At 42.2% G+C, this 144,179-nt stretch overlaps 1 protein-coding gene across 1 annotated transcript; it reads right to left on the reverse strand.

Annotated features, from left to right (window-relative positions):
- Positions 1-2,972: 2,972 nt before the first annotated feature.
- On the reverse strand, positions 2,973-78,432 carry T265_10678 (hypothetical protein; the record flags this gene model as incomplete). The annotated part of the gene is made up of 9 exons (XM_009177132.1): positions 2,973-4,201; positions 5,601-5,963; positions 6,828-6,890; positions 8,167-8,253; positions 13,910-14,221; positions 21,952-22,056; positions 22,809-23,144; positions 25,840-25,992; positions 76,941-78,432. 9 exons carry the CDS (start codon positions 78,159-78,161, stop codon positions 3,470-3,472), a joined length of 3,372 nt encoding a protein of 1,123 aa, XP_009175396.1.
- Between the last annotated feature and the right edge of the window lie 65,747 nt (positions 78,433-144,179).

The raw sequence follows: 144,179 nt of genomic DNA on the forward strand, positions 1-144,179 counted from the left end.
TAATTCACCCAAAGATGGCCATAATTTTACCAGTACTGTCTTGCAGTACTGCGCAAAATATTTTCACCGATGAACCGTTTGAATGCGTCCGGCGAAGTGTGTATTCCAATTGTGCACTTATTTTCAAATGAGGAAGAATTCCAAAACATTCTTCTGATAGCCACTGACCGATTAAGCTATATCAACACCCATCCCTCCAAGGCAACAATATCACTTCGCATCTAAATGGTTCTTGAGCATAGGTGGCGATCCTCTGAAGCTGGTGGCCGGGGTTTCCAGATCACCAGTCCAGATGGTAGACATCTCACAATGAACCACGGGCACACGCAAACCGTTCGTCGATGACTCACCATTGTAGGTCACGTGAACCACGTATTTGTCGACGCTCGCCCTTTATGGACGGACGTAAGACAAGGCTGGTAATACACGGTCCGAGTCGTGGTGGGGAGGCTGTAGTAGGACGTTGACAGATCAACCAATCATCCCAATATCGTAGCCTGTCCTCCGGAGCCAACTTAAGAAATTAATTTCTTACGCAACCACAAATCTCTCAGCCGCTTGAAACGTAACTTAGGACGTACACGTACTGTTAGATTTTGTACAAACTTATGAGAACACGGAAAGTTCTGACGGAAGAATGTTACGAAGATATAATCGGTGCACCGCATATCTGAGAAATGTCTAGGAGCTTTAGTGTGAAGCGTTGGAACGTAAAATAAACTTTCACCCTGGTCCATTTTCGAGATACGTTTGAGCTCCAAGACTCATGAGAACTCCATTCAGCGTTTGGATGACCCAACTTATCAAATCCTTTCGTGGTTGCAGTCAACCAAGCCGTTATTGTGGCTTGTGCCGCTTACCAATTCGAAGTGGTAGATAAAAAGTGTTACTTCAACTTTTGCCGATCGGCACTACTTCTGGCCCAGAACAATTAGGAGAGGTCAAAACCATGATCAAATAACAACACATCAGTTTTTCTTGACTGTCCGTTTTTATTACTGCTAACGCTATCCGGTATAATTTTTTTAAATATCCGGCATAGTTGTTGGAACTTTGAGGTGGCTGCACGAAACCAGACTATGGTCTAACGTATGTCACGTAGTAATCTGTTAAAAGATCAACGTATTTTTAGTAGATCTTTTGATAGATTACTACTGATTTTTCTGGTTTCATGCTTCTTCGTGGTCAACAACGATCAGTTTATTTGGGGTGACGTAACTACGAAAGCTTGATGCACTCACAATTAGAATGGTGAAGCCTTGGAAGTGATTGTAGTGCTGTGGGCGAATGGACGGGTGGATTCGATTAGATTTGTAGCAACACAAATAACGTGGTGAATACTGACTAAGGAGGTACTCCTACTTTACTAGGCACTTTTGTTATCCTCAGGTCATTGTTGTCATGGAACTCCCGCTTTATTCTGCTCTCTCATGTTGCTATTATCCCGACCGAATACAGCCATCAACTGGCGGTCAGACGAATATTTTTGGTTATATTCTTTGAATAAATATTTCGCTTAGCTGAGTCCATCAAATTTGAGAAGTATATTTAACTAGGTATATTTCAAGGTCGTCTTTCGAGAACGTTCATTTACCGGGAATTACACAGCCTTTCACTATCCTCAATAGTAGCTGCGCAAGAACCGTCTTTTTGTTTGCATTGTCGTTCCTTGGGCTTGGAAGCCAAATGCCACGATGTGAAGGTTGATTTCAAGAGCAAAGGATGAAGACAAAGAACACAAACTGGTAGTTTTAGGCTACTGCGAGACCTACATAATTCACATTTGCATCATGCATGTTCGAACAGCTCTCACCCTGTCCTGGAGCATATCGTCAAAATAATCACTTCCACCGGACGCTGGAGTAGAGATACCAGGGTCGCTTAGCAAGCCAGATATATATATCCAAACATGGCTAGGAATACGCACCACTGATGATCTTTAAGAAGAGCGAAACGCAAGTGCAATACTCCCCACCTTTGGTGCGGTCTCACGAGAATGAGACAGAAGAAGGAATGTTCAGACTTAGTTATTGTGAATGTGAAAGTCTCATTATTTCTTGCACAAACTTAAGTGAATTCAACAAGTGCCGCATCAAATAATCTGGAAAGAAAGTAGGTAAAGATCGTCCACTTCATAGCAGTGACCTGTTCCAGGTTCTGTGATTTATCCACATATGAAAGTCGGGAAGGTCACTACCTCATTAAACGAAAAAGTTATAGCATGTAGAATTTAAAAACATGTGGAGTTGAATTCTGTCTGAATAGCCAACTGAACGACACTGTAATTATCAGTCGGATATGTGTAGATTCGTCAACAATGATCCGACTGTTTCCTTCTCGCAAAAAAAGAAAATGCGTTATAAACAATGCTAATGTAGTTGTGCTTTTAGATATATTTGAAGCACAACAGGCTTCCAATAATTCCTCCATCTCGCTTTCCAAATGATGCATTCATGACATTTCAGGTTCTGTATCTTTTCAAGTCTTTTTGGAATATTTTGGATAACCTACGTTCGAACCTTTCGTTATCTACGGGGCTAATCCACTTGATCAGTAAAACTATTAAGGCAGCTCGAAAGTTCAGTCTGACTGAAACCGATATTGAGTGAAAAACATTATTGATAAGGTTGACGGAAAGTACAGGCAGCCCCTACCGGGTTTTGCAATTATTGAGGCCCATCAGGTAAGCCTATTTATTCTTACTTGTCCACATTCATTCCGTCAGCTTCAGGTCACAGATCTTTGAAAAATGACGTCTTAAGTCCTATTGTCTAACAGAAACATGCAACTTCCAAAATCCAGCAAAGTGACGTTGACAGATCGTTTTCGACGTGAACTGAATGTGTATGAATGTCATGCATCCGGTTTCTCAAGTCTGCCGCTGAATCCTCTTTCGGTGGGTCCGTCCCAACGTTCAGTTTAGGTGATTGTTCATGACATCACACGTGATCAGATTTGTTGAGAATAGCGATATCCTGAATGTTTTTGTTTTTTTAATTTAATTTTCGGTCACATGGGTTAGAGCAATTTAGTAGGTCACATATCAAGAGCAGTCTTTATTTTGGATTCAAAAATAAATACTACAGAGAAGCCGGGAAAGCCGAAATAGGCCTGTGTGGACTAGGTGGAGAAAAATTGGACAAGACTTGCATCAACTGAAGCTCAATCCTCCATGTGAAGGTCAGCCAGCGTAATAAAACAAAGCCAAATAGCCATTCTACATTCTTTTGCCCAGATAACCACAAGGGTAGCTTTTCCAAGTAGACAAAACATGTTTAAGGACATACCGAAAAAAAGCAAACGAAGGAATAAAATGTGTTGTCGGTACAGATGAGGAAGTGTGGAAACGAAAAGCAAAGGCATATCTTTTGAAATCGGAACAGCCAACTGGTATTGTTCATTGGTCATCTTTTATGCGGACGATAGTGTTGCTGATAATTTTGCGGGAGTGTAGGCAATTAGGTTTGTATCAAATTTTGTTCACTGCTATCCTGGCAACAAGCATGGCAAACCAATCCGGAGGCGCAACAGATTTCAGGAGGCAGCATCCAATACCATTAGGATTCAGCTGTTCTGTCACAGTCTCATACACCTTGTTAATTAGCCCATCGATGGCGCTTTCGACGGAGTTGTATTCTGGACACAGCTCCTTCACAAGATCATCTACGACGGGCTGCGGTTCATCAGGCTTTTGGAGTTCAGCTACTGGCATGCCATTTTCTAGTGTCGTACCCTCGTGCACATTGAGTGGGACTCCGTCTTCCATCAGACCTTCATCTGCCGTAGAAGGGTTAGGTGGTGGTGGCGGTGAAGGTTCCTTGGTTTGTTCCTCTAAATGAAACATTGCGACACAGTTGGACGTCGACCATCCAAGAATAATCTCCTCCAGTTTTGTCACGGGCTTCAAACTCTGGTACGAACACATTTCAGTTAGGCAGCTGTCGTATGTAAGCAATACTGCTAGACGAAGACCAAGTTGAAACAAAGTATTGAGAGGGTGGCTGGAAAATGGATTGATGCTGACAAGTTTTGCCAAGTTGGAGACGAAGTAAATAGGCTGGTACGCAATTTTTGACGGTTCGCTGCGACAACAGTGGACTAATTGCGGATTTGTATGATGGCGATCTAGCCAGTTGGTTAGCATTATATCCACACAACGATATGTGCAAAAGATTTCAAGCTTGGTAGACGGAGCAGGAGCCTAGAAGTTGGAGTCGAAAAAGGCCTCAGTAGAAAACGATATGTAGTTGAAATGTGAAAAGAGAAAATAGCATCTGCTTTATTTACCTTGGTGTTGAAATGGCAGAGGGTAAATTGGGCGCAACGTTTCGGCCGTATGCAGTTGTTTAAAGCTGTTACCCGTTAGCTGGACGCAGCTAGACTTAACCCCTTGTTTTCACGTTTATCCATTACTCCATGCTATTACCCTTCTTTCCGAACTTTATGCAGTCGACTTTGTCCTCAGTCACTCAGTCACGTGCTTCCTTTGGGTTTGTAATATCTTGAAATTCATCGGTTCTCAAAGTGGTGGTACATTGCCGGTATACCACATTCTGTTCTTGGTGAAACACTTTGCCTGGACGGGTTGGGTCGCATAATAGACATAGAGAAACATGCTCGACACTTTTGGAGAGAATTCACCTTTTCACTCTAGAAGTCCATTTCAGAATAGTGCTGTTCATTCGGTGGAGCGACTGTCCAGTCAAACAGTCAAATAAAACAAACATCCGATATTTTCCTACCCCGATCGTGTCGTATCATGGATTGTGGAAAACATGTATTCGTGATCTAATTCCATCTCCTAAAAGACGACTGTCAAAACAGACCTATCCTCAATGGAGGCCACTTTTAGTCAGTCTGTCTAAGTAGTCCGTTTAGAAGCAGACATATAGCTTTTAGTTTCATTTTATTGGGAGCCAGCTATTCGGCCAGGGAAGATTTCCAATAACCGTTTTCCCAATCCCATCAAATCACTGTGCCGCTGAATGAAGCAAATGACTTTGATCTTTACTAGTACTTAACTCTGATTGGAATAATCATTTTAAACTACTTCTCACCTGTACGGTACAATGAAACTACCCCCGAAAGCCAAGTACGTACTTCCAGAGTCCAATTTTGAATGCGCCCGAGATTTACTAAGCAGATCACTACTATAAGCAAATTGCACTAGCTGAAATTTACTGCACGGAATTCAAGGAACTAGACTTCGAATTATTCGATGAGCTATACCTGGTTTTGTATGTCCCAGAATTCCAGCACTAATCCACCGTTTTTAGTGTTGTTCTGCTACCCGATACCTGCCAAGTTGGCTAGGGTCTGAGGCAACCTAATCAAGGGTTGAAAAAAGGGACTCTATTGAGGTACGATGCAAGAGAGACTAGTTTCTGATAATTTTCAGAGCTCCATAGTGTTTGGCTTGCCAGTATCTCAAGCCAATTTGAATATTTCGGCTGGCCATTTGTCTCCAGAATATCTAATGACAACTTCCGCTTTCTACCAAAAAATGTACAACATTGGAACCAAAATAACTACACATCCAGATGAAGCGACACTATGGTTCCTTTCATGTAGCAGAGTTCAGAAAGTATCGATCAACTTACAATCTGTATGTATTCTGTCGTCCCACTTGGTCCGCCGATCACGAGTAAATTGTTCCAGTTGATAAATCTTGCAACATTTCTCCAGCATCGTGTTTCAAACGAGGCCAATTGATACTGGAATGGAGCGAAATGTCCTTGTAGATCAGCCGAACGAAGTCGAATGCATGTGTTCAGAAACGAACCAATACACTCAGCAATGTGTGCCAGGTTGTCGGGTGAGGTCTGCTGCGACTCATTCTGAGAATCCCACGCTACAAGGAATGTTTGTGTGTGTCTCAGCGCCTCCTGAAGTTGTTCAACCTCCGTTTTTTGTTCCAACTGACCTCTGATCTCCCCACTGATATATGTTGTCGTTTTTAAATCCTAAATTAAAATGTCGACGTAGAAATCATATAAGACCTTCACTGAATCACAATACATTTGATGTGTTAACCAAGATTTAGTTGAGTTCCATTTATGGTATGCAAAGTTGCTTGAGTAATCTCCACGCCACCCGCTTTCGATTGGCAGAGCACGCTCAAGTTTGGCCCAGTACTAGTGAAAATTATAAAGGGTTTCAAATATTGAGAAAACAGGTTAATTACTCTCCACTTGAGCGAAATTTCAAAAAAGCGTTTGATAGGCTGAGCTTGGGAGAAGGACTAAAGCAACAAGGCAAAAATGTTTTTTTTTCTTTTTTTTCTTCGGAAAAATGTGCATAAATGCAGCCGTTTTTCCAATCATAAATGCAACCACTCGTGTTATCACAGTTATTGCTACAAAACGGAAATGAGTCTACGTTGCTGAAACTCCTGCACAATAGGATTAGCTGAGGCCAAACACGGAAAACACGAGACCCTTAGATGTTGTCATATGCCTAATGGGTGAGCGTCAATTCCTTTCGATGTATGATACTGGTTCTTCGTTGTTCTGATTCAGACATCCGTAAAATACTGCAATAGTGACCTCGTTTAGTGTGTAGTTCGGTTAGATTGAGACTTTCGAATGTTCCCAAAGTTCACACAGTGCCTCTTAACATGCACTGCTGTAGCTCTTACGGAGCTTCACTCTGTACTTACAAATTTCAGCGCAATGTTCTCCGAAAAAACCTTCACATCGCACAGGTACTTTAACAACAATCGAGTCTCGCATAGTACGAAAGTCACAGAGACAGTACGCACGCACTACTTAATTTCTGGTAGTACTCTGAAGCTGTTCGCAAAAGAAAGGTCGTAAAACTCCACTTACATATTCCTGTGCGGCGCTGTCCTCTGAAATCACCTGGAAGTTTGCATCCCCGTAGTGTTTCCCCTGTTGAATTAGTATAGATAAGTGATAATATGGAAAAGACGAAAGTAGTTTTGTAATGTGGCGGAGGTATACGGCCAGATGTGAAGCCGGAAATTTAATAGTTGCGTAAAACGGAGTGATGGTAACTAATACAAGTAGTTGGTAATGTGTTGAAACTAGTGATGTCTCCTAGTATGGTGACGAAACGTTTGCAAGCTAATTGCCGACGTCGGCGAACAGATCAAAAGCCACCTGATCAACAACCAACAATACAAGTAGTGTATGAAATAAAATCATCACATGAGTAGGCGGAAAAGCGGTAGTCACAGTGAACCAAGCTGAAACATTACCAATCGGATACCGATTTCTAAATGTTTTTAGACATGTACTGTACTTCTACAATGAGTGTAACTACGTTTGATATCATATAGGGAATGAAGTGTGTAGTTGAATATTTGACTACTCAATCTACCGTAAGCGCAAACCCACGTGCATAACATGGCAGTGGTATTTCTTGAAGTTTGGCCAAAACTTTACAAAATCCGCTTTCACTTATCGATTTGGTCATAAGGCCAACCACTGCATCAAAGAGGTGTTTCGTTTAGCTGATCAAAATCTAGATTCATCAAAAGAATTCACTCATGACAAAACTCGAAACAACCTTAGGGAGAGACGTTCAACAAGCGCATGTTCTTTATTCTGCTACGTCTGTATCGTGCCACATTCAGTAAGTTTAGTAGCAAGTCCCTGGCTTATTCAGTTTTCAGGCCGTGTGACGTCTACTCCCATCGTTAGCCTTAGTTTATCAGCTCCGCTGAATGCCAATAAATAGTCAACTTTGGATGAAAATTTTCCTGGGAGGTGTTGATGCCTTTGTACTAGAAATCTAAACCAAGGAATATCGTTTGGAGGTGCTAGACTGCAACCTGAATAGGGATCCGTATACTATACAAGGAAAACATAGGTTGCTGAGCAAAAGTTGCGTAAACTACCCATCCTTAAATTATTGTTTTCATACCAAAGGATTTGACGTCAATGATTCGTCGGCTGTAGGATAGCCAATTCTGGTGTTTGGCTGTGACAGCTCAACAGAAAACTCCATCTATACAGAACTGGAGCGATCCTCATCTATTTTGTTTGCACCAATATGGTGAAATTTTGGCAGACAAACTTCCAAATTTTCAACTTCTCAAATATGATTTCCCCGCAATCTGATGGCCAGGACGTTAAGCAAGAACGGGCATTACACGAAACGCACCAAATGAAAAAATGACATAATGTATCTACGGTGACTCACCGCCATTGAAACTAAGCTGGTAAGCTGCGGACCAGTTTTCAGCGGGGGACGACTTGCCAGGAAGCCCTCAGACTTGCACACCTCGGGCTGGAAAGAATGGTACTAAACAGTAGTAGCTTTTTGCCTGGTCCTTCATCCAAAAAATGAAATGAGGATGTTTCGCTAAATTCATTTACGCAGAAGTAAAACTAACTACACAGTTTATCAGCGCTTGTAAGTCTGCCAGTATATTTGCTTTTATTGGTGTAAATTTCATCGTCCTACATTGACGGAACACATTGCCAGTGAGGTTGCTCAATTTCAGCCAACAACTCACGAAGGGTTTGGTTTTTTTGGGCACATCAGTTAGATACAGTTTCTGCGTTTTCTATAGCCTTCTGTTTTACTTTAACACCAAACTGACGAAGTGCATAGGGTGGCCTTTGTACGGCAAGTTCAGGTAAAGAACCTCACATGGAATATTCACATGGAATTCAGCTTAGTCCAAAGTCAGCATTAACTTAATTGGCAAGTGAATATATTTTACCTGTATTGGACCCTGTCCAAACAAACGGTTTTGGACGGGTTTTACTTGAGACCATGGACGTGATACCAAACTTTACGCCCGTTTGACACGCTTTAATGAATGATGGGTTCCTTTAGTTGGTTTCGAATTGCCAACTGTTTCTTCAAACACCATATTTGCTATTATTTTGGCGCAATTCATAGATACGGTCTGTACAAGTGAAAGTAAAACATGCCTGTTGTCCCGGAGGAATTGACTACCAATTGAAAGAACAAATTTAGGCTGGACTTCTGTGGACTGACTGGATAAGTACGGAGCCCTTCAGATATGGCGTGTGAAATACACACGACTTTCTAGGGACCGGAAACAACATACTCATTAATAAAACAGTGATAACTGAGAAAAGATGCAGTGAAGCTCAAGTTGTCGTTGCACATCAGAGCTGTTTGGATAGACGTCGCATAAAACCAATCACTTCTGAGTGATTCTGCTCTCCCGAACGTCTGTTTTCCATTCATTTTCTGATGAGCTTGTCGACAGTCCAAGGAAGATAACCCCATCGTTTGAAGTTGGACTGGTTCTGATTCAGGCCCATAGCAGAATTTTACATTTCTGAGATTCAAGGCACATCTAGGAAGATCCACTATTCTCTTCATAGTTCTGCTTGAGGAGGAAGAAGAGCAGCTTCATTATCACAGTCAATATTGATCAGCATGCTGTACCGAAGAAGCTCTACTCCCACGGATTTGCGGACATTACCATTAGATCGTCAACAACAAAAGTTAAAAAGGAATAGCTCCAGTAGTCTCGCAGGTCTCTAAATGTTTTGAAAAGCGCCGTAGCGTATCGCTTCCGACGGCAACCCTCGGAGCTATCACCAGGGTTTGACGCACAGAGTATGTTCAGTACCAGCGAAAACGCTTTATGCTGTACCAAGAAAAAAAACAATACACGGAGAAGCAATCCCATACTTAATTTTTCAAGTAGATATTTCGTTATATTTATTGGATTCTAAAATTACAAAAATGCACCTCTGTTGAAGAAGCCAATTTTGCAGCTCATGAGTGACAAAAGGCGAAACCCAGCGGTATAGACAGTAACGGTATAATGTTCATCTAACGTGGTGCTCATTGATTATGTCAATTACCAAGGTGACTGAACGGCTGGAACTGTATGGTTTCTGTGACAGCCATCCTCAAATCGTGAAAACATATCTCACAATCGGTTGTTTTATCTGTCCTATCGAGGAATGATATAGAGTTTATCTAGTAAGCGTGATTATGCTACCTTGACGTCGAAGAGCCAGCCAGTGATTCCATGGAAAAGATAGCCTACTCGATTCATGAATATTCCAAGCTTTCTGGAGCTGTCTCCAAAAGCTATTTGTCTAGCTAGATTTGATATGTGAACCTGTCCCCTGTCAGTAACAGATTGGCCTCTAACCACGAAGATGAAGACAACCTTCAGATGACACAAAATGTCGTTTCTCCAGTCCCCAGCGATCACTGGGCAATAGCAATTTTTTGCTGAAATATCTGTTGCTAAGTTGGTTTCTATCCGGCCCGGAAATATCGGTGTATGTATCCTTCCATTCGAGTCACAGGACACAAGTTTATGGATAGTTTTAGCCCAATTCCGTCTGGCAGCCGGTCTTAACAGTAATTTTCAGAAAATTCTTAATTGATGTCGCAAGTTCACCTAGAGGTCTATCAGCTATCGTGTTCACTAAAAGTCACTGCAAATGGATAAGATCGCTTGCAAGGCCATGGTGAACATGATTCCAGCACCTTCCACCTGAATAAATGGCCCCACGCTAGAGGAGCTTCCTGTAGCATCAGTATCGCGAAATTTCGTTGAAATTTCGCGTTTACAGCTGGAAGTACTTCAGCAGTTACAGCGGCATTGTACGCTTGGCTAGCCACGTTCCAGCCAAGACGATATCAGCTTGATACGTCAATTAGGTTATGCAGAGAAATACATGCGAGTAGACCCGTTTCTTTTTGGCCCATTAACAGGTCGGATCCAGTACCACACTATATTTTCTGTTGGTCGCTTCCCTCATATGAGCTCTCAGTTGGCCCACGTTCAAATGAACTTTGTCGGCCATTTTCATTCTTCTAACAGCATTTCTGTCAGCCACCCAATGTTGCTCAATCTACCCGATAACCTGCGGTCATCTGAACAACCATAAGCACCGAGATAATTATCCGTATGTTCATAGAACTTTGGGAGCAACCGTTTCCACTGCCAGAGGTTACCAGTTCGAGTGTAGTCATTTTTCTAACACTCCTAATATGCCTAGGATTCCACCACGTTTGCACTGCTGCCTGCGACGGCATTTTTGAATGATAATGTCCCTACGGTAGGCATCAGTACTATCCGTGCTATCCGTTGGAGCGACGCGGTTGTTGTTCCAGTGATAATGGCTGTGTCACTTCGCATATCTATAACCCATTGTCACAGCTTGGCATCGCCAAAATCAAAGTCCACTACCTTTGGTTTGCTTCAAGGGGTTTTGTAAAATTTGGCGCGTCTGTACAATGCGATTTACATTGAGGCCATAACCTGAACAAACAGAATCCCGCTAATGACTGCCTCACTGAAGCAACCCCCCAAAAACCACCGTGTTTGGTGCATCAGTTTACTAACCAAATAATTATTGTGTTCTCCAAGCTTTTGAAAAACCAACGTCATCCACTGCAACTGGGCGATTGGATGAACGACGATGATGTGAATCTGGCGACCAACTACGGCTTAACTGCCAATTTCACCATAAGAACACGCACTTTGACCTTCATAACAGTGCGCTGGCCCAGATTGGTCAGTTTTTCTTCGTAATGCAGGTAGGCTAAGTTTTGTTCAATAATTAATCACTTCGGGGGATTCGCGCTGGCTCATGCTTGCTAGCTGTGTCCACTGATGACGTAAACACAGTAAGTTACATTGCTGCATGGTCACTTGATGGTATCGGAGACAACCACGCAAGCCACACTCGACTTTGTGATGGCATCGCGACAGTAATTTTGAATTAACACAGTTAACGGTGTTTGGTAGCTCGGCAGGCCAATTAGTGAAAAACTGAATCTTTACGTACCAACCCCTCATCGTTTCTGTAACGATTACGCAAAAGGATCGTTTTGCTACATACATAACAGCACTGCAGTTCTGTTTGGTCTGCCCACCCGATCCTAGGGTATTATACGTAGGACAATGCGGCGTGACAAAGTATTAGGTCGATCAACCACTAGAAAGGTTTGGTGAAGCGAGGCGAATGGCTGAGAGCAGTTTAGTTTCCTGTGGAGTCCGCACAAGCGCTGTTGAGGTTACTATGAACGCTACAACTCAATACCATAGAGGTGACATAGTTGTACCGATGCCCGAAAGAACAGTCGCTACACTGCTAACAGTTGCTTACTCCAAAAAGAAGGTACCAATGAAGATGTCCCTGCTACCGAACGACGGTGAAAGTGGTGAATGGTGTCTCTATTGTCCCCATCTGACCGGTTCATATCGTGCTTGACTACGGTTGCACCGATGAGTTGTCAAAAAATCAGAAACAACTGCCAAAAAGACCCAAAATATGTCGCAAAGATTATATGAAGTGAATTGCCGTGCCTTTTTCGGTGAAGAGCATGAGATGTAAAAAATATACACCCAAATAACTGAATTTCCTCCGAACGTCAGTTCAGGACATGGTTCATTTTTGTATCTATTCTCAAGGAGTAATACTCCTGTCGAGGGAAACTTCTGTCGGCGTTTTCTCAAAGTAGAAGTATTGCGCCATATCGAGAAACCAAAATTTCAAATATCGACTCTCGTAAGCAAATAAGAACAAAGTTTGAAAAACGCAAGACATCTTAGCAGGATTATGTAGACAAATGAAATGTTTTTGACAGATGCATATTTTAAGAACACCCATAATCATTAAACTTCAAGATGATGAACTACAGCCTACTGCATCATCCACTAACATCTTCACATCCTGAAACAAAAACACTACTGTTCCAGAAACGGAAGAATAGTTCCCCAGGAGGAGACATCACAGTGATAAGGAGTTTTGCAACTGGTGAGGATGTCAAAGTTGAATGTCATACAGCAACAGTCGGTATTCCTAACATTCCTGAAACAGTACAATTACACTCAGCCTATGGTGGACATTACTCGATTTAGGCTGTCAATGGTCGGAACAGAAGGTACTTCCAAACACTTAACACTTGTAATTTGTAGTAGTGCTACAGAAGCTACGCAGTAGAACAAAGCCACATATAATAAATGGCTGCTTCCGTAGCTTACGTGATATATCGTTTTGTCATAGTGTTCGACATCTTTACCACGTGTTCATTTCTCTTCAGTACAAAAATAATCCTCTAGCCTTAAAAACAAGCTTGGACGAAAAACAGATAGATACACCTTTCTGTAAACCAGCACGTTCAGTTCTACATATCCGAGTTTACCGGATGCTTGTGCATACACGGCACCTGTCGCTGGAAACATCCGATGGCAGGTCATCAGGTGTGGAAGACGCAAAGATGCTTTATATTACTCGCTCCATGTTCAAGTAACAATTCAGCACCGGATAAAAGTGTTTCCTCACGGAAAGAGCACTATATTCGCAAACTGAAATAAAACTATGATAGTCTGTAAAGTAGAACTTTTGGGAACCTGAATGTGTGTAACCTACCGATGGATCGCCTAACACCAGATACACCTCTGTTTTGAAGTCGCAGGTGTTTTTATACACCTCATGTCTACTGGCCCACACTTGTAGACTGTCTATAGATGTGAGTGTACCTGATGGACTCCACTGGTTGCTTTTTCTCTGCGTACTTTGTATAACAACTACTGCATTTAAGTAATTAGTGAGAAACTTTACACGAAAACTTGTTCACGCTTATGTGATGGATGTCATTGGATTAAAATGCATGCACCATTCCACCAAAGTTGTGTACATTGACCAGAAATTTTGTTTTATTGGCTCCATACACGTTTTTAGCCACGCTTCCTTGTGGTGCAACTTGATGTCTGGCAGGGAAACCCATGTTAGAAGCAAGCATAACTCTGGGAAGAAACCCGATTTTTGGCATCTTGATGGGTAACCAAATCAGGATACAGATCATATGTGAAGAATTAAGAACAATCGATAATTTGTTGTTTTCTCAATAGTTTCTACCCTGTAACCCGATTTACCTTTAAGACCTCTACGCTTACCTTACCTCCACCATGTTCGTTATAACCTACCTCATAATTATTGGTAATCTGCTGTTGCACCCAAAATCGTTGAGCATCTGGTGCGCTGGATACGAAGTTTGGTTGAGGCCGAGGAATGACCATGTCTATTTTTTCTGAATGTACCAGGGCCGGCGATTTTTCCTTTTGTCTTTTACTAAGTTTAAAAGATAGTTTTGGAAATTTGATCGTGTCACTGCATACGTAGGTTTCTTTCTTCGTTCGAAGCTTGCGGGGTCTTAATGTACCCCCATCGCCTTGCGTTTCTCCTGGCTCCACGCGCAGACTGAGCACTCGTTCACGCAACCGGTTGGCATAATCTGTCTGTAGGGCAAAAGTGACAGAATAAGAAATATTGGTGAAACCATGTTCATGCTTATAGCTCAGTGACCAAGTGTATAGCAAATTCATTCGGGCGTGCCTCATTGAAATTTGTTAGCAGATGTAAGAGGTTACAGGTTTTGTCCAGACAACATTGTGCGAGTACAGTGTTCGCAGACACCGCCTCGCGTGGCACTAAACAGCAACTACGCATAAGGACAAAAACCATTGAGAGTTTGAACGGAGCATCCACAGCTACTCGGTCTAGTCAGTGGCAAACTAGAGCGTAGATATACTAGAGGACATGAAGTCGGCGAGCTTTTAGGAAAACAGTTTGTGTTGATGAGTTGCCACAGAATGCGTGCTGTTGTTGGGGAATCGCATCCCGCAGCAGAAGTGTTTGAGGTCCGAAGTATAGAGCCCAACCCGCCAAAATAGAATTCCCCTAACCTGACTGTCGGAGTACGCATGACGAACCAGCCGAGTTGATCTCAACATGAAGATTGAGACCACCGACATCACTCACTTTCAGGGAATTTTACACCCATCTTCACTAATAAGACTATAACAGTACCAGGTTTAGGTTTAACGTGCTAGTACAAGGATACCAAGCAGGTCAGCTGTCAAAAAGCCTCAAAATTTGACCAACTTAGTAGCCTATTTATATGACCTGGTGGAACTTTTGTGTCAAAAGGAAAAGATCAGTCAGGAACCCGCTGATGTTTTTTTCAAATCTCTCCAAAATTTACGAGAATGCTGATGGCGCAAATGAGTAATTCGCAACTTAAAATAGTGGCAAAGAGACGCTTAAGTGAACCACGGCTGAAACTTTCGTTACTGATATTCTTCAATTTTACGTTTTGCACAAGGGCCGCCTTGTGGTCCACTGTTGCAAGTGTTTGATGAATACCATAATTAACATATTCAATCGACTCTCTCAGTGAAACCAAATGGAAATGCAAATGTACGTATTTGGCCGCCTGTCCACGTGGAATACAAGGCCGATGAAAACTCGGGAACTACGCCTGCTTGCTAAGCCCTAAAAAGGGTGGAACAGGTGGTAGGCGATCTGATTGTTCGAGCTACCTGATGAGTCATGTTCTACGTAAAAAAAAATCGAACTTATTTCCACAAAGAACGTGGTCTTCAAATTTTGCCCTTATAAATGTGATTACTCAAGGGCGCACACAAACGCAAGGACGCACACACGCATAGACGCACCGGTGCACATTCGTCCTTTCCCCCTCCTGATATGTCGATTTACGGTCCACAGTATTTCAGTCATTTAGTTTGCCAAAGGGTAAAATTATATATGCAGGTTCATTTACCTCCACAACTGTCGATTTGTTCAAGATTACGTTCGGATTTCTGAACACACTTCAGTTTGCAAACGTGTTCCCACGATTACACAGTAGTGGTTTGGTTGTATAAATTAGTGGTCAAAATCTGGTTCACACCAAGATTTTAGCTGATTTCCAAGTGCTAGGCTCAAACCAGCAGAACTCAAATGACCTACCAGTGACGTCAAATTATAGGCTTTCTTTATCGACTGAAAACTGGCAACTTTTTTCATTACATAGTGATAAGAGTGGACCTCTGTTTTTACCAAAGGTGCCTAAGCAACTTTTCCTGAGTTAACAAAACAAAAAAACTTGGTCATGGCATTCAGTGATATGTACTTCCTCTCGCGATAGAGTCAAACTCGCTTTCTGTTAACAGTGTACTTCAGCGAAAAAATGTCTGCTGTAGGGGACAACTATTACAGAAGAAACTAGTCCCAGCAGATGAAAAACGCAGGGAGGTTTGTCCGTCAACGTTTATTACAAACTCATGGATTGAATTTGTGCCAGTCGATTGACCATAAAGACGTTGAGGTAAAAAAATACAGATATCATGGCAAACTGCACGCCAAGTTAGGGGTGTTTGGCCGAACAAGTCAGTTCAGCACATCTATTACCGAAACAGAAAATACTTCAATGTGTCTGCTTTTCAATGCCGAATACCTCTCAGTGTTTACGTGCTAAAACAACACATTTTGTCTCTCAGTAAGAACGTTTCAGTAGATCAGTAGAAGTCATGCTATGATGTGTCATGTGATGCGCTGTGTGAAACACCTGTTAGGTGACATACTTGGGAAACACCGTAAGTTGCTTTTAACACTGAAAATCTAGCTTATTTGACTACACACCGAAATACTGATCTGAAAATAAGGACATGCATAATGATAAGCTGTATGTGCAGAGTGAGAATGTTTTATGGATCTTCCATCGATATACCGAACGAAACGTATTGATTGGTCACCTGCTGTGTGCGCTAGAAGAACTGCTCACTGTCTTTAACTGGTTTTATTTGAAGATTATTCCACTAGGGTGTTGGAAATTAATCCGTCTTGGTGACGCTCTAGATGAACTTATATAGACAGTGACCCTACCTGAACTGATAAACGTCTGTTATGTCAATCGGCGCACGATCGCTGTTTGACCAACGCATGATTCACTTTGAGCAGCAGCCCAGCTATTTAGGTCAGAAGCAGATCACGGGGACAATCGGAGTACCAGTGAAAATGGTTATTTCACCCGGTGCCGAACAATACCACGGTGAAAGACTACGGTCACAAGCAAGACAAAATATAGTTTGAGCAAATCTAACCACAAAAGCACTGTGGAAGAGCCAGCTTCGCCTAAACAGACTGTATCCATTGGTGGGGCAAGTAGAATTAATTTTCTAAATTTACCGTAAAGTGAGTGACAGAAGCAAATTAAACTGATCAGCTAAGAAGACAGTAGCGGGTGCAGAACGAACGGTGGGTCAATCGTGTGTGGCATTAAACTGTGTAGGTTAGAACAGGGTTGGAATACCGCCTTGTTAGAACAAGAACATATTGTAGAATTTAAGTGTCCTACTGTTTTTGGAGAATTTCGTTCACGTGACCGAAGGTGGTATGCAACTTTGAGTGAGAAGTAAAATTACATCAAGGTGTTAGCTTTGAATAAAAAACGCACGTGGACTTCTTTATGCTTGTGCCCTCAAATGTAGCTTACCCTCCAAGCTTTTTAGTGTCCTGGATGAAGTTATTTTGTTTCAAGATCCCAGATTATCGCCTAGTCCGATAGATTGCTGCTCTGATTCCTCCTCAGCACTGTTTCAAGTTCATACTAACACCAGAAACTCTTCGTTTCCCTCAAACTTAAAATATATGTAAACAATGAAGAACGATCATGTCAATATTTCTTGTGGTCGTTGCTTTGTTAAGCCAGCTATTTGTGCCAACAAGTTGCAGGCATAAAATCAGGGATCCACTTAGCACTCTTCCTCACTTCTGCTTATCGTCAAATCGTTGTCCTTATTTAGGCGAATGAGAGCAGTTTTCTTACTGTAGTAATCATCTTAAGCACAGTGCCAAGGTATCTCATTTTTTATTCAGAGTTGACATAGGAGGTTTTTAAGTTCTGTAAGCGATGAACAAGCACTCGGTATTGAATGGATTCATCAATTGTTGGCTTGCTTACTGAGCTTGGTCAGTGGGTTTCATCACCATTCATGGAAGTACTGTCAGAACGCTGCTGGCTGCGTTGATGATGTCCCCTTGAATAGTGCCGCAACGTTTGAATTTCAGAAAAGACCTTGGCGAACCACCATATAAATGGTAGTAGGAGTTCTCAGGGGATGATAATTACGTCAGCTTCCCCCCGATGGATTTCGATAATTTCAAAACCTTCCCCCAATACAGGCTTCCTCCTTAGACAATAACTGACACCGCAAGCTTTTCGTTTTGGCCTGAAGAAAATTGCCTTCTATAAGGGCACTTTCCATGGGGTGGGGCTTTCCATAGGGTGTTTCAAATGTTCAACATTTACTTTTTGTCATTAACGTATCCTAATGCAACATGACGTGGACGTCAGTCCGCGCCTAATAAGTGGTGTTTTTTCAGCCACCTGAACTTGAGTAAGATTCACTAAACACCATAACCTGTCATAAGGATCATTGTTTATATAATAGCTATGATGGCTGTTAGAATCTCATTAGTGTATAAGTTGTCATCCATCGTTTCATTTTATTTTCCAGCTATGGATCGAAGTCTCAACTGTGAAGCTATCAAATCACTGGCACTGTACGCTTATCTATGACTAACCTATTGACTTGTCCACATCAAGCCGGTTGAGAAAAGATCAATGAATATGGAGAGTTAGCGCAACAGGTGTGCTTTAAAATGTGTCCGGTGAATGCGGGAGTAGGCAGTAGATAGCAAAAAAGGTCGAATGCTCCAGCTATCTGACGGGCGCCGTCCGGTTAAAACGTCCAGCAGACATATTTGGGACTACTCGTATTCTGCTTCAACTTACAGACCTGGGTGATGCCAATGTAGAGAATTCTGGGATGGAGCTGTCCATCTTGAGATTTGTTTCGGGTGGTCGTGTATTACAGTGGGAAAATTCCGTGTTCCCAAGATATCTCCTCAATGAAGATGGTTCCTCTTTTAGAGTTTCCAACAAAAGAATAGTGTGTTTACTTTATCAATCCTGAGTTTCATTGCTCCATGATGCAATGAAACTCAATCCACATCTTTGAGACAGACAAGGAAAACCTACAGAGTTTCAATTTCACCGCGAGACTGTAGGTTGCAGTGCAATGAAGCAAGAAACACCACTGAACAACGGTCCATCTATTAGGGAAAGGAAACAAGTAGTTTTTTCTCGGGTAACTGGTTGCCATTCAAAGCACCAAAGGACTTCTACATCGAGTGATCTTTTGACTCCGGATTTCTTCTGATGAAACTGGTCAAAACTGTGTGCTCCTCATAAACTGTATCATCTTATCCTAAGTGATTTATTTCGACTTTCGCCGGTCATGAACTCACATGCACACTCCTGATTCAAGAATACTAGTGCATTAGGCCATATAGTGGTGAACACGAGGGGTCACGGTAGAGGACCCGTGCAGCAGGTCAGTACGCTTTCTTCGCACGGGCAGTAAAGTGAGCAGTGACTGCGCACACATTAATAAAGAAGGCAAATTTGCTTTCAGATGCCACCTTCTCTTCTTTAGCATGTGCAGTGTAAGTTGCTTACTTGATCGTTATCGGAAAAGTCAAAAACATTCCGTAGCTATTCGGAAAGTAACGAGAGAGTTGAGCAGTAAGGTAAATGTCAGTGCTTGTTTTGTATTAATTTTTGAAGAATTATTGCTGAAATCAATATAATTAGGGGGACTCTGAGTTTTTGAACTATTTTTCTTCTAAAGTTAATAGATAACTCTCTCAGAAGATCGGAATTCGTTCACACTGAGAAATTTCGTTTTTATGGGAGTCTCAAATTTCCTAAATTATAATTGGGTTAACCACAGAAATAATTGGCCTAAGCACTATTCTAAATTTCTCGCCTAGGGTTTTGTCTGTTGAAGTATATCTCGGTCCAGCCGATATTTGATCATGAAATTAGATCACAAGAAATAGGGTGCACACGGTGCTACTTTTTCGTACTTTCTCAAAGTCATCATCTCACGAATCCCTCGAGGTGGTGAAAACCACGATTGTTTGGTCATTGGATGAGCGCCACACCACTCGACCACAGCTAGATGCTCAACAGGGCAGTTAACTACCATTTAGGATAGAGAGTCTTTTAAACTCATGCAGCAACTCCGGTTTTTCGACTGGCTCCTTGGGTGAAGATTTCTAGGTGGGACTGGTCATTCGACTTTACTAAGACAGAGTGGCGGTGGGAAATCGCCCGCTTTGCAGAACTTTTCATCTTGATGGGAGCTTTAATAAGTAAGAGGTCAGAATAACACCAATCGGACGAATGCACTAGATTCCTTACATAAATTGCACCCCACAACATAGTGCACTGCGATGCGCTAAGCACCTACGTTATTTGCTGTTGATCACACTATAAGCTGGAGATATCGCAATCTACATAACTGCCCGGCGCAAATCATGTCCTGCTTGTAATTCCAGATCTGTGGGAAAGACACGGGACGAGTCTCTCCGTGTTATTCCAGGCTCTTTGAATAAAAAAAACCTGGCCAGTTACCTTGTCCAGAACCAACACCGCGTTCATTTGTTTGTGGCTCAGTATTTTATGGTCTCCGGCTCTGTGTCTCGTATAGTTCTCAGGCTTCCTCAAACATTGGGTTCACGTGACTGGCGTCGTGGGGTTAGTTACTGGTCCCAGCAATTGCCCTTTCTTAGTGCAGCGAACAGCTTGTGGAAACGATCTAGGATTATCAGAAGCGTACCCAGAGAAAAGCCGTTTACCAGGAATTTCGCATCTTATATCCAGTGCTCATTGAAGCTTCCCTGTAGGAATATTTTTGCCGAAGATGCGCGTGATTGCCTTCAGTTTGCTCTACGGCGTTACAAAGAAAACAACTAGTCGAATAATGCCAAAAGCATTCAGGAAGACTATAACTGGAAGCATCAATGAGAGAATCCGTGGACTGTGCTTGTACAAACATTATTGACCAGAATTCGTGGTAGCTCACGCTCGTAGGATGATAAACGAGCTTTTGCGATGCGTCCTCAACACAGTAAATAAATCCTGATTTTGATTTTGTTGATAATCATCGTTTCACTCTATTACACCATCTATGGATTCAAAGGCTGTAAAATACTTCCGATTATGTCGAGTTCTAAAAGGTCATTGTTTTTACGGTATACTCACTTTGTTGCTGTTAGACACTATACGTTTGTACACCTTCTTCTTTTACTAGCGGTTTGCAAAGGTTTTACTTAGAACATTGACAGCCATTCGGTGCAGCCCCGAGAATCCTGTTTGGGGATGCATTATCTCTTGAGGTTAAATTCTTAATAAGCCATTTTATCCAGCAGTAAAGGGACACAAAACATAAGGTGTATTGCAAGATCTGTGCTGTAAAGTTTGATTTGAATGAGGAGAAACCATGGTGAAACCATGGAAACCATGGTGATTGCATCCACTACTAATGTTTTTTTCAGGCTATAGCGTTCTGCAGTACAAAGCCCTGTAAAGAAAACACTGCTTTTACAGAAACAGCTACAACCGAATGGTGAAGAAAGGATTCGAGATTACTGGGATTGGGCGTGTGTAAACCTTTCCAGAGACTTACGTGCTTATGTGAGTGAACTACACTTATAATATTTTGATTTCAGGATCGTTATCCACACGTACGCTTATAAGAGGGACTTTGTCAGTTTTAGAAAAACGCAACGAACTTTAATAGAAAATGCTATGCAGACGTGTGGCATTTCACTGTTCGAAAAATAAACCAAGACAAATAACATTTTTGATGCAGGCATGATGGTCATGCACAACCAAAGGATATACTACTGATGCAAATAGTAAGCTGCACGGATAAAAGGTGCGAATCATCTGGGAAGAATCACTTTCAGGAAGAGTTGGCTATTGTCATGCAACATATTGGCAAAAAACATCAAAATGATCTAGATTGGCACAGGCAGCATGCGATCGGATGTAGGAGCAACTCACTACAGAACAAGTTATTCGTTCACCCCTGGGAAACGTTTTTGCTTCACTTCATGCCATCCATAACTTGCACTCATGAAAGTGCTGCGTGCTACGCCCGAACTCTGATTCTGCCGCGCCGGTATATCGTTCCGCCGTCATTCTGGCTAGCCTTGGGACTAAGCGCGCCTCAAATTATGTACCACTAGTCTGAAAGGCTGTTGGGTGGGTAAGTAAACTTGCTTAAATGGTTTAGTCACACACTTCCACCGTATCCTGACTGAAAACACATACCCGAAGAGTTTGTGCCCTCCGTACGTTTGTTGGAGCACGGTACTCGATTCCCATCTGTTGACGTCTGTCCAAACTGGTCGCCAGTGGTCGCACATCTCCGGATACCTTCGAGTGAGCAGGAAGGAATGGGTTGAGTGAATATGATACATTAGAACTCGGGGCTGGGAAGAGCGACTTCTTGTCTGATACTATTTTTGTTGCTTGAGAGCACTTCGTCAGCGTGCATTCACTCCCTATCGTGAGCAATGCCATGATGATGACGTTGAACAACCGAAATGATTCTAGTCCAAATCAGTGTAAAAAAATTGTGAAAAGAAATTTCTCGACGAAATTATCACAGTGCGAACAACAAGCAAAATAATATTCACGTTGAAAGCAAGCGACACATAAGTGGGCTATACGGTAGACAATCTTCCAGTAGTCACAGGAAAGACAAATTTGCGGGTACTGGATCACAAACATATATGCATGCAGTGAGGTGTGTCTGCACCAAAAAGGACATCAGTAAGCCTACCAGTAAAGTGATAGACTTATTCCTAATCGGCCTACATTTCAATGAAGGTCACTTTGTACCGTGCTGCTTGCAATTTTTTCACCTGCTTGGAATAAATATCCACATACCGAGGTACCCATGAGTAGTTAGCTTGTCAATAACTACACAGCTTTTGCTGCACAAACGGGTTTGCTTAGAAGACAAGTTCCCCTTCTTATGATATTTCGTTCTTGGATAAACACCTAGCTTAGAATATAGATACGAGAAATCGACCCATCTGCATCTTTGTTGAAACTGGAATGTAACTACCATCAGACCTTAAAATTGCGTGCATATCCGGCAACCAGCTCTCATGCTGTCTTACCTGACTGCTGGGTGTTCGTGCACCAGTGACTGATCCACGAACGTGTACATTCACTTCACTTCCTGATGGCGTCATTGCATTCACTAGGTTTAGCCGTCTCTGCACTATATCAGATTGGGATAAGCCATCTTCCGAATGATAGGGTTGGTAATCCAAGGGAGACAACGTTGGAGGTGACGTGGGGCGTGGTGGTTTCGGCGATGGATGGCTTCCACTACCACGAAGTACACCAAAATCTGCAGCGTAGTATGGGTGCTGTCTTTGCGTTGGTTGAATCGCCGCTTCCGATGCCGGCGTCCCGGCAATCTGAGAAGCGTTCCAAGAAAACATTTTCCCCTGGGAAGTTGAATGCGGAACATTTAATGTGGATGGCTAAACGTGGACTACGTTTTTCGATTTAGGCACCGGTCGACGATTATTTGATTGTCATGGTTTCAGTTAGTGTGGATGTGCATTGCTTATTCGTCTGATAGGTTAACGTGCCAAAGAGAAGCGACGGGTATAAACTGTGCTACATGGAAAGCTTCAGCTGGTCGTTTGCCGTTGGAGTTCATGGTGGTTTGATTACATGCCAAGAAAGACAGAACTGATAGTGGTCACGTGGTCAACCCAAACGAGTCGTTTCACATCCTTTGCAGACTGCCAGTATCGACCCGAAGGTAGTACTGGACTACAGCCAAAGCAGTCACAATACGTTTGCGAAATCCGGTAATGTTCTGTCAAAAACGATTCGTGCGAGTACTTAGTCTACCTTGGTCATGTTAGTTTTTTCGATGACCTTTGTTGTCAAGATCTAACTCCATAGGAAAACCATATCAAACCTTCGCTGATAGATTCTCAAGTATTTTCAATGTGTTCCTTCGCAGTGCGGCCCTACATTTTAATGACTGGCCACATCTACGCTGTGAATTTTAAGTGAACCTATCTTGTGAATTTAGTGAGTTTTCACCAAATTAATACAATTTCTTTGACTTATCGTAGTTGACTGCGTTCAAAATACTGTTTAAATCAGCTCAGCTACCTTGGCCTTGGGATTCTTTTGGCGAATGCCTGTTACTTGAATCATGTTTTAGGAGAGATGAGGAAACCACGAACCTCGCCTCAAAATATCGCTGGCACTATTGGCCAATTTTGAAATACTATGAAAACAAACCATCACTTCCGGTAGTATTGTATCCATCAAGGGCTAACAAGTGTGCAGTAATGAGTCAGACCGGTTAGGCCTAAGTTGCGGTTATCTGTGCTTGAGTTTTCTTTCTGTTATTCGTTGCAAACAAAGCTGTTACACCGAAATAAATCAACAACTTGCGAAACACCACCAAAGCAAGCACCAAACAAGGGAACGTATTGCAACGAATGAACCAAAAATACAGTAATTGGCATTTGATTGTGACACTGAATGCAAGAAAAGATGTTGACTTGTGCCAACAATTAAATGGATCGGCTGATCAATTAATCGATGATGAGATGAAAGAAAACAGATCAATATAATTTAAATTTGGGAGCCATGAGACCGGTGAGAACAAGTCTATTATTATTATTATTATTATTATTATTATTATTATTATTATTATATTTGGTCACGAGTGCACAAGTATCCGACTATGACGTCCACCTTGAAAACTGAACAACCTAATGAGTTTGGTTTCGGTTGGCATTTCAGAAATAAGTGTGGCAAACAGTACTGTTGTCGTGCGGAAATACTCCACAAAGTCGTAAGTTCATGACGGCCTGACAGCCATACTCTTTACTTTGATTGGAACAAGAAGTTCATCCGGTAATCTGCACTTTGCTTATCAAGGTAACCGACAAGCACCCATCGTTTGAGCTCAGTGATCTGCAAAGAATCAACTTGGTTACCTACACCCCCAAGTGCTGATGGTTGCCGAGACCTACTAGACGGATTTCCGAACCACTCTAATTTGCAAGTCCACAGTCATTTTGACTGATCTTCATGAGAAAAAAGGCACCGCCTATTGTCGGCTTCCATTTGTGGTTGCTACGGTTTCACGTGCAATTCACACAAAACCAACTTTGAACGTTCGTCCTTGCTGTGGTCTTATGTGATGATCAATTTTCAATATCGACAATGCCTTAGCGCTTCTCTTACCTTTGATGAAACAGAGATGGCGCGAAGAGGGGATGGAGCAAACAGTTAAGGTACTATTAAATATATGTGAAACAGATTGCTCCGGCGGTTGCACTATTTACATGATCACATCGGTGCGCGCTGGACCCGGTATGATGACTGGATAACACCATAGATTGCCCGGAACTGCACAGTTGTGTCTTACACCGGTTACTGATGCCTGGTAGTCTGTGTTCATGAGAATGTTCCTCTTTAATTATGGATTCTTTCTGTTTGATAGTTCAGCTTTCCGAAGTGCACACAAGGCATTCTAGTGAACTCTATCTAGGCTGAAGCAGACTGATAGAGCGTCATCTTTTGGGGTTTCTTTGGTTTGCACGAGAGCTGTGCATCATTCGAATTTCGGAACTTGAACAGAGCAAGATTTCACTGAAAGCAAAGTTTGGTTAGGGAGTTTGACAGCATCGAATATCCGACACTCATTACTGATCAAAAACAAGCTTGACGTTTTACCCACATCATGTGAAAATTGTTGACCTTTCTATCCGCTTTACTAGCGGTTCCTGTCATAAATGTTCGGACAACCTTGAACTTGCCGTGGGATCGAAACGCTGCAATCGATCAATTTAGCTGCGCTCACTTCAGGTAATTGCCATGCTAATACGGTATTACGATTGTTTTTGCTGTACACTGATTGCTTGGAGTATGGCTATCAAAATTCAACTTCAAAAGCAAAATTTCATAGAGGCACCCAAGCAAAAATCTAGCGCATTAAGTCATACTAGACACCAGCAATCTCGCGCTTTTTATCGGCTCATTTCCTACCATCCTAAATCAACTGTAGAATTACTTTCGGGCTGATTGATGGATGAGGCGGATTTGTACCAAAAAATGAGCAAATTCACTCATGGAAACCATCTAAAGTAATTCAACCCGACTTACCTGTTGTACATGCATGTCGGTTGCGTGGTTCTCCTTGTTGTTGTATCCCCCGACTGATACCTCCATAGAGCTGGCGGGCAGAGCTTCCATAAAATCAGGCAAGGCTTCTTGGATCAAATGTTTCCGCGCGACTACCGGACTATTCGAAATAGACTGAAGACAAAGCAATCAAGGGGATTCGTTGGCTTGTATTTCAACAAGGTGAACAAGTAACTTTGTTAAAACGTGTTGGTAAGAACAATCATCACCAGTTCCTTAGATGCGCTAAACATCTGGTAATTTGTAAACCGAAAGAATTCCAAGAGCCGTGAGAACGATCGGACTGACGGCCTCATCTTAGTTGGTGGTGAAACATCTGAAATTCAATTGCCAAGCTCGGCTAACAGACCGACAACCAAGCAGCGCAGCCGAGCTACTTATATTCCAAAACATTACCGACAGAAAGTGAAGCAGCCTAGACCATTGAGAAAATGAATTATGTGACCATTGACTGGTAACCTCAGCTAGTGTCCCTGAATGATCTGCAGATCATCCGAGCATTTTTAGAAGTGTGTTGCTGTAATTTATAACTAATTGAACCACCATTTTTATCCTTCTTCCCAGATATTCCAAAAGACTGTGCGAAGAACCCTTCAGCTGTAGAATTGATTCCACACAACTCTCAGGAATCTTTTTGCCTATGGATTCTGTTTATGGTTAGGCGAGCCGAGGCATAATATTTAAAACCGTTTTGGTCTGCTTCGGTTTTCTGCTCCTTTCCACCTGAATCACAGATGCCGAGCACCTGTCGCGTTCTTCTCGAGTGGACCAGTCACACGTTATCTTGGCTAACAAAATTGTGGCGAGTGGCACATGAATTCACATGCACACACATTCCTGTGCACCACGTTCCAGGCATGGACTCCAAACAAATCCTTTGACTGTCGGGCAGAAAAATGAGGAGGATAGACTGGTTCATTCAGTGATTCTTAGCTGCCGGGTGGTCTGTGTTTCTGTGATTGCACTTCCAGAAATTTCGCTTAGGTTTCGCTGAGTGGATTACAGTGCATCAGTAATGAGTGTACCTACCTGATGTGCCATGGTTTGAATTCCATGGAGCACGTGCGGAAGAATCCCCGTTGAAATATGCAGCTGTTTTCGCCCTCTGTGATCATGGCTGGGTGAATCATTGCGCCAAAATATCTCCTAACTTTTGCATAGAGCTCTCTCAATACTTGCATGCAAGTCATGAAGGTAGTGAACATGAAGATCAAAAAGTGAGTGTCTTATCTCGACAACTTCGACCACAGGATGATCTTTATAGGGGAACCAACCGTAAGTACGTAACTAGTTATCTAACTTATCTTGAAGGCCAGGAGAGCAGGGAGGCGTCACCGAGCAGGTGGACGTCACCGATATCGGACAATCAAACATTTAGCCATATACCGGTTTCCAAACCGGCAACCGAAAAAATCAGACGGTGAGAGAAGTTTGCTAACCAGCAAGTTCAAATGTGTACGGTTCAGATAAGCAGAGTTCGGCCGGCAGAGCACTTGCTGAGAAATCCGGTAGAGGATAGGATCCCCCCTCCGACAGACACACGATTTGCCTACACCAGTTCTACAATGACCACACCTTCAAACGCCCAAAAATTCTCCCTGAAACTTACATACGTCACATTGTGAGGTCCTTATAAATGTCCCTATGAACGTTCCTGTAAAACTAACTGGATATATTAAGCAGTCGGGTGTTGACTAATGCCTGCGTTTTCGGTTCCGAAAATGTAATATAAATTAAAATTTGCTTTACAACACATTTCGCGTGTGCACCCAAGATTGTTGTGCTACCTAATTTCGGTCTCTTGTACCGACTCAGTGAAGGCGAACACGTTTGATTCGGTAGCAAAGGCCTGTGCGCATATGACCACAAACGCACACTTTGTACCCTCACTTGCAGTCGACTAATTGAAGTAACATGATCGTTAAAAAACAGTCCACTCTAATTTGGTTGCGCTTTTTCGGCATACATTTGGCACACATCATGAGACGAGTACTGGTGGGTGCTTGTTCCGAAGCTCAACTTGCAATAAGTCCATCAAGTGAGGCTGGTTTGAAGGCGAGATGTGCTAATTAACATATTCGTGAACGGACTTGTGTGAAAATGCATAACTGAGACTCACAAACGTGATAATGTGCAACATCACTGTCTCCTATGGCTGCTCAGGATACTTAGAGACTATCGCGCACGCCCGCATTACCTGGTAAAATCCGATTGTCTCTGGCTCACCATTATTAGGTTACTGATCAGATTCGAAGCACTAATCCATCCAGAAAACAGATTTCGCATTGTTCACAGAGCAGTTCGGACTAATGGCCGGAAGGTACAGACTTGAGTAGTCCTGCATTTTCTTGAGATGCGCATTGCGGATGATTCATATTGAGAGCGAAACAGCTGTACAGTACTTCTCGGTTTTCCAGCATAGACTGGCTTCACTTACAGGAAGACATCTCAGTTGAAAATCCCCGACGCTCATCACGCAACCTACAAATAAGTCTTCAGAGGTTCGGAGCGGTAGATAAACAACGGTGTTTACTTCTGCTACGAGCCAATGGTCCCAGATCAATAAGTAAGCACAAATAACGTTAATTTGGGATGCATTAATCATCCTGATTGTAGGATCTCAGCTGAGCTGAAAAGCCGATTTACTGTTGTGAATCAAAGTGCACAGCTCAGGAATGTTTGAAGATGTTCTACTTATTGTGAGAAATGTTGTCCCAAATACTTTGTTTGGCAAACAATTGATCTCTAATCAGCACCCAGTGTTCGGAAAACTGGGCCGTGTCACATTTTGCCGGCGTATTAGGCCATAGAAGGCTGTCCCAAATGACGCTGCTCCAGACTGCTCGGCGACTTGTGGGCTTCTTCAAGGTGGTGTGTAACAAATGCAATTCCACAGGGTAAAACTATCGATGACGAGCTTATATTCTACTATATGTGCCGCACGACTGTGGTCCGGATTCAAATTGTCATTATTTATCCGGTTTTCCACACATTTCGGCTTGCTAAGTGGAATAAACCATGGCATGACATGCACGTATTCTGGGAAGCCAAGTCACGAGAGCCGAACTACGGGAATAAGCTTAACAAACGCATTCTGTGGTACTATATGTGGACAAATTCTGGCCAGCGACAACCAGAACGAAAGTTGCATTTTGGATTTCAGATGGATGGACTGGAACTTCTGTTGTGAAGATGTTGGTAGCTCAGGTAGCGATTCAACGCTTTGTTTCATTACGCTCCTAACAAAGTGCTGATGATGTAACCTCGATTAATGATGAAAAGTTTGCAACATCTGTTCAGCTCGGTGAACAAACCGACGACCATCTCAATCAATCAGTCAAGCAATTTATCAGCCGTAGGTACAATGGTCCTAGCTCCTACAGTTTCGAGCACCGGAAAGTGGGCTTGTGTGGGACATACAGTCAAGCCTTGGAAGCGATGCATATGTGGTTTGTTCGGGAACTCGGTAGCTACTCATGGAAGACGATAGCTTTGATGCATGAGCAACACTAACTGCGCGATTGGGCTAGTTCCGCCAGTGTCATTAACTATTGTTGAGATGAGTCCCGGAATCCCCACGGCAGCTGTCGACCCGAACAGGTTTACTGGTTAGTGTTTTCATACTTGGCTGCCGCGTCATACGTTGACTATCTCTCGGTCGCTTCTACTCGGCACAGCGCTGGGCGAAAAAAAGCTCTGTGAGGCACACGGTCTTCTGGCATGCAAAGTACCTGTGTTAACCAGTGTGATCCATGAAGCGTAAGTAATTAATTTATCACCGGAGTTTCCCTAATCCTAAAACCATCTGGCGTACCTTAGCATTGCTAATCCGATGTGCCCTTCAGACCTGACCAATGGTTCGGAGACACTGATGGTCAAACACTGTTGTACATCCGATGCACTTAGGGATCACGTTTCCGATCTATAGAGCAGTATGGATCTCACCACCGCAGTGTAAAATCTACCCTTGACAGACAAACTGACGCAACGTCGGTCCGACAGACGTCGGAGTTAGGTAAAAACAGTCTCGGCTTCTCCGATTTGAGAAATAATCTCATCTTTAGTCAGTTCATCGGAACTTACACGACTACCCAGGTAGACAAATTTTTTAGCCACTTCAGCTGTCTCATCTGCAAGTATGAGGTTTGGGTTTGATCCCACCCAATATTGTAGCAGCACTTTGCAATTCGCAAGCGTAAACCCATGCCGAATTGTCAGGCAGAGTTGTTTAGACTATTTAAAGTGGTTTGCAAATTTGAAGGGTCTGAACCAGAGAGAGCAATATCGTCCGCATGCTGAATGTCTCTAAGGGTACGCTCCTGAAATATTTTGACTCCCGAGGTTTCGGAGGCAGACAGAGAGATTTCAAGCAGTACAGCAATAAAGAAGTAAACAAATAAAAGGTAAGCGAGGGAAGCCTTGTCACACACCATCGGACGCGATGAACTTGGGCGAACGTTTTCCGTGTACTCGTACGTGCCAACAGGAGTTCACATACAGTGCCCCCATTAGGGATATAAATTTAGAAGGTAAACCTTTGATCACCAGACACTGCTAAAGTTGCTGACGATTGACAGAACCAAAAGCAGATTTCAGGTGAAGGAAAACAACCAACATGGGACGTATGAAACAATGGTGCTGTTCACATATTTCTCTCAAGGTAAAGATACATCCTCGGCCGGGATGACTTTTACGAATCTGCCCCTCCCAATAATCGATCGACCCACGCAAAATAATGACAGAGAGTACCTTAGATGCGACGAATACCAGGCTGATCCCAATATAGTTTTTGCATGACGTTTTTGTGTCCGTTTTGAAGACGAAGATGACAATGGAGGTGTTCCGTCAGACTGATATTCTGTGTTCGTTCCAAATCTTCTGCAGCATAAATGTTGGAATGTTCACCATGACCTCGCTCCTTCTTTGAAGAGTGCGGGGTACAGACCATACGCGCCAGGCACCTTGTCATGCTTTAGGATTGATAGTTCACGCAAAATACCTGTTGTGTGATGACGGGCTGAGTTAATGTTCCATTCAAATCCGCTGAGTACTTTTAGCGGTTATGTTGAAGGAGACCAGCTGAAATGCTCTCTGTAGGGTTCAGTCCGTCGCTCAAAACTATGATTGAGGGAGTGAATTGCTGTTCCGCCTTTTGTGGCCAACGGCCATCTACGCTATCCGAGCCACCAACATACCAAAGACCACTGAAAATTCCATTTCAGGTTTACTTTAAGTCCACATTAAGATAATGTAATCTGGATGTACAGACGAAACTCAGAATGTCCGATATCCGGGGTTCAAATCCCGACACGGTCATTGGATATGCTCTAATAAGAGCGAAACTCGAGTACAGTGCTTCCCTTTGGTGTGGACTCACCGGAATAATTACGCCAGAACAGGAACACGGCCGTTCAAATGAGAGTGGTGTGGCTATGAACAAAATACCTATCCCACAAAGCCCCAAAATTGAAACTCAGAATAGCTTGTACAAGTCTGTGTGATGTGCGACAAGGTGAGATATTTGGAATGCACGAAAGAGTCTGTGGGGTCCATGGAAGTTAAAAGTGAAACAGTCTGTCGCAGAAAGGCACCAGTAAAGGAATGATGACAAAGTTTAATTTGTGTAACTGGCTCAATTGAACCAAGTTTTAGGAAAAGCTGCTCGGAGCGAGTAAGTCAAGCTATTCATTGGGTAGATTAATACGTCTGCACTGACTATGCACTGACCAATGCATCTAATACTGTTCACCCAGGGGTGAAAATTCTTGATTATCATCAAAAAAGATGTCCCGAAAAATCGAGAAGACTGTAAGGAAAGAGTGTCAGATCAGGTGCGAAATGCTACTTCGGTTGAGGTAAATGAAGTTCATTGGCACGCACCTCTAAGAACGACGAAAATTCATTTACTGGAAACGAAACTTTGGAACGTAAGTACATTCGAATCTGGGCAGATAACCAACACGTTAAAGCACATTCAAAGCGGTAGCATGTTGCTTATTTAACGCATTTAAGATGTACACGAGATAACCCGCCTGATTCTACAGGTCATGAAGAAGCAAAAGTGACGGTGTGAAGAATCTTTCCACGGAGACTACTGAATGGAACGGCTGAAACAGTCACAATGAAAAAATGGACATGGTGGAACTTTTTGTAATACTGCCCCCTTTGAGGTGATTGTACCTCAGCATATTGTCCATGTGTTCACTATTATTTTGAACAATGGGACTGGTAACGTGGAATGAATACTGCCAAAACTGGTGCTTTGATCACGTGAGGTTAGTGCATAAATTTGAGGGCAGTGGAGAGAGGACTGCACAAGGAAGAAGTGTCTCGGATACTCCTGATAGGTGGTCTCTTAAAGGAGTTCACGGTGAAGCGAATTGGGTGAGGATACCTCAGTAAACCTTCTTCAAATATATCTCTGCTGGAGTGGAGTGTTGTCCCCTAGTAGGACTGCTCTGTTCTTTCTGAGAGTCGGCAGCAGTGCACGCCTCCAAATCCTCGTAAGAACTGAGAGTTTCACCTCAAAAAACTGTCTAAAGTGCTAGAAACGAATATAATAGCAGTAACTCATCTTGCTTCCACGTACAAATTAGGTGAACAAGATTATAAGTCTCCCTACACGCCTTTGAAATATAAAAAGAGAAATGATGACAGCCTGTTATGACCTACTAGTTATTGTTGTGTCTACATGAGCGAGGTAAATTACATTAATGGAAGAAAATTGCTTGACGTTCTTACTGGGGCGAGGCAAACGTAAACTGTGTCTGTGTGCATGAGTGTGATGTGGAGCACAGAAATGTGCACCAAGTCCAATAATGAAAATCGCAAATGTAAATCGTGGTTGTTTGAGATCATGGGACCACGGACAACCAATGCTTGCACCGAATGCGACGCGCATGCCTAGATAACAATCACTAAATCACAAGAGAGGTGGCAATACACGTGATCTAGTCATATGCTCCGTCACTTTGCAGGTGGTTTTATCTAGATTAGTAACCACACACCTACAATTTTGACCAGAAGCCACAGAAGGTCTTTAGAGTACAATGATAAATTACAACGAGTAAGTATCTCAACAAGTGGCTGAGTGACTCGTGGGAATCCCGAAGGGCATACGAGAATCTTAATATCTATGAGCTGGTCAAGCATTACTGCTGTGAATGTTTTTGGGTGCAGCCAAATTTCATCCGTTCATGAGATGGGGTTCCAGTGTTTAACTTAGGCTATCACCAAGGCAGAATGTTCATATGAACTGGACAGCCTGAATAGGTAGAACAAAATCGCTTTGATCTTCCGCTTCAGTCTATTTGAATAACAAATACAAACATAGCTCATACAGATGGAGCATGAGCTTAATTTTTTTCGAAAGCAATATAATCGCAACTGGTCACATGTTTGCCCTGTTTGTGAAAGTAAGACAAGTGACTCGGTAACTGGTGAAGCAGAAGGGACGCAACTATCACAGCAAGTTAATATGGTTGGGTCATGTATTGCGCATGCTGACTGAACGCCTATCAAGGAGAGTGTAGCTTCGATGCCCATTTCGGAGAAGTGACAACCTGGTTGTGGACGGAATATGATTTACCAGGAGGGAGTGGAACATGTTATCAAAAGCCTGGATGCTATTAGTACCGCTTGCCTGCCAAGATATGGCCCAAGTGGCCATCGCTGTACTTGGCCGAAGAAACTGAAAGTTATGGTGAAAAAGTGATACTAGTGATGGTAATGCCGATAGTTTCCATCCCGATCGTCCAATTGAGTGCTTGATGTGTAGATCTTTGAAAGTTGTGGGAATCTTGTTCTAGACCGGCCTTTCTGTTTCATTTTTCTCTATTGAGGCGATGGTACGGCACTAATGTTCTTCCCTAAAGTTGTTGTCAGTGATGACCATACAGTATGGCTGAGAATCGAAGTCTGCGTTTGCGGTTGGGCTGTAAATACTCACAAGGAACAGAACGCAGACTGCGAAACCCACAGCAAGCTTTTTTGTAACTCATTGCCTTTGTGAGCGTAAACAAGCAAACTCCGCGGGAAACAAAAAAAGACACCAAAGAGAAAGAATGAAACATCTGATATGGGACTGGAAATATGGATGAGATAAAATTAAGAAACAGTATCTTTCAAAGTATAAAAGAAGGATCCAGTTGGGATTCAGTTGTTGAGTCTCCCGTGAAGACTAAATTGGTAAACAAGTGAATGTATTTCGCTTTGACAGCTTTATTTATAGCCCACCAAGCACATCAGTACCAGAGATAACTTGCACACATGCATTTGAGACAGAATTAGACAACTTATATTAGCAGAGCGAAAATATGCCTCAGCTGAAACTTTCTTCGACAATAATGGTAACAATGCATGGTTATTACTACAGGTAGGGTAAGAAACTGATCATTTTATCGCAAGTGCATATCTACACACGATTTTGGTGCAATTTTAACTAGGTAGTCAATTAATTTGCGATAAACACTTGGCGCTGGCATGATAATCAATCAATGGGAATTCACCCCAATCTCCCGTTTATGATAATCTTCAAGTTAATTTGCTGAACAGTTCAGCTCTACGTCTCAAATGGAACAGTATTCAGAATGTCAAAGTTGTTAGTGACTTGGTCTGTTTGATAGGCCAAAGAAGGTTGAGATCAGTAGTGGATTTTTCGGAGTTTTCATCGACCACAAGAGTGACACTGTTTATCCTTGGACTTATTCTTTCTTATCCGTAGTCTTCTTCGATCTGAACGTATCCTATCAGTATTACGGGTTATTTTATCAGCATGCTTGAAGTGCCATCATTCCGTACGACAGATACCTTTACCAAACATCATGCGGGCATTTCGGAACACTTTGGAAACACAATTCATGTTGCGTGTACCATGTTTTGGCCTCCCCAGGAGGTAGAGACATTACCACTTATCTCCGCCTGAAACAAACTAAATATCCCCTCCTCACCATTAGTGAGATAAAAGGCAATAAACGAGAGTTATCAGTCTAGATTTAATCACGTAAGTGAGCGACACTATATCCTATCTAAGTGCGGGTCAGTCACGATGCTGAACGGTTTGAATTTCAAACTACCATCAGGAATGACTCGGGCACAGGATGTCATGGAGTTTCCAGAAATGCCCCCTGCTGATATTTTTCAGTGAAGATGAAACAACAGTAGAGCACTTCTTGGTACTTCCGCCTAGACTGATGTCACTGACAGAATGAAGTACCTGTTGAGCATTCCTGAATCTCCTAACTTCACTATCAATCTTGAATAGCCTTGATCTGCCGTTGCAAACCTAATGTATTTTGGTTCACCTATTTGCAATACTGTGACTGAAGCCCCGATGATCAACAGCCACAAATACAACGATGCACAGGCCGACCATAAATGTTCCTATCTGTTTGAACTTCAAAAAGCGATATGAGAATTTGGAATACAGTTAGTTCCATTTAGAATGGCGACTCTTATGGAGCATCCTAAATGTTCGTAAATCCCATGTACTGTTTAATTTCGAAATTTTGGACAAAACGTCCTGGATCCCGACATGGTCATTCATTTAGAACCAAGATGAAAAAGCCCAGTTAAATCCGTAAGTATTGTCGAAATCAGAATGTATTCTGTAGCGGAAAGATAGACCTCTTCTGCCTCTGATACCCTAGTTCAAGCATGATCACTGTGAAAATAGCAAGTTTGACAGGATCCCGTGGATATTGACGAACTGGTTTTTAGTTGCAATTTAATAGCCAGCGGGATAAAAAGAAGGTTGCTTTTAGCGAAATACATTCACTAGCGAACCAATTTGATTTTGTGGGACAGTTACTTGGATCCCAGATGAACATCATTTATGATGTTTTTAAACCACATTGCTTGTGTAATTAACTTACAATTGGTTGATCGCTTATTTGTTTCTTATAGAGATTACTCACGGGGGAAATAAAGGCTGTCTAACAGATGGCTAAGATTAAAAGATTCTCTACGTTTAAAGTTCCTAGAAAATCAGATTTGTTCTTCGAGCTTTCGCGTAAAACAGTTACCAATGGGGTATATGCATACATCTGTTCGAAAAACACACCTGTGTTGGCAGATAAATTGAGACTTGCGTTGGTGTTGAAATGTTCACCACGTGGAAATCCACAAAACATAAATCGTCTGAAGTATGGCCAAGGGTACCCAAATCGATGATAGTCGGGTTTACGGTGAACGAGTTTGTAATAAAAATCCTTGTCAGTTTCTGTGTTCAGGATGCTCACTTGACATGCTAACAATATTCAAATTTCAAATCGTCTGACTATGGTCCCCCTTTGCCCCATGAACACCGTACATCCTGTATGGATGAGGCATTCATAGTTTATCAGGTGCTAGACAGAGTTAGGTTCGAACAAGGAGCTGTTGGTTGGAAAGCTTCTCTTCACCTTCGGCCTAGACCACACCTATGCAACATTACCAGATTGAGACGAGGAACCTTGACGGTCCGTTATGCGGAGCGTGAGTGCGAACCACTTCAAATTTCGTCTAAGATCAAAAACTACCATTCAGACAAAATAACAGTATATTCTTGACAAAGACAGTCGGGCGCAATAACTCACCTGCCGTTCACTTGGTGAGACGAGTTCTGACAGATTTGTGACCAATGCTTGGCACAGCGAAAAGCGAATGAATCGTAGGCTCGTGTGTGTAAGCAAATGTGTGATCTGGAGTTGATTAACTAGGCACCATGACGTCGTTAACCACTGCTACATTTACGAACATTATAACAGGCATACGCGTGTGCACACACATAGAGTAGACACGTATACAGAGATGCACCCACGCTCACACACAATGTCAGCATTCTGAGAAACTCATTGATCTGAATCTCGCGGCACCCTGCGTTTGATTCAAAAAAGGCATTAAAAAACTACCGACGAGTTAACGAGACTTCACTCAAGCAGACTTTGGTGATTGTGTGCGCTGGTATGTGGAAGTCCCATAATTTGGCATACCTTTTCTGTCGCAATAGACCGAGATGCAATCATTGCACACACACACACACACCTTACACTCAAACCGATCCGTAATAATCGACGAATTGACTCAGTTCTGTCGTCAGATGTTCGTGTATGTGTTGCCACCAGTGGAGAACACCGCGGCACACATCCCAAACTACTATGTACGTGATTTATTGCTCACAGCATTATTCACCGCAAAAGGACCCGCATCTGTCAGAGAAGATGTCACTCGATAGAAATGCACGACCTGGATGCACTTTGAAATACAATGTGAATTCAATATGGCAAGAGTCTGTTGATTTTTACCAACTTTCACTGATAGTGCGGAAAAGACACCTGCTAATTTCTTTTATGAGCCATATACCGGCGAACAGGCTGAAAACGAATTAACAGCTGAATGAGTTATTGAAAGGTTCAATTTAAGGATGCACCATGAATCCAATAACTGACAGCTGACAATTCAGGTTCTTTTGTGTAGGTTTTAGTGATTTGTAGGACACTTGTTGTTTGTCTGACTTATCTGGCTAATTTTGTTCACCAGAACCAGTCGTTAACAGTTTATCCTCAGCACACCGCGATTGTTCGTGATGGTCTTCAACTAAGTCCACAAACAGTGGCCCGTGAACGACTGCTCTCATTCATCTGCGTCTTAACAACAAGTGTGAGCGATGTTTCAGGGCTATAGTGTTTACACGATTACAAAACCTGGGTTCGGAGCCCTGCAACTCACCTACCGAATCAGTCTTGAACACATCCCTACCCTTTGTTCTCAGATAAGGTACATAGTTGATCCGTCCATTTTTGCAGGATCATTTTCATCCTTTACGGGATGGACCTTCTTGTAGAGTATCTTCATTATGCATATGCACCGCCTATAGGTTTAAATGAGAGGGTAACTGTAGTATAACGTTCCCACTCACGTGAAATAGTTGCAGGGGATTTATCATCACCAAAACAGTTGTATTCAAACGCAATTATATGATATGTGGAAACTGAGTGTATGTTCGACGACCAATACATTCAGGCATGATATTCCCTCCATGTTTGCTGAAGTTAGACGACCGGAACTCGACCACCTTCTAGATGTCTTTAAACAGACTATCGGTCGCGTCTTAGAAATCAGCATACGTCGGTTACAGTCAATATTAAAACTCATGTATCTTGGTTCCTACAAGAACTGACCAGCGCTAAATAAGAGAAAATCAGTGTGGGCTCACTTGAAGCCCTTACCAATCTGATTTTGAAAGTGTGGGATGATCAAGTGGAATGAGTATAATTTTACTACCTTTAAACTAATCCATCCCCTAGTGTGGCTTAGGCAGTCATAGGTTCTTCAAGAGTATGTTGAGTTATAATTTACAGGGAACTCGTGTAAAAATGGCGTCTGAGGTATTCTGCGCGTGGTTGCCGTCCAGTAATATGCTCTGAGTGATCTACCCCGTTCATTTTCAACCCTCGAAAAACGCGTGCCTTTTTACGAAAAAAAGTACTGTACTCGCCTTTTTCGTATGCTGCTAAAATGTGTGGGTGAAATATGTTGTCATTTTTTGCTTTGATCAATATGCCATCCTTGCGTACCTCTAGGAGCACTGACCGCAAAATACCGTACTAAATCTCCCTACTTTACATCTGCAAGTAGTCAAAATGAAATAACGAATGATGTACAAAGTGCCAAACGTTAACGTTGTCATGCTATTGGACGTGTAAAAAGACGTTCCGGAACAAAATATGAGGATTTAATTTAATCCCCCCACGAACAGAATTGACATGTCAATGGTCTGTGCTTTGGATTGACCTTTGGATTTGCCATCATGGCAACCATGGTTGTTTGGTGATGCTCGCTGTGACTATTTCTTCTCAAACCGGGGCTGTCGGGCAGTGTGTACAGATAGCTATTTTTCCCCAAAAACTAGAACTGTTCATCAAGTATTTCCCGGCTTGTTTTTTACGGTCGTTTCATGAGTGAACTAACCGGAATCACCCTATGAGTGAATGTCGTTAGACGTAAGTCGATCACTTATTTAGTGAAACGCTACCTGTTTAATCTAGCGGAATTTCACTTTAAATGGTCACACTGCCACCCAAGTTATAAGAACCAGCATTCTAGACGCAGTTTGGGAAGAAGTTAGTGGTCTAGTTGGGCTCCACAACTTTGTTGCAAGTGCTTTATCACCAACACAGGGGACGTCGTCGGTGCGCAATTGCGTAACGGTGCAGTGATGGGCCTATGGCCCACGATGTCTTATCTATTTTTAACACATAAAAGATTGTTCAGAAAATATGAAATTTGGCTCTTCAGTAAACATCACAGTAAAATAAATAGTGGTCTGTTTACTTAAGTACACCCAAAAATGTCATTGGAAGCCCAACATCAGGAGAGTGCAGCCGTATTAACTGAAGCAGACCACTAATACGGTGTGTTTCAACAGGAGTTTGTAAAACCTAAATAGTGTACATCCTAATGTACATCCTACTGCTGTACATGGGTATAACTAAGGAGAGATTTGGTTTTGGGCAAGGCGTTCAGTGTTTGCACGTTTTTTAACGTTGAAAATGGGTTTGTTATGTCCAGTAGCGGTTGACTGCAGTGTGGGCATCTGCTGTGAGCTCACACATTGCTATATTACGAGGGTAACCAACATGACGAAAATTTTGGTGCTGGAGAGATCGCAGCAGATGGATTAACCAAGAACCTACGTCTTTTTTCCGTTACCAACTCCTAAGATCCACCACTCGTTTCGTTTACTTTTGCTATCTAGGTGAACAAGCTTAACTGAATTCATAATTTGGTCAAACATGAATATACAACGAGGAGCAAAAATTAAACAGGTGTATTAGGATTTTGGACAAATTTTATCCAAAAACCTTTAGTTACTCAGAAGACGAAATCGCGTGCCAACAGATAAGACAGGTTGAAGCCAGGAAAGGCTGTTGCACAAATACTGTCTTACGATCCTCTCTAGAAACGGGGTTTACTACTGCTTAGTCACTTAGGCTTTGTTGAAAACTGACGTGTAATTTCCATGAGATTTTAGTTGCTAGTCTCTACAGGACGGCCAGGTTGATTCGAAACCGTCCAGAACGACAGTCTCCCGGTCGGTTTGAAGGCATTCCAGTCCTGTTCACTGCGTGATTCTGAAACGCCGTATTGTTTTCCAAGTCCAATTTGCTCAAGCCACGTCACCATTCCACCTGGTGATCGTTCCTGGCAGTTCACAGCCTTGTTGCTGCTTGCGGAATTTGTGGAATTCATGTTCACTTCAACAATTAATAAAAATTGGCCAGCAATTTTTAAAGCCTCCGTGGCGCTACCTGGCTGAGAATCTCTGAAAAAAGGATCAACTGACCGTCGTTCGAGGGGTCGGGTATGCAGATCGCATCGCTAAAGCGTCAATACTTTCGCCTGTCCAGACCAGAAAATTCAGACGTACGCAATTGGAGTAGTGGTAACCTCCTCGCATCCGGAATTCACACCCTGGCATGACCAGGGATATATACTGCTGGTGAGCTCTAATGAAACCAAAGTCCGAATCCTGTTCTTCTCCTTTTGGAGTAGACCCACCAGAATAGTTGAGCCGGGACAGAAGAACGACGAGAGCGGTGTGAACGCGACGTTTACGCTGTTGCTTCGGTGTGAAATTCTAATATAGTCAACAAGGCGTCTCAACAATGAAGGCAACAAAACAAGGCGAAAAAATCGCACTGCTTTAAAATTCCACCCAAAAACCACGAGAACTCTGCAGGTATTGCGAAAGCGTGTACATACTGAACGACGCAGTTACCATGATTACTTCTACAGATGGCTTGATTGAGCACACTGGTACATCGTCTCAGACAAAAAAATCATAAATTAAGCTTGGTAAGGACCGAGTAAATTCTACATTCCCTATAGGGCTTTCATGTTAGTTGAATCAGGATACTCAGACAAAGAATTGTGCGACTAGATAGGCGGTCAGCAGTAAAATAGAGCTATTAGTTGTGTATTTTTGACCGATCACGGTCGATGTATTCAGTTCGGAGTTTCACCTAGCTGACATTTGCAACCTAGGTAAGCATGCGCGGCTACCATGGTGAGCATTATCAATTACAGCACGGCTAATCAATACCGATCTATCAGTTGATTTCCAATGTGCATTTTTTTTTTGGGGGGGGGGTGTATGTGCCGGACAACTGTACTTCATTCTTTGTGGTTTGGTTTCCAGTGTTACACAAAACACCCTGGCGCTATTGCCACGCACTGTTTGCCTCATAATTAGGAGAGCATTCCACAGCGAAGTAGACACTTCGTTGAATGACGTGGGCACCTTAGTCAGGAATCAAGCCGGGCTCAAAATTATTCACCAGGTAAACAGTCAAGTTGTGTGCAAAGACTTATAACGGCTATAAAGTGTTAGAGATATCATGTAAGGTCGCAGTGATTAGTAGAAACAACTTACCCAACCTTTGTTCGCGTTAGACAATTTGAAATTCAGTGGTCACAGTGGTTGAACAATCCATTCTTAGGTTGTGTGCAAAGTGAGCAGACTTATTCGCATTCGATGCTCGACCTTCAAACACTCTCAAGGTTGTTCAGAGTTGTGTGAAATCTCAATGCTAATTCAAACAGATCAATGAATCCCACATAATTCACGGATTGGTAAGTTTTTGTAAGCTTGTGTGCGTAACGCACATCAGTACAATTTTTCACTCCGGCAAACAATGGAGCTAATACTTGCCTCTGTCGTTGTCATGTTAATGATATAAGTCACACATGAAATTCAAACTATGTCAGACTATTCGTTGCAGGAATTTGCATGAAGGCAGTTTTTTGGTGAAGTTGAATGCAATTGATAGAATGTCGGTTTCGGTGAAGCAGTTTTGCACACGTACAGAGTTTTCAAATCTTGATAAGAGGCTAGATTGGAGCATTCGTTTGTATTTGGTAGTGAGCCGATAAAATAGCCAAGATAAGCTAGGCAGAGATGTCTCACGTATGAAGAAACTGCAAGTGTTTATTATCAACCGGATTGTTTGTCGCCTACGTTTGAGTGCTTCACTTGGGGTTGCCGTCTATGAGCTGCTTCATTTGTTGACCGATGCCCTTGTAATCTTTGCTTGCCACGAGGTTTGATCGAATTTCCTAACTGAAGAATGCTTCGTAGAAGATGAACTTAAATTCTAAATGACACCGTTTTCTTTTGGATACTGCGCAAGTGAGATAATTTCGAGACTGTCTTTTACATTAATGAATCTGATGAATATTTATTCTTTCAGATTGTCTGACACCAGGCATACTGAGCCCGTTTTCACGTAGTCTTCGATTATATCAAGTAAGCCCAGGTACAAATTCAGTGCTTAATTGATCACTGGTCCCATTCTTGCAAACTGCCGAAGGTCGTTGGTTCGGCAGAGAAAATACAGATGGGGCCAATATCGATGGGCATTCCAAACTGAACATACACCATCAACAGCCAAGGTTTGATTGCCATAATGGTCGACAACAGTTACCTCCTCCACTCAAGCCCAGTATCCGTTGGTCGGTCCTATGTTCCGTGCAATTGTTTCAACACCATTGTCGTTTTCTGGGGTTTTCGTTACATGTACAACTGTAACCGAACTTCTGGTTACTTTCGCATCCTCTCTTTCTGTCCGCGTGATACAAACATGTGCTCCTTTATGTCCTTTGTCGGATTTCCTTTTGTAAGCCTGTATACGCAGGCAAAATTGCTGATTCGCTATCCATCTAGAAGGACGGTAAGTACCTTTTCATCCGGGATGCACTCGATCGTAGAACAACCAACCTAAATTGGAAGTCGTCTTATGTTACTGATTTATAATAAGGTAATGTGGAGTTGAGGTTATTCAGATTGAAAATAATAGCCAAATTTAAGGTGTCGGTATTCTAATGCAAAAGGTTGTACGAGTGAATATGAGGTGCTATTCCGAGCCGAAAAAAGATAACACAACTGTTAGCAGCACATAGTACAGCAAGAATAGTCCAGGACTAACTGCCAAAAGGATGTCAACCTTATTCACAGGCCTACCAGCTCCAACCTTCAAAACACTTAAGGCGAAAAACCTCGTCATCGATAACAAGACGGAAAAACTCGAGCATAATCAGGCTAAACTGGTCAAAAATTCCGTTTCTGACAGCTTCGGCATTTTTGATTGGTGTGTACCCCCGGCTGGTTCAAGTTGACAGGGTGAAATCACTCCCTGGTACTATTCAATAGGCCCTTATTTCACATGACATTTATTAATAGATGCTCAACATCCGATGGTCAAATAACTTGACCTTTAAAAATGCACATGACTGTCGTGTAAAAAGTTGGAGAATTCGCATAACCCCATACCAGTAATGTTGCTACTAATATCCCAGCATTCACCAATCATACTAATGACAGTGATATAACGATCGACAGCCCACATAGTTACGCCCGAAATGTATCCTAGAGCGTACTATGTTTTGTTTCCGATACTTTACTAGGGTGAATTTTCCACGATATTATTTTTCGAAGAAACACTCGGTTGCCTCGTCATCTGTAGGTCAAACCCGAAACTACCTAATCGATAGGCAGAAGCGATTGAGCGAACATCTACCTTATATCCCTATGAATATTCCCTGTGGTCCACGCCGCAGTATAAAGTCCAGCTAAACATAGCCGTGCGCATATCAGAGACCAAGACAACCATATTTCATATACCTCTACAATAAAATGATGACAAGGTCAGTTCTTTGATCACGGAACGTCCAAATGGTAGAATTGAAATGCACAGGATATTGGATTATGCAGGTTTTAGTTTGTTCAGCTGATGAGTAGGCATGTGCCTTCATTCGAGCGGTTGTCTTACGCGGTGAGCAACTCAGTAGTGATATTTGCTCAGGAAAAGTGTCTCTCGAAGAAGGGCTGCTTTTGAATTACACTTCTAGGGACCTGGATGCTCCTGGGGACGTTCTCTTCCAATTAGGTTGGTAGGTTAGGAAAGAAGATAAACCGATCAGAAAATCCGGTGAGTAAGGATCTAAAGGACTGGAACTAGTTTTGTATGCAAGGCTGAGCAGTAGTTGTACAAAGATGTTCGTGTAGTACTTACGGCTTAGGGAACTCAGGTGCTTTATTCTTTAATCACTTAGACCGATTTAACTCATCAAATAGCTGACTGCATCTAATCCTAGATCATGTCGGCTCTACTCATCAAGAGATCGCGTCTATATCGGCTAAAACCAACACACCTTTGAGACATGGTTTATATCTATTCTGTCAAATTAATTTTTGTGTGAACCGACCGAGCTTTTGGTTGAACCATGCTAAGAGGATATCGTTAAGTCCTAGCTTTTGTTATGATTTGAACATATTCTAGCTAATGCCAGAGTGGCAAAACCTGTTCACCGACCTATGACACAGACTCATCTACTTCATCTCCCGTCTTTCGAGTGAATCCACTGTACCTCTTTTTCCTTTATTCCTCATCGATACTCGGTGCAAGCAGGTGCAAGTATTTCCTGTCTGTCTGCACTGGACTTCTCAAGATCCATGTCACTGGAAAATTCTTTACCATCCCAAGCTCACAACTATTTCACTCTGAACCACCTTTTCTATTAGGCTCGAATTTTTCCCTTTATCGGATCTAGCTCTCGTTTTTGGGTATGCCATTCCCATTTTAATTATACCTGTATGATTTTGTAAAATAAGCGTTTATGCCAGAATGCCCCACCTTGCCTCATCGAAAGTCCTCTTCGAATGTAGATAATCTTGTTTTATCTCTAAGCTTTTTTGAGAAACTATACCCTTATTTTAGAACAGTAAGACCCCGGAGACTGTGTAGAACATTCAGTGTTCTTGGATCTACAGACTGCTCCCCAAGCACATAGATATTGTGTATCTCCTCAGTCTGCCGTGACGTTTGTGTTCCATATGACATTTAAGCCTGTATAGTTGTCCATGCATTGGCTTACGCGATTGTAAAACACTCATGAGTTTAACAGAACTCATATACGCTACTCATAAGGTTGCCGAAAAATCCTAGACAGCCCACGACCGATTTCATTCTTCTTAGGGTTCATCAGATAGGCGCAGTCTCGACTTGAACCCAAATATGACGCGGCTTGGTGCAGCATACTCAGCTGCTTTGAAACATCATGGACCAGATAGTCAGCTGGGTTCCCGTTGTTTTTTTTGTCAAGATCAAATCGGTATGCAAGTAAGTGTATTTCGCTGAGACCAAGTACTGTTGCGTTGGTTTATAATTCAATAGGATCCGATCAGGTGCAAAGCTCTAGCAACCCATAGCGGAATTCATAGGTTAAAAGCTTGCTTCTGAAAAACGAACCAAGCAAACAAACGTCATTTAGAATACTTTGATCTGTTCATCTAAACAACTAGGCTTTGTTGAACCCCAGGCCTCGAGTGACAAGTGGACTTTGTAAACATCAGATGAATAGTCCGAAGGAATTTCACATCATTGATTCACCCAGTAGCGGCACATTTTTTAAAAAAAGTCACTTCCTGCCCTACCTTAACCACTGCACAATAAATTCAACTGTTTTCGCTAGAGCACACTATTTTATCCTCTCTGGTTTGATCAATGAAACTGTTTTGTGAAAAACCCTTCACTACAATCAGATGGAGGAATTCTTTGTCTTGGTCGTGAGGCCTTCAGTGACTACCTGATCTACAAATCAAGTAGTTCCCGACAAGTTTCATACATTATGTAATTCGTTGTATTCAAAATGAATGGAGAAAACGGGATTAAGCACGTATACACAGGGAAGCAAAAAGTGACCAAATGATGTAATCACAGCCGAGAAAAAACCGGAATAACCTTAGTCCATTGTAAACAGTCCATCTTGTATGGCATTTCTTCCGACAAAAGTTTTCACTTGCCGACCTATTCCTTTCGTGACACATACTGTTAGACTTCCTAACTTCCCATATTGCCGGTACCCTACTGTTTAAGTGGACATTTGTCCTAAGAATACTGGTTGACCATATCACACAGCAGTACACGTCAACAACTCTCAAAAGCAACCACAAATGAGCCAAAAGTACGATCATTTCTCAAATAAATACCACTCGCAAAGCTGTTGCAAAGTTTTCGAAAGCCAAAGATCAGGTTCATCCTTTTTCAGGCTCATTATGTGAGTACAGTCGTTGGTTTCCTTCAGCCCAACAATCCAAATTGGATGAACTTTGCAAACTACATTTCTTTGCAGAATACTTTGATTTAACAGGAGACTCAGTTGATTCTCACATGAAACTTTCCCTTATGTCACTCTTCACCTAACTGTGTTGCAAACAGGGCACCCCTTGTTTCAGTTTCAGATATTCGGGATATCACGAAAACTACTACTGTCACCATTACACCCATACTACTGAAAACTGCATTTTCTTGAACGGCAAGCCAAGCTACATGCGAGTTTTTCCGAACACATAATGATGAGTGGCTGGGCCGTCATAGGTAGATTACACTAAATTTCAAATACAGTCACAAAGCAACTTCTTAGTAATAAATTCTGGGTAGCAAAGAACTATTCTCAGAAATGTAGGAGTTTTTCACTCTTGCAAAAACGAGTTTATCGTAGAGTTATCTCACGTAGACCGGGTGGCATAGGAACCAAGACAGGTGTGGCAACTACTGTTTAGAATGTTCCTCGAGAAGCTGAAAAGTTATCTAAATAAGTAGACTACCGACTGAGTTATCGTTGTGGTATCTACATGTCCTGGGGGTTTTGACCGAACACTGAACAACCGTGCCACAAAATTGACTCATTTATTTCCACTCTTGAGATCGTAGGCACTTTATGCTTCTTAGAAATCAAAGTGTCATATATAGTTAGCAAACCACATCCCAGGGTCGATGACAGATGAGTCTGAAGAGCAGTGATTTGCATAGTTTGTATGAGCGGATTGTCCATTCTATCACAGAATGACTGTTCTCTTCTGGGTGCCAGTAGACCTTTTAGGAAGAGGCCAAATTTTTGGGCACTAGCTGAAAAACGTGCTACCATCAGCCTGTATTTCTCCATCAAATCAGTGTTCAATATTTTTAACGTGGGGCATCTAATACAGATCATGTGACGTAGATGCTAACGTCAACTCATAAGACGGGGACTTTTTCCCGGATACTTTTTCGTGCAAACTGGAATAGATTGTATGTGGAAAGCATAGGTGAGATTTCCCAATGACGTAACTGTACAAGATTAATAGAACCACCACTACCCTAAATCGATACAAACGCGCTTAGGTAGGTGTTAACCTTCCTATTTTTGGAGCAACAGACGGCTGGTCATTCAGGAACTTTAGAACGAAATTTACCCTGTGCGGCTTTCCTTGTCCCAGCTTGTTAGCTCAGAAAGCCAAATTTAAATTGAATTTTTTAGCAGTCAGATCTCATTTTCCACCACTCTCAACGTAGTGCTCGGTGAAGTCCATCAAGGTTCGTTGCGATTAAGCAATGGTATGTTTGCAACACATACCCCCTGGTACACTGTATAACTTAAAGTAAACATCAGATGGGAATAGGAGTAGTCTCTGACACCAAATGCGAATACAGTTGCATGCTAGCCTGATGGGGGAGGAGTTGAAATATCGCTATCGTAAAACTCTGGAAAATGTTTTGCTGTGGTTGCTGTAAGGTTCAAGGTCCCAGGCTATAAATATATATGTACGTATATATATTATAAATATATATATCACGTACCACGATGGCTAGTTTCCGCCATGCAAACTTCCGCTTATCACAACTTGCCAACTGGATGTGGACACACTGGATCCTGAACAAAATTTCTCCCTTCTTTGGGAAATAAAGGTGCATTCTGTAGATAACAAATGATGTTCCTTTCCATGAGCCTGTGAGCATTTTATGCGGATGTATATACACATGTTTTATTACCCATTCAGGTTTAGCTGATGTCACTCTCATTATCGGTGAGCTTGAATAGGACAGAAATGCAGATTCTGTGCCATTTCCTGTCCACTATTCTGATGATTTGCTGCACTTTTGAGACGGCTGGATTCAGCACATTCTAATTTATGGGTAATCTAGGGAACACACTTTAACCATTTCCTAGCACTTTCAGAAGACACTCAAAAGACACACGGACGGCTCCCACAAATACACACATGAAGTGAGCACTGACGGCACTTCTAAAGCTTTGCACCGAATGAACATAAGCGCCCTTGTCCGAATCTGTCTAACTGAGCCCGCCATATGTACAATAATGACTTTCTAAAGCGAAAAGAGGATTTTGTAATTGAAGCCTTGTTGTTTAACGAATATCCAAAAAATCTATCAGCTTTCACAGAAGGACCCGTCTAATGCGTGTAGAGTATAATACCGTGGAAGTAGGTTCCTTCAAAGGAGACCACCTTACAATCAGTAATAAGACGCACGTGCTAGATTATAATTGGCAATAACTGCGAAAGTAATCCATTTCAATGAAGCTAGAGATGACTTACCATCTCGTTATACTCTACATATTACTTGTCGATTCCAGCTCAGCTGTGGTGACAAGTGTTTGACCGGTGATATCCGTGTCTTGATACAAATATTAGCCACCACCACTACCACTTTGGTCAGTAACATGAGCAAAGAGTGAAAGAAAGAACAGACCTTAACGATCGTTGGGCGGCCCCAGTGGTTGCGCGACAGGTGATCCAGACAGGCAACAAGCCTGACCCACTCTCCACTGACGATACTGGCACGTGATACGAGTTTATTAAGTCTGGCTATCGCCGAGGCGATTCTGATTACAATTGGGCAACCAGATTTATGCTTCCAATTGAAGTTAACTCGAATGATCGATTTTCTGTGGACACAACCTTCGGTTATTCTTGACAGTTTTTATCACTGATATCACTCAACTGTATTGTGTAGAAAAGCCCATTTATATCTCGTTTTTACACTTTTGGTTGTGCACGAAATGCTTGCATTCTGTAAGATGTCTTCTTCTCTTCCAACTTAGCACGGAAAAGCCGAGTAAACCTGGAGGAAAGCAGTTCTGTGGAAGAATGTTCAGTCAATGCTGCTGCGCAAGGATTCACAGTCAAACTCTACACTTTGGAATTCAGGTCTCTCGAAAAAAGCTTAGGATCGGCATCGCAGTGACGGATGCACTTTCTGTTTGCTTTCATTAATGAGTAAGCTAGGTAAACTTTATGGTTTAACGTTTGGCTTTTAAGTCTATAGAAGTTCGGTTATCAAGGATGGACTGTGGACTAGAGCTGCATACTATCTAATCACAGGGACTTGCATGTGATTGTTTTTACCCATTGACTGTGTTGAACGGAGGCCGCCTTTAACAAGTTCTGCTCAGTTTTCAGGACAGAAAACTGCCATTTGTTTTCTCCCAGGTTAAACCGTCTTCGTCTGTGTGGTAATACGCCATAACTTTGGGAAGGTTCTCGGTGCTAAAGTGAACGCAGAAGTTGGCCTGGTGCATCGAAAATGAGCGTAGTCAGTCGCAGATCCAGGCGCTCCGCCGACATCCAAGGTGTGCTAAAATCGGCTGATTCGTGGTGTCTCGAACAAATCTAGTAAAGCCACGTTGCAAAACCTCCGGGACTCAGGTTAGTTAGGCTGGAAATCGCACCGGTGTACGGTGGTGATGGGGCAATTAAGAGTAATATCTTTCAACCCCCTCGCTAAATTTTAAAACCAAGACTTCCAGCTCGGAAAAGAACATACGCTGTTTACTTTCAGGAAATTGGAAAGGTAAGCTCGTATTTTTATCGTGAGACGTCGAACTAACATAATGTGAGACCATTTCCAACATTTTTCAAGACAGTTCGTAAAGAGAATGTAGACATCGTTTCTAATATCACACAGACAGATTTAATGCTCTTTGCCCAGTGAGAATTTAGCTTCTTAGCTGTTGATCTGTTGGCGAAGCTCGACAATACATCTGAAAACATTTAGTCGCCATGCAAATGAAGACATCGTCCTGAACCTTGTCAGAATAAACGATCACCTATTCATGTAACGAGTTCCCTCGGAAGAGTTGGAGGTAAATGGTGAAATAGGGTCACTCACAAACCACTTTGGCAGTCGTCCAAATTTCAACTGAATCTTTGATTTATGGTGCTCTTCTACGGAATGTGCAACATTTGCAAGTCTCTAGTTTTACTCGGTATGAGACTGGTGAAACACGCCATCCATAAGATTGCAAATGACTTCTCAACAGCCTACTATTGCTTTTCCCCATCTTGAAGCTCACCATGTAGGTACAATCCCCTGATTCAGCTTACACTTGTATTCTGTTTAAACACCAAATTTTACCCATTAGAGAAATACATTCATTCGCAAATTTATCTGGTATTCACGGGTGACCCATATTAACCTCCCGCTTTGCAGCACATTCAAGTGAGGAATATGACAAACTAGGGATTCATCAAAATCTCCCATGAATACTTGTTTTAATTATTTCATCGTTTGCTCACCATCTAATGTCCTAGTAGAGCACAAGCCGGATAGAAACCCGGTATCTACTCATATCCGATAGTCTCTAAGGAAGGCGGAAAGTGGTAAACTGTTGAAGAGTCTTCGATGATAACATAGGTTGTGTTTAGTCAAGGAAGGTACAACACTTTCAATCTTACATTGGAAAGAGTCATGTACAGGAGACCCCCTAAATAGTGTACATTGTGAATACCCTTTTGGTGACCCGTCGACAGATGGATTTGTCTCTCAAAGAGTTTCTTGTGTCTTGATTTTTTAATCCGACCTTCGGCTTCCTTAGAGAATTCTAGTTGAGGTATTGGTCCTCTTCAAAAGCCCACTACCAGCTTCACCGTTTAGGGGCATCATTGGGTAGGACTGGTCCCCGAATCCTCACCAGTCATAATTTGCATTTGATAGACACACGGGACATAGCTCTAGGTTTTCAGTCTGCTGGAATTTATGCTGGCATTAACGGCGTACCTAGATGAATACCAGCTGAACCTCCCGTGTATAATGATATTCAACAGGATGTCTTCGAAAAACGTCAATTTGTGTCCAAGTTGGAACGATATTCATAATGTCGAAGATAACGAAGTGAGTTTCTTAGTATGACACTTGCTGGCTTCTTGTCGGAATATGTTGGCGAAACCATCAGGAACTTAAATGGATCACTAATATCCAGTATAGTTTTTGGATCGTTCAGCGGAGAACTTCAAATAGGATTTAATTCTGCCGCCTGCTACTCTCACTCCGGACTGTTCACTTTGGTCAGAAAAGTGCACTGTATTTGTGAAGTCTTGTGTAGACTCAGAAGTGTGCTCTTCGTTTAAGGGTCATCGTACATCTGGTGCCGATGACAAGCTGCCTCTTCTGTTCAAAGGCGTCGGTGAGTTCCTCAGCCAGTGCCTGTCTGGCTTATGGGTGTCTACCTGAATGAGCTCGTGCCAGACAACTAATTTCAGCTGATAAATGTGCCAATCTTCATAGAGGTTACTCCCAGTAGTACTCACAAGGACGTCAGTTTGACTCCCGTTGTCAAGCGGCTCATGGCGTCAATGGTTCTTCCTCGTCGTCTTACGGGGGTACACGAATCCTAACACATTGGCAACAAGCGAAACTTCGGCCGAATAAAGGCTAAGCCGACCACAAATTCATCCTCATCAAGGTGTCAAAGCAACGCCATATTCACACACAACTATGTGTTAGATCTTGTCGACCAGTCTGTGCTTCTGGATAAACTTGCTTAGCGTAACTCAGTCCATATATTCACATATTGTCGGGCATGTGAGAATGTGCGATGTGCCCTCTAACTTATTTACTACAGGTAGGGGTGCCCGACAGTGATATCCATTCTAGCCAACTTCGTCAAATTCGACGTTGACAAAATAATAAGTCGATAGCTGAAACCGAACCTCGGTGTTCAAACACTCTATGGTGAAAACCTTGTCGACTTGATGTATGGACACGATATTGGTCTAGTGTTTGAAGACGAGGAAAAAACGAGACACTGTCACACAGGTCCACAAATGTCATTTCATCTTTAGGCACGCACCTTGCACCTACAAAATGCTTCTTGAAATTCAAGGAGGAGTGCTGAAAATCGTGGGTAATTTCACGCACCTTGGTAGTTGTATTAGCCCTGATGAATTCAGTACACGACCTTCAAAAGTGCTAACCACATTTGCCGATTCGCGTCCACTCTGACATCAAAAAGGCGGCTCTAGGTAATGGTTTCAGTACCAAGGACTGACCACCTCACTCAACCAAGAATCACTTTGGATCCATATTAGTTGTAGAACCGAAATCGTTGTTACCTGCCAACAACTGAAAACAGGAGTCAGCAACATTTCTAGTGCCGGGGTCATCCAGCAGCTGATAAATAAATAAATAAAATATTGAATCATGGAATGGGAAGTTGATCTATTTTCGCACCTCAAAATGATTCCTTCTAAGAGGAAAGATCAACTTCGTTTCGGTTATTCGCCAGCTATACTGGTGTTCCGGTGGTTGATCAGACGGTGGGTGATCTGCTCGCCGAGCTTGGCAACCGGCTTGCAAACGCTCCGTTCACAGACGAGAAGACATCATCAGTGTGCATTTGAGTGGGTGCTTACCCCTCTTCAAAGACTACATAAACGCAGCTAGGCATGGAGGATGCACCCAAACAATTGCGCACTGACGAACCTTGTAATAAGTCGAAGCTGAAGCAATCCGAAAACCACACAAATCAGGCAAATCCCATAGGCTCTCTTGTCTATCGTCATGGCACGCTGGAATCCACATGTTTAACTAACTTTATGGGTACAATGCATTGACAGCAAGTTAAGGCCAACGTCCTGATGAGCGTGCTTCGAACCAGGATTTCTAAATAAATGTCACGCCATCTTATTCGGTGGCGTAAATTTCCCTCAGCGTTTAACTTTATCCGGCCGAGCACAGTAGATAGCTTATCTGGTTCGCACTCATCTGCAACGGCGGAAATGGCCATACTTGCTCAGTATTTTCCACAATCCGCTTGATGTTATTGATTTTTCAATCCGCATCCCCAACTATCAGAAACCCGAGAAAAGTCACGTGAGATTGTTCAAACACATATCGCTTCTACTTGGCTTGACGATTGATCATTTTTCACTGCTGTGTAAATGGGCTACAAACAGTTGGTAACTTATGTCGGAAACTCGTGCAACGCGCGGTACCCCGACTGTTGTGCATTTCCGGCCAGTTACCTTCACTGAGCTACGCGTGCACATATGCGCCAGCTACTAAGGTGTCCGACGATCGTTGCACAAAAAGCTGAAGACTTTTCTGCGGCGTCGATAAACACAAGCATATTTTAGGCTGTAGTTCAGTGAATTTTACTTAAAATAACTTGTAATCAAATAGAAACTTTCTCTCGTCCTCTGCCAAGAGATTTCCAGTGTCATTATTTCTCTGTTGATATAATGAGGCGAGGAATAATTATCGACCAAACAGTGCACATAATGTCAAGGCACCTTGGTCCAAATTCTCCGTGGGACCCAATGGAACCCGAATGTTAAGAACACTGGAGAATAATCAGGGCATAAAAATATTGGTAGTTATAATATTTAGCTGGATCACTTGTTACACTCCCATAAAAGCGTGGACTTCCGTTGGTTCATATGTCAACCATGTCGCCAGTAGACTGGTGGCGTTCCATCGTGTGTTGGTTTTAGTTTGTGACTAGCCCGTACGTTATCTAGAAATTCCCTAAATTAATGTAGAAGAATTCACAATGTACCCGTTCTATTTAACATACTGTTAAACCACACCCGTATGCACTATGAAATCCGGCATTTGCTGATGCACGAAGCCGTTTTCGGCTTGCCTGATTATCGATCTCAATGACTTTGGCCACGTGACAAACTTTGTTGAGGAACGCATGTCACTGGCTGTTCGGATACTAGTTTTGAACCTGAAAAGTATGGAGAATGAGCCTTGTATGCTGGAGGTCACCAAGTATGTGCACGCCTTTTAGCTGAGGCTCGTCGTGCTCTAAGAACAACAGAGATTCCACGAATAATCATTCAGCAAAATTATCTCTGCCAATAACAAGAGAGCGGTATAGGTTTATTCGTATGCACCCCAAAAAATGATTCTACACGATTTGACTAATCGCATGGCATCATACTGCATTAGCCATTTGTCAAGAAAAGTATGAAAGGGTGGAAGAAGATTGGACAGAATCTTGCTAACTGAGTCAGGCGTTTTGGTGAACAGTGGTATTATGAAGCTTTTTTGGATTACCACTATCGCAGTACTTCAATAAAAGTAATAGTAGCGATTTGGAGTGCGAAAAACAGGCGTTCCGTTCCTGGAACATGAGTAGCGTGTCAGCACCTTTCTCAGGTGTAATTTCTGGCCTATTTTATTGAAATGATGAGAGAGTGAAGTGAAGGCAGAAATTCAAAGGCCTGAATCAATTTCAGTACGACATTTCAGTAACCAATCGTAATAAAAAAGAGGATTAAGGCTAAAACAAGAATACAGTGCACATGTTCAACAAAAGGTCACCTGCAGGTTTTTGAAAAGAAAAAAAAACAGAAGTGGGAATGGGTTCCGACCTAACGGGCCACCATGCTGCACGCCGGGGACCTAACAAGTCTAATCGTTCGTCCTTTCCTCAAACAGTTGACACTAAGTTCCAGGTAAGAAAAAGGACTCAAGCTTGACTCGGGACAAAGTAAAAGTTAAGTCCTAACCACGCACCTCTCAGTAAGTAGTTGACTCGCTTGGCATCAACGGTCTGAATTGATATAATGAAGATGCTGTTGCACATCACCTACTTCACTCAACGCAAATCGAGCAGATTTGTGGCTACACCGACAAGGCATGTTTTGTTGAGGGAAGGAGCAACTGATGCGGAAAATCGATAACAGCATTGATCTACAAACCTGAAGACTGAATGTCTATTTGGTCATGACATTTTGAGATGGATATCATAGGATTGTATACGGCTGCTGACTGACATCTTTGTGGAATGGTCAACGGTTAGCCAATAATTAGTTATATGGTTTAGGAACATTACGTTGATTACCAATCAATCGAACGTGATGTTTTTTAACCCCACCCTAACTACCATCTCTCTTGAAAACCGTTGGCGTGTCCAGTATTGGATAGGTTACCAGTGCCATTTCAAAAGCTTGAGATAAGCCTTCAAATTCCACACGACGGTTTCTCTTCTCCGAATGACTCTATTTTGCTTCCCTACTTAATTCCTCTGCATGAGGATTTTGTACGATCTAACTACTGATGTCACATTGAAGTGAAATTGGTGGGGATGGGTCATGTTAGTCGAAGAAATCCACCCATTTCATGAACTTCTGGGAATGACCTGAGTCATCCTCTCAATGTCCGTTCCTGTGCGGAAAGCTGGTATCCGTTTCCGAACGCGCACAAGAGAATCTCACTGAAGGATTTTCTCACAAGTCAGATTGGACAACATGCGAACAGATGTATAGGCCTAACTGAAACATAAACTGCACATTCAAATCGCTTGTTTCGTTCGCAAAATAGACGTTAGTAAATGTAACCAGAAAACCAAACAAGTCGGAACGCTTTCCCACGGACATCCTTAGTTGCCGCCTCCAGTTATATTTTTAGACGCTATGCTTTCCATGCAAGGAGTTTCTATATATGCAAGTGGTCTTCCTGTAGGTTAGATATTGTCCTTCAAGCCGCTTACAAAATCTCATCCAATCAATCAGTTATTTTGGTCACGGTGGCACTATCCAGATTGTTTTCCGTCGCACTTTTGAGTCAGGTAGTTAGCATCGTTCATCTCTGAAACAGAACGTGCACAGTGAAAACATCATAAAACTCCGGACCAAAAGCATTTGTCTGCCATCATTTTAGCTGACAGTAAAACCCGGATATGATCACCGAGCATCTCAGCGGCGTACTCAGGGACAAGTGAGGATCAGCTTGTCGCATCAGTTACGTAGGGTAGTGGGTGAGCAGGTGTTTAAACAAACGCCTATACCAAAAAAAGTTAAATTAGATGCAGTCGGTTGATGTGCCTTCACCCATAGAAACTGTGGTAGTTGTTAGAAAGTTTCTGTTTTGAACCAGTTAACTGTGTTTTAACTTGAAAAAATTGAGTCAAATGTTTAGCTTGTTTTCATGCTTGGAGTCAGTCTAAGAGTCACACTTATTTTTCGCATTTTTTCCTGACCTCTTTGAAATTAAGATCAATGAACTTACTTGTGTGTGTAGTTTGTGCTCAAGTAGTAGTCGTGCCGAAAAAAAAACGATTTTTTCATCGGTAGTATACCGAAATAACTAAAACTAAGAAGAGGTCGCTAACACCGAAAATCACGGTTTTTAGATGCTACTTGTGCTTTTTCCTTGTGGTTTTTGCTTCATGGTATGTTTGGTATGGGGTTAAGGACTTCTTTGGTGCAGTTATGTCGGAGAAGTTTCCTCTACTTAAAATGCCAACATGAAGAGGACAGGGGACTAAAACTCGGTGATGAACAGATCCACAGGTAACTTCTCACCGTGGCCTGCAATCCCTGTGAGTGACTAAAAACTTCATTCCCTCTCAAGAGACCTCAAAATAAGTCGGTTACATATGTGTATAATTTCACTAGATCATCTACTGTTTTCGTCTGACAAACAGCTGTGATGTGTGCGATTTAGCACCAGGGCATCAAGTAGAAATCTGGATGTTTACAAAGAGACTAAGGGTTTTAGTGTAAATTGGCTAAGCTTACGTTAAAACTTCATTCCCTCTCAAGAGACCTCAAAATAAGTCGGTTACATATGTGTATAATTTCACTAGATCATCTACTGTTTTCGCCTGACAAACAGCTGTGATGTGTGCGATTTAGCACCAGGGCATCAAGTAGAAATCTGGATGTTTACAAAGAGACTAAGGGTTTTAGTGTAAATTGGCTAATGTTAGAGGTACGGTTACCACAGATACTGGTCTCAAAATGTAGTAATCAGAGAAGTCGTGGCAGATGATCCACATAGGCCCTTGCACCAGCGTTTTCCATCCCAACACTTTATGAGACCACTTTCTGAGAAGCATAGGATTACAATACGTCGTAGAATTAATATGGAACATGACATTGTGTGACATTCTTAAGTTCTGTTTAGGTGCTGGGATAATTTCAATATATCTGCATCAAACGACCCACGCTATCCACATAATACTTACAGTCCTTACTATGTTTTGGTGCATCTACTGATCTAACGTTCCAACAACTAGTGACTTGAAAGCCGCTCATCCAGGAGAGCGAATGACTACAAATCAGTATTATCTGCAAATGAATGAACCACATCCACAGACACTCAAGCTAGCCACATGCAGTATAGGGTTATACGAAGGAAAATCAATAGAAACTCGGAGACGTGGTTCGCCGGATGGGCTCGGAGAAGAGCGGACTTTCATCAACCACATAATCGATTGCGACTCTAATATGAGTCAACAGCTAGTTTTATAATGAACAGATGTAACAGAAGTAACAGCCTGGAACTGAAAATATAGAGGACACGTCCTGAAATGGGCAATCTCAGAAACTGGAGTCATTCTCTTATCCACTCTTCTAGCGTAAACGTGAAGCTTCGATCAACTGAACAACACTTCATTTGCAGTCACCCATTCAGAATTTGCATCTGAAGCGTAAGTTAGAGGCCTCTGTGGTATTCGGGGAAAGGAATCACCGAAATTCTACAGAAAACTTTAAATGGTGATTCACAGAATACAAGAACAGTTCTGTGGTGATTTGTACCACCAAGGTTCGATCAAGGTTAAATTTCCTACAATCTTTATTTATAACCTGAAGCTTAAAGCACAGGTTATAGTGATTAAAATAGCACCACGTAAAACGAGGACCTCTTGGAGTCGGAATAAGCTGGGAAACTGTAAACTGGGGAATTACATGGATTGACTTCTAGTGATCATACAGTTTCTCACAGAATAAATCTCATGTTTTCTTCAGTTCAAGTTTAGACAACAAAAATTAGTTCCGGTTTCTTCACCGGATTATGCTTTACATGCACGCAAATACATTTCTGTGCCTTCATCAAGAACCAGTTGGCTGGTACAGTGATGTACCTAGTAGGTTAGGTCACATGACCATAACAGGAAGTGCATGAGGCCAACAAGGCAGATTTACGATTGTGTCAGTTGGATTTTTGGAGGAATAGGATCAACTTGGCACCAACAAGACTAACCAGGGGGGTCCTACACTGCCCCACAGAGATGTTGTTTTGACGATGGAATAGCGAAGTGAACATCGTAATGCTGACTCCTTGGAATGTACTTTCGGCATAGGAACACACCACCGGTAGAGACGAGGAAGATCTGAACTAGTCAGGCTGAGGTTTCAGCTGGAGAGTGGCAGTGGGATAGAAGCTTCAGCAAAGTTTGGAGGAAAGTCCAGTGATGCCTTTCCAGTCATTGATTGCCATCGCTAGATTTATCGACAGTCGTCTTGACGTCTTTTTCGTTCACTCAGTTGTAAAAATTGACATTAACTTGCACAGGTTCAACCACGTGGTCATTCTACTACACATGTATACAGGAGGCGTGGTACACCACTGGTGGAGCAATAAACAGGCACATTGAGATTGATCCTGCCTACCAGCCTCTGAGGACAAAGGAAACCCAGAACCACAGAACCCAAGGCCGAACAAGGACTGAAAGAAGAAATCAATAGAACAGCAGGCTACTAAAAATAGGAGGCACGCCACAAACCAACAGAGAAGCCGACCACGACGCAATACAGATCAAGAACGGGCCAATCATAATCCAGGTTACAACGCAAAGGCTGCTCTTTGTAGACTATATAAACGCAGGCACGAAGAGAGGAACTACCCAACCAACAGCGCACTGAAGATGTCTCCTCGAATGGTGACGAAACGTTTGCAAACCAATTGCCAAGCTCGGCGAACAGATCAACAGCCACCTGATCAATTACCAACCAATGTACTCGAACTACCAATATTCCAACACATTACCAACATGTATACAGTATTCTGGTGGCCTGTGCGTCAATGTTTTGAAATTCTCGATTATCCCGCTAAGTTCACACATCTATTCAACTTATTGCGCTACAATTACGCATGGGTTGCGTTGCAGCTGTCTTGTGAACAAGGAATCATCGGAAAATAATTGAATTTGGATGCAAACCAACACTGGAATTTAGATATCTGAACACAACACAATAAGTTCATTTGGTCAGATGAGAACTACCACGAATTAGAACGGTGAATTCTGGATAGGTCGGATCAAAGTTTTACCGTCCGAGGCACACTTCCAAGAACGCACTTTGGCCCTTCAATATCATGGAGGTTTTCAGGTTCTCACTTACTCTGTTAGATGACATAAAGCTAGTCACTTCATGTTTTGAGATCACTGCTCATTGATTGTCATAGGTTGTATGTAGCTGGACAGGTGCTACGGAGATACAACCTTGGAAAATTCTGAGATTGTGTTAGTCTACTCAAGCTTCATCGACTCCGATCCGTATAAGATTGGCATCAGAGCTCAGATTATACCATTGCTGGTAAAAACTAAGTGTTGTTTTCACCCTTAGCGAAGCAGATGCATGCAATCTACTTTAGATCACGTTTGTCGGTAACATTACTAAAACATGAACCCAACAGGAACAAACGCAAGGAGAAGCGGGACAACAACCTGGGACGAGTGTTTCGGGCATGCGATGTGGATCATTTGTTGTTGTTTTGGCACTATAGAGTCAAAAACCAGCTACACATTCACATCCATGTAGGTAATCCCAACCAACTTTTCGTGAACACCACTATGCATGCCTATATGCGTGATTTGGCGAATAGTGTAGTTGATAGACCAGTTGTTATTTGTGTGTCCGGCGGTGATGTTCAGTTAGTCAGTACTTTGCACTCCGTTTTTTGATAGTGACCTCACAAAACACTGGCCTTTTCTACTGGTACATTATTCTTTATCTTTGTTTCATGTTTCGCAAAAGGCTTACCAGTAAATGTGCCGTGACACCGTTGGACTCACGCAAAATACAACAAATGACAGCACAAACCTGAAGTGGCCTCTGTGCAACGTATTCAGTTTAAGAATGTCACAAAACAGAGAACCAGCTTGTTTTCAGTTTAATCTCCCTTTATGGCCTAACTATTGTGCAAATGAGAGCATTTGGTGAACCACGCTCAATATGAGTTGCCTGACGCAACTCAGAGACAGCGCCTACCTGAAGAGCTCAAAGGAGGACGGAACCGGCCGTGAGCTTTCGAAGGGTTTTCAGTAAACGTGTAAGTAGTATCCCTTCGAAAGAATATAGCATTATTTACTCTGCCAGTACAGACATGGATTTTTTGTAATCTATCCCTCCGGACAATGATGTAAGATTCGTCTGAAATGCTCATTTTTCTTTCGTTGGTGGGTTACTGTCAATCAGACTGTTACAGAGATGCACCCTTTATGAATTCATTACTTTCAGCAACTTCGGAAGAAAGCCCAACCCAACTAAATTTAGCCCTTACGGATCGTTGCTTCATATCACTAAGAGTGTCCAAAGGGTACAAATTTGTGAACCTTATTTCATAAAAACGCTCAAATAAACACCCCAGTTCGTCGACTGGACACGATTCTTGCTAACCGATATCCAATAATATGATGGTGTGTGACATGTCACTCTAATGTCAACGAAAGAAGAACAGTCGCTGCCAGCTTCTCTACAAGTTCATCCAGGGATTTCTAGTCTGATTTCCTTACACTTTCGAGAAGATAAGCTTTCTACGATATGTGGAATCTCTCAGTTATTGTACACACCCACTGATTTGCGGAATAGCGAAATAAGCGGATGTGTCCAGTGGTACCGTCGTTCCAAATGTTTATTTAAAACCGCTTATTACCTGGTAAAGCGTAGTAAAGGGACCTACACGAATGATGATGAGACGTTTGCAAGCTAACAGTCAAGCTCGCATAGTACATCAGGGGATCAAACGCACTCAATTTGCCAACGTTTCGGTAAACTTAAATCATTTGCTTTCAACTTTTTTCACTTTATTTTACAGTGAGTCCTACCTGGAATTCAATAACAAACATATTTGACTAGGTGTGAGTCTGGTGTGAAGCATTCCGGGGTAGCATTGATGGTTGAATCACAGTGAGCAGGGGTTGTCAGAGGTTGAAGAGTAGACATCATCAAGATCATCATCACCATTTTTATTAGCTTTAAGAACCGCTTACTTGTCGTACAGTGGTTGTAACCGCCTCCTTCATCGATGATTTAGGGATATAGAGTAGACAGCTGCGCGTTGGAGGCGGGAGCTGATAAATAGGTACGTAAATACAGGTCTGAGAAACTTCAGTTGTTCAGATTACGAGAACTTCAGGCTCATTTGTGCACATTGTTCTCAGGAGACGATTTTTCCCTCTTTCAAGCCGCTTATAATCACCCTGGATAGTGATGACGATGACACAGCTGGGATCTTGTAGCAGCCGAATACCATTTTGAATAAAGGGACTGTCCATGTAATATATTCTCTCTCACTGGTTATATGTGCACTGTTGAGAAAAATTCTCATATACTGATAGTTACTCAAGGGTGATCCACAATATTGCAGTAGAGAGTGACTAGGAAAAGCAGGAGAACAAGTCATTGTGACTTGAGTTCCCTCACTAAAGGGCTTGCTCCAAGGGAACAGACATACACAGAATGATGGATTTTACCTTATAGACCAGTAAAAGTTATGCCATATCATCCGCTGAGAGATCAACTGGCTTTTTCAACAAGACAATATTTCAGGAATGTCTGAGTATGTTAATTTATTAAACTGTTTGAAAAAGTTCATCATATATTACAAAACAGAGAGAACATCTTCCTGGATTGAAGACTCTACCTGTTGGACTTTCCGATCGAACACAAATTCAAAGTGATGGTGATCGACCGATTAACAAAACTAAGGCACGTGATAACAAATAAAGGACAAATTTTGGTGTCGAAGAACCGGCCTGGATAGTGAGTCTAAAGATTCACAAGACACTCCATCTTCCGTATAACAAGTGTACCTTTTATCTAGCTGTATAAAAATATGTGCTCGTGTTTATTAGTCTGTCCATTTTTGACAACTGGGATCTGTTTAATTCAGGAGCCCTCACTTGCTGCTTATAAAGTTCCGCCTGGATCGCGATACTGCGTTCAAACGTTAATGAGCACTGCTGGTTTGATAATATGTCAGTATGACTTTTTCAGTAATTGAAAAGCAATTTCACGGAAAGCGATCGGTATCAAATTTAACCAGTCGTATTTCCGCTATTCAGTGATTGCCTGCCAGTTGATCTGATTTTATCCGTTCTCACGTCTGCGTTCTTAATAGTAACGACTTCGACATTAATCCCTAGAGAGAATAAGCGTTCCAATATTTGTCCCTGCATTCTGCCAATCCTGATTGGCCACACTTTTCCGCTTACAAAATGTATTACTGCTCAAAGCGACGAGCGCGTTAGTTAAGTGTGAAATTTGAAAGAACTCCGGCGTTTATGAAACAGCTGCCGCACGACCTTCTTTCTAGAAGCAAGTCCGACAAAGGAATGGTTGTTTAAGTAGAAAGACGCAGAAGAACAATTACAAAGTCATAACTCCGGTTGTTATACGGGTGGTCGTTCTGAGCAGAAAATAACCTACGTTGGCTTCCACATAAATACTTCCAGAATACCTTGGGCGACTGAGCAGTCCCTTAAATGAAACAAACCTCACCAGCATTGTTTGAGATTATTTGGAATTCCTGGGAACTGAGCATAGAAATATTACCAGAGGCTGGTAGGCAGATATAGTTTATAGGTTAATGTAACTAAACTGAAAGAGCATGGCATTTAGAAGAATGAATGTGCAGCGTTGTAGCTTGTGATGCCTGTGGATGATATCAGTCTAGCAAAACTGTGAGTCTTTCAGCTGTGTGTCAGGCATTTTAAGGAATGTACATAATGGAATTTGTTTGCGCATCCAGAAGAATTCTTACACGCTGACTAAGTATTTTAATCTGGTGCGCAGCGTGAAAATGTGCCTCACACTCCAGTTCAGCTGTCAATACTGTGTGCTACACAAATTGCTAAACGTTTTGCAAAAGTTAAACTTCTGTAGTTCTAAAGTTTTTGTCTCACCTGCCAACCAAAAGGAACTTAAGACCTCCTACAAAAAATATACGACACTGAATGCCAAGAATATCGTGACTTCGTATCTATGTGTCTCCCAAATGTAAACGGATCATGTACTTGTTTGGTCTGTTCTAGATAAACATTCTTCAAGAACACCTCAGTGATGGCAATACAAGGAAACGATAACTGTCTATTTTAGGATAGTCTGCGTGACAGCCGGACCAGAAATGGTCCAGTTTATGAGATTATCTATCCCGAATTATGCGCACAGGAAGAATAATAAATAGACCAAAAGACCCTCCTGGAGTCAAAATTTATCATTTCTTCAAGGAACCAGACGAAATGTCCCCCTAAGCCAGCGTCTTGCGTTCTGCACACTATGACTATGATATGGTATTTTCGGCTCTCGGATTTTATGTAAGGCTGGTGGTTTGCTTGCCCAGTGAGTTTATATCAGTGATTTCACATCCAGGAAAAAGAATATCAAACCACAGTGACCAGGGAAGTACACTGAACGACTGTATAAGGGCAAGATCTCACAGATTACAGCACTAGGTATGGGTGTAAAAAATCTTGTTTGCTTGTTAGTTGAGGTCCATAAAATACCAAGCAAACTCTTGTGGCATCAGCAAACTCAGAATACCGATTATTTTATGGGAAGACTCAACAGTTCCATCTCTGTATCAATAAAAACTAGCCCACACAATCATTAAAATGATTAATGCGCATTGTTTCAGAAACTTCGACCGAAAATTAATTCATAACCCCTTAGCAGCAAGCATACTTGATAGTCAAAGCATGCCGCCTTACCGAAATCTCATGGGGGAGACGTCACCATGTTGTAGGTCAATATACGGTCCTTGTTGAAAAACTGATGTGGAGAACCAGGAGTGGTCTCACCACGTTGGTTCTTAAAGAGTGAAAGACATTACTCATATTTGTTCTTTCTTCCAAATCGCTCATTCCCAAAGCCCGAACTTTTCTCTGCATTCCTCATAAGTTACAAGGGTATGTCCCGTTTATAGCTTGCTCAGTTTCCATTATCATCTAAACAGAGATTTCTCTGTAATTTAGGTATACGTATGGAAAATTATTTATCCTAACAAACTAACCTACATGGATGCTTGACACTCATTTTCATGTTCACCTAACGGCAGCTTAGCTCGATAACATCCAGTTATGCTGGCATTCGGTTGGTAGAGAGAAAGGTTGCTCCACGGGATTTGGTGGATACCAGCCAATAATGGCTCACAGACTTTGTTGAAGCCGCTGTAGCAAACTGTCAGGGCTTAACAACGCTGTTGATGCAAATGTCTCCTGCAAAAATTGTCAGTGCTTACTCACCATATATTGCAACCTGATTCTTCGGTCAAACTAAGTGATCACCACTTATTCCTCCATCCTCTATCAACTCACTGATTGACTGATTTGGCTGTCTCAAAATCTATTCCGCGATCGACTGTGTTGCGAGCGATTAAATCAGCACTAGGTACTTTCGGTGCTTGTCACGTCGCTGTTCTTGGTTCATACCCTTTTTTTCAATCGTAGACTTATTCTTTGACTCAATGGATATTTCATTTATCAAACTTGTTTTCTTTTGAGCTCATCGATGGCACGAAGTTTACAGGTTGACAATCTGAACTGAATGTATTACAATTATGTGTTACAAGCCTGGGTCAGCTTATCAGCAGTCGCGCAGGAAATTAACTAAACACACGCAGTAAAAATGAATCGGATTGCTTGCGCACTTCTGTGTCGTTTTTGTTCGTTGTGGGTATCATAGCTTATGTGGGTTGACATACGGTGCTACGGTGCTCTGACCCAAACAGGGGTACGTTTATTGCCCTCCACCAAACTTTTTGGCTCAAAAGCCTAATCGCAGGGCAACGGTGTTTGAGGGGAAATGCAAGTGCACTACTACCTTAAGGGACAGGTCAACATGCAAATTCCAACCCTCAACCTGGAGGGACAGGAGACTGTTGATCAGATTTCTAGCCATTGACCAGCCTGGAATGAGAGAACCAGCGAGTGTTACACGGAAAATCCTAGTATAGCTCAGTGGGTCACGGAGGCACACAGATCGTCACACTACATTGAGGACCAGACTCTCCGCGACAGAACTGAGGTAATCACGAGGGGATCAGCATGACTACAGTCATAACGAGCTTCTTAGCCTCAGTTCTTCGTCACCTCATGATGGCTCGTAAAACACTGACTGGAGCAGCAGTTCCGGTCTTATATGGGTTGCTTTGGGAGAATCACCGCGACTTTGTACGTGGAAATGTCCCACAATTTTAGTATTCCTGAATTTCCAAAGGCGCATTCGTCTCGATCGACCGGTATGTTCTCCTCAACACGCTTGTCCAGTGAGAAATATTCCGAAATTTTGTGAACACAATGATTTTTTTGTACTCTGAGACTTCCAGGCATATGAAAGCCCTCTAAAAGTTCACGCACACAAAGTAGTGTGCGTCAATGACGTCAACTCTCTACATTCCTATTTAGTTTAGTGATCGACGAGATAATGAGACAAACAGTAAAAGGTCTTCGAAATCCTGATATTCAAATAGCTACTGACAAACATCTTGTTGATCTAGAATATGCAGACGCCGTCATTCTCGTCTTCGAAGAGAAGGCACATATTTTTTTGGTGAACCGACATGAACTAGACATCCAGTTATTAAAAACGCCACTTGCAGTCCAAGGACAGACACTCGAAATGGTGGAACATTTTACTTATCTTGGAAGCTGCATTAACTCCGGTTGTAGTGAGGCAGACGGGGTCAATGCACGAAACAACAACAAATTCGAGACACCTCATTTTGAGGCACCTATGGCATCATTGCGGGAGGTGTGTGTCGGGCTACAGTATGGACTGTTTTTTGTATAGTTGTGAGACTTGACCTACGCGAGCGGCGGAACTGAAGCGTCTCCAGGTGTTTGACAACTATTGTCTCACCTTATTTGATTCGTTCTCGTAAGTATTGGAGATCAGACGGAACGTTTTGCTCAAAAATGTGTTGAAAACTCTTCACCAGGCCATGACCGGTTTCGTCGTTTTTAGTTATCAACAAACTGACGCAGTGCCCGACTTTCTATTGTCATATCTCAAACTGAATTGGACATTATAGGTAATTAGAAGGCAATTATGAGAAAATATTTGGTTGTGCAATAAGAACATTCATTTAAGACTTCGTCCACCATCAGCAGATGTATCGTGCATACCTAACCGTCGTTCGTCAAAGCGAATACCCTACCCAATCACGGAAGCAGAGAGGTGGCCAGCGCTTAACTTTTAAAAGAGATTGCAAAGGTCTGGGTGCTGTCGGCGTAACTCGCCTTTCAGGATGGAGAGTGCCCGGCTAAATACGCTGCAAGATACGGCTGATAGTCAATATCAGTAGTATTCCTCTTGTCAGTTGTCATCCAGACTGCCTGAATGAGCGTTTGGAGGTGTATGTACATCACGATTATTGTAATAGGCTAGTAGCAGGACCCTTCACTACTTGGTTTTATTCTTCTCTTCAGAACTGAGGTTTCCAAACAAATCGTGGTTTCACGGTTGCAACACATTAGTCTTGAGAATCGATGTTATGCTCTCGATGATGATGATGATGATGATTATGATTTGAATTGGACATCAAAATCCTCGCAATCAATCCCTAAGTTAGCTTCGTTTTGCAACAGCTACTGGAAGAGTCTTTAAGAAATGCTCTTGTGTGCTGTGGTGCCTAGGAAACTTTGACTGAACGAGTTCACTATGCCAGGTGGGTTTTGGAGCTGTTTGTCTGAAAGAAACCCTGCCGGAAACGCAAAATGGGCAATCAGCGTTCGGATAAACTTGACTCCACTTGACCTCAGAATAGTGCAGTCACGAAGCTACTAATCACTCTCACGGATAATTTAATATAGAGTTTTCCCTACATTATCTTCAGCGTATCTGGTCGAATAAATTTGAGATTTTAGAATTATTGTTCGAATGATTGATCATACTCTTCATTTTACTGAAGTGCTAAATATATGTCGTAAGTGCACTAAAGTGTCTCAGTTAAGTTGGATTATGACGACCAAAACACAATGCCGCTATTTGCCGTCATTTAGAAAGTGATCGATTCGGATCGATTTCGCATTACCACAAAATTCGATGATCGAATTAGCAGACAGCATATCTAAATATACGGGACTGCCGTCGCACCCAAAGACAAAGAAACTTTCCGTGCGAGAAAATTATCCACCGGAAACTATACACGCTACGCACAGATTACCGCTTCAAGTGAGAATCATTGGTAAAATAACACATGCTAATTGCAGTTATGTGACTAAATTCCAAACCGTTGGTCATTATTTGAATGTTCAAACGCATCAATCCAAGTGTAATATTGTGCCAATCGCTATCTGAGCATGCTTTATTTGGCAGAAATTTCAGATGAAATTGGTGCGGCACAAAACGACATATAGAGCCTTATCACAAGTTATAGCGCCTTTCAAAATACAGTTCGAATTCTTTTTAAAATAATATTTTTGGAGGTTTCTGCCATAAAAGCCAAATGGTAGCAAATCTTTTGTACCCTATATCGCTGTTTCACGTGCCGCATCGGAGGAACCCAGAACAAATGCTATCGACCTAAATTTTTGATTCCGAAAACTGCAAACCTCATTGATTGATCCTGCTTTCGGCGAGCATGTTGCTACTAGAACACCTGAATTACAAAGTTATAGTCAGATATCTGTGCTCAAAGAAGACAAGACCCTAAATGAAAACTTGTAACCTAAATATAGACCCAATTATTAAATCCAAACCTTTCTACTGTTTTTCAATCCCGGAACCTAATCGTTTAGTCTGAGAAATGTAGCCAGTGTTATCGGATATTTCACCGAAATGGAAAAAAACTAGCTAAAGACTGTTGCTCGAGTTTTGTGCCCCCATTTGCTGTGGGCCGCGATATGGTCAAGCCCACATTTCTTCTGGCACGTAAACGTTGTTCCGCGGAGGTTGTTCAGAGATTTTTAAGCAGCGGTCTATTCTCAGCACAATGAGCAGGAAATTGTCTGCATAACGTTGTTTCTTACACCATACTAGGATGGTACGTGGATCGAGGCTGACTCTTAGAAAGGCTGTAATTCGACCAACTTAACAACCTAGTCCGCGTTGCAATAGCCTATCATTCCTAAACAGATGAAAAAATAGCCGAATAAAAAACATTTTCCAGTATTAGTGAAGAAAATGTTGTGAATGCGTGTCTGATTAACTCATATAACAATGCACATTTCGTCATGTAAGCTAACTTAAACTGTGCTGCTGACGCTAATGCAAACTACGCCGAAAAGCTGAGAGGTACGTTACAGCTTCTTCGTCCTTATTTGAAATAATCAGTAGTGCGCATCCCACCGAATTCCAGAGAGTTTCTAAAACCATGAATCCAGGTTAGTGGTTTGAACAGTTGACTGGTCGTCCACGAGCATTGTTATCGACCCGCACGTAGACGGGATATGGCATAACTTATATTTTAACCAAAGAATCCATATCTTGCGTTGATTGTGATTAATGTATGCCTGGGACTTTCAAGCTTCCGGCTCCATTTCAAGAATTAGATACTTGCTTTCGTGTCTGCGTTGCTTTCACTTTGGCACAAGAAACACAAGGGTTTTAGTAAACTATGCACATGAATATTGGCGTGTTTTCACCACACGTCGATCATTTTTTACCAAACAGAAGTTTCTACAGTTTCAAATTACAGTCAGCTGTTCAAAAATGTTCATCCTCTGTTAAACCCAAGTCATGAACTGCTGTTGATCGACAGATGTTCTAGCAAGGACCTGCAATTTTTACTTTGGCCATTTGCAAAGTAAACGCTACTCATTTTGACAGTTTATTTACATTCATTCGGATAGTAGCCAATAACTACCCTTAACTGTTTGCGCTCCAAAATGATTTCAAATGTCAACTTAATACCTCTCGCTACAGCATTCTAGCTCGCTTTATTGGTTGACAGGTCTTTAAAAATCGTCTATTCTATTTAGTACTGGGTACGACCCGTGTGAAGATATGGTAAATAGCATTCCTTGCACGAAGTTTGATAGTTGGTGTAACAAGACCAAGACCTCCGAAGGCTGAGTCCATTTGATGTCGAATGCGGTGATTTCCCTGCACTAAAGCATGTACTAATGGGCACATTCCATCCTATAGTTCATGTCCGTTTTGTCCCAGGTTGTTTCAGACTAATGCTCCATTGTCCCTGAGAGAGTCCAGTTGCAGTGGTTGATCGCAGGTTTACTTTTGGTTGAACTGAGGACTTTTCATCATCTGGTCAGGACACTGACCAGAACACTGATACTAGGCGAAAGCTTCTGTGTACAAGTTCTCTCCAGGATCTGTTTTTCAGTCATTTGGCCAACGAAGATTCCGCTCCTCTAGGAATTAAAGGCCTTCTGTTTTGCTACTCAGACTCTTGGTCTTTGGACAGAACATGTATCGGTATGAAACGAATTAGACGTCAAATCTTGCTTGACCTCGAAGTTTACCGGTTGTGAACACTCCTCTCCAAAGGGGTGAATAAGAAACGCCATTGCCAAAGTCCTTTAAGCCTTTGTCCTACTCATAATACTTATCCACATTAATATTTTGGCCAGAAAACGGTTTGTTCTGTTATAAGAGAAACTGATGTTCAGCTACGCTACTTCGTGGGTTATGCTATTAGACCAACAGCTGCCTTTCTACGTCAAATCTATTCACGGTTTACTACTCGCGCTCAGTGTAATGTCAAAGCAGATATTGTATGCTGTCACAATTGAGTGAAGTCCACTCACTGGGCAATGCTTGATTCACATGTCCCGAATATAAGTAGCATTCTGAATTTACTTCAGAACACGTATGTCCGAATATTTCTGAAAACGTCCATTTTATTTTACCAATACTACTACTACTACTACCAATTTGTTAATTAGTTAATACAGTGTATCATAAGTTCTATACACTGGTGAATACCAACTGACTTTGTGACAGGAAGGAGTTCATTAATGCTGATGGACCATTTGGGGCAAACAAAAGTCTAACAAACAATCACGTTTAGCCGTCTATCACAAACAGCCATCTTCACGTCATCAAACCGAATTCGGGAGTTGATCGAAATGCCCTCGCTATCAGGTATTATCTGTGTAATAGTTACGGTGTTTCTTTCCCAAATCTTCTCGCTAACAGATTTGGGTGTCCTCGGTTTAGTCACACACTTCAAGTTATAGCACTAAATGTTGTCTGGTAAATTCAACGGCGCTGGTCGCACATAAATTCCTAACGGATGACTAACCAGGTCATGTGACATTGGGCTGTAAACATACGCAAGGAGACAAAGCCTGGAGAAGGCGATAACGTCATTGTATTGATGAGCCCCTCATGGTAACATCTACCTAAGTCTGAAGTGTAGAACAATACACAGGTCGTTTTATCAAAAATAAGAACAGTTTACAGCTTTGTGGACGAACAACACATCCTAGCAAGATATCGGTCTAATAGGATACACTAGACTATATCCGGTGAAGTATTCAGCCAGATTGGTCGTTTGGTGCAAACGAACCGTGTGAACCGAATCGACAACAAAATAGACTGGTTTCCGTGCTAGATTGCTCGTCAGGTGTCCAATAAATGAACGAAACACTGTACAGCGTTGTTCCGTCCCGACAGAGTCTGAGTTTTTCACAGTCGTGCAACTCATCACGATGTGGATTTTGCTACATGGATGATCAGTCAGAATTAAATGACAATTTATTCACATGTTCGGTTAACATTTGGATGATCACTGTGTTTTTAGGTGGCTTTTAATGTATGGGTGTTTGCTCTACTAATATATTGTGCGCACAATCATAAGCTTTAGGTTTTATCTGAATATAAGCAACAGGCTTCCGCAACCTTATGAGTAGTGTAATCCACGTGAACACATATGGCTTTGTTGTAAACTGACCAAAAGGATTACGTTGTCTGTGTTTCTTTCCAGAATTTCCGATAAAATTTATCCGGGCCTTGGCCGCTGCAGACAACCAGAATGTTTCAAGATAGGTGCAAAATTCTAATAGAGGGTGCCCAACTATAGTATCATGATAGTTCTGAAATGTATTGATTACGATCGTAGGAATGCATGTTTTGTACGTTCCTTACTGGATTTAAGATTCCAAGGTGGTCTTTTATGTTTTGCAGCTAACAAGGAACTGGAAGCCTGTCGCCTAACAACGTTACCCTTGCTTATCATTTCGAAGTGAGATCTTTTGTTGCGCATGGGATCATCGGCCTGTGACTGACGGAAATTTACTCTGTAGAAGTATGCACCGGATGTCCACTTTGCACGCTGCCCGTTTACTCTCCGCCTCAATATAAACGCAATCAATTTCAGTTTTGGAACTGTGGATGCTTCAAAGCAGGGAATGATCACGAATGACCAGAATAATCTGATGTACAGGATACCTCACTAGTCTGTTTTATTCTTTCGATCTTAAACGAACATAGGGTAACCTGGTCACTTCCTAATTCTCTTGATGCACTGTTGTGTAACTCCATGTTTTACTATTGTGGCAATCCGTGTCGTGTGCTCAGTCACACACTTTGTCCAATTAAAATAAATTTTACGTTGAAAAATTGGAAACACCTCGTTTCAGCTGGACAGTCCCTGAATAACACACTGTATCGAGTCAGCGTGACTTCCCGTCATACCGGCCAATCGGTGGCTGTATCAACATCGCCAAGTTGTTATAGCTTAATTGTTTATGTGCCTATTATGATTCACAGAGCTAAAGGAGTAAAAATGGGCATTTCTGGCATTGAATTTGTTGATCACAGAGGGACTTTCTGGTCTAGGATCAACCAACCCAATCACTACAGCTGCAGAAATTCAAAAAGTCTTTTTTACTTTGCTCGGAACTATTACTTCAGGGTTAAAATTTTGAAAACCTCGTCACTATTCCTAAGATCGATTCCTTGATTAAACTGTTGTTAGAAAAATTTTCTCCTCAGGATCAATCGGCTCGCTAGAAAACAGCTGAGAAATACATCGTGGGTAACACTAATATTCGATTCTCTAACGAAAGTAATATGGATCTCAGGACCAAACACGACCTGAGATTTTGTCAATCAGTTTGGATCACAAGTTACATTTTTCAAGGTCGGTTGAAAACATGAAAGTAATCAAGATATTGGACTTAACCTTCAGGTAAAGCTAACTGATCGAAATGATTGACATGCTTCCGTATTAGAGACAATGTCCTCACTGCTCCGCCGCTGAGTAGATCGGATTAAAAAAATGTTTACGTCAAACAAAGCTAGCTTCTGCCCAAACAGTACAGAATTCACCGGAAAGCTTTAATTCCTTTGTAGTGTGTTTCTAGAAAAGCAGGTAAAAACACGGGATACGATGTTAGAACGGTTCCAGTCAAAATGCTTTTTGTGATGGTTCTCTTGGAGTGAATACTCTAAGTGTCCTGTTTCCGTTCATCTGTCGGGTAAGTTACAACAGGAACTCTTGCCAGTTCAGTTGTAAAACCCTTTTGGTGCCGAGCTGCTGTGCATTCCAAAAGAAGCACGATGGCTCAGATATTGCTAGATTGCCCAATCATAGACAGGATTAGTCAAGATTCAGAGGTCGGGTTCGAACATCAGACCATCTAGCAGGTAAGTTCGCGCCTTAACCATTGAGTCTTCTCGGACTGTCAAACTTTTCTACTTGGCACGGGTATGTATGATAGATTGGAGAAAAATTTGGTTTCTCCTTTTCTTGAATAATTTCACCTGTAAATGGGGAGGATACTCTCCAAAAATGTGCGATGCAATGAAACGGACGAAAGTCAAATGAGGCTATTCAGTGAAGTCCCATGGGAAAGTGAAAAGTGAGAAGTTAGTTGAGAACGACGAAGATTGTTTGTAATTTCATTCCGTTCAGCTACTGGTACAGTGCTTCAGTATCATGAAGTGTATTTAATAAAAGAAAGGCAAGTGTATTCAGCATCGTTTGCTGTAGGCTCAGTTTGTCTTTCAGCCTTAAACCAGACCGACAGTTAGTCTACTCATAAGGTTTCGTGATTTGTGGACTCATAATAATATCATGCTGTGCTCGATGAGGTGGAAAGTACTGGGAGTTGTTTCTTACTTGTTGTCATCAACCCACCTTGAGAATGTCGTTCAAAATTAAACAAGCAACCTTCCAAGTGAAAACCAAACACCACCATCCCGGTAGCGATTTGACAGCAATTGAAGACACTTATACAGTATATAGTGTCATCCAGGATACCGACGAGCATTTCGTTTTAAGTAACATAGTATTGATCATCTCCCGGATGGACGGTATTTCTTAATGATGTGTGCTTCCGCAGGGAAATCGCAGGGAAAAGGTTAAACACTATATTGCTGTTTTATTGCTACCACGCTATTTGTGAAAATGCACACGGTCAGCTCCAGCACTATGTTCCACTCGGATGTATGTTACACGTTCAAACTAAGTTGAAGCAAGTTTCTAATCTTAAATCTTGAGCCCAATTGCCAGACGGAGCGCTTTGAACTAACACACCAGTCCGAGTGCACTCTCTAATTCCGATCTTTAGAACGTATAAAATCAAGTCAGCTGTACGCCTTAGACGATCCCTCCAACCCAAAGTATCATGTGTTCACCCCGCTCACTCCATGCAACATGAGATGGAAGCTTACCGTAGTCACCGCATGAACATATTGGCCACAGAGTGAGGTTTGACCAACTTTCAAAACCGTACCTAGTTTGATAACGTCCACCCCAATCCTGCGCGGCACTAAAGCATGCACCTATCACTTGGTTCCATCATATTAGTTTGTTGACATAGAAATTACTGCGCATTCAGATTCTGAAGCTTGATGTGGGAAAGTGCAGCGATTTGGTTTAGCGTGAAAAGTCTACAGTAAATCTTATTAAAAAGATCGATTCAAGCTTACGAATTTCGAGATGGCTCAAGTGGTTGGGGGCACGAATTTACTGACCGGAAGTTTCGTGGTTCGAACCCGACCTCTGCCTCTCAACTTCCCCTGTCTTGGGCAACCCTCGTGCTTCCTTCGGGTTGCATGGCAGCTAGGCATCGGAAGGGTGCTACAGCTGGACGATTTTTATTGCATTCTATGGTACATGTAATACTGAAAAGTACATATAGGGTGGCAGCTAGGGAAGGGTGCTACAGCTGGACGATTTTTATTGCATTCTATGGTACACGTAATACTGAAAAGTACATATAGGGTCTGGCAAGACAAGACTGCAGTACTCATTCGTTGAATAGGTCAGGTGTAACAAAGGGCCTAGTTTTCATTTCAACTCGTCGCACAATTCCGCTGCCAACTTTTGAGTGTATTGCAGTGTTTGAATAAACTGTAGCGTAGTTCTAATAACCATTCAACGGAAGGGAATTGAATTTCATCCTGTAAGTGAAGCCAAGACACGCTGAAAAATCGAGAAGCACAGTACAGCAGTTTCCTTATTTTGGGAACCATCAACAGTGTCCGTTTCACGAAACATCAGATAATCTCCAGCGGGTTGTTATTGAAGGAGCCAATCAAATTGTGACCACGTGATATGGATCCCGTGACTGTCTAAGTAATAGTTCATCACACTGTTGATCAGCCACTCCTGGCTGAAGGGTTAATGTTTAAACTATTTGCCTGGGGGGTCGCGGGTTCTAGACTCTGGAGGTTCGTGGGATGCTCTAAGCTGATGGTTTCCAGTGAGGATGATACAGCTGAAGAGTGGCTCCCGGCTTTTCAGCATAGATAGGCTTCTCTATTATATTTCCTAAATCACTTCACACCACTGACAAACCAGACTGGACGTCGACGGAATTTCCACCCACGTGGTACTAGCTAATATAGCGTGTACAATGTACAACTACCGTCCTTTGATTGCCGTATTCCAATCCACCGCCAGATTTATCTCTGGGACGCGCCACCTGCTGGAACACTAGACTGTTTTGTGAGTATTCGTTTGACAATTTTAAACAGTCTACCCTAGCACAGTCAAACTGTCCTTCATGGGCATGTCCGTCGTCTGCCTGGACAATCGGTCAGCGTCAAGTATTGCGATGATGCCTGCTGCCTGGCCTCCAGGTGGCAGTACAACACTCATTTTACTATTACTTCCTCGGTTATAAGCAGACGCTACTGCAGCTGACAGCAGCTGTTTAATCCTTTTGGTGCTGCTGCTTCACCACGATGCGCTCTCCTTCAAACTGATTTTACAGAACACAGAAGCACTACACATCTGTTTCCTACCTGAAAACAAATTACAGCTTGGGATCGAACCACAAATGCCTGACGGATGAGCTGAGTACGAAAATGCAACAGTCGGTAGTTAACTGAAATCAATCAGCCACTTTTGGTTTTTCGCTAAAACGTTCACATGTAAAAGAGTTTTTTTCTGTGCATATCAACGCTTATATTGTCACGTGACAGGTTCTGATTCACACTCATGAATACCAGAGATGTGCATAAACTACGGGTTTGGCTTTCGTTTACGAGTTTTTCCTTATAACCACATATCCGTCCATCTCTGCGGCTACTGAAAGAATTCACCGTTGATTACATTCTTACCAAGCCTAAAGATTATTCGCCATATTCAACAAAACTGCAGGAATTTCAAATAGAAGCACCGAGTTGCACAAATATTTTACTTTTATCAGACCACCTGAGGGACAGAATCTTGAGTAACCACACAAGACAACTGAGTCGTAGAAACCTCTTCTGTCAGATTTAGATATTTTTACACCAGTAGATTTTTAAGTACTCACTGAAACAATCCAAAGGCATTCGCTTTTGCACTGGGGATAATAATCTTTACTGCAACTTTGCAGCGATTTTCACATTACCTTCTGTTACACCCGACTGGGAACTCAATGTTCAAATCGCTTCAATGCACAACAAAAGGTGGCAATTCAAATTAATTTCCAGGCCGTAGGAGAATGATAGCATACACATCAAGGGTATTATGAGTATTTCGCAGATTGAACATGACTGAGGATCTAGAAGTGTACTAGACTACCCTAACGTCCTGATAAGTGACTCTTTATTTGTTGTAACGCACACTACGAATGCGTTGTGTTGTATGCAGGAATAAGGATCCCAATAAGGAGTTGCCGGGAGGGTCTGTTCGCTTTTCGGCTCTCTGCAGTGAACACGAATTGCAGATATTGTAAATTTTGAAAGGTGTTACTAATGGGAACATCTATTAAGTTCAGCCAAAAGAATTTCCCTTTATTTTAGGATTCATAGTGAACGGTCCAGTCATGCGGCCATCAAAAAAGTATATAGACCTGACCAACAAAGGTAATTTATCGTGTGTCCACACAAATACGTGTGAGTTTAACTCTGAATGACAATAGTAGGAATAGTACGATCGATTGGCTGTTTGGCAGTTGAGAGAAGAAGACCACATACCACGACTGAGAGCAATAGTCGGTAAAGCACGTGACTGGAAATACGGTCAGCATAGGTGCCAAGTATACAAGGCAGAAACTAATGCAGCACTCGTGCGCACTTCCCCGAAACATTGCTGTTTTATTGGTCATTCTGAGTATTATTCTCCCTAGATGTGTTTATCAGAATAAGCTAATAGCCCAAAATTTCTTCAACACTGAGTTTCGCCAGATTTTCAACCGAGGATGTTTCAGAACAAACTACATTCATCCGGCATTTGTCTTTTGTACTTTTATTGCTGTTTTATTGGTCATTCTGAGTATTATTCTCCCTAGATGTGTTTATCAGAATAAGCTAATAGCCATAATTCCATATTCCATATAGGTACGCTGGATTTGGTGTAAACTATTCACTAAGTTGTGACGGCAATAAAGGGATGCTATTTCCATAGCGAATGCACTGTTAATGGCTTTTACTACGGCACGTGAACTGAACTAACTGGTGGACAGTTCAGGCAAACCGGTAGCTCGTGCTGTTGACCATGTAACATCCAACATCAGGACGGGGATAATGCGGGGAAGCGCTAAGCAAACTCAGATGTACATCACAATTAAAAAGCTTTCTTAAACAGTGGTAACCAGTGACTTACCACTCCCGAAAGTGATCGGAGTGATTGCTGGTCCAGTTCATCCCCCTGAATTTGGAATTTCCCATCAACTCTCGCAGATACAGGTGGGGGTCTTGGTGGTCGTGTTTTCACCTTTACCGTTGCAGCTGGTTTTTCTTTCCGTTTGAGGCTTTTTGAAAGATTTTCCCAAACATGTTTAACGTTCGTTCCGAAAAATCTTTCGCTTGTCCGATCGAGGGAGTCTTCCTTCTTGGTTTCCTGATGTCTAACATCTTTGCCTCGGTGAAAACTGAAGTGGAACCGTCGACGTTTCTTTTTTTGGCCATTTGCGGCTTTCTCTAAAGAGCTAGTAGATATGGATTTTTTCAAGCCAGACTCAACTTCTGGTTGTGTCTCTTGCTCCATGACCACCGGTTCTTCTGGGGGTTTTGGCAGCTCAGCTGCTATTTCTTCACCAGAAATAGGATCGATTGTTACTACCGGTAAGACCTCTTTATCCGCTTCGTCAGTTTCACGAAGTATGAGGTCTGAGTGGTCCACTTCTAGCTGTCCAGCTTGCGCTACTGCTAGTCCTTTTTGAACAGTAAAGTCTTCATCCTTTTGTTCAGTCGATACCTCCACTTCCATTCCATTCACCAAACGTTCAAATAACTTGGTGCTGATTTCATTTTGCTCTCCTTCTGGTAGCTCTGGACATACTGTGATGGTAGCCGGTGATTTCTGAGCAGCAACTACCAAGGGAACATCTACTGCGTGTTCACCTGCAGCAAACACGTGATTTTTTTCTTGTATTGGGGTATCTTGGCACAAACCCATCTGTAGTCCACGCTGAACAGGGACACCATCATCCCACTGTCCCACTGTCGAGGTCTCATCATTTGTACTCACTGGCTGTGGAGTGTCTGTCACTGGCTTCTGGTCCCCGATCTCGGCTTGGATTAGAGAGACGGCGGGAGCGTCGGAAGCCACGCCAGAAACTATATCCGAAAATTCAGATTGGTGGATTTCATCCTCGTGTTTGCCAATGTGTGAAGAGCTGTCGTTTGTCATTGATGAGCCAGCTTCCTCGTTCTGCTCCAGACCATTAGGGTTGACCTGGTCAACCTTGATTAGCTCTGCCAAATGCACCGCTGGTTCTGTTGCTTCTATCATACTGCTGTCCATTTTAGAGTTATCCTCCACTACAACCTGTGATTCTATGTGTTCCGTTTCGATTTCAGCGACCACTGGTTCAGACTCCATTTCAAAGTGGACGGGACTTATTTGCCGAGCCCTAGAGCGCACGGAAATCAGTGGACTTTTTTGTGGATCCGTTGTGTAGGTGCTGCAAAACCGTTGACAGATTAATCCACCACAAGATTGATGTGTATGTGTGTGTGGGTGTGTTGTCGACGCAATTCACCACGGCATTTAGCGTAAGATTACAGGAGAGACGTTGATTCTGACCGAAACGCAGATAACTAAGTAGTGTAGTTTGCACACAAGAACACGTGCGCAGTGGTCATGCCGCCGCACTATATTGTGCAAACACGCACAAACCGATTGCACACACACTGTGAAATGACTTTTAATGATTGCGATGCCGCCTACTAGATTCTGTTTATCGGCCAATCACAGGTCTCCAATTAGCACTCACGCACACAAGGTAAACTATCAACCAGAGCTTAGATGTCGATTAATCAATGTGTCACAGACTGCTCAAGTCACCATTACTCAAGTCCGGGTGAGAATATGCTTGGTCAAGACGCCCGTGGTCCATCTACTACGTGATTGGCCGAGACATGTAGTTGGCTGATTGGCTGGACAGATATCATGGATGGGCCATGCGTGAACAGCGGTATGCGTTGGTTGAGGGTTATACGTCTGGTAGACAGCATAAGCCAGACTGTACGGTGTGACATAATCGTTAACACACAGGGCCGGCGAAAGGTCGACTGAATGCGCACAATATAATGAACAAATTTCAATGAAAGTTTGGGTTAGCTATTTTGTCCGACACGACTAGCCGCCTAACAAAAACGACGAAATAACCGATTGGCAAGCCTTTCTGAAACAGTGACCTGTCAGTCGGTTCTTAACTTTTTCCAGTTCATCCAAAGTCTGTTCATTATAGACACCCGCTTACAACAGAAGATTACATCGCACTGAAAAACAACGTGAATCAACCGACAAGTTTTTGGCAGCTCACTCAGGTCACCAAGAGTGCAATATAGTCAAGGAAACAGTGTTTTTAGGCAACTGCTACTGAATACCCCGAAACAGGGCATACTAAATATAGTTCTAAGTGAGTCTGGAAGTTTGGTCTGACTGAGACGATGGTCATCTTTTAAAGGCTGAACCTGGGCAAGTATAGCAATAAAACAACTCTACTAATTTAGTGCTGAAGACTGTTGCGGATTAAGTGTTTTATGCTGTTCACTTAATGGATACGGTTCTGGGAAGAAAAATATTGTGTGGAATGTCATGATGGTGGAGGTAATAGGAAGTAAAATACTCGTCCACATTTGGTGACACAGAAATTTAAGTTTCGGGGGTTACATTCTGAATTATCATGCGCCACCAGCCTTGGGCTTGACAGCAGGACACAGCTTCAAAACATGGCTCCAGTCGAAAACCGACTCAGCCACGCGGTACAGAAAGTTTGTCCAAACGATAGACTTGGAAATCGACGTACATGTATGATAATTTCATCATACTTTACTCGCAGTAATGTTACCCTCCCTTTCTGCCATCTATATACCCTCGAAAACGATGGTTCCGTTGCTTCGCGTGATATTCAGATGCTTTGTCCACATTCCCATCTGTCTCCATCTCAACCTCCATTGCATACGGAAAGCATACCAGTGAGTTTTCACGAAGTTATTTACACTGCGGCTACAACTCTTTCACCATTCTAGTGAAGACGTCAACCAACGTCTGAGTCAACAACGTGCAGGCGGTTTGCTAAACATTTTTGAGACAAGGTCATAGTCGATCACCTGATGCAATTAGATACCATATATAACATAGAAGACAGCGTCAACGATATCAAGGCTGTGCATGCATACCATGTACGATTATGGATAGGTGCTCTTTCAGGCAACGGTGATTTCGGGTAGTGTTTTCAGCTGTGAGGAGCAAGGACGGACAGTCAAAACTAAATATATATGGCTTTGATGACAGGAGCAACGGAACGAAGGAGACTCAGCATTTGACGGCACACATGGCCTGACCTATCCAGAACACTGATTTCCACATTCTCCTAGCTCCATGAATCCACTGTCATGACCTCAAACTAACTATCATGGTGCTTTGAACGGTGAATGGTTAAAAAAATTTTCTCGTATATTGCACTGAAAGAAAAAAGATCTCAGCGTTGTAAGTTGTTGACACCTTGTCCTAACGGAACACATCACAGAACAGATCACATCACACAAAGTCACTGAAGACTAGTGAAGAGGCCAAAACCACTTTCGTCCATCCTGGGGAAAAGTATAACATTCAATCTGATTTAGTTGAGTCGCTCGTCAAAACCAAATTGGTGTGCAAGTGAGCGTACTTATTAGGTGGTCTACACCTTGCTTTGGTTTCGATTAACTGGAGAAATTTGTTTTTCCTCAATTCGGTCAGAAGAAATGCGGCAAATTCAGTTTGATTCCGGGACTTATTGTGGGAAGATGAATGGTAACATTATAATGAGAGTTGACTTTCTCAGTTTCGGGATCGATGGAGAAAATGACAACCAAAGATCTCTGGTGTTTAGTGGGGCATCATTTTAGAAATGACTAGCAGTTTTTAGTTAAGGCTACGCATTTATTGGGCGCATCAGTCTGCTGTGTTTTCCTAAAAAGGTTTACACAACCATGCAAATACAGTATTGATAACGGCGACTGGATGAACACCGTCCAGCATCCATTCATGCCAAACATACCTTCTGTGAGTTAGAATTTCTCCCCCTATTTTTGTTACTATAATTTCACCGCTTATTTCATTGATCCTGCAACGACTCCCAAAAGTAAAGTAACAGCTCTCATTAAGAAACGAAATGTGTTGTTAACGGGTATGAATTCTGCACGTGCTTCGCAGTTTCTGGTAATTCCATTTACTGATAGGCATTTCACCTGCTTCTTGTTTCTTTCAATTCCCCCAATGCCTTAATTTTCCTATAGTATCTGGAATCCGAAAACACTCTACACCAATCTGATCTCAGTCAGACTTATAGGATGCGTCTGTTCGAGTTGATCAGGTTTAGATGAGACTGAGTGGCTAACTGGTCAGAGTGAGCGACTAAAAATTTCCCCGAATGATTCCTTGTATCGCGGAGTAAAGGAAGAAAAAGTCAAAAGACTTTATGTTTTCCTTTTTGTAAAGCGGCACAAATAACACCCACGGCTGCGAACCAACTCTGGGATAGACCAACAGAATGGCTATGCTTTGTGGCGGCTGATGATGGCGATAGCCACATGGTGTTAGTATCCATGTTTTAGTTACCCCAAAATAGAGTCCTTTTGGGTGTGTAAAATAGGCTGCTAAAAGACGGTTTGAAGTGAAACACTCCAATTATAATAGAAAATTGCGATTGATTTTTCCACATCCGTAATCTTCCCCTTGACGTTTCGCCAAACTTAGTTTGACTAATTTGAGGTTTAGTCTGTCCACAACCAGCCACAGATGTTCTCCATCAGACAAATCTGCTGAATTGGGCACATGGTTTCAACACGTTTTAAGGACCATTTTGATCGTTGCTTTGTTCACTAGGCTGGGTAATCAAAATGTAAACGCTTCAACACTAATCCGGGTAACACCATCGGTGCATTGTTTCGATGCCAAGCAGGGCGATGAATCGACCGAAGTGCGCGAATACGCATACTTGTACTACTAATGACTTCCCATTATGACTTATGTGCATACGCATTGCCGTTAGCTTTCATTTTGATTACCTGATATCCACGTGATGTTTCCTTCCTGTTTCCCCGAATACAGTTCCAGCTTCAATACCAAAACATTGCGAATTGCCCATTGGTTGCCGAAGGTGAGTTACTTAAGCTTGGACAGATGCGACCAGAATGCTGAGGAGAGATTTTACCGACGAATGTTTTTTCTGAACTTCAACTCGTGAGCCGTGTGGAACCCAAACATTCGCTAACTTATTTTGAACATTTTAGACAGTATCGATATTCATACCCTGTGAGGAGATAAGCTTGATATGGTATGTCCGAGAAATTTATAGCTAGGTACTTCTTTCATCTTACAGCTTTTACTGCAGTGGGTAGAACATTTGCTAGCAAAGCAAGTTATTCGCTGCAAAACGCAGAACAAAATTTAAAAATTCAGCAGAGCTTTCTGGCTACTTATTTACATGCTTGCTTGATATATGCAGAGGGGGATGATTTGATAGGTAAAAAGGAAAAAGGTAAATCTGGCGGTTAATATCTGCCTGGTGAGCTTACACGAAGGGGTGAGTGCTTCAGGCTGATGAACTAATGGTTATCTTCGAAATTATACAATCGGCAGGGAAATTACGTTTGTGTCCACCAAAATACGCCGGTGACGATATCTATTCATTCATAACTCAAATCTACTGCCTCATTTATTAAAATTATAAGTCGTGAGGACTATAGAAAGATGATGAAATCCGGCAGAACTACTGTCTATTCGTTGCATTACAAAACGCATACAACACAATACACGCAACTTCCATGGAGAAACTGTCTTTTCCGAACAATTTTACAGCAATTGAGCTTCTCATAACAGTATCCATTCTCATAAAAGGTAAACTCCAAATACGTAAGCACCCTTTTTCTCCTTCCGGAATGGGTACTTGAGGCTTTTTAGTTCGAACACATCAGCCGGTTCATCCAGCAAAGATCAGTACAACTGAAAAAGCAGACAGCTTTTTTTAAAATAAAAAATGCAACAATTGCACTAAGGTCTACATGGAACTAACAACCAGGTGACTGCACACCAGAATTGGTGAGTATAAAAGGAAGATAAACAAACTGGCAAGGAATGTGGATGAATACCAAGCGCTTGTCAAAGACTCAGCGATGGCACCATGCTTTAGACATAGGACACAGAATAGGTCCGGATAATTTAGAAGTCTTGAGAAGAAGACTGAGATTCACACAACTGCGGCGAATGGCCGAGGAGGTGGGAATCACCAAGCGTCACAGCGCGGATAGAATCGAGGGTGTGGAAATGGCGAGCGTCCTTAACTAAACCGAATCAACACGTGACTGTGTGTGGTTGTTATTTCACATAGAATCAATAGCCCAACCCAATCATAGTTCCCGGAATCTCTTCAAGTTACACAGCTATCGTTGCACCGGCTCTTCTATACAAACGGACAAAAAGTGAAAACGACGTCCAAAAGGAATCTTCATCGGAACTGAACAGGAAGTACTTGACCCTTAACTGGACCCAAACCGTTGTAGGTTCTCTTGTAAGCCAGCATAACAAACAAAACCCCCAACACCAATTTGGCCTGATTAAGCTGACTGGCTCACCTTTCGCATTAAACATCGACCAAGTAACTTGGTCATTTGCCCTGACGAATTTTTTGCGTGAAAAACGAACCTTTCCCCCAGAAATCAATCTACCAATTGTTTCCAAACACTGCCGAAGACAATAGGCTCTGTGAGACACGCAAGAATACTAAGTAAACGCCCTACTCACACAACACGTTTTGAAGCTCATCGGGCAACTATTAAGAAAAGGAAATCGCCAAATAGAGTGGCAGATGCACTATAATTTGGTGATCACAGAGTATTCAGTAAATCATTTTGTTATTGAAAAACAAAGCATTTAATTTAGAAACTATTTTTCCTTTGGGGTTCTCCTGTGAATCTTATTGTGACCCATAAGATAGGATCTGACACCTGTTGTACAGATTTATGCTGATCTGTGGAGAGTACCAGTTGCATTCATGCGACACTACTGACCAGACCAGATAACCTCGTGACTCGAGTTTCTTAATTACACACTGTTGTGTGGCCCATTAAGTCGGCTGATTAGGTTTCGCAAAGCTACTACACGTATTGTTTCCGACAAATGAGGAAGAATGACGTACTTCCCAACTCAAAACAAACAACAACAACCCGCAGCATTGCTAGTCCTTAAAAATTGTGCGCCGTTACTAAATCCTCTGCTCTGGCAACACCAGACACTCGTCGATTACTCAGGCAGGCAACAATGTTGCCTAAATGTTGCCTGGATGTTCATCATAACAGTCATATTGATTTTACACAACACATCGACAGAACTGCCGAACTAGTCCAGCATTCAGTACACATAGGCATGTGGTTATGCCACAAGCATTTCTAAGTGTGCGCCGAATATGTAAACGAACAAGCTAACGAGTTCCCGTATGCGTACTACCTAAATGACTAGCCCCGGTATGCACAGGTCAGGATGGTGAGAGCATGTCTTGGCGTGGATGTTGTATCAGGCTGTTGTCAGCTGGGAGTCAGCAGTCATGCCTGCTTGGTCGATTCACAGGCATCCTGTAGTGACACGGTAGGAACGATAGGATTTCCCAGAGGGACTACCAAATTTGCCCTACTGATAATTTTCGTGCAGAACCATCACATTATCCATAATTCTGTAACAATTCCATATTCGTGTAGGTTATTCTCCTAAGCGAAAAGTGACAGGGCTGAGTAAACTACCTTTGAAAATTGGTTGTTGATCAGGTGGCTGTTGATCTGTTTCGCCGAGCTGGCAATTGGCATGCAAGCCAATTGACCAACAACCAACAAACTCGCCTGAGCAACCAATATTTCACCACATTACCTTTGAAATTGAGAATTTGTCCTCGTTCCAGAAGGGCTTGGTAAATAATCGGTAGTTGTTTTTGAAACAATGACTACTCAGTTGGTCCCAAAATTTTTCCAATGGACTGAGAATTTGTCCTGTTATATTCTAGTTGTGGGTTAGTGGTAGGTGATCGGAGGATTTCCATAAAACCTATCAAGATCATTGTCGTTTTAACAGTGCTTCTTTTTTTAATGTATAAACAATCTTATTAAACGCCATTCTGAACACGCCTAATCGTGATTGTTTCGGTTCCCGATCGGTTTCATTGGTGCTTTGTGTTAGGCGGCCGTTGTCTGTTGACAGTACCGCGATTGTTTATCTTCGTTGCTGACCTGTTGCGGACCGGATGACCTTTGCTTGCAGTGACCTTCAGATGTGCACTGTAAACTACTGAGATGAATGGTTGGTAGGTTTTGAATCGGATTCAGACAGCTGTTAGCTGTTCATGTTGTCTTGTATTGATTTGCAGGCTCTGTATTACCTCCTCTCCGCACAACTGCAGACTCGACTATTGTTCTTGTTACAACAAAACACTTGAGGCCTTGACAACAATTTGTGATTTTCTGTAAACTCGGGGACACGGTCACCTGTTCAGAGTGGACTATTTATTTGCATTCACTGTGAGATGTTGGATCACATTTAACACGTTTTCCTCACATATCAGACGTATGGAATTTAGATCTCAGTATAACCGAACTGTGTAATGCTGCTGAGCTTTAAAATTAGAGTGCAGTGCTTCCTTCCTGTGGTACGGACTAACCAAGTTAAGCTTCCCGGAGAATAAAAAGTGTTCAGGCCAAAAGGATCTGAATAGATGCAAGTGTCGCAATCAACCAATGCTCAACTGAAACAAAAGTAGGGTTTGACATTCCTAAAGAACCTCTACATTTCTGACAGCCTGATGAAAATCTGTTTAAAACTGCAAGGCTCATGACCGAAGCTCTAAATTAGGTACCAATCAACATATCTTACGTCGAGCAACGTAGAACGAAAATGATTTGGAGGGAACCAATTTAGTCAGTATTTCTCAGTGACGTTTGAAGGACAAAATGTTTGCACCTATCATCGAAGCCATGAGGGCTCCAAGGTCACTGTCCAGGGCTGCTGTGGGTCGGCAATCCGTCTGAACAACTGCAGTGGGCCAGACACTTGGTTGTCTTCCAGTTTCCCATTAGTTACAGTGAACACATCCGGTTCTGCCTCCACTAAATTGGAAAACTGACTAATCCATTCACTTTCCACCATAAAAAAATACGACAGCATGACATCAGTGTTCAACACCGATGCTTCACTGCCGTACACTATGCTATAAAAGGAAGTGTTGCAAAAGTATTGTTCATAATTGTTTTTTTCGAGAGACGGTGTTTCCAGGAATATCACCTGCAGCAAGAGAACACAATCTTCCATAAAGAGTCTCAATTTAAGCACTCAACGTTTATTGACTCAAATCACCGACCAAACGAGTCATGATCCTGCATACTGAGTTATCTTTGATGATGGTGTGATGTGTGTATACAGTGGTCCTTCCAAAAAAGTTCCCCCAAGAGAGATCACTCTTCATTTAGGATGATTTCACATCGGTATCGTAAGATTTGACTTGAATTTGACACCGTTTTGGAAAAATCTCCCAAAACCACGTTGGGTATCCTTGAAGACGTTTTCCTGCTAACGGAGAACAGAATGCAAAGCTTGTGCTTTGTTTTCCCTTACATTAAAGTACGAAGTAGGTACACGGTTAATCGCGGTACACAAAAATTTGTTTCCAATGTGTTTGCGTTTCCCATGTATGATCAATCAAATACGCAAACAGATACACATGCATGATTCGGTGATGCTGGCTTCCATTTTGGTGACTGAGTAGGAACTTTTTGACATGCCACTGCACTAGTCAGAACTTCTCCAAAACCTGGCGTTTGTGTTTACTGTTCATTGAGAATGTCCTTCAAGGATATGAGTTGGAAAGTTGTTTACAATAACACAGCCCTTTGAGGGTGTGATCACACATTAACAGGCGCGTTCAAGTAATATGAGGGAAATCTTGACTTCGTTCTTCAAATGAGAATGGATGAAAAGACTCGTCTGATGTCACACCCGAACACCAACCTCCTACTTGCCAGAAGTCCTTCAAAATCAGACACAGTGGATGAAGTATTTACACCGCACAACTAAACGCGTCAGGAACTGTTAGTTGGCTTTCATCTCGGACACAAATTAGGACCTACTCGGGGATGCATGAGGGCGTATTAGGATAACAGCATTGATCGGTTGGCAGTAAAGACACTTCATTTACCACACGCTCAAAAAAATAAGATCCACGGACCTACTGAAGTCAGCGACAACGGATGCGAGCACTGCCGTGCATGACGATGTAGTAAACCCTACCCTAAGTTTGTCAGCATGAGCCGGTCGAGTAAAAATATCCACGATGGTAAACATAGTGGTTGTGCAAGGGAACACTGCCACCACCACAATCTTGATAATTTAGCTCCAGTTCTTTAGGGATAATCTTGAAATTTAGATATCCTAAATGTACATTTCCACACCCCCAAAAAGACCACACCAATTGTTCCTGTGGTGCAAAATGCCAACCCAACAAGGATTCTCCACGACAGATCTCTCTTGAAGGTCTGTCTCCTAAGAAGAACATGCTGGTCTTTTTGAGAGGCAGCACTTCCATGAAAAAATCGAAGGTTATTTCTTCTGGAATGGAGCTTACTACTGAAACAAGCTTCATAGACCCAATAAGGTACTTTCGACAGATAGTGTCACCCAAGAGTGGCCGGACTGTGGATATAAAATTTGGCGAACGCGGCTTTACTCCCGATGAACTTCAGCTGGACTATCGCTTGTTGATTCCATACAATGCACATCGCTATTAGGAATGGCTAAACTTTGATTATACTTACACAATAATAGATCGTCCCTAACTGGATAGAACGCCCATGACAATGATTACACCAGTGAGGTCACGTACAAGTCTGGACCTTGACAACCATCTCTGGTGCAAACCCCGATGCCCGTTATAAGGTGGTGATTTCCCAGTGAACGTGATGAGGTGTTTTATTATTCTGGTGTAGGGAAGGGGGTCACAGTATTACCACGCTAGCCTTGGTGTACTGTTGTCAAAATTTGGAATACGATAGTTGTTCTTACGGGAGATAGTTCGTTTCCCCAGTAAAGTCATTTGAGCCATTCGCTGACGTTATTGTCTGTGGTTTCTATCCAGCTTGCCTGAATGAGTGTTCTCTTACGGGAGAAAGTTCGTTTCCCCTTTAAGGTCATTTGAGCCATTCACTGACGTTATTGTCGGTGGTTCCTATCCAGCTTGCCTGAATGAGTGCTTGGAGGTGTAGGAACCTCAAAATGATAATGGTACACAAGCACTAAGTTCCTTTTCAATCCATTGTATTCCTTTGCTCATAATAAGGCTTTCAAATAAAATTACGGTTTTATGGCAGCAATACATCACCCTTAAATACTGATTTCATATGATCGATGCTAGTTGTCCCCTCCTTATTGAGAGCCATCAGCATTGCAGATCTCACGAAACTTCAGGGAGTTTCGAACCCTCTATCCCAGGCCATCTCACTCAACCACTCGGCCACCACGGCCTGAATAGCACTAGGACTGACCTGTACTAACACAAGATAGGCTAGCGCCAAATCTGGTCTAGCATTTGGTTTAATTTTTCTGAACTTGGTACCTATGGAACTAGAGAAAAATTATGCTCCCTGTCGACACTGTGACCACATCCCAATATGGATTAGTTGCAGTAAATGGTGCACATGTTCTAAGGGAACATTCTTGTGTACTGAATGTATAGCACCGGCTTTGTTGGCAATAAATTTTTAACAAACCCCTGCATTGGGAAGTTCAGAATGGAAAAAAACACGAAGCAAGCTTGGTTAATTTGACATAACTTTTCAACCTCAAAGCATATGAGTAAGTGGCTTGCTGTAGAGATTAGCTATAATCAACGAGATCAGGGTTTTCGAACGAGATGCCCTGATGACATTTAGACAGGCATTAATCTGGTTTGGCTGAAGAAAAACTTTGACTACGGACGAAGGCATGGTCAACGGACAGCAACACGAATTCAGGAGGTACGCTCAAAACGCCTCATCTTATATTTAAGTGTCCGGTTTCGAGCTCGTTTACTATTTTTCAGCTCAAGGAATTTGACAACGCACGTGTTTACTACGGTCTTATAACCACATAGAAATGAATATTGATGATGGTAGAATTTTATTGCTTCATTCATTGGCCGCTATCACCCTGTACTGATGGTGTCCATGAAATTAGTGAAGAACCGCTCGCAATCATATTTTCAAGCAGCAGTATATCTGTCAACTCTAACACCACTCGGAATTCGACAACAGTAGATGTTTGTTCGAGTTTTTACTTGCTCATGATTTACAGTCATTATCCATAATACTAAAGATAAAAAATCAAACCTGGCTGAGTAAGTCTATTAGTGTGACCGTCTTTTGAAAGGCATCGCGTCCGACGAATCTAGACACACACTGATTTCAACTAAGCGAAGAAGATAGGCGTTTTCCCCACAATAACAAGAGTAGGTTTAGCACATAGCACATTCCCAACAAACGAAGTGTTGCTTAATCTACTGGGGATAACCTTTCGAATAGACTGATTTGTCAGGTCTCACTTCCGTATTCAGACCTCACAAAAGGCATTATGTTTGTCCTCAGTCGCTAAATATTTCACTGTATGCATTAGGAACTTTCTTGCTTTTTGAAATACAAGCAGCTAACTTGTGAAAACGTCGTTATTTTATTCTGTTTATAGCTGAACTCCAAAATGTTTGAACATAACGGCATTCCTAGAAGCAGGACTGAATTATTAACCCACTGGTATGATTTAACAAAATGATCAATGTGTCTCACCTGTCGATCGATTTCACCGGTCCAGCATTTGGCATTCTCTGATTTCCGGCCTCGTTGATACTCCGTCCGGGTGGATAAGATATTTCAACAATGCAGACACCCGAGCTAAAGATGTTTTTTTTGAAACTGCACGTGTTAGCTGAATGATGTGTTGCTTTCTGTAAGGAAACTGTTACAGTAGTAGTGTACGTTTTTTCCAATGTTGCAATAGCCACCAAACGCTCAGCGGAAAGTAAACTGTCCCAATTCAGTTCTATGTAGGTAGTAGTTAGGAGCAAATGACGAAGTGAATACCGAAGTCAAGCAGAGGACAGTCCTTTCGCTGAGGATAAGCAGAGCACCATAATTTCCTCTTTTGATACAACGAAACATATGACAGCTAAACGCGGTCAAACGTGGACAAAACGTAAATTAAAGTTTTCAGTCAGCCAGTTATAAATCATCGTATATTATTTGAGGTTTTCCAAAAGTTCAGATGAGTTTCGAGCGATCAGTCACATGACACTTGTTTAGACCCTGTTAACACAAGACTAACCATCAACCATTGACGCTCGTATAACCAGTGTCTTTTTTTCTCTAAAGGTCCGTTGTTCCGAGCAGATGTCCGACTTTTTTATTCGCGCAGTGTTATTCATGATCAGACAATTATTTACATCTTGCTAGCCACGTGCGTTTGACAAGCGCATAAGCTTAGACTGGTAAAGAAGGATTTTGTGCACGGATCGCACGCTTATGAATATCGATTATCTCGTTTTGACAGTTGGGGCGTTCTGGTCGGTGCATAGTTAGATTCACTGTGAAATTCGATGGAACGGAGTGGATCGGCATTCCTGAAACATGGATAAACGCAGCCATAAACCAGAGGATAGGGTAGTCGNAGAGGATAGGGTAGTCGCAAGGATTGTGTATTACCATCCTCGATGGGTTAATGAGCATGTTTGATATCGCCGGACTCTGAAAACTTTTAAAAGGAAACCATTGAAAACTTGTAAAAGTTGAGATGTGGCTTGCAGATAAAGGAAAGGTTTGCCTTCGGTAAGCATTTGCATGCATTTTGGGAACATTCTTGCTAACAATGATCAGTAATTTAGGAAATCGTAATCCTCCGCGAGCTGCTGTTTGAGTAAAACGAACAATCATTATTAGTTGGAGTTTTCTCCTCGTGTTTTACAAGAATGTTTTTAATCTCATCTGATATTTCGTTTTGGCACCGTTATGCTACAACACTGTTACACTCATGTTCGCTACCTGGAATCTAGGCAATGCTCTGCTATTGTTCATGAAACTGATTGAATCGATCATACACCTTTACCAGTACACCTTTCTGAAGTACGAGGTCATTCGTAATTTTTTATTACCTTAGATTCTGATGGAATATTAGTTAGTGTTCAGCTTCTGAGGTAGTCTCCGTTTGTAGTCACCATGTTGCCGACCCAGTTAGCCATAGCCATATACTTTCCACTTGCACAATGAAACATGCCCAAACTGATCACTGACTTTCCAATCATAATAGCCGCTTCGAAACAATCAACAACATCATTGTTCAGGACACTTGTAAAACTGATTGCGGAAAAATTACATTTGGCTAGATTCAAAGTGCACATGTGAATTTCAGAGAAACCATGTTACTAACTACAGGAAATTTTTTCGTTATCCTTGCGAATTAACTGAATGTGAACTTGGTCTCCTAGAAGTGGGGTTTTCAATAACGGGCCATTTATTCGATCGCCTAACAGCTGAATTTATCCGGCTTTATTCAGAGCTTATAGATACATACCACTTTGACGAAGGAATATTTATAGATGAATATCTGTTATAAACACTTTCGCCACCACCAATATGTTTTGAACAATAATCTCACCAGTTGTCATGTTGTTCTGACAGCCTGAATATCGCGGACTAGTCAGTCTACTTCATCCGAATAACAATGAGGTTTCACGAAGCAACTGATTGTTGGCACTTTCCCGTTCGTTTATAGTAAAAGCGCGTTTGACTCACGACAGGACCAGGGACTTATCAGGAGAGATGACCCTTTCGTAAGCTCTGTTCGTCCACCTACGAAGTCCCAGTTATGATCCTTTTTTGTTTTTCGTGGATTGAGCTACGTCTTTATTACGAAATTCCAGTAAAAGTTCAATACCATGATTGTATAACCAACAGGCTTCACAAAGGTGTCACAATAACAATGGATTTCACGAAGCAACTGATTGTTGGCACTTTCCCGTTCGTAAGCTCTGTTCGTCCACCTACGAAGTCCCAGTTATGATCCTTTTTTGTTTTTCGTGGATTGAGCTACGTCTTTATTACGAACTTCCAGTAAAAGTTCAATACCATGATTGTATAACCAACAGGCTTCACAAAGGTGTCACTAATGATGAAACTGTTCAACTGATCACCGGTAGTCAGATTGTCTGAGTATGCCATCAGCAAGCTGGTCTTTTAAAAGAACAATAAAATATGTTAATGGGTCAGCGGGCCACAGTGGAGCAAAATCAAATTACTACATACAGACATTGCTAGTTTTTGGCAGGTAGTCGCCATTCAGCCCCAAAGCCAAGCGGCTACCAGGCTGCCTCCGGCTCGGACAACATCGGGGATTTAGGCCGCGTCAACCACTTGCGCTTTTTTTCCAAACTGTTTGCTCATTCTGCATTTAGGTGTTATCTATCATCCTCATAATACACAACTGTGAGTAGATTTGTAAGACTGTTTGCTTGTCCTCGTTCTGGAGCAGCTAGATGACATGACCGGATGGTTCAGTTCCAGTCATGATATCCCATGATTACCTGCTTCTTGTATTATACCTCCTTAAATTACAGGCCATAAAAGTATACTAAATGATAAAACTAATCAGCACAGTATACCGATCCTGTCACTGAACTACTTGCTCTCAGGCCCGCAGTTGAAGGTGTATAAGTTTCTTGATTATCTGGCTTTAGAATTTGTCATAGAGAGCAGTTCAATAGTGCCGAATTCCGTCAATGTACGGACCAACTAATTGGATTAGTTTGTTCGACCAAAAACTGAAACTATCCCCCACAGGGTTCACACATCTTAGTGGCACGTCATTCCGTGGAAAGAAAATCCCTGGTTGTTTATATGTGCGGCGTTTCGCTCTGAACAGGTGCCATGAAGTCCTCAAGCATTCGTGTTGAACAAGGTGCGACCCAATGGTGTAGGCAAAGCCAGTGTGCACAATAGCTCATAAAGTCATTTGGAGAGATGCGATTCTTTTGGTCCACCCATATGGACGTCGATCCACGCCACCATTCTGTGTTACCGCACATGTTGATTACATCCGGATGTCCGAAATGGTTGGAAAATGCTATAACGTCGTTTGGCTACCTAAATGAGTTCAGCAACAGAATGTACCGAATGACCAGCGTTTCGCTCTGATTTGGGCAGCGGCGAATTGAGGAACCATGGCATAATGAATTATCACGTATTTGTGAGACTCTCTGTCTCGTCCATGCTATGTCTTATAAGTTTCAGGGTTCCCTGACGAATGGTTATTTTGCTATATCAGATTAAGTTAGTGAACCACTGCACTTCACTTGTTGTTGCCCGCATGCTACTTAAGTCTGCTGACTCAGCTCATAACTAAGCCACTTCCATGGTTTCATAGGGTCAATTATTAGTCGTTATAGATCTCACAGCTTGTTAACTTTAAGAGGATTCGAATAACCCCAACAAATGAAACAAGCACACATAAGACGTATCACTACAAAAAGGACTCATACTTGATCATATACTGGGCCGGTTATTAATCCTAATCCGAAGGGAAATCACATCATTATCGGGGACACCAAAAAGAATCGATATGAAAATCCCACTGAAAAGTAACTTGAGGTTAATTCAGAATTCGCATTTGTCCCACTCACTAGAGGTTCTTTGCTCTATTTCTGTTCCAGTATTCTGTCTCAGAGTTAGTGTGTCAACCTACCAGTAACTAAACAAGAGTAGACACGCGACTCAGCCACATATGCGTCTGGATGTTGAGAATCATTGGGCTGCCAACAAGATCATCAAGGGAAATTTTAAAGTGCATTCAAAAACGCGACGGCATTCTGAATTTTTGGCCATGAAGTAAACACTGGGGCATTTCAAGAAGCAAAGATTGCTTTTAGTATTTTCTCCATGAATGAGACAAAACGATACCTATTTAATTGGAAGTTATTTATCCTACAATAAGGGTTTTTTGTTAACTAGACTACGGGAGCTTGTCCTCACTGCGATGCAAATGTTCTTGAAGTATTTTGAAAGATATTACTTCAAGCAACGAGGTACACAGCAGACAGACCCCCTATTGCAAAACCGGGAAGATAACTTGCTCTGAATTCTGCAGTGTTCAGGCTTTGTTGATCAAGAGCCACTTCATCGTACTAGGTTGGCTGTACTGAGGGAGAAAGATCGACCAGTTCTGCTTCGACCGACTGATTGTGTGTCTTAATAACACTGCACTACACATGGCAATAACCATGGCAGAAACCATCTTCAGAGATGTGCCTGACTGTCGCGAATGTTACTGACTTGGCCAGTGAGACCCTTGCTCACTATTCTCTTTAGGCTTCTAACCACTTTCTGCAACCGTAAGTGCTAGGTGAGCAAACCAATGAGCCCGCTGATATGTCTATTAGTGCACAGGTGGCGATAGCCATAAATTAAGTGAAGTTGGTTGAGGGGACATGGAAGTGTCCGCTACATGTCAAAACAATGTACTCTTGATTTTGCGGAAATACTTTAATCGAACTTAAACCTCCTTCAAAAGAGGTAATCACGACAATTATGCGATTGGGCATGACGTACCCCGGTCTGCTAAGATTTATGAAGGTTGGAAATACGTGTGCGTAGAGTAACCGCAAGGAAAGTAGGTTTTGTAATCTGAATGCAGAATCGTTAGTTGAAGGCGAAGAGGTCGCAAAAGTGCTTACAATGAACACATACAACGGACAACTAGATGCCTTGCTTTGCCGCAGCCTCGTTTGTGCTTCTATCTTATGAGGCATAATAAATGATCTTTTCAAGAATACTACTCGAATACTTGATGTCATAGTTTGGATAAATAAAGAGAATTCAAAGTAGTACAAACAAAAATGGGAGATTTTTTGTTATGGTCACGGATTCCGTTTCCTTGGCAGGCAAACATGTGGTTTGGAACTGAAGGCTACGTTACAACAGAGTAATATTTTTTTGCAAACGTGTTTTTCTTTATGAATACGAAGTTGAAACCGAGGTGCAACAACTCAGTCTGAATTATCAAAATGAAGTGGTCGATGATTCAATCAAGGTTTGTCGCCACAGAATTGGACATGGAAGTGTCCAAAAATAGGTGTTGCATAGTTATGTTGTTTTTATAGTTTTGTGCAGCCCATGTTATACTGTGGTAGAGTTTATTAGAAAATCTTTATTATAATTAAACTAGATTAGAAGAACACCCTGTTCTTCCTCAAGGAAAATAGTGTTTTGCACCTGAAATATAGTACTTTTTGCGCATTTTTGGGCTCTTAATGGCAGTTTGTCGTCTATCGGCACGAAAGTGAACTTTTCTGGGACTTTGTACAAACCACATCGAGATTCATTATGACGCCTTCAAAGCACTGCCTAGAAAGATCGGTTGGAACCTGAATGTCTTGAGCCTAACAGGAGTAGAACGTATAAAACAAACCAGTGATTCACAAAGTTGCACAAATAGAAGCACAGCCTTGATGATTTAATAAAAACTCTCATTATGAGTTACTTATCAAACAAAGTACTATTAGTGGTCAGAGGACAGGGACTGTGGGGAGGCGTGCCTGGTTATTGTTGGGCATGGACAATACTTAATAGAACCTTGAAAATTGCATTTCCTCATTAAGTTAGACAAAATAGCCAGGTGCACATATTTCAGAATAGCTACAAAACGTTAAAAAATGCTTAAGTAGATTAGTGACAATAAAGGTTCTGTAGATTTATGCATGCAAAGAAATTGCGAGGTATTTTTTCTGGAGACTTTTTATAACGACTTATTTTAGGGTTCAGAAGAATACCAGTACATATAGGTATGGTAGATGCGCGTAAAATGTGCCGATTGGATTGGGATGCCACATCTCTTAACCTTGACGAACTGACAAGCTCAGTATGTGGTACTTTTGACAAATTTGAGTGTGTCTAGATTTTTCAAATGGCATTCTAATTTGTGTTACTGAAACTTACAGAAGAGATGAATAATCATCGATCGTACTGCTTGCTACATAACATTGATCTACATCCACATAATCTTGGAGAGGAAATATGACCTATCAGAACTGCATGAATTGCAAGCGCGCCTGTCATTCAGACAGTTTGCCTGTCGTTGTTGAACATGAAGTGAGCCGTTCTCAACATTTTGGTTTTGGATTGGCTCTAACCAAGGGTTAGATATAAAGTTGAGCAACAACGGTTTGATCATGATCAGCAAACTGATAACTTATAGTTGCTTCAGCTAGGGTCAATGAGCATTCAACTCGTGTCAAAATGTCTCTATTGCCTGCTATTGTTTTCGTCTGGCTACAGTTATGGATTTCGAAAGGAACTTCATTTGTTGGCTACCAGAAATCTTATGTCGACTTACCAATAGTTTGAAAAATGTAAGATCACATGTTCGGTTTGTCGCACCTCGTCCCGCATCTTGCTGCCCACACGATAAAAGAACGGCACGCTGTCGAAACCAAAACCAAAACTAAAAAACAATGAAGGCCCATGATTCAAAATTCAGTGGAGGGATAGTAACGAAAATCATGTGTGACAAACGAGGATACACAACAAAATACACGACACAAACATGCTGTTAATGAGTGGGATCGATTCTCATAGTCTCTGAGTGTAAAAATCACTAGGGAATTCAAATCAAAACAATATATAGTTACTAGTGATAACAAGGACATAAAACGCAAATATTCCGTCCTAATATTTTGAGGTAAAATCCGTTAAACCGAGGTTGTGTATAAATTCTCAGGCACTAAAGAATGCACACACTGTGGTTTGGACTCCGAAAAAGGAGGAAAAATAGTCAGTGAATGCAACAAAGTCAGAAATAAAACCTGAGTGTACTATACAGAAAAGTGCGGGACTTTTTGAAGAGTAAAGGCGACCAAATTGGACGACATCAATTAAGATCAAGATAGACCAATCATATCGCAGTCGGTAGTAAAGACGAACCAAGCAAAATAGATAAACAAAACTGCCTTAGGCATCAAGTCTTGGGTTAGAAAGTTAGACCAAAGCACAGAAAAATGTGAGTGGACTATTCAAACCGGATAAAGATATTCATTAAATATATGACCGTTTAACTCCTACGGCACCAGGAATCCACAGCGCAACCCAATTCACCCGTGGATTGATAAGGAGAACCACAAAACACTGCTTAAACGAACCAATCAATTGGAGAGAACATAGCAAACTGCAATTGGAAAAATGAATTCGCATTAAACTCACCTCCAGTTCACGGCAACCAGATACTTTATAAAACCTCTCTAAAGGCCAAATAGAGATGAGGAATTAGTTATCAGATTTTTCATTTTTGGGAGCCTCCCTACTATTGACGACTAATTTTATGGGTTAATCACCAATTTCGGTGAAGAGGCGGACAAATTAAACAAAATGTTTACGACAGCAATCGTTACTACCACTACACAGCTGAATACTTTTGAGTGTCTTGTGGATGGACGAAGGTCCCTAACCAAATTTAGAAGTTTTGGCTTTGAAATACTTGCTTTCAGATGGCAGTGTTTTCTGGATACTGACTTGTTGAACTCTTTACGTACACATGTGCACTTTGAATCTAAGTAACTTATCCTGCAGCGCCTTTTATCTGCACATTAAGTAAAGAGGCATACCTGTGTGTACATATAGGGACATATTTTTGTTATGTGACTCCACTGGTTCACAACTTAGCGACATGTTCTGGACCAAAAGGAGGAAAGAGCATGTTATTCCTTTAATTTGCTTTTCACTTAAAAATAACGGTTGCTTAAACAACCGGACAGAACAACGTGTGTACCTCCGCAAATGTATTCATATTCCACCGTAAACCAACATGCACTACTTACTGCCATTATTAGTATTGTAGATATTCTATGCAGAGTTATTTATTGCTGTTATTGGAAGAAAACTTGTCAAATTGACTTGACCAAGAATGGTCGGGAAGAGTAAACTATGATGTTGGCTTTTTTGCTTTCGTTCTTGATCATTGTACGCTTGATGGAATGTGCGTACAAATTTGCTGTACATTTGGACGCAAAAGCTTTGAATACTGTTGCTCGAAAAGCCGGTGTCTTGAAACTTCTTTCATCGTCGAGCATGAAGCCCCAAGTATGTAAAAAGGTATTTGTATTATTTCATTCTCAGTTGCGATAGGTCCAGTAGCTGAAGCAGGCGAATTCCCCTCGTGGATAAAAGAGAACCTCGTGTGATGGATCGTGCTCCGCATACTTTGTGTCCAAACGACAACAACTGTGTTGCACTTCAGTGCACACAATGCCATCTTTAAACAACTGAAGCCACCAAATGGCTCTTCTGCATGCTCCTGGACACCTAAGTTTTTGTTGGTTTGTAGGGTCTAACACTTTATTCCAGTGCCCTAGCGTGATTGCTATACCATAAAATGCGTGCAAATCCACACCGTTATTTTAGAGCTCTAGCACGTCTAGAAGCAGCATTGATCCATCGATGTAAACCTGAGTAAAAAGGTTACTCTCCGGTTAGAATAATGTACAATTATGAGATTAGACTTGCTTATAGTTGATCCTCAGCAATATGGCCGAATTCCTATTCTGAAGCATCCCATTTTTAAACCCCAAGGCGACTATCTCACGACGCATTACGCTCATGCACACGTATTCGACTGGGTCCTCCTCAAACTGTCATGGCCACCACCTCAGCAGCATCTAAGTTAATATTTTCAACCAAGTTTCAGCAATCCGTAGGATGAATTTTGGGACTTTTTTATCAGTGGCCTGAACTTAGTTCACAAAGTATACTAAAGCGTCATGGACCAGAGTTATACGCATGTTTCGTCATTGAATGATTGAAGAAACTTTTTATTGTGTGTGCGCATCAGATGTTTCGCAATTTAGTATGTAGCTGAGATGATTCAGTGGTTAAGGGATGAAATTACCGACCATAATGTCCGTGATTCCTACTCACCCACTTCAACTGAGACTTGGAAAACATAACACTATCTCAGCTTTTGTGCTTCCCTCGAGCGGCATAGCAGCTAGGCACCGAAAGGGTGGTACATCTGGATGATCACAAACTATGGAGCACTACGTCCAACTTCATAGCTTGAATTACCCCAGTGCTTAAGATGCAACCCGACTTTTCAGCCGCTCTCTTAAACCTGATCAATCTAGCACCACTAAACCCTTCACCCTCCTTTCACACCCTACGGTGGCAATGTACACAATTAATGTGACAAATAAACCAATGTGGGCATTTTGGCAACTCTGAATCTCTCAGCGATTTAATCTTAACGATTTAATTAGATATCAGATGTCCAGGGGAGGATCCCACTTTAAACGTAACATTCACAAAATACCGTGCAAAGCAACAGATACCCCATTAGGGAGACGGTCTAACCCCATGGAGATTCCATCAACTCGTTCTTATCTTTAAAACCTACTGTGTGGTCCTTCCGGAGAGCAGCCGTCCTTTCCAAGAGAATTTTGTAGCTTACAATAATCTAGATTACTACATTCCTGACGTATCACTTCCACCTGTGTGAGATCCGCACAGGTGAAAATAGTTTTACCTGGAATGTCAAACGACTAATTTATTTCTTGTGGTTTCTTTCCCTGCTTGGGAAAAAGCACTGACCGACTGTATTCATTCCTATGAAAACGTGTAGTCTGCAACTGATGCAAATCGGGAGGCTCGTTTTATCACGTAAAAAGCACCAGCTATCGAACTGCTACCTGTACGCTATTATTGCAAAAAATGTTAATTAGCAAGCCTTAGTTTCACACGTGAATTGACAAATTTTATCGCACATACAAGCATGATACGACGGACTACATACAGCAGAGCCTAATTAGTCACTTTTACACTAGCATCGGTGCTCGTTCTACATGCCACATAGATAGACAAAGTTAGGTTAAGAGCTTGCACCGTCCTCCTTCCCTTCATATTTTGCTGTATCTGACAAGGTTGTAGTGAAATTAAATTGCCAGCGAAACTGGTCAGTTTAAACCAAACATTCGCAAAGGAATCGCCGACTTCAAGGATCTGACAGTTTTTGAGCTTGTGCTGGGTTCAGTGTGTAATAGAGCCCAGGATAATACAGTCAGAATTCCTCTCAACGATGAGCAACAATCTCACGTGTGTAAATTTGGGAAGGAGTACATTTCTAGCCGCCATAATCGAGTGAACCGAATCTAGCTGAAGGCCAGCTAACTGACTCGGCTACGGCCACTACTGTTGAAAGAGATAAACTTACAAGGTTGTCTGTTAAAATGAAGTATCCTGTCACAAAATGAGTTGGGGATACACACACCTTTCCTGAGTTCTCTGTTGGAGAGAACAAAAACAACACGTACCACGCGAAACATCGCAAACCATTTTCCCATCATGGCGTACCATTCAGCAGGTATAAATGGATGAAGAATGGAATAGTAAACTCGATCTAGCCATCGCAGACGAGCTACAGAGCCTTATCTATATCTTAAATATTCATGTTTTAAAATCCACATCACTTTGCAACGGCCGCTTACTTATTAGTAGTACGAAAAAATATTTGTTCGTAGTTGCCATGAGCAAAGTAATGTCATCGCCGGGGTCAAACGACCGGTTACTGAAATATGACCGAAACTGAAGATGCCTACACTTGACTGTTTAACTTTGCTAAGAAGCAGCAACCAGAGGCTTTACTTCGTCCCACATTTCCCTTTCTCTTACTGTTCCACCATACTTGCATGCTCATGCGCCGTAGAAAAAAAGCCCATTAAATAGAGGTGTATTTCAGTCTTTCGGAGTCACCATCTTTTATCACAAATAAATGGTTAACTCACACAGGGTTTATTGTCCCAAGCAGTCTATTAAAGAACCATCTGTTCATCCTCATATTAGTACTGGGAGTTTAATCTCTTGCAGTTTATGGTTGAGGTTTCCATGGTTTGGTTATGGTTTCCATGAGGATCTCACTCCGAAAGTGAATTAATTTAGCGACACCTTGACTTCAGTCGAAGGATGAATGTTCCTTGCATTCAAGCTAAAAGCCACAGAAATAAAAAGCTGCATAGGCTATCCTTCTGAGGAGTCTTTACTTGAGTAGCTAATCATCACGGGTTTGATTGATTTGAGGATATCTCCGACGGAACCCAATGTAATGGTCGCGCGGCAGATGAGCACATAGTAGTGGAGTGTTGCGAGATCCGACTGGAAGGTTAAGCTCCCGTATCCAATACGACGCACGGTTTCCAGGATGGGCTAACTTTAAATGCAGAAAAACCCATCGACCCGTCTAGAGGTCGATTGAAATACCATGATGTCGGTCATGGAGAATCAATCTTTAGACGCCATGGAATGAGCATACTATTCAGAAAACAACAAGCGACTCGTAGACTTTCGATATCTTTTTCACAGAGTTAGAAATTATGAAATTGTTGTCACACTTAGCTCAGGACTGAAGGTGTTGGCACAGGCTCTACAGTTTGTAGTAACGAACCGATATAATCCTGCTGAGTACGTGTTTCTATAGAATATCAGCAGTCTGGTCGACAGCTTTTTAATCACATTGTAATAATTAAAACATCATGCATGCTTGTAAACAGGCTACTCTATGTGGTTGGATTACCCATCATTGATTCCCACGAAATTTTGATCTAATGAGTCTTATCGATCATTCAGATGACCGCTAGATAGAACTAGAATTATCTCGAGCGGTTCATCCAATAAAATGTGTTTGGAGCGTTAAACCCATATACTATATGGAGTCAGACATCCTGTGTGCAAATTTTCAGATGAAGGTTTGGCTTCCCATCCACCTTAATCGATTTCAAATAGGTAAACTCTCAGTAAAATTACACTTGCTTTTGTTCCTAGTTTGCCATACGCTATCCACCACTCGAACCTTGATTGGAACCTAACATATACTTAGTATTTATGAGCAGCAATTTTATTGGATTTTTACGTGCCCAAATCAAACTATCATCAGTAATTTTAAGATGAAACAGAGTAAGAAAGTTGCTAGACTTTACTTAGTGGAACAAAATCCCTTTTGTCGGCACCCAGTTGAAGTAAATCGACCACGAACCAAGAGAACCATTTATATGGATAGAAAGAGACAGCGTGAAATAAATATCGTGCGAGACATAGCCATCTCCACCAGCACCATTTTTGTTGACAGACCTGATTATAAATTTTACCGAAAAATTTCACCTAACATAAGTAACGAGACAAGAACCTAACACCCTAAAAAACTTCTTTTAGAGACCACATGATGGGCTAGTTAAAGAGGCCTAAGTCCTTCATTAACATGTCACCGGGAATAAACACCCAAATCATTTTATTCCTTTTTGTTGTACTGCACTGAAAGATAGGAAAATAAAGTCCAATTTACTACAACTGCAAAGCAAACCTAGAATTATGTGTATTGCTTCATGAGGCTTGCCATCAACCTGAGTCTAAATTCATTTGATGAGTAATGCTACATTGGAGCATTTCCTGCCGCGAGCGGATTAGTGAGGCAACAAGCAATGTGTACACACATTCACACATTCAAAACCAGGCACCAGAACCGAAATTGGTTTCAGTGTGCTCTCGCCCTCACCTAACTTTTTGCTATAGAGCTCGCAAACCAGTCCTTTTTAAACAACCATGATTGAGTAAAAAATCAGTGACTCCTAGACATGCACCAACTTCTGCGGTGTTCGCCAGGAACTACGTAGAATTTCAGGTGTAACAGCGCAAAATTTGGAAACCACACGTTCAATAATTTGTGTGCAGTGGAGTAGAGGGCCAAAATTTTGTGCACATGTTCTAAGGCGTGATCAGTTCACTCTATCGGAAGTGTTGCTGGACGAGACTAAATGTCATGACAGCTGACTCCCTTCCTACTATGTTCTGTGGTGTTTGGATGAAGAGCGTATGAAGATACTAGCAAGGTCGGATTTGTGCAATAGCCTTTGTGAAAACACCAAGTGACTGATTAGAAATGCATATTGATTAACTGGATCAAATATTCGTATCTTCGTCTTGTTGAAGAACACTCAGGCTATCTGGCATTCGTTGCATTTTGACAGGTATTCCTGTTCCAATTGATTAATGATACCACACTGCGTTCACGACGGGCAGAGTCAAGAACAAATAAAATTAGCACATGGGCCATCCGTTCCTGCTTACTTCGATATTGCGACAACAGTCACTGCACGCTGGATTGCGCCCTTCGAGCACCAACCCTAATTGATATCTTCGGAAAGACCATCAACTTTTCAAGAGCTCCTATTGTCAATCTTGACGACGAATGCACCACGGACAGCACAGCTGCCGTAATCACACACTGGTGCCAGCAGTGCCATCCTTGCTGCCATCAACGTCCTTAGTGCCGTCACCAACACCGCCAACTGTAGCAACAAAACCGAAGTCAATATCACGAATTTGACTACCGCTGCCACATTTACTATCACCGCCATCATGAACTTCATACTCCCCACCACTATCGCCACCACCATTATCATCGTCATCATCATCACCACCATCATCATCTTCACTACTCACAGCATCAGTGCCACCCTTTACGCAGTCTCCACCAGTGACAGTAAGAACAGGATGAGTAGAGTGATTCTAGCTTTTTGCAAAATCATATAGACGTACCTAAAAAAGGACCCTGATACAAGACTAGCAAACTAGGAGAAAGAGAATCTAGCATTTCTGCATTATTGACATCCGAGGTCCTCATACTCTTTCTAGAATTTGACAGAACTGGTGCTGTTGGCATTAGTTAGCAGCTCCATTTTAAAGGTTCACCAGTCAAACCTCGGACTGCTCAGAGGAACGGGTCACATTAGAATCATTCACAATCAGCAGGATGAATAACGCTACAACTACCACCATCACTACATCGCTGTAAAACTAGGTGATAATGATGATGATGTATTATTCAATGTATTCGAATTTGGGTAGCAGGCGACAACTGGGGCTGGAATAAGTGACACGCCTCCGGATCGCGTTTGCTGATGTTAAAATTAAGCAGCAGCCGTTTCGTAAACATATATGTATAACTAGTTATTCAGACTGTACTGTTCACCAGGTTTCAGGGCTTTCATCGGTATAAACACTCACTTTTCAAAGCGCCGTTTGACATCCAACTGGAAGGTTCTTACACAGTGGCCTGAAACTGCCTCGTTGACATGGATGCTCTTGTTAAACACTGACCTGAACGCGGGTCGAAATGATGGAAGAGAAGCATGGTGAAATAGCTCCTCAATGCACGTGATATCCACAGGTGAGTACATATAGCGTATTCTTGCGCACCATTTCCAGGAAGTTGTTAACAGATGTGGATTAGGCGCGTAGAGTGTGTCCCCGGTTGAGTACGTCGGGAACATCAAAACCCCCTCATAAAACAGTGATACTGAGAACGAGGTATTGTGAAACCATATTACACAACCGTACATTATGAACGAAACAGTTCGACTAAGTGCTAGCCAAAGTGTACATAATTAATATGAAGACGAACCTCCTTGAGTGGGGCGCACACTCAACACTTTTCATTTGCCGGGCAAAGGTCGTACCAACTGAGCTATCGCAAATGCCATCCCATTTTCCACACGCACCTGAGTTCTACGTTAGTTTTCCACGCCTGCGCCTTGTGGTCTAAAAGCAGATATCTGTTAGTGCCACCAGTGAGCCCTCGTGCGATCTGCACAGCGAGCCATACGTTAAGATCTTTCACAAATTCGAATGGTGATGGTTAGCATCGATGCGAAATAGACGGAGAATTTTGAAAACTTTTTGCTCGAAGCTACTTGGATTGGTTAAAGTTGGGATCCAGTTCAAAATTACATGAACTCCAGCCTCTTACATATCTATTCATACGAAGGCTAATACACATGGCTTACTGATGGCCACAGACGTATGGTTTAGATAATGTCCAGCACAATAGAAAGCTTGGTGAAATGGAATAATATATTCGTACCTACTTGCGTCCATGCCGACTTACCACTATCCTTCTGTTACCCATTAATTACAGCTGACCATTTGTTGTCATCCTCGATACAGTAGAAAGTAAACTTACTGATTTAACTCCACTAGTATTGTTTTGAGGTAAGGTTTGTACGCCTTACATATCCATCATATGTCACACAGTCTGTTCATCAGTAAAATCAGTAATCCTTCAGAAAATTAAGCACTCAACCAATCAGGCGAGATGGCCCAAGTGGTTGGAGCGCAGATTTACTGACCGGAAGGCCCGTGGTTCGAATCCGACCCCTACCTCGAATTCACCTGTCTAGGGCGACCTGGCAGTATCCCAGTCCCCGTGCACCCATCAGGTGACATGACAGCTAGGCACTGAAAAGTTGCTACAGCCGAACGATTTTTGATTTCATTTATTTCCACCCAGTCAGCTGGTGGAACAATTAACATGAACAAACTGACTAAAAGACTTTACTCATGAATGTCTCTCTATAGAGGGAACATCCCACAGAGAGACCCACTTTTTGCTGTTATGTGAAAGCTCAGTAAATCTTTTGGATTAGTCCTCAGCTTAGAACCAGAGCCATTTTGGGAGGTAGACTTCAATCAGAAGACAAAAATTTGCTTTTTCCTGCTTGTCTTGCATGGATTTCGACTTACTTACGTTCATTTGCCTGTATGATTCTAAGATGTGAGGAAAATGTTGGGCACTGCACATTTTTGCGTTTGATCCTATCTATAGGTTTAAAGTCAGACGCACGTGATCCGTTCGAGTAAATAGGTGCCACTTTTAATCTGATTGTGAGTCTTTAAAGACACAAGTTGGCTAACCACTACTTTGTTAACACCTAATAGCACTGTAATAACCATTTGTTGACGGGGAAACGTGAAACTTGCAGCTCTCCCCACTGGCAACTGGTAGGTGCCAGTACAAATCTTTTCGGTAGTGTTGTACAATAAATAAGACGTGTGCATTTTAGATGGAGTCATCATCAAGGGGCACATCTGGCAGTCAAATGAGTCTTCTGTCATTTGTGAAGTATTTCGCCATGTTACGCAATAATTTGAGCGAGATAATTCGAAGAAACATCAAACTTATGCGAAATGAACTAACACCGATGACACAGTAGTGTGCCGAGATCCGGATGGGTAAAAACTTCGTCGTAAACTACCTTCTTAAATGAAGGATTGAAATCTCTGAACATTTTGGAGAAACACTGAAGTTGAAGGTGTTTTTTTTCCAGATAGATTTTGACCAAGCGAAAAGCTAACTAGACAGTGGCTCTTATACCGGTTAGCAATGAGTCCTAAACTAAAGATTCGAACTGATTTACAGAAGCCTGGTTTCCTACTAGCACATTGGTGGTGAGTTTCAACATGATCCAGCCACAACCTCATCATAAATATTTCTTAACCTTAGCACCGATGCATTGTTCCTGTAAAGTCATAATTTATTTGAGATCCATTCTGTGAGTAAAAGAATGAGAGTAGATCAAAGTTCATCTACTGCAATAGTATTGAAGCCAATTCGGAAAATTTAGCTGGGGAATGACGATGAAATAACTCCAATCAATCAGCAGCTATATCTTTCAGCGTCTCCAACCATGCACAGGGATGCTGGAAGACGATTAGCACCGACAACAATCAGAATTTCCGTAATCCTTTTCACACCCATCTAAAAGCTCGAAAATAGCCAGCCTCTCTGCAAGCGCAACCGGGAATATAGTATGAAAAACGGGACTGCTTTCGGTGTTCAGCAACCCAGCATGCTTGGCGTAAGATAAAACCACCAAGGTATTTGGTACTACACAAAACTGACATAAGCTATTTACATTTTGAGGATGGGTTGAACGTTTTGCTTTCTCAGTTGCTTCCCAAAGTCTTGACCAAGTCTCTTGGATATTGCTGAAGTAAGCCTTTCCGTACATATCAGCACACGGTTGGATCTCGTTAGTTTCATTAGAGTAAATGATTGTGCCGTTATGTGTATTGGCCCCTAAGAGATACTTTTATTAATAGAGAATTCCGAAACCTCTTAGGGTTGATTTGGTCGAAAAACTATTTCAGGGTCTTGAGAAATTATCCAGTTAATTTACTGCATCATGTTTGCGTCGAAATTATGCAAGGTAATCTGTGTACATCCACTGTTACGACACATAATTCTCCAGTCACAACTTATGGATCCTGCACAAATCCACCGAAGATTTCACCGGTTTCCACCTCGGCCACCATCACATCGACCTAGACAAAGATTTCAGTTTGTCCACACTCGATCAACCAGTATGCAATTCATCAAAGACCGGTTTTTAGAACGGAAGTGGAATCATCCGCTATTTATTGTGGTTCAAGACACCATTCACGAGTGGATATCCTTCTGGAGGTTCCTGGACTATTGCTGCGATGTTGAGTTTTATCGTCTCCGTTCACTAAGTCTGTCCCTAAGCGCCTGGTCACGGCAACTTGAAAGAACAGCCAAAAAAAGAGCGTCTCACTTCGTCGATGACGAACTGACAACCAAACTTGTGACCGTTTCGGAAAAATTCAACCTTCTCCGGAAGTAGAAGGCGATTCCCTAATCAATTCAAGCATTTCAAAGAATCCGGAAAATCGGAACGTTGTTCTGAAGTTTAGGGTGAACTTTATTCACCGATGAGGTGAAAGAAAACCAGGCTGCTATCCCAGTTTGTTGTAGAATAAATTGGAATTCGGGCATAGGAGGAACATTATTGAATGTGAACGTCATTAAGGCCTAGACGGTGAGGGCAGTCCAGTAACCATATCCTTGAGAACATCAGCCTAGAGAACGTACGAGACCAATGGCTGACATAGCCAAAAAATAACCAACTCGCTGAGTTACGATAGAAATGTCTTGGTTTGTACTGTGTTCGGAAAGAAGTTCAAGATAATATTTTGTGCAACAAGGAACCTGCACTAGGCCTATGGGGTCCGTTACTGGAACCAAAACTGGATCTGATGCCTGACCGTCCTACTCGAGTAGCGTGTGCCCTGGATATTAAGGAAAACAACTAAGCCTGCCTGAGCAGCTGGACGCCCGAAAGGAGACTCAAATCTGCTGTAGGAAGACTCACTGAATAAAAGCATGCATAGTTTTAGCAGGTGGTAGGCTGTAAAAATTAACTGGAATCCTGTTTTTCACTCTTCACGAAAGCCTGTTTGTACGTGGCATCCTGAACAAACAAAAACCCTGCGGAAAAGAGTATGAGTGTTGGTAAATGGGACAAACAAACTCCATCTGGTCCCTCGAATCTCGTTACTTCGGGTATCGCTTTTTGCAGAGAGAGTTTCCCACTATATCTGAATACAGCCTTCATGACTTTTTTTTACCCGATTTCGGAATTGATACAGTTCACAATGAATTTCGTGGCTACACATGAAGAAAGTTGTTTTGCAACTCGTGCGACATTTTAAAAGAACTCCAAAAGTAACTACCGTTTGTTGAAACAAAACCCAGGGTACAAACCTAGTTCTTTTTAAATTCTGTCCGACGACCCAAGAAGTAATTTGAATAATGCATTCATTTGGAAAAAGCTCGTGAGCACGCGGAACTTCCTGCTTGACGTTTATTTTTGAAGTGCATGATCACAAACATAAAAAGTAAGTCCGAACGATAGATATGAAAGAGTGTATAGAAGACTATAAGAAGAAGTGTGGAAAGCGTCCCATTCGAAGGCATGCCACAACAGGAGCCATATTAAGTTTCAGAAGAAATGCAAACGTATACTTTTTAAAGGAGTTGTCTGATCTTGGAAACTTGGGAAAGAATTAATCACCGACGTTTTTTTCCACACAAGTATTTTGTGCGCCATAAAGAATTTTTCTCTCCCATGAGAGCATTTTTTGGACTATACGCCTATACAAGCAGATTTTTCCACGGAAAAGAACAGACGCAGGGATATTCTACCTGGAGACAGTCCTCACAATTCAAACCAATGCTCAATGTATTTGTTGGTTTAAAGCGAAATATCACTCTCACATATCGCAATGACAAACTTTTTTAGGAGATTTGTGGAAAGTTGTTGATGTACGTGCGTACACGTTAGTTTTCGGTGTGCGTTAATTTGCAATTAAAATTGCAATTAAAAATATAGGTTTGCATAGTTCTTTTATTCAACTGGAGGAATTAGTAAAAATTGTTAGACCGGCAAAAGTGCGTTTGGTATACCCCAGCTTCACAACAAAAATAAATTAAACGGGTCCTTCAACTAGTTTAATAAAACTACGGAAACGGTTGGGCGAACCCAAAAATGTAATGACTTGTTCTTCAACAAGTGAACTCTCAACATTATGGATCACAGGTTAGTGTTAGGAAAATCCACCTCAGGGAGATTGTAAAAATGTTCTGATGTGAATTAGCAGGTCGTGTCAGTTATTATCTTTATGCTTTAGGTAATGTACCCCGATTAGAAGCCAAACTTGCTGCCTAATGTGATGTCACTTTCAGTTTGGTCCGTTTCAGCCCGCGCAAGGGCACATTGCCCTCCAGGATTGAGTTAAGGTCTTCCCAAATTGCTGCCGGCCTCAACTCTAGCTACCACAATAATCAAAGCGGCTAATACGTAAAAAACACGTTTGATTTGGTGGCCTAAACAAATCGCAGTCAGAAAAAACATGAGGCTGCTAAATACAGTGCCAACACCGCAAAAATTAAAAAAAATATATAGGTTTGGGAGAAATACTGAACTATTTCACATATAATGGCAACCATGCTTAAAGGTTTATTCTTATAATCAGTCTGAACCATTGGCAGTAGAAGCCCTGGCATGGAGCAAAATTTGCATTCCGCCTCAGAAATATCGACGTAAAATAAAGAAAATTGCAATATTTTTTGTTTTTGGCATTTCAAAATCACCGATTGATCCGCATTCGATCATCTTTAAGTTGGTGATATAACTCTCAACCGGTCGAGTAAAAAAGTGCAATCGCTTAACTCGCCGATGCGAAGTTCATATTCCATTTTCATTGATTCTTTATGTGTTGTGTGAGAACGTAAATCTATGAAACAGTAACAATGATGAGGTGGAAGGATCATACGGTAATAAAGGCGAAACAACTGTGGTTAAATGATCTTCATCGCAAATCTGACCTGGCCAAACTGTCATTAAAAGCAACAATCGCGATTAAGCAAGTAGAATTCCAAATAGTCTTAGAGGATAGAAAAGGAAGGACTGATAAAACCAAAATATACATGCTGAAATACTGAGACATGTCACTTTGGTGGTGAAATCAAACTGCGTTAACTGAATGAGATTAGAGCCATTTGAAGCGAGATAAGTGGTTTACACGGAAGAATAGGTTAATTTTTAAACAGTAAATTAGCATTTCGGATTATGACAATGGCTACGGTGCACATAGTTGTCAAGCCGATAAAGTAAAGTAAAATTTTTGTGGGCAACCTGGTGGGCTCACAGGACGAAGGAAGAAGAACAATAAAGCTGAAAGCTTCAAGAACAGGAATCCTGACCATTCGCAATAGTGGATGACAAAAGGTGGGGTTCTCAAACTTATGGTCGAACCTCTCATGGAACCACAAAATTTCATCAAGTCGTCATAGTTTTGTTGTGGTTTTTTCCGAAGGTCTTCCTTCAAGACATCTTTTGATTATTGTGGGAACCATTGGACGACAGAACAGACCTATGGGACCTGACATAGTGGAAACGACCGCAATGTTGAGCTGCCCATCTTGTCCTTCATGAACAAAAGGGCAGTCTAGGTACTCACTACCAGACCTCTATAATCTAGTGATTAACAGTCCTAGCTCTGTCAGCAGACACACGATCTACGGTCAACAGCAAGAGTCACATGGTTGTCCTAACTTCACCAAAAGCATGATAAGAGGCCTCGTCTGGATGAGATTTTCAAGGGATGAACTCTTAATGCTAGTAATGTCCCTTCCTTTACTTTCCATCCGAACTATCTGCAGCTCATAAGCAGCATCGATATGGAAATATCGGTTACATGCGTCGTCATGGTCGGCTGGAAGAAACGGTGCTAGATTTTTTGTTTTTCATTTGCTACTTGACAACAGGTCTTCCTCTCCAAATAGTTTAGGAAGTTTAAGTGGACTTAAAAGTTCTAGTTAGGCTTTCAGCTTTGGATGGAAATCAGTCAAACTAACTAGCACTCTTGTGGTACTTGAATATCACTACATTATACCGGAAGTGCCTGGTTAGTAATGTGACCAACTTTCACTCCTCCACCATGCACTACACAACGTTTGGGCTGATTTCCGTAGTGATGACTTTCCAGAGTCTCTGCAAATGTGAATTTTTGGATTTCTTTTTTCTGAACGAACTATTTATGAATTATATAAGCGGAATATAGCTGAACATTTTGAAACCCTCTTATCCTTCACATGAAGGCAACATATAACAAAATGCCAGCAAGCGCTCAACTACTGCTGATTCCCAACTAAGACGAGACAAAAGTAGCGAAGAATCTTGGCTCTTCACATCCGCAGTGTTTATTCTTTTCCTCATTATCATTTTGTACAAAGTCACTCCCCGTTTAGTTATTTCGGTTTTCATCTATAACACGTTCCTCGTTTTTGACTCAAACGTAAACCACTCATTCACCTTACCATCGAGTAAGTTCACACATGGTTTTGCTATCTTCTAGTCACGTTGCTTTGAGTCGTTGTGGACTTTGAGCCCCATTAGGAATTAGCAGTTCCTAAACCGGTATATAGAAACCGCCGTAGTCCTCGATTTGAGGTTTCCACGGTCGTAGTATTTTATTATTGTGTTCATAGTACCACATTTGTAGATAAACCCATATTTGAGCGATATGGCTTTTAGGGCTTTGAGCTTAACTCATCAAATGATTGCTGAAAACAATCAGTATATAGATTGTTCCTCATGGTTAAACGCCTTTACATCAATTTTATAAAACACAGACATAAATCTGAAAGATGTTCGAGTTGTCTTGTAGAAACGAACTGATTCCTAATCTCTATGCATATATATATATGTATATGTATATACGTATATATACGTATATATATATATATATGTGCATATTTATGATGTTCTTGCCACAAGAAGGACGGGTATGTCTGTTTCATCTCTCCGACCTAAGAAACTTGCAATATAACCACTAGGAACAATGTGACATTTATGTTTTCTGATTAAACTCTAGTCACCGTTGTCCTTCACAACCGCGTCCGAGAATGTTCATTGCATCTTCTCTACAATTGTCAAGCTGCTCAATATTAGCTTCCTAGTTTGTTTTGAACAATACGTTTAGTTTCAACAAGTATCAGAGTTATTTACCCAAATACGACCTTTGCCTATCGTTTCCATTCTGTATCGACCAAGCAAATACAATCAATGCGTATGCACCAAAAAAACACGGTGACATCAAGCAAAAAACAAAGTAACTAATTATCACCCACCCACTAGATTTGTAGAAGAACAAAACCGAACAGCAGAACGTATTACCCGTTAAAGACAACAGGGTTAACATGATGGAATGTATTCAGAACGGGACCTAATCTAACCAACACTAAAAATTGTGTATGCTTTTGGTCCAAAGTTGTTCACCAGCAACTTGTACTTTGTTTATCGATCACAGTCCAGAAATCAGACGTGAACAGAACAGCTGTGCTCCCAAGGACCTTTAGTACACGAATCCAAATGACATGCAACTGTTGGACTGGTTTCAGGATAAGTGCATGGCACATGGCGAAGAACAGCTTGATGTCAGAGTATACTTTTCACATCCAGATACTTGCTTAACGTAAGAGAGCTTTTTCCACCTTGTGACTCTTGGTTACGGAAGTATTCAATTGATTCCGGTCGATCCAACGTGTTTATAATGTAGGTCGATTGATTCCCATCTTGCATTCCAACTTAACACAGTAGACTGCGCATCTCACGGCTCACTTAATCTTGTATTTTAAGGCCGAGAAGAAATTTAGCGGTCGAACTCAACGCAAACACGGATTTGGTTTCTGTTAACCTGATTTGAGGCAAAAAGATCGGTCTGAGCAAACTCAGCACAACTTTCCCCCAGGAGAGCATAAGTGTTCCGTCATGAAGTTATAAGACGTTGGTGTTTAAGATACCTTTATCGAAACTAACCAAGGCATGGGGAGGGGTGTTGCCTGAGGTAAAAATGTCGGAAATAAAGACAGATTAAACAACCCGATTTTTCAACCTGGGATATTGGGGCTCGGATTATCACTAAGGTGAGTATTGAATCATGGAGATAAACTGATCGTTGCTGTGACAGAAAAATACGACTAATCTGTAGCATAAAATCGACCGGTATTGCCCAGACCATGCAAAAAGTTTGTCTGTTATTTCATACCACTGTCTTCAACACATTACGCAACTCTGAAGAAGGCTGAACTTCACGGCAGGAAGTTGTTTGGTGTCAGTCATCGAGTCGACTAGTACTGAAAGACGGTGTAATATTGATATATTTAGATGGTTCCTTATAGTTGTCTCTTGTTTTGGAAACAAGGTGCATGAAGAGAGGAAGACTTCTGAATGGTGGAAAACATAAACTTTGTGTTTTGGCAACAATCAACCCACAGAGTCAATGACCAGTTAATAACGAACTAACCGCGTCTGTTTACGGATTTCTTACATTCTTTTGTTTGTGAGGAATTCTGATCGGAATCCAAAGTTGAGCGATCAATGAAACTACTCTCATTGTACCCACAGGAATGCTACAACGAAATTTAGAAACAACTCTCGAAGTCACGTTTCAAGTAAAACTACGTCATTCAGCTTGAATAAGAACTTTCCAAAACACATCTCACTTCGATGAAAATGTCACATTCCTCTGTCAAAAACAATCGATTCCAGAGATCATTTCCTATGGTGTATAAAAAATTGGCTATAGTCCCTTATGGTAAAGTCACGTCATGAAGTTCTGAAAATAGTTTTTACATTCACATTGTTTTTACACTCACCTGACGAGGGTGAGGGTGCCAAAATCACTGGCACAAACTTGAGCGGTATTATCAAAATTGCAATGTTGGAGTTTTGCGGGATAGGTCTTTTGTTCATAGTCATACCACTCTCGTTTGAATGGCTGTGTTCCCGTTCTGGCGTAATTATTCCGGTGAGTCCACACGGCCGTTGAAACGAGAGTGGTGTGGCTATGAACAAAATACCTATCCCACAAAACCCCAAAATTGCAACCAAAAATCTGCCCAGTGGGGTTTCAGACGTGCGCCACGCTACCCGACTGGGAAGTCTTGACTAGCGGATCAATCAATCGTCACAACCAGGACAGTTACTGGGTCGTCGTTCGATTAGTCGGGCACACCAATCAGATCGCTCAAGTGTGAACACGTTCGCCTGTTCAGACGTGATAATTCAAACGCGTCCAACGTGGTTTGGTGGAGTAGCAGTTACACGCTCGCCTCGCATGTCAGATGTCAGGGTTTCAAATCCCGGCACGGCCATTGGATATACACTGCTGATGAGCCGTAATAGGAGCGAAAATCGAGTCCAGTGGTTCCCTTTGGTGTGGATTCACAGGAATAATTATCAAAATTAATAATCGACCACTTTCAACAAGCAGCGGTATGGTACCATTGCTCGTTCGTTCGTTTGCTGTACGCTCTAGCATGACTCTCTTACCATCTTCCACCTGTGGGAGCACGACTCACCCACCTTAAACTCTGCAGTGAATCCTATCACACTTGAGCGATTGATGAGCGTGCACGTGCTAATCTGACCAACTTCTGAGTTGATCACGATTGCTGTGAAGGCATCTCAAGTCATATTATACTCGGTTTAACTATTAATTTGCCGTGAGACATGGAAGTCAAAAGTAAGTTATACGGTACTGAATCCAAATGCTTGATCTTCTAGAGTGATTCAACCTGGTTAAATGCAGTGTTGAGCAAGATGGTGCAGCTAAAACTAACAGTAGTTCCCAAGTAATTGAGGTAATAACGGAGGCCTAAGTTTCAGGAAAATTTACTCACTGATGAAAAAGCAAACGAAGCATATCTAGGCTGTTAAATTTAACTGCTCATGTGAAACGTGTGTCTGTCAACTTGTCACATGCTGGGTAGGCCACGTTGGGTAGAAAGAAACAAAAACATTTGCCCAAATTCGAATATAATTCAAAACCACGGTGAACAGAGCTTGACATGGGTGTTTTGTCAACCAATCAGTGGCACACAGTTTTCCGTCATGTGGTTTACATGAAGTTCTCGCATCATGAGAAATCTCATGATGAAAATGGGTGTTTACCAATCAGTGGCACACAGTTTTCCGTCATGTGGTTTACATGAAGTTCTCGCATCATGAGAAATCTCATGATGAAATCTCATGAGAAAACAATCGCCCACATTCTCTGTTATTCTGCTTGAGAGGTAACTTGCCGCTTACAGCCTAAGCCCTGGGCCGATTCACGGCTTTGATGCGGTTCCCACAGCTAGATGAAAATGAAACTGAATTAGAGTTTACCATGGGAGTAAAGTAATTCTTCTTCCCGAATGAGAAACGTAACAATGGGTCTTCCAAATGATCAAGTCTTTGACTAAAACCCGTTGCGGAATCGTACTTTCCTTCAAAAGAGACCTTCAAAAGGACCTGTAACAGCGTTTGAGACCCGGAATACATTCGGCCTTACTGGGACTCATTATGTGGACCTAGACAAATCATTCGTGTGACGCTTTAGATTATTCCTCACAGGACTAGGCGGAAATCTGTCAGTTTGCGTAGCTAACGACTTTCAATTACGTGGATAAAAGGATCGACCAAACACTCAGCTAGCCACTAGTGAATAGTCCACTTATGTGTCTGCGCACGCTGAGGATTGGGACCACTGGACAGAACTGATGGGAATGAAGTATATGGAATGCAATTCAATAATAAGTCAAGTGTGTACTCGTGCTTAGAATCATGGGGGTGGCGTTCTAATGAACGGAGACAGCTTTAGCAAATGAATGGTATACATAAAAGTGAAGATTCGTGGAGGGACGAACCCCATGAGCAGAAACCCTAACTCAACGCTAAATATAACCTCTCCCTATTGTTATTTCATAAGTGCGTTGAAAGTCTGCTGTTTCTAATGCTTCTCACGAATGAATTTACGAGAAAATGGACAATGGAACAAGCGCCATTGAATCGCATTTTTTTCGCGCAAATGAAGTTTCAGAAATACCGGCATTTTGGAGTAGAATCCATTTGCCAACTCCACTCTTGACGAGTAGCTTAATGCAGTCACCTAGTGCTGTCCGTGTATATATTGGGCACGGAGAAGCCGATTCCCGTGATTTCACGACATACATTTTAAATCCCATCAGCGTTCAACACATTTGGCATTCACGTGTAATTTGGAAGCAAGTAGGCACGTTCTCATGGACTAGTCTATGCAGGATACTCATTGACTTCATGTGTTCCCCGTTGCTAGTCTCGAATAGGTTAGTCAGTGCCCATGCAATCAATATTTAGATTTATTGGTCTGGAACTTTCGTTTTCATAACATTTTCTATGAAAGACGTAGGTTGGTTAGGCTGAGTTAGGAACAACAGACAGCCGGAGCCAGTTGACAGTTTAAAGTGTTCTAGATGACTAGCACTAATGGACACCTAATTAGATTTCCGGTTCTCCGTAATTAGTACAAAACATGACGAATCTTGTATATAATATGCTTGTTTGTCAAATTCATTAGTCGGCGAAGTGTCTCAATTTAAAGGATGCGCCCTTGGTTAAGGGTGGAGAATGAAATTGCAAAACTTTTTCCTTGATCGGGGTGTATGCGTACAGAAGAAGGGACTACTAAGGCGACTAGGGAATTAAGCTAATTGGGTTCTAGCTAAATTCGTACGTTTTAGACGGCCTCCGTAAGCGTATGACGGACGCTCTACGTAGAAGAGCCAGGTGAATAGTGCTTTTGTATGCCTGTGAAGGAAATAGAGTAGTCAATGCAAACAACTAGGACTTAGAGAATCGCAAATCCATCTCACATAGCTATACTCAATTGGAATCAAATGCGTTCCAACTTATCAACATGAACAAAAGTAAATATCTGGTGGATAAATATCGAGTTTTCATACTTTGCCATATCCCATCTTTCAGCCGCGCCATCACAGCATGTCATGACATGAAGTATGACCTTCAGCTGATGCATTTGAGTCGGTATCGTGAGGCATATAAACTGTGACGTTTCCTTTCGGGAGAGCGGTTGGAGCGAACCTCCAACCATTTAAAAGCATTCATTTCTCCAGTTCTGGAAGTTTTTTTTCCGGAAAAATTACTATCTTAGAGAAGTATCCTGTACTGCTAAAATTATCTCCTACAAGAAAGTGTTTCATTTTGAGAGGATTTCTTGTAGGATGGAGTATTGTTCCAGTAATGCTGGTAGCAAACGGCAAAGAACTAAAACTTGCTACTGGATTAGTCTTGCTCAACACAGCTACCGGTCACCGCTCAAAAGTCGTGGCAGTATTCTCAAAGTTCCGAGAAGACGGGTTCCTAACAGGAACAGGATAAGATCGAAATTATCAACTTCTTAAAGAATATCTTGAGGGGGCAGTAAAAAAAGTGTACAAGAAAGCAAACAACTTTGCCGTGGAGACCGGGTTGGTGATAGTTCAATAGACTCGCAGCTGCTATGAGAGCCCCAATCCGCCTGCACACTACTGATTCTGCGTATCCCGCGACAAAACACAAAGCATTAGCACACGAATTTTAGCTATCATTAATAGCCCAATAGACCCAATCACCTGTGCATTTTGACTCAGAAAAACGTCGGAACTGCATTAGCACAGAATTTTAGGCAATCATTATAGCCCAATAGACCCAATCACCTGTGCATTTTGACTCAGAAAAACGTCGGAACTGTGACTACTACACTTTATCTGCTATTCTTCTGGGCCTATCTGCAGCAACAAGTGCCTGATTAGAACTAGACACTGGAACCTTGTTGCAAACATCCCCTCCTGCAACATTTTATCAGTAGTTGACTCTTGCCACCTCAGGAGAAAATTACATGACCGTGGATGTATCCGATCCCAACCCAGCTGACCGTCTGGCTCACTCATACAGTCAGAAATTTGTCAACAGTTTTAGGTGAATGTGTCCGTCTGTTCAGAAGTAGTAGTGGTCATCGTAATACGCTCAGATTCCCGAGATTCAGGTCCCACCATGGTCAAGGATGTGTAATTCTGATGTCGCTTCCTTTCTATGGTGTCGAATTAGTTAAATAATTGCTCGACGACAACGGAGATGTGGATTTTAACTCCAACAACTCAACACAAGTGTCGTAGTCGGTACGTACAGGTGGCTTGTAGAAAGTTGCTCGGTTTCCGTCTTCTGACTTCAGTGAGCCATAAACACCCGAATAAAAGGGTTTTCGGGGCATGAAAGGAAACTTTTTAGCCTAGGCTTGAAGTGGTAAGATGTCTACAGTCACTTACCAGGACTACACCGAACAAACCTGAAACTTCATTCTTGGCTTTTTAACACACACAGTTCGATGCAAACGGTAACCAATGAAGTAAGTATTCTTTTCTGGGTCTTTTGATGATTCCTCTCGGAGGTCAGAGGTCTATGCAGCCACATTGGCTTGGGATAAAGTGTTTTGTAACCACAAACAGATTGCCGGTCCTAACGAAGGCGTTAATCTCCAATTAATCACTGGGGTGGGATTGCCCGTACTGACGAGGGCGTTAATCTCCAATTAATCACTGGGGTGAAGGTGTACCACGGCAATCTATGAGTCATATTCACATATTGTCTCAATGCGTAATTCAGCAAGATATGTTGCGGCTGCTTATAATAGCTTACGATTTCTTTCTCATAATTATACCGAAAACCGGTCATGGAAAGAAAAAAGCTCAGAGGCTCTTGATTTAGAACTTTATGAATAGTAGCGACTGTCTCATCAATGCACCAACATCTTACCTCGGAAATGCCTATTGATAAAATAAGGCTACACTCATACAGTGGAGATAATATATTATGAAAACACGCGCAGTTAGTCTCATTGAACCAAGGAGGTCTAAAAAATAGCCATCCTCCTAGAACAAGAAATTTAATTGCGTACATCAGTAGTCACAAGAAGAGCTCAATGCCAATGCTTACAAAATATCCATACCGTGTTGGAAGTAGAGTGTGCCTGGTCGCACTACCGTGAGTGAGCATGTAGTCATTTCGGAATTATTCATCGCTAATCAGTGTCATCAAAAGCATCTACATCATATTTTACATATATGCGGTATTTGTCGCATCAACTGAGCTGAGTAATGTTTCTTCTAAGGTCAAAATTTGTTTTACTGGTTATGTCTTCTTTGTTTCTTCCCCAACCAAATTCCCCTGGGTTAAAAACCTCCACTAAACATGAAGAGGCATAAATTTGACCGGGCTACACTTTTTGCTTACTTTTTCGTGTGCAGACGGTTGGACTTTCGGCTCCAAAGCCTCATCAGACGAATGGCTCTTGGTGACCGTGGCAACTTTCTGCGCCGACTGCTGGAAGATCCTTACATAGAGGTCTTAGAGTTTGGACCTCGGTCACTATGTTTTGTGATAAGAAAATCACAGTCATGTAACCGTCAGCGTGACTGTTGAACAGTACCTACCCAGTGTCAAAATGAGTAAACTGAAAAGTAACCATAGTGCCACCGTATGTACACTTTATTGAAAGCAATTTATAAGGCCGTATGAGCGAAGTTAGAGGTGGCATCTTAATGTGTTTGTGTAGCTGAAGCTCCTTTACTAATCGTGCACTTTTGCGTCCGTATGAGGAGATGAAACTTAATCTGTTGTTGGTGCGAAACCCGGGTCTTCTTCACGGTGACCCAGCCGTATTCGGTCGAACGTTATAAGGTCCTTTTGGGAGGATATTGCCGCGTACAAGCTGTAAAGCGTGGGTCTGTGTTTTTTCACTTCTTTGCTTACAGATTCGACTTTTTATCAGTCGATTTGCACGTCGGTCGTATTTAGTCTGCAAGTATGTGTTCGTGTTAGTGGTTAAGTAAAGCTCGTTGCCCATTTGGGCACGAACGAACAGCTCTCAGTAGGACAACTGAAATTTGTGAAGGCAAACTTCATCTGACGGAAGTTGCCGCAGGTCAGTAGAGGAGCCATCAAATATGTGCTGTACAGCATTTCCGGATGACGGAAACTTCTCAGAGATATTTGTCTCTTTAGATCACACGCACTTGTTAGCACCGCCTATGGACCTCAATATAGGCTAAGAAACATTTGGGTGTCTAAACGTGCATATGAGCGTAAAAATGTCAAAATGGCTGAAGCTGGTGCTATTTTTTGCCTGTGGTCCTGATTTGGGTGAAGATGCATAGCCAAGCTACTATGACCACTGAAAACTGAATCTGAATGTGGTGGAACACATAATGACCAATTAGGATTGACACTTTGGACTGTCTAAGACGGCCACACGTGCACCAAAATTCGCCCCAACTTTTTCCCAGCCAGCCAGTTTGTCCTTCTCTTGTCCGTTCAATAAAAAGAGCGCACGCGTGACAAGCTAAACAAACATTTGATAGTCATGCGCTACCTGCCTGAGGAAATGTCACGTGTACTTGCAGCAGACAGCAGCAGCGCAACACATTTTTTGTGAAATAGCTTAAAAGATCCGAGATTCTACTAAAATATTTTTGATTTATATGCCTATCGCAAGGAAAACATAAAGCAAACACACTAGATCAATTCGTTTTTCTCGAAGAAATTGACAGATATAATTTGTTTTGTTGAAATTCGGACAAGTTCTGGATTTTTTGTCGAAAAATTCCGCGCACTCAAACGTTGAACAGAATGCTACAAGTACACGCCGATAAGAGAAAATGATTCCTTTTAGTTTGGACCAGCTTTTTTGAAGAAGGTTCACAGTAATATACCCTCTCGATACAGATCACAAATCCAATGTGCCGAAGCTTGAAGAAGTTTGTGTTTCCATTGTATTCCGAAATGAATGGTGATCGACTGATAAGATTGAATGAAATATATTGAGTTATTATATGCACACTTTTGTTGCCGCCTTGTTTTCGCTTAACAGGAGTTCACAGGTAGAGAGAAGTCTAGAAGGTTCCAAGACGTTTATGCAACAGTTCTCAGTGTGGTCAACCTGACTGTAACAGAACAGTGCGTCTGTTTATTCGAACAGTAGGTACCGTCCATTCCGTAAATCCAGCAACCCAATATCCTCAGTAGCGTGCAAATGTTCTCCTAAGTAGATTTATCCTTCTTACGAAGACGGTGTTCATTCTACTTGATTATTCCTTCCAGCTATAAGAAGCAAAAAATAACTGCGAAAAGTGAACTCTCCGATCAAGATTATGAGCATTTAAGGAATGAAAAGCAATCAGTTCGTAGGTTTCCAGTCGTCTGAGCTTAATCACAAAACCTAATGACACGTGCAGCCTTGTATGAATCATGCAATCCGATTTATCCACCAAAAGAGGCTCTTGAAAAAAAGCATTTCCACGATATATGCTCATCTGCAAAATGTGTTGTCGTGTGACTCATAAGAAGGGGCTTAATACTACTTTGTGTCCAGGAAACACTATTCTAAAAACCCCGAAAGAATGAGTGCAATAATTCAGTCATTCTAAAAGGAAGCCTACTCCTGTTGTTGGGTAAATTCATGCACACAAATGCAACAAAACACCAAACTGAATCCTGACTGCAACTGATCGCATGATATAGCTAGCATAGCTGTGTAGCAGTGAAATATCAGTAGCTTATGATGATGAAGCTCTTTTTGATGATGATGAGGAGGAGGAGTAGGATGATGATGAAGGTGGCGGCGATGGCGATAACACCAAAGTAGTCGATGACGATGATGAAGATGGTGGTAGTGATGGTTAGGATCCCATTTGCAGTGAAAATATTGAGTTCATAACAGTCGATTCCATTCCAGCCGATGGGTCCATCGTATAAATGCACCTTGTTGATTTTGCTTCGGGCGTACTGATGCAGATCATCCCTTGGTCGAAACGTACTGTGAGACAGGGCCAATTAGAGGATGGGCCTTATTGGGAGTATGTTCGGAATAAACAATTTTACGTTGCATTAGTTGTAGAAAAAGATTGGTGCTGGAGAAAGCTGTTTTTTTTTGTGGATTTATTTCCCATAGCTTGGACCTCTATGAAAACGCCGTTTTGTCCCAAAATCACTCAATTCAACAAAAGTTCAATCCAAGGTTACAATTCTGCGAAGGGATTTACTGCAACCGTTGATTCCTCGCACCCTTGTAGTAGTACGGCTGTACAAGGGGTATAACAATCATTTACCCAAAGGCCTGAAACTAAGAATCCCACATGTGTTGCAGATTGGGAGGTATCACCAGATTTACGTCAATGTGGTTTCACCGAACGCAGTCTTGAATGACGGGACATTTAGGAAGTTTTGGCACGGGAAACCCGTCTCTGAACTTCGCACGTGCAATGCCCTAGAAAGGTCTGGCTGCGAATTTTCAGTCGAGCTTTCGTCTTGTAAATGAATCATTGGTAGAGCACATCTTAGAGCCTTCAGAGGCAGTTGAACTGGCAGTCTGTCGGCTAGTAGTTTAAGACTACACCGCTCGCCATCAGCGGTTGTTCAAGAGTGTGACCAGATCATCTCATCAACACTCTTTAAACAGTTCAGAGAATAGGCCAGCGAATACGCGACAACGTGATGTTAACTTTGCTACTGTAGACTGGGCGGCATCGTATCTTTTCCAACTGCGAATTAATAACGCTGCTGACCAGTGGCTTGTGGCCGAGGGTTTGGTCCAGGACCAATAGCTGGAGGTCGCTAGTTCAAACTTCTCTCGGGATCCGTGAGATGCGTATTGCTGATGACTCACAATAAGGATAAAACAAATGTATAGTGCTTTTTGGCTTTTCGGTATGGATTGCCTTCACTTACGGAGCGAAATCTTAATCAAGATAATTTTGTTGCTCGTGGTTTGCATGAAGTTAGTGGGCAGTGAGTCCATCTGGAAAGCTGACTAGTTTTTCAGGTGTGGGCCACTAGCTACCACATAGCACATTTTTCGCGCTCAATAATGATTGGTTTTCCCGACACTGGACGGAGTGAATTGCAGCTACGATGAGTTCACCGTAAGTGGCTGGTCTGCCCAGAGCAAACGATGAGCAGTAGGATTAGACAGCTTGTGAAGTCGAGGGTAAGGCAGAACACTTGCAGTTCCTCCTTGAATTGGAAACAGGTGGCCCGATTGCAGCGTTTTATCACCAGCATTCAATAGCACTTGCAATGTGATGATGAATGACACAATTACGGGTTTTGAATGATTCTGATGATATTAGCCCAAGCTATATAGAGAAGAAGTGAAGAGGCTAACATTAACGTGGTTCCGTCTGGGGACTGGTGTAAATGCGTAGTTGCTGTCTAAACAGCTTACATTAGGTGCTTAGGCTGATGTGCTGCACGGATGTTGTTTACATTGAGTGACTTCGACCGTCCTTCTGGCGTGTTCATATTTCACAACAAATTCCATTTTATCCCCCATCGAACTCCGGTCTAATTTTCTGTTCAGTAAGATGCCAAAAGACTAACTTACACCAAAGATGAGCCCCTTGGTTCTAGACGGATTACTTCCAGTTGCTTGTGAAGCTCACACTCAATCTGTAACCACGAGCTAAATGGGGGTTTAACTTTGTTAGCCTAATCTGACCTTGGTTCACAATCTCACGTACAATTTAGCAAAGCTCTGTGAAAAAATTCAGACAGCTCGAATGACTGGGTCAGTGCGCATTCTTCGAACTTTGATTTCTAGGTGGTACTGGTGGTCGGAGTAGCGAGTCTTAATCTGGAAGTGACTTTTAGAATTCCACTGTATATCCACTCCTAACAGAACAGAGTAGTTTCAAGCAGTTTTCTTGTTATCATATTATAGTTAAATGCTAAAATCGACTTCTGTTCTGCTAGGTGCATATGGGTCATTAAAATTAAACCGATGGCAAAGACTGATAACTACAGCCAGTCAAGTACGAGCCCAATAACCATTTGCTTTTTCCGTTCGTGCATAAAAAACAACATTAGATATTATCCTCGCATTTTATTTGAAGTAGGAGAGAAAATTGCCCAGCTTTGTATGACTAAGCTCAGTTGTCACATATACCTCCTCATCTCTCCAAGTAAGGAAAACTCTTCAAAACATATCGCTCACTCAAAGAGTTTTCTGCCTTTTGAATTTGCGAGGCAACATAAAGTTAGCTGAAACGCCAAAAAAGCTTGGCGCTTATTGGTCCAATATTTACTAAGTACTCTCTTCCCTGGACGGGCAGCAGTGTCCAGTTATTTATCTAACCAGAAGCCTCTAGTACAAATGGAAAAAGCTATCTAACCGATGTCACTCAATCCCAAGCTTGCTGTGACTTCCGCACATCCGTGAAAGAGACAAGGAAAAAATTCCTCTATACCAGAACACGCCATTGGTATGTTGGAGACTCTTCAACAAATCACTGCCTAGTTTCGTCCCTCTTAGGTTGCACCAGCTGGAGAGGGGCCCAAGTTTGCACCCACCTTACGTTCTACTTGGACTTCAAAACGTAGGAAATTTCGCATTTGAGCTCTCAAGTCCTTTTGAGTACTCTGAGAGGATGAGTTTTATTTGATTGATTTTCCATGCCCAGCGAGGAACTGCATTTCAAGGTGATATGATTACCTTCTGTGACCAACTAGAGAATATGAGTTTGGAAGCACAAGATTGAAAACATGAGGCTTGATCAAATCAATAATTACGGGTTTTGAATGATTCTGATGATATTAGCCCAAGCTATATAGAGAAGAAGTGAAGAGGCTAACATTAACGTGGTTCCGTCTGGGGACTGGTGTAAATGCGTAGTTGCTGTCTAAACAGCTTACATTAGGTGCTTAGGCTGATGTGCTGCACGGATGTTGTTTACATTGAGTGACTTCGACCGTCCTTCTGGCGTGTTCATATTTCACAACAAATTCCATTTTATCCCCCATCGAACTCCGGTCTAATTTTCTGTTCAGTAAGATGCCAAAAGACTAACTTACACCAAAGATGAGCCCCTTGGTTCTAGACGGATTACTTCCAGTTGCTTGTGAAGCTCACACTCAATCTGTAACCACGAGCTAAATGGGGGTTTAACTTTGTTAGCCTAATCTGACCTTGGTTCACAATCTCACGTACAATTTAGCAAAGCTCTGTGAAAAAATTCAGACAGCTCGAATGACTGGGTCAGTGCGCATTCTTCGAACTTTGATTTCTAGGTGGTACTGGTGGTCGGAGTAGCGAGTCTTAATTTGGAAGTGACTTTTAGAATTCCACTGTATATCCACTCCTAACAGAACAGAGTAGTTTCAAGCAGTTTTCTTGTTATCATATTATAGTTAAATGCTAAAATCGACTTCTGTTCTGCTAGGTGCATATGGGTCATTAAAATTAAACCGATGGCAAAGACTGATAACTACAGCCAGTCAAGTACGAGCCCAATAACCATTTGCTTTTTCCGTTCGTGCATAAAAAACAACATTAGATATTATCCTCGCATTTTATTTGAAGTAGGAGAGAAAATTGCCCAGCTTTGTATGACTAAGCTCAGTTGTCACATATACCTCCTCATCTCTCCAAGTAAGGAAAACTCTTCAAAACATATCGCTCACTCAAAGAGTTTTCTGCCTTTTGAATTTGCGAGGCAACATAAAGTTAGCTGAAACGCCAAAAAAGCTTGGCGCTTATTGGTCCAATATTTACTAAGTACTCTCTTCCCTGGACGGGCAGCAGTGTCCAGTTATTTATCTAACCAGAAGCCTCTAGTACAAATGGAAAAAGCTATCTAACCGATGTCACTCAATCCCAAGCTTGCTGTGACTTCCGCACATCCGTGAAAGAGACAAGGAAAAAATTCCTCTATACCAGAACACGCCATTGGTATGTTGGAGACTCTTCAACAAATCACTGCCTAGTTTCGTCCCTCTTAGGTTGCACCAGCTGGAGAGGGGCCCAAGTTTGCACCCACCTTACGTTCTACTTGGACTTCAAAACGTAGGAAATTTCGCATTTGAGCTCTCAAGTCCTTTTGAGTACTCTGAGAGGATGAGTTTTATTTGACTGATTTTCCATGCCCAGCGAGGAACTGCATTTCAAGGTGATATGATTACCTTCTGTGACCAACTAGAGAATATGAGTTTGGAAGCACAAGATTGAAAACATGAGGCTTGATCAAATCAATACTTTAATTGATGGAGTGATACAATCCGACTAAAATGTACTCGGCCGGTATGCAGCCATTACAGCTTGAGATCATAGTGGGCTGATGAATTCAAGATTCCAAACAATTAGAGAATGGTGAAAAAACTGTTCCATCTTGAAGGAAGGAGAGGTTGTATTCTGAAGGACACCGGTGAAGTGCTCTGTCTTGTCTTGAGGGCCATACTGACCCAAGGTTAACGCCAAACCACTGAACAGTAATTGAACCAACGTCCTAAGGTTTCTGGTTTGCACAGTGCAAAACTTTGGTTAGTTATCTATGGATATTATCAAACAGACTCAACACAATACGAAAACTGAACATTTTCACAACCTAATTATTTGCCATCACAGTCAGCTCCAGCAAACTTCCAGGAATCTAGATAGTTTTGAGTGGTACAAAAGCTTCATGGAAGTCCGTTTTGACCTCGATGGATTAAGAAGTGGTCGGGGAATCCGTCATTCGTTGGATCTGTTTGTCAAAGTAACAGTAACAGTTTCGAACGCATATTCTAGAGAAGAACGATATCCTATTGTAAAAGTTGACTGGCATGTTGGATCAGACTGGAACTTACTTCGAAGAAGACAATAAATCTTCCTTCGAGCAAAGAAATATCTCTTGAGGTGCATAACTAGCTATTTGATAAAAAACAATATTCATGGGAAAATCGATTGTTATGAACCAAACTTCAGGATTTTGTGCCGGGGTGATAACAATAGAGATGTGTTCTACTTTTTCATATTGCTTTGGTAGATATGCACTGCTTCACCTGGGGAGAATGCACCCATAGACTTCGGAAGATCTGAGTGACTTGATGGGCCTTCAATACAATCACCAGCCATGGTGAGGACCAATGAGGGATCCTCAAGTGTACAACACTTACATCTTAGGTTTTCTCATTGGCAGCAGATCGGACCTACGATTACTAACTCCCAAGATGGGCTGAATCTTCTAGGCGACACTGCAAGCAATAAACCCCAATACTACCGAATTGCCTCCTTGGATACGGTATCTTCTTAAGGTTTTCTCATGAATGCATGATTGGATGTACGCTGACACTTTTCCGTGGCAAAATCTCTCATGGCCGACCGTGAAATATGTACGCGATTTGGTTTAAATAAACAAGCAGGTTTGCTTGTAGGGGATGAATCAGCTTCGGATATCGCCCTAAACACTTACCTGCCTGATTGTATAAGATCTGCCTTACCGTGCATCATCACTTCAGTCGGCCTTTTGCCAACGTCAGAGGACTTATTGTCATGGTTTGTCTGCAAATCTTTCAGTCTGTCTCCCCACAGACGCCGTCTCCATCCGCAGCTGCACCGTACTTTGCAGAGAACGTCAGTGTATATGCAACCAAAGTTACAATGTCAAGTGTGATCACAAGTGTGTATTACAAACTGAGTGAATGCTAATCATCTAATTAAACCCGCTCCCATGTAGCGTTATCCTGTTTGATTACTGAACTAGGCTTCACGAGAGCAGGAAAAAGCATTATCGCATGAACGATTTAACACAGCTATTCCGCTCAAAAGCCATCATAAGTGATAGGCAAAACAGCTGTTTAGACCATGCCGTAGTTCTAAGGGTTAACAAAGCACCACCGGTCTATACCTACTCAAGATGTGGTTTAATAAGGCCAAACACAGATCCAAAAGACCAGCGAAGGCTGCCCACAGGTGCTAGTGTGTCAAGTTATGCATGTGGCGATTATGCAGCCCTAAAATTGCCCTAAATTTGGTGTAAATTTAAGGTGGGTGATCGTTCAGATGTCTTATCTTTGTCTCAAACCGTCGGCAGTGCACTTCGTTAACCAAAGGTGAGGTTCGGATCCACGTGCTTGCTGTTAATTCTCGAACATTTAAACACTTGGCTACGGATTGCTGATCAGTGGCTCAATTAGTTTTTGATCAGATTAAATATGGCTTCAACAGCGTTCAGCTGAACAGTTCATCCCAAATATTCCACGAGGACATGGTCGTCCATACATTGAACCTAAAACATGCCCTCCTGAACCGGAGTGCACCGTCTTCGTTAAAACGCCGATCCATATGTTATCCGTTGCGGAAGTCTCAAACCCGACAAATCCTTATACCAATGCAGCAGCTGTCATGGGTCTGTCATAGTTTCATAAGAAGTTGTCCTTGATCGATTGAAGTGTGTTCAAGGTCGAGTGAATAGGAATCGTTTTAGGAAATACTAGGAAAAATCAGTGGATTCTTTTGCTGGAGTTGTTTTTAAGGAATAAATTCACAAGATGGCCACGAAATCATTCTGAAAAATAACAGTGACTGAAAATAAAAGACGTCATCACCAAACTGCCGAACAGAAGTAATTGGATGATGAAATTGGATGATGAAGAAAATGAAATGTGCAAATGTCCTGTTCTCTTTCTCGAAGGTTACCTTTCTGACTGCTGGTGGAAACTGAACTCAACGGCTCATCTGCATCGTCACTAACGTCTCACAACTTTACTCACGGGAGTGCGGTTGCAGGAATCATGGTTGTCCAACTACCTGTTGACAAAAGCCTTATCGACCTGGAATATGCAGACGAAATTCTTCTTGCCTTCACAGAGCGAAGGAAGGCATAAGTGTGTTTGGTTGAACTGGCCAAAGTCATCCAGTTCTTTGGCGTAATCTCAAAGTGTAATACCATGCTTCTGGATATCCAGTCATTAAACAGTTACTTGCAATCCAAGGAGAGTATAATGAGCTGTGTGTAGTAAAAGCTGAATAAGCTTCGACTTCGAAACAACAATGAGAGCAAGGCGAAATATTCTTGAGTCTCAAGTGATTTGTGAATCAGGTTGTATTACTAACTGTCGTGTTGTGTTGTTGTGTGAAGTGGACTCTGGAAGCAGCAAGGTTTCGTGTTTTCATGTTTTCGATGACCATTGTCTCAGAACCATGGTTAGTGTAGGCAATGGCCAAAACAATTAGCGAGTGTTTAGTTGTACTGCAATGACCTCAGTCAAGGAATATGCCCAGCATCAAAGACTTCAATAGTCCGGCCATTTATTGCGCACGGCGGACCATCGCTTGCCGAAGTTAGTGCTGTCATCCGCGCAAAATTTAAGGTGGCGCAAATAAAAAGGTAGTCAGCCTTTTACCTGACATAGAGATATCAAAACAATTACAAAAGTTCGGTACGAATGGGATGGAGTCCAGCATAGGGTCCTCTCGAGTTGGAGACTCAGCATATAAATGCGAGTCAATATTGACAGATTTTCATTCGTTAGTTTCTACTCTAATCGCCTTAATTGGTGTCTGGAGATGTAGACACCCAGAAATGGCTGTTGCGGGACAGAAGGAAATCCGTACCTCCTTTATCTTTATTCCTGTTTTGAAAATAAGATTATTCCTATTTCGAAAATAAGGTTGTCAAGTAAATTATGGTTTTCTTCACTAAGTAACAACCCGGATGACAGAATCCATCGTCGGGATGGAGTTCCTTGGTCAACGTCTAAAGCGTATATGAAAGATAGGTTATCTTAGTGTGAACGCTGTTTAAATTTTGGCCTTACTATTAACCATAGCCATAACCATTACCGCAAGGTAGAAAAATCACGTTCAGAAGTGGTGTTTCGTTCCAGCATAGTGTAGTTCGGAGTGCCTCATGGCTGTACTTAATCCGTTCTGCAATGTATTGAAGCACGAGTAACCTATGTTAGTGTGCACAATGTATTATGTTAAAAATCGCGTTTTGGCACAGAACACTTAGTCTTATTGTTTTATTTCGAAGTATGACGCTAGTCTGAATCAGATGTTTTTTGAGACCAACGGCTTAATGCATCTGCGGCAGTTGTTTGTATTCAGCTAAACAAAGCAGAAGGCCCTGGATGTAAGCTAAACTGAAAAAATAGAAAAGAACAGGAGTACCCTGCCTGATTTTAACAACATTAGAACTTTCACCTAGTATGTCCCGGTTTAGAGTTGCTACCCCTTCTCGGTGAAACATTAGAAGAAATATGCGTTCCGGCGATAAGGTTGTCAGTACACGTAAACTTTTTTGGTTTGTCTTGGCCAGAAGGCTGCTACGCATAAGCAGTGGGCGCGTTGTTTGTCCAACAGCAGCGAAATAGGATAACCAGTACACAACTGCGTGGAAACTAAATTGTTGAACAACATGTTGCCGTCATGCTAAACTGGCTTGGAAGTAGATCACGACTGAACAAACAATAAAAAAAGTTACTTCCACAATAACCACTGCTGTGTTACGTACTAGAGTTGCCGCTAGTAAGGCCCAACCACATGGTATACTGCTTTATGCCGGCGGATCGATAATATGTTAACCACAATACGTTTCTGAGATTGCTTCCTCCAAGAAAAAGCCACCATCCGAAAAAGGCCATAAAGCAATTCCCAGCCAGCTGGGTTCTAATACAACTGCATTTCCTCGAACAGGGCTTATTTGGTCTTTTCGTTTGGTTTGCTCTTTTGGATAGAATTACCGTGTTTCTGATTCCAAGTAGACTATGTAAGACATAAGAACATAATCATTCATTAGCAGAACCATTATTTATCTCCAGCAAACCACGATCCTTTCAGCTGTGGCATACTTCCGATGCTCAAGCGCTACCTTAAGCAACAGTGAGGAGTCTACAGTTGAAAGTTTTCCCAAATACAGATAAGTGTAATGAAAATACAGTGGAACTTTTGGTCAGTTTTATGCGCTCAACGTCCATTTGGTCTCGTCTCAGCACCACATTGTATGGGTAATTGACACCCGCCCGCTAATTTTCCATGATTAACTTCATTATAGCAATCAAATCCATTATTAGTTTCGTTTGTTTGGAACGTCACGTGTAAAGCTCAAGTCCTGAGCCAAGGACAAAGTACATGAGCAGAGGTAAGAACAGTTTAGGTGCCCAGCGTGATAGTCTAATAGGGCAGATTGTCACATCTAACCCCTGTATAAGTCTCACAAGTGGTTTCACCTTTTCGCGGTAGCTTTTTCCCTACTTTTTTCTCCTTGTTCCTCTAAGTAGGCTCCCCCAGAAAACCGGAATATCTTTAGGCATGACGCTGCGATAAGCCTTTCAATAGAGAAACTCTGTGGCAGCATTCCATCGCCAAATGATTTGTTTAAACAACGATCGTAATAGGACTCTGCCAACTATTAATAAAGTACACATGAAGAGCTGTGACATGTATTCAAGTGCAGTTCCCATGACAACCTTATTTTGAGCATGCGTGTATTTGGGTCTGTAGCAGATAATTTGCCTTTTGAATGATGGATGCTTGAGAGGAGGTGATAATTCTTGTCAAGTCCTAAGTAGACTTTTTCTGCCACTTATATTGATCCTGACAGCTGAAACGGCAAACCATATCCTTCATCAGCTGAGATGTCGCAAGTTATTTAGTAATTTGATATATACTATTGTTATATGCCAACTTTGTCGGACTGTTGCTTTGATACTCCCAGCTACAATGAGGGATTTGGAAACGCCTGTACAGCTAAAATCAGCAGATCATACATTTGGAAAATGTTCTTACTTCTGTAGCCAGTTCTTCCTGTTCTGAAAAATAACGGGTCAGGATATTAGAAACGAAACATGAGTTTTTGGGACATCGATAAATTGCATTAGCATGGAGCATAGACACAATATTCACACCATTGATGACACGCTCGGTGTTATTGACTAACGGTAGAGGTCAAATCAATACTTGACGTAAGGCACCGCAAATGTATGCATATTATACAAGAGCCAGTTGCCAGTTGCTCACAGTTATGCTGATGCTGAGTGAAGACGGTTCTCTTTACATTTGTTTATTTACTCTTTTGGACTTCAATTCCATGCTGTATTAAGTGGTACTATCATATCCAATAGACAGATTCGGCTTATCCAGATATTTAACGGTCACTACATGTGGCAACCCGCTTGATATCTTCTGAAATTCATTAACACTTTCGACTTTGAAAGTCCTAGAAAAACCATTCGCTGAGAAATATTTGCTTACAGAGATTCGCAAAAGTGTAGTGTAGCGTAAAAATGCTTCTAGTTTTCATGGAACTCTGGATTTTACTCTGGGTGTAGGAACCAAGCGTAAGCAAAGCTTGCTGATGAAATCTTTGCGACCGGAGGATGTAGGGTTCGAACGCAACTTTAGCATTTTTATTGCCCCTGAATAGCCTTGAAAATCCTGCCAGTACCTCGATCTTATCAACTGCCTCGCATAGCCGGGCATCTACGCACTGATATACGCACCCGAAAGATTGTTTCCTGGTTGCAAACCAGACTACAATGTATTCTAAAGTCTGTTGAAGACATTTGTCTACAATGCCTTACTGGGTTAGTGAAGGCGATGTCCACAGTATAGGCGAAAATCCCCCATGCCAAAATGTCGCTTCAGGCGGGTTGATTTTTGTTGGAATAGTAAAGATGCGGCTTTATTCAAAGGCAGGTTTCCCAGTAACTGCATCCTGTCGGCCAGAACCTTCTGACTTGGAGAGATGAAAGAAGACCGCACATTGAGGTCTTCTCCGTATTGTCAACGATTCTACGGTTGATATGTAGGTTACAATGGGAAAACGTTGGGTGAAGTTGACCAATATTGGTATAATTTTCTTAAGCAAACTCACTGTTCTCAACCAAAAAAGATTCAAAATGGAATTTGTCAGCAAACGGTTACTATAAAGAACAGGCTCGTGGTGGTATGCTTGAAAACGTTGTATCCTTGAATGTGAAAGTTCGCAGCATACTACCTCAGTCTAAATAAGCGAGTACTGGGGTCGCTCCTTCGAAATTTGATAACCTTTGGCTTCCTGATAGAATTGGCGATCTTTTTTAAGAGATCGTTATGCTTGTTCTTTCTTTAAAAGTAATCCAATAAGAGCTTTCCCGTTTTTGAAATGATGCTTTGTACTCAGATGCATGGTTTACACAACCAATGGGGCTACATATCGGGATTAATGCCCTGCCGACACAAGTCGGTATACTGAGCCAGAAGGTACGCTAGCCGTCAAGCCAGACTACCCCAACTATTCGCAGTTCTGTCACCACAAGGGAAAATGTTTTTTTATTTAATTGAGATTTTATTCTTGGCTATAGTTTCATGGCATGGTTAAAGTTTCATCGATTTAAACCCATTGATTCTGCTTTCGAGTGGCTCATAACTATGTATGAGGAAGGATTTGGAGTGAGTGCCAATATTTTACCCTCGGTTATTGGTCAGATCAACCGATCTGCAATTGTAAGCGCATCCATTTCTTTTCGCTCACTTGGCAGTCTGGTAGTGTTGGCTGATAGTTTTCAATGTGGGTGTCAAATTCAAGAGTTAGTGACCGACGCCTTCGGAGGATAAAACAGCAAATGATTCCACCTTTTTTCTCACTGTCACCTCGCTTTTGCAAAAAGGTGCAACCGCTTTATAGTCTCTCATTCGGTTATCTTTATTACATTCAGGTAATTTGACATGTTAGATTTTGAGTTTGGCGGTCGTGAACCTTAATTTAGCACCCTTACACCAAAGCATGCAATCACCGCGCTGCAACTAAGTACCATTTGGTATTCAGATAAGAAATAAAGTTGATGAGACCTTGGTTTTTAACTCATCTGTTTGGCATGAAGCACATTTTTCACTGTCAATTCAAAATTAGGTGGCAATTACTAAGCGAATGGAGTGGGTGAGTTGATCGTAAGTAGGTCTGTAGTTGTTTACAATGTAAAAACCAAAAGCAAGTAAATGGTAGCCCACAAACAACCACGCATTTTGAAACGTCACTGCTTCTCTACGGCCTTACTGTTGAAGTTTCCAACCCTCGCCTAAAGCATTCGTCGCAACTCTAAGGAAAATGTCGTTCACCTGGTATTCGATAGCTTTGCTCAAAGAACGAGCGTACGCCAGACTGGGTCCTCAATATTTTGGAAGACAGACAACAGTTACCGAGTGCCGGATCTCTTAGATGAAAGTGGTTTCTCCCGCACTTGTGTCCATCAGTCTGGTACGACCCCAGGTGCTGTCAATAAACAGTACGCCAACAGTATCTGTTAGCCAGAAGAAAGAATAACTCACCAGATGCGTGAACCGTCTATCTGAGGATTCGTCAGTCCAGAATTCACTCAACGCGTCACCGGATGATGGGAATTGCCTAACGTTGCTATATGTTGTCTTAGTTTAAGTAACTAAAACTGGTGATCAGCAATTCGTGGACGTATGGTTTAGTCTTCAGCTACTAATTGGGAGTTTGTGGGTCACAGTATTCATATTCTTGGGCCACACACCGCTCATGACTCCCAACAAAGATGATTTTCAGCTTGCGGGCATCGAGTGACTTCACTTACAGGAAGAAATCTCGGTTAAGTTTGGAACAGTGTACCAAAATGGTGAATGGAACATTGGGGTCGCAGACCTATTCCCATAAACAATTCCAGGTACGTCGTATAAGACCATGTCGTCTACCTCTAGTCTTTTCCTGACCTCGATGGATTGAGTGGAATGCTTCGAAGACTTTTGACTGCGTGCGTCTCGTTGGTCGTTATGCCTCCAGTTAATTAGATAATGAACTTCTGAAGGATTAGTAAGTTTAAGTCTACGTCAACTGGTTTTCTTCGTCCGCGCGGGTCCCTTCTTACCAAGCCATGACTGGTAACGTTGCTCCTAGTCACATCCCAGTGCCCTGTTTGTACGCCCAGCAGTATCGTTGACCACGATCAACTCAAAAGTTTTACTGAGGACTGCAACCTTTGTTCGCCAACATCTTTTAAAAGTAGTTGACCTCTTAGGAGCCAGCTAAATTAAACCTAGCTGCATTTGGCCTCACCTCCAGGCTTTCAATGGGGTCTATGTCAAACTTCCGTTATCTACGGATGTGTGCGTCCTGCACTCAGGTCAGTACATTAAGGTTCCTGTTTCCGATAAACCTCATATTCTCTCTCGTCCGCATGGGTCCCTTCTTACCAAGCCATGACTGGTAACGTTGCTCCTAGTCACATCCCAGTGCCCTGTTTGTACGCCCAGCAGTATCGTTGACCACGATCAACTCAAAAGTTTTACTGAGGACTGCAACCTTTGTTCACCAACATCTTTTAAAAGTAGTTGACCTCTTAGGAGCCAGCTAAATTAAACCTAGCTGCATTTGGCCTCACCTCCAGGCTTTCAATGGGGTCTATGTCAAACTTCCGTTATCTACGGATGTGTGCGTCCTGCACTCAGGTCAGTACATTAAGGTTCCTGTTTCCGATAAACCTCATATTCTCTCAAGACCTGAACTCCTGTCAGAAGTTCGTAGCTCTAATTTTGGATCACGTTCGCCGAATCGCACATTGCTTCGGGCGCGCAGGCGCGACCGCTTGCTGTACTTCGAGTCTTCGGCGGTTTCCACAAACTACTCACGAGTAGTTCGATTAAAAGGCTGTTTATGCCCCAGGAAAAACGTGAGAATTTCACCTACAGGGTGACGTAGATTTGAGAATACAAAAGTTATTGAAGGGGATGTGCATATGCTATAGGTCTTTTCGTTAGTGTGAAAATAGCTTCATCAATGGAACCCCCCCATCAAACGGATCAATAAGTGTGGGACCCTGATTTACAGCATTCCGAGATTTATATCCCATCATCCACTAAGTGTCAATGGCACAGTTGCGAAGCCACAACGGTCGACCCCAGAAAATCAGCCCGCCCAGTCATCATGTCGACTGACATCCACATGACAGATGAACGAGACGCGGTCACTTTGTTTCCTGGCTTGAGATTTTCATCTTGAGCCTCAATGGTAGTGTCAGACACGGACACAGCGTGGCTGAATTCAAGTGATTTTGTTTTTTTATAAAAGGTTCCTAGTGAATCTCGACACCACATTCCGGCCGAGAAAAGACACTTAAATTGAACGGCTATGCCAATGCGGCCAAATGCTTATATGCCATTTTTCCACAGGTCTCACACTGTAAACTGGGAATACGAGTTAACTGTGAGTGTTCAGCTGTTCCATGAACAAAACATTGAAACACATGGTGTTTTGTTTTCTCCGAATTACGGAAAACGATACCATAGAGCTTATTTTTATCAAGTCTCCCTATGCAATACCTGAAAGCTTGAGTGATTCTACAGCTGAAAGGTCAAGTGAATAATGTTTTTGTGGTGCTCACATTTGAATTGTAGCTATTTTTTATTAAGTCACCCTATGCAATACCTGAAAGCTTGAGTGGTTCTACAGCTGAAAGGTCAAGTGAATAAGGTTTTTGTGGTGCTCACATTTGAATTGTAGTATGTGGCCTCTTCAAAGAATGAACGTGACAGCCACGAATAGTCTTGTTTCTAAAGATACTTCCTTTTTGCGTCTTCATCACCGAGTCGTGCGTGGAGAATAAAAGAAGGGATCAGCCATTTTAGGTTGCAAATTGAATAAATTTATCCTCAGAATGTGTACTTATGTTCCACCAGCACTCTCCTTTCTAGACTATTCCTTATCTGAGCCTAAACAAGGCAGACTCATCAAGTACGACAGGCATCTAAGGTGCTTCTTTTTTGGTGCAAGACTATACTCCAGATAACTTTGCATCCAAAAGTGACTTACTATGATATAGACTTTAACGGTGAATTGAAAGAAACTTTACAGGTTCCGTTTGGCTAAAAATTGCGAGCACCTTACTCGAATATTGCTAGAAATATGATGAAGTGGGTGAGAGTTTGCAGCATTTGGTTTACTTGCATTACCTCTTAAATCACAGGTAGGTTTTTTAACAAAAGTGGACGGAGTCTGTGTCGCAGTATTTTGATTAGTCCGGCCGAAGTCACTCTAAAGTGTGACAGTGATCGTTTATGATTCTCAACGCCCCGCCCCACCAATGTTTACGTATAACGGATTGTAAACGCGGTTATTAGGCAGACAAAGCCTCGACTGAATACATGCTGCAGTTCTTCCCGAAAAATTGCAGTGGACTTCCATAAACTGGAAAGCAGTGCTCTCTCAGATTTTTTTATTTTGCGACGAAGTCGATTTTTCGATAGTGTGAGGTGTCCTGAGAGTTTCGCGAGATACACACTGCTGATGATTTAATAAAGAAGAAATGGCTACGCAGTGCTCCCCAACTTTGCGGCATAGACTGGTTCCCAGACTCACACCTAATTATGTTAAAATAAATAGAATCTGAACTTTTAGTGTGCATTTATTGGAAGATTTGGTAAGGCTGCATGCTATCAATGAGCGTGCGATATAGATATTTTCCTGAATGACGGAACACTACTTATAAGGCTGAGTTTACTCAAAACTCTTTGACAACACACGCTCAGCTTAGTTTTCCATGAGAATTACCCGAAATTCACAATGTCTGAGGTCAGTCAACCATACGTCCTACTGGAATTCAATCTGGACTAAACCCAAGAAATACACACGTTTGTACAGTAGTTTAGTTTAAACAGGAGTGTCAACTCAGTACAGTTAAATCTCTTGCTTATTACAGTGATACAGGTGCTGAATTTGCTGCACAAAGATCGCCACTTGAAACGGTATTCCAGATATCGTAGTAGGATTTCTTTATGGACAACACTCAAAATACTTTGGACGTTCTTTACGGAGGCCCATTGCCGGTTTATTCTTCTTGGACACGGTCTCCCAGTTTCCTTCTAGTCCACTTACGTTCTACTTGGATATGAATTGAACGAAATCGCATAAAACGCTGGTTTGCACACTGATCTGTTTTCTGGGAGGGGTTCCTCGATGAAATGATGAAAAGTGATGGTCTAACATTTTATCATGTCTATAGTTTCAGCTAGGTTTCATGTGAGTCTCCCATCAAAACCAAATTATTGGGCAAGTGATTGTGTTTTGCCAGTACCGTAATTGGTTCACGAGATGCAGGCCATTTTGGCGAATATTGCTGTCAACACTGACCAAAGTCTAAACTATATTACTTGTGCTGGAAATTTTCTGAAAAGGTATTTCTTAGAACCGAATACTCCATGTGGATGCCCGGAAAAATAGAAGCTGACTAATTACTTAATGGACGTCTCGTAATAAACAGACGATCTGACGAAACTCCCTTATGGACGCTTCTTCGTGGTTTTTTCTCGCCAGAGAACCCTTTTGGTCTGGACAAAATGAAGAGAAGTGCAAAGATGACGGATTAAAGCAAGACAGACGCGTCAGAAGTTAACAAGTTGAGCCAGTTACTTGGCTGGACTTCAAACGGTGGGGTAATTAATAGCTTGGATATGCAAGTATTTGTACGGTAGAACGACAGCTATGCCAGATACCAGCAACAGTAAACCAAATGTCGGCTGTGTGCTTGAACTAATGAAGAAACTGGATACTGTACCAGAAGGTGGTAAGTGCAACAAGTTTCTAGATAACATGTTTGGTTTGTATTCAGAAAGAGCACGAATTTCCAACTCTAAATTTCCAACTGTTTGGCTGCCAGAGAACATGATCAATTTAATAACGGTTTGCTAAATGATAGTAACGAACTTTGAGGACAAATAGAAGGTCTTCAACTGAAGCTGAGTAAGACACAGTTATTCAAAATTTTCCCCAGCTTTGCCCAACCAAAAGCTGGTTGTTAACATCGACTAAGGAGTTGTTAATCTAATTGACCCAGAGGCTCGGGGAAACGCAACTTTTGTGAGTTAAATGGCGGTGAGTTAAAGGTTAGATGAATCGCTTTTGATCGCCCAATAAATTAAATAAGATTTAGGCTGCTGAGGACTGAAAGTCTCGAAACAGTTAGGTGAAAGTGTTAAATGAGAGTTTTTTCTTGAACTTGGTTCGTGATTCACTCAGGAGGGGAGACACGTAGAGTGACGTAAGACGTGCCAGAAAGCCCTACATCAGCTTTTTAGGAGGCAAATACTGATGCCTTTCTTTTCAGGAATCTGTTTACCAGTTCAAACAAAATGTGTTATGCATTTGATAAAGCTAAGTGGGTTGGATCTGGCTGGATGCCCGATGAATGAGGTAAGTGATGAGTAGAAAACCGATGATCACATTAACTGGTGGGTTAAACAACCAGGCGGTAAAGAACAATTCTATTAAGAGTACAGTTGGTATTACTATCACCTTTGATAGCATCTCACCAAGAGTAAATGTTAGTGCACAAAAGCTGTTTGACCATGATGAAAGAATAATTCAGAGGCCTACTGTACAACAAGTAAGCAGCTTACAGATGATGATAGCGATGTTGTTGACGTCGAGAATGAAGATGACAAAGCTGACGCTTAGTCATGCCGTGATTGCTGTTGAAAGCAGTAGTGCTGCTTCCCCTCCCCCGGAGGAAGAACAGGCTAATAAAGGTCAGTTGTTAAATCCTCTCATTTCCCTCATCCATCATTTAACCGTGACCCCCAGACAATTAGTTAATACTGCTGAAATCCTCTTTAAAAATGCCCGGTACTGCTAAGAACGCGCTTGTTATACACAGTTGCGTTAGGAACGAAACATCGTGCCTTGTTCCCTGTTTTCCCGGAGTCAAGAAGGGCAACCTCTTTGGTCGTTGACCTTTCACAGAGTCCTTTCAAGAAAGCATGATCACCGATGATTCCAGGAAGTTGAAACCTCCAAGCGAATTACTATAAAACACTTTAGAATTACACCTATGTTTTCAGAAGACGAATCACTTTCTAAAATCTTGACCAGACACGAAGGTATCTTTTTAAGGAGGAGCTTAAATTTGGGACCCGAAACACCAGGACCTTAATCGTTGAGGGGACTATTGATAAGCATGAACGGCAGGTCACACTTGTTGCCAAGGCACATACACGGTATAGTACTTTAGGTGGAAAAAATGGCAGAGTACACGACTGGGAGTAAATTCCTCTAGACAGATGTACCAAAAAACACTCAGAGAGGACACTTAGTTGGATTACATTATCCAAAAACCTGTCCTACATAAATGTCAATAAGCCCTGATGCATCAGTCCAGTAAAGGTGACAATTCGAATTCATTTCGCTTGTTGGATTGTCCACTTTTCCACCTGCTCATTCGCTCGTTTTAAATCAACAGTACAGAGGAGAATCATACCGATTGCCCTCTGAAGATGAAAGGATTAAAAGCACGCTAGTTTTACTCACGAAGAAAACAGGCCATTGGAAATGATCGAAGTTCCAAATGTGATGAACAGGCGCGAAAACGGAGTATTACAGCCAGTGAAACAGTACAATATACATACCATTTGTTAACTTTGTTTCGGTGAGCATAAAAGCACTCTGGATCGTCTTTCAAAAGAAAATATGCTGCACATTCAACTTTTCACATCTTGTCGGGTCTTTCCAATCTGGAGTATGGGCTCATTTTTGGGCTTGCATAACTACGCCTGCGAACTTCACTACTGACGCGGAAAGGAAAGACAAATATATTATATCGCTTGTATACAACTATAATTTATTCAGTCTTTCAGAAAGTCAGAGGTAATTCAGACTGCAATACCACTGGGCATTGAGTGGATGACCATCCCTCCAACTCAAAATGTTTTTAAGCAGGTGAAATCCGCGTGTTTTGTACTTTATGCATCACTGTTTTGCTGAAGATTGCACTCCATTTGTACATTCTGAGGCGGAATCAGTGTCTACGGGAGCGTCATTCCTGCTTCCGTCATCCCGCTTTAGACCAAACTCAAATATTTCCAAGCAACTGGTATTTTATCAAACCGCTTCTGGGGGATACCAAAATTTGCCAAACGTGGTTGCGGTAGGATAACGTCCTGCCCAGATTTCCGCTCTCCTGGCAGCATTCTGACCACCGACTTTCAAATGTAATCGCAAACATTAGAAGCTGACATCACTTGTGGAAGACCAAAATTGTGTTTGCAGCAAACATCACCTGTGGTTGAACACAAAAATCGTGATGCACGACCTATTGTATTGTCCATAATTTTTATGGCAGTGAAATGTGGAAGAATACCATCCTCACATCTGAATGCTTCATCGATTTCGTCCGCAGCGTCTGTGAAGGAATATGCGCATTAGTAGGTCAGGCAGGGCACATGTCACTCAAGTCGTTCAGAAGATGAAAATATAAGGGATCGGAAATACCCGAACTCTCAACATGCTGCGCCGGTTAGGCGAGGTGGAAGGCAGGATGTCGTATCGCATTCTCAAGTAACCGCTCTGTGGACAGCTGAAGAGTTACGTCTGAAGCTCAGAGAGGAGAAAACTACGATTTAGATACAGACTGCGTGTGGTTGTGGAAATGGACTTCGATTTTAGATCATAGGAAAATCTGACGTTGCATAGAAACACCTAGCAAAAACCACATCTGTTATGGGCATTTCGAGTTTCAAAAGGTATCGAAAAGTAAGCGTTCTAGTTAGAAGCAAATAGGCGTGCACATACTGGTAAGCTAAGGAGCTGCTCAAACTATGGATGCATTTGCATGGGCGAAAATGGATTTGCGGGACATCAGCACCTCCATTCTGTATCAGCCGCACATCGCCGATAAGTAGGTTGAAGTAAGTTCGTTCGGGTTCCTAACAAATGAAACTTTACCCATACGAAACATGCGCCGCCTGTTCAATCGTGGTGGTTCGTCCTGGGAAGACTGCGTTAGACATCGTTGCATTCCGCGGAGAGTATGGCACTACACCGAAGCTGAAAGAAAGTGACAGATGACACCGACGCTTCATCGTTCAGTGTGATGCTACCGCTTGCTGTAATCTTACAATGCTTGGACGCACTTACGGTCACAAATGTCTCTTATGAAGTTTCATGAATAACTTATTCCCTTACAGGCTCACCCGTAGCAGCATCTTCGGCTCCGCGCAAACCTTTTGTGTTTTCATGAGCACACCTAGGCACCAAATCACTGCTGAAGGTAAATCCGTAGCGGATGCCAGCCAATCATACTACAATATGCGCAAAAGAGCTCAACCCAATGTTACTGATGCGCTATCTGTTTCCTACTAGTTAAAGAAAGAAGGCCTTCGCTGCGGAGTTATTCAAATAAAATGTTACAAAGTGGTTCAGCGAATTCCGCAAGAAAATTCCATTTTTTCAATCGACGCAAAGCGAAATTCTACGAGCAACACAACACACTCGCGTGCCTCCCGATCAGTAGTATCACCGTTACACACTTCCACCCTTTAAAGCATGCCATCGATTTCCATTTCCCTCCGTCAGGTCGGCTTCGGCAGCGGGTCTACTCGGTCGCTCTCCAGGTGTATCATGCCACTTGCGAAGCTGCGTCCCATTCACTACTTTCGATCTCCGACCATCTTGAATGGTATAGGCGTTCCCCCGGCGGTCGGTGACGACAAACGGCCCTTGCCATCGACTGCCCAGCTTCCGCGACCCCACTCCACTCTTTCCAGGATTATGATGATCCTTCCACTTGACCTTCGTGCCTATGGGGAACGTTTGGACCTTTCTACTTGTCGTTTTCTGCCTAGTCCTTTCCTGAACGGCGGTCAAATTTTCTCGAACTCTCTTTCTTTCTTCCTCTAGCTCCTCCGGAGACAAGCGTGTTGCCGGCCACAACCCAATTTCCTAATCAACTGGAAGGCACGGATGTCGACCGTACATTAACATAAACGGGGACTTGCCTGTGGTTGACTGCGTGGATGCACAATGAGCTAACAACACCATTGGCAAGTTCATTTCCCAGTCACCTTTGGCAGCAAGCCACTCCTTGATCGTTCGGTTATTACGTTCGGTCAGGACATTTGTTTGCGGGTGGTATGGTGCCGTCCTTAGCCGTCTGATACCCAGCTTCTGCAAGCAATTACAAAACTCTTCGCTCTCGAAGCAAGGCCCCTGATCGGTTAGGATCATTTTTGGCACCCCATGTTTGGCCACGATGTGATGCATTACCACTCCGCTGATCGTCGCAGCCCGCTTATTCGGCACGGCGGCCGCCTCAGTCCATCGCGACAGGTGTCCTGTCATCACCACTATGTATTGGTTCCCACTGGTTGTCACCGGGAAGGGGCCTATGGCGTCAACTGACCACAAATTGCCGAGTTCTGAGACAGGAATGGGTTCCATGGGATGGGTTGCCCCTGTCGTATCCGCTTTCATTAGTTGACAACGCTTACAGAACACCACATAATCTATCACCTCACTTCTCATCCCGGGCCAGTAGGCCCTCTACCGAAGTAGGTCGTACGTCTTGGTGCACCTTGTATGTGCCATCTCATGGCATCCAACGATGAGGTTCCGTCTCAAGAGGTATCAGGGGTAGCACAGCATCTGAATCAGTGGCGTTCCAGGAAATTATGCCAGCTTCATTCAGCCTCAGCCGATCAAAGTGACACTAGAACGCTTCTAATTCTTTGTCTCCCTCTCCGTTCTCAATTGTCCTTCCATCCAACAAGGCAGCTGCAACCTTTTGTACCACCGGATCCTGCCGTTGGAGTTGCACCAACTTTCCGGGATCCAGTTCGACGACGAGGCCGTTGGCTCCAGTCATGATCTTGGGGACCTCATCTTCAGCCTCTGGCTTTGACAGCCAATCAGCCAAGTGGTTCTCCTTCCCGGGCACGTGCTGGATTGTGAAGTCGTACTCTTGCAACCGGAGTGCCCAGCGTGCGAGCTTCCCGCGAGGATCTCTGGTGGTCCTGATCCACTCCAGGGGTTTGTGATCGGTTTCGACATGAAACCTTTGCCCAAGCAGATATGGTCTCCACTTATCCAGGGCCCAGACGATCGCTAAACATTCCTTCTCAATGGTGGAGTACTTCTGTTCAGCGTTAGTCAGGACGCGACTGGCATATTCGATAACTCCATTCCTCTGCTTTAGGACTGCGCCGATACCGCGATCACTGGCGTCCGTTGCAACAATGAACATCTCTCCGACCCTGGGAAGTTTGAGGGTCAGTTGCTGATCCGACATCCGCGCTTTGACACGCTCAAAAGCTTCATGTGCTTCTCCGGTCCATTCGAATTTCCGATTTTGACCGAGCAAATCGTACAGTGGCGCAGCGATCTTGTTGAAATCCTTAACGAACCGGCTGTAGTATGCTGCTCGTCCAAGAAACTGCCGTAGAGACCGCTTTGAATTGGGAACAGCACAATCCTTGATCTTTGCTAATTTTTCGGGCAGTGGGCTAACTTCTCCCTCACCCACTTTATGCCCCAGCAGTGTCACCGAACTCCGAGCGAGCTGTGTCTTGGCTTCATTTATCCGCAGGCCAGCTTCCCGGATCCGCTCCAACACAGCCTTCAAGTGAACTACGTGCTCTGGTTCCGAATTGCTGTACACAACGATATCGTCTCCGTACACGGCAACATTCTGGAGTCCCTTGGTTACACGAAGCATCAAGCGCCGGAATGTGAATGGTGCCCCGGACAAACCAAACGGCATTC

The sequence above is a fragment of the Opisthorchis viverrini genome (assembly GCF_000715545.1).
Source record: "Opisthorchis viverrini unplaced genomic scaffold opera_v5_393, whole genome shotgun sequence".
Classification (NCBI taxonomy): domain Eukaryota; kingdom Metazoa; phylum Platyhelminthes; class Trematoda; order Opisthorchiida; family Opisthorchiidae; genus Opisthorchis; species Opisthorchis viverrini.